Consider the following 121896-nt stretch of genomic DNA (forward strand, 5'->3'; position numbering starts at 1 on the left):
GCACGGGATTAGATACCATCAATATGCGGACGATACTCAATTGTATCTGTCCGCCCCGTGCCAACTCAATGAAGCGGTAGATGTGATGAGCCGGGGTCTTGAGGCCGTTATGGACTGGATGAGGGTTAACAAGCTTGTGCTCAACCCAGAAAAGACCGAGTGGCTGTTGTGTTTTCCTCCCAAAGATCTGACTAATATTCCATCACTCAGGCTGGGGGGTCAAATTTTACACCCCTCAGAGAGGGTTCGCAACTTGGGAGTCCTCCTGGATCCGCAGCTGTCATTTGACCACCACCTAACGGCTGTGACCAGGGGGGCATTCGCCCAGGTTCGCCTGGTGCGCCAGTTGCGACCCTACCTGAATCGGGAGACTCTCACAACAGTCACTCGGGCCCTTGTGATCTCCAGGCTGGAATACTGCAATGTGCTCTACATGGGGCTGCCCTTGAAGAGCATCCGGCGACTTCAGCTAGTGCAGAACGCAGCCGCGCGAGTGATTGCGGGTGCACCTCGATTCACCCGCATAACACCTATCCTCCGCGAGCTGCGCTGGCTGCCTGTCGATCTCCGGATGCGCTTCAAGGTGCTATTAATCACCCATAAAGCCCTACATGGCAGTGGATCTGGATATTTGAGAGACCGCCTTCTGCCAATTACATCCCTGCGACCAATACGATCCCATAGATTAGGCCTCCTCCGTATCCCATCGGCCAGCCAGTGTCGGCTGGCAACCACAAGGAGGAGGGCCTTCTCAGCAGTAGCCCCGGCCCTTTGGAACGAGCTCCCTGTGGAGATTCGTACCCTCTCCACCGTCCAAGCCTTCCGCATAGCCCTGAAGAACTGGCTCGCCCGTCAGGCCTGGGGATAAGGATAGTTACCCCTCCCGAATGATGAATGTATGTTGCCTACCATTTTATGATATGTTTCTATCTTGATGTTTGTATTCCCCCCCTTCCCAGTTTTATGTGAGCCGCCCTGAGTCCCCTCAGGGAAAAGGGCGGCCTACAAATTCTAATAAAACTATAAACTATAAACTATAAAAGCATGAATGTTTCTTATTAAAAAGACACCATTGATCTAGGATTTCATAGGTAATTACAAACTTTAGATCTGCAATACTTTATCTCAAATGAAAATGTTTATTTGTCTGCAATGTCCTATTCTATCCTATCACACATACTTGATTTGCAGAATTTGTTAATTTCCGAGTAAGTTTCATCCATCAAGAGAAGACAATCAAAAGGAGAACCATTCAACTGTAAAAATCACAAGTTACATAAAATCTGAAGCATGTGTTTCTTTTTAAAAAGCACGAAATGCTTTATTGCAATTTAAATAAACATTCATTTCATTTTCCAGTCTATTATGACTGAAATTTAGCTGAGATCACCCAAAAACATTTCCTGTTTTTCCTGTGTATAATTTTGCAATAGAATAGAATTTAGAAGAATTGTTTAAAGAAAATCTGCTAGTTCTGTAATAAGCACACATGTTGACAAATCAAATTTCTCGCAAAGGTTGGTTAATGTTTATTCTATTTTTATTCCTCCCTTAGTCTGAGAAGTTCAAGTCAGAACACATTGTTCTCCCTTTTATTCTCAAAAGAAACTTTAAATCAGACGATAGCTTTGTGGCTAATAAAGGAACTGAATTCAAGTCTCCTTCCAACACTCCACTGAGCTGAAAGGTACTTTGGGGACCAAAGGTGAAAAATTAGCACCTCTCTGCAATTTAAATTAAACCTATCTTTTCCCAGGATTGCACAGAAGTTACAAAAGGCAGCTGTGGCATTCTAGGGAAGAAAACCCTACTTTAAAGTAATGCAGACAAATGCTATGTCTTTGTGTTTCCAAAGTATCCTTTTCACATGTTTTTACTCAACTCAGATATAGACTGCATGTCTCGTTATATTGTTTTCTCATTTAAAAAATAGATTAAGAAAAGAAAGCACAAATGTTTTCTCATAAGGCGAACAGGACTAACTACCAAATTTTTCAGACGTACCATGATTTTGAAGAGGCATTTAAAAAAAAATTTTTTTTTGCACTCTGCAGGTCTCCCAAACCCTCTGTATGCCCTGTTTTTGCAAAAAAAAAAAGGGGGGGCATGCTTTGGGAGGCTTGTAGAGTGCTCCTGGGGGCTGGGGCGCAAAAATGGCCCATTTTTTGCTCATGTTTGCCCTTCCCCAGCCCCCAGGAGCACTTTGCAAGCCTCCCAAACCCTCTGCATGTCCATTTTTGCAAAAGGGATGGGGTTTTCGTAGACCAAAAATGCTGTATTCAGTGTCTAAGATGCACCCAGATTTTCACCCTTTTTTGTGGGGGGGAAAGGTGCGTCTTATACTCCGAAAAATACAGTAATTACTGAACAGTTCTTTAGAAATTCACCACCTTGAGTACACACTAGGAAGTTGAAGTATAAAGTAATATGTGGGAAGGCAAAAGTATAAATATTAATGACTAGCTGTTAACCCGGCGTTGCCCGGGTATTTGTTTATCCCAATCCTGTATTAGACATTCACAAATGTCTGGACCAAATGTAATTTCTAATGCTGGATTTCCCCCCTTACCAGAGAGAGCCCACTTGTGGAGTACTGTGAAGCCATTACCATGGCAACTCCTGTGCTGTACAGTAGAAGGCATTTTAAGGCATAACAGGCTGTATCTTAACAGAACACACACCCCGAGGGGTGTTAGGGGTATCTTATTCCCACAGTATTGTTTCCAGACACACACACACAGACACACACTGTTTAGATAAATAGAATAGAATAGACAGAACAGAACAGAATATAGCCTGTGCTGACATGGAAGCAGCTGAATGGAACTTTTTAATAAATGAGACTCATTGCTGATTGGTATCGGTAATGTGTAGTTAATTTTTCAACTCAAAAACTATGCCAAAGGTTGAAAAGGCATAGATAACAGAGTCAATGTCAGACTACTGTACTGTGGCACTGTTCTTATGTACCTTGATTATACTTACTATGAATCTAATAAAGTGGCAGGGGTGTGCATAATTTTGAATGGGATAGGAATGAATTTTTAAAGAAAAGTGTTTTTTAAATAAGCAAAGAAATAAATTACCAAATATGATTATCCATAGGTATGAAAACTGCAGATGAATAATTCTGATGAAATCTTATAAATCTAGATAAATACAAGGTCAATTTATATTAGAGACTGCATGATTCTTATGGACTACATAAGCAGATTCCATACTGTTGTTACAGAAACAATTTTCCCCCCTAGAAATGGCAAATTTAACAGTAAAGATGTCTTGGTAAAACACTGAATGTGATATATCATATGATCTTATTTTTCTTTTTTAAAACACCATTTTACTAAATTTCAAATACAAGAATAAAAATACACAGTAGAAACTAAGTCAAAGAGAAGGAATGTTAAGACAGAAATCAAAATTAAGAAAAAGGGAAAAAGTGTTCAACTTTCTTTGATACAGATAAAATACATCCAACTTCTACCATATGAATAATAATTATATCATTTCTATAATCCCATATAATTCTAATAACCTTGTTTTTCTTAATACAATGCCTTTCTCTGGAATAGTGACCTCATCTACAGAAACTAGTTGCATAGTTATTTTTAGAAGTTGTAGAAACTTTTCATTTCGATAAACATTATTTAACACCACATGCCGTTTCTTTCCTGTTGGTACTGCTTCAAGGTTTGCACCAGCCCTTGTGCAATATGGCCAATGGCAAAATACTATGGCAGTTGTAAATTAATGCATATGGAGGTTCCCTACAGTTACTCTATTGCCCATTGCTTTGTGCAAGTTAATATGAAAAGCCAAGGGTGACTCTGCTGTGCATTTCAGACCCAGGACAGTGAGCTATTTGGTAATGCAAACCACATGCCACTGGAATCCTTTAGTCGTGCAATGAGAATGATCCAGGCATTCCATTCAGATCCCCTAATCCTAAAGAAAACAACGAATAGCTCATGGCTTTACTCATAGCGTCCATCCCTTTCTTGACTACCATACATCAAATGGAAGCCATGCATTCTGAAGAAAATGACCCTATATATGCATAGTTGGCTTACATGTTTCTTGATCTCCTTGTTTATATACACATATCCAAGGCCTCCTTCTCTAAATTCTCCTCTCCAGCAACCTATAAATCTAAAGAAGTCTTGATGCATTAGGAATGGATGAAAAGGGCTAGCATTGCAGTGTTCTGCACTATATGCTCTGGGTACACTGGCATTGTATTCTCAGAATTGAATGAACTCATCAGTTTCCATTTAACATTCCCTGGATACCATGACAGAACTTACTCTTTCCTGAGAATTTAGGTAAGCTGCTGCTGCTTTATAACTTCCAATTTCACAGTCAAATCTCAGCATCAAAAGCACTTGTGCAGGTCGTCCTCTACTTATGACCACAACTGAATCCAAAATTTCCATTGCTAAGCAAGACTGTTGTTGAATTTGGGCTCATTTTACATTTCTTGCCACAGTTGTTAAATGAATGAGCGCAGTTGTTAAATTAGTAACCCAATTGTTAAGTGAATCTGGCTTCCTCATTGACTTTGCTTGTCAAGTGATCACATGACCCCAGGACACTGCAACAGACATAAATACCTGCCAGTTGCCAAGCATCCAAATTTTGACCACATGACTGGGATGCTGTAACAAACATAAGTGTGAAAATTAGTCATAAGTTACTTTTTTCAGCACTGTCATAACTTCAAATAGTCACTAAATGAATGGTTGTAAGTCGAGGACTTCCTGTAGTCTTGAGCATACTGTGTATGTAGCCTCTGAATGAGAATGTGTGAAAAATAAGCAGAGTTAATTTCCAAGCTAACTAATACCATTGCACAGGGCGGTCACAAACATCCTATTTAAATGTTTTTAAAAATTAATAAAGCAACAATAATACCTTATAGATTTAAGCTGTATTAGTAATCCTCAATGAAGAATAATTTCAGCATAGATTAAAGCACTTCACTTTAAATACCAATTTTTTCCTCTTTTTTTTCCATAAAATTTTATTTTTTCCTTTCATATACATTCACAAATATACATTCTCTTGACATTTATCTATTAGCTATTAACATTTATCACAATCTTCTTATGAGTATCGAAAACACAGCTGGGGTCACTTTCTTGCCACTCCGTACCTCCATCTTGTTTCGCAACAATCCTACTCCTTCCATTTTCTCAATCTCCATTCTCTGCCTTCCCCTTTTCTCTTCTCCTTCCTCTTTTCTTTTTCCCTTCTCCTTCCCTCACTCCTCCTCTCTTCTTCTTACCCTTTCCTACTCTTTTTTTTGAAAAAAGTTTATTTTTCCCTTCAAATTCATTCTTAAATATACATTCTTATGATTGCCATTTAACATTTGTCAATGCATATCATTTTTTCCGCCTGTATATTTACATTTTCATACTTTCTTATTTCCCCTTCCCCTGATTTAATAATGTGTCATCTGAGTTATTTCTTTTGTCCTTTGTTCCTTTCTCTTTCTATTTGTATCTTTTTTTCAAGCCATTCATAAAATCGCCCCCATGTCCTATAGTGCACTGATTCCTCTTAGTCCTTTATTCTCAACGTCAACCTATTCATTTCTGCACAATCTAATATCTTCTTTATTGTCTCTCCTTATGTCTGCTTTGTCTGCTTTTCAATTTTGTACAAATACAATTCTAGCTGCTGTTAATTATTTGTACAATTAGATATGAGTTTTCTTTAGTATATTTCTCTGGTAGAATACCCAATAAGAATATATCTGGCTTAAATTCTATGGGCTGATTTATCATTTTCTCTAACCATGATTGAATTTTAACCCAATATGCTCACTCTTACTCTTATTCCCCTTGCCTTACCTCCTCTGCTTTGCCCTTTCTTCTTTTCCCTCCTCTTCCTTCCTCCTTTCCGCTGTTGCCCTTACTAATTTTCTTCCTCTAATGGATTCTGGGGATGGCATTCCACTGGTCCCAACTTTGTATTTACATTGAAAAAAATTTTTTCTTCCACATTATACTTCCCTATAATAAATCCATTTATATCATTTTTCATCTGTATATTTGTATCTTACTACTTTTTCTATTTTTCTCTCCCCCACCCTTTGCTTCATTAATGTGTTGTCTGGGTTATTTATTCTGTACTCTTTTATTTCTCTTTAGTTATATCTCTTTTCTAACCAATCATAAAATCGCCCCCATGTCAAGTACACTGATTCCTCTTTATCCTTTATTCTCAATGTCAACCTATTCATTTCTGCGCAATCCAATATTTTCTTTATTATCTCTCCTTCTGACGGGAAAAACTTGATACCAAATTTTTCCTTGATGCCAACTAAGTAGATCAGGGGTAGTCAACCTTTTTATACCTACCGCCCACTTTTGTATCTCTGTTAGTAGTAAAATTTTCTAATCGCCCACCGGTTCCACCGTAATGGTGATTTTATGAAAACCTAATGAAAATGTTTTTAAATAATGCTATGATTTTTTTTAAAAGTCAATTAAATTTTTTTAAAAATTTGTCCTTCAGTATCGGACAAAGTGGGCGGTAGGGACCAGGTTGACTACCACTGAAGTAGACACAAGACTGAAGCTTGTAACATAGTTGATATTAGGTGTACATATGTAAAACATATCAACAATTTGTTTGAGGGGGGCAAGGAACTCTTTTTTCTCTTAAAGACCATCTACTATCAGGAATAGTTTCCCAACAATTTGATTATTATAACATATGGGAATTATTTTATCAATAACAATTGATAACCATTTATCAATAACCAGAGAATAAATATGAAAAGTGGAAAAAAGCAGAGGAGTGAAATAGAGAAAATGTTTTAATAAAGTTAAATAAGTTAAGAAAAGGACCATTATAGTATTAGGTGTGGTATGTTAATATTAGTATTAAGTCAAGAATAGATAAAATAATAAACATGACTGTAATTTGTAATTGTATAAAATATTTGTACTCAAGACGACACACTGTTTAATGGAAGATGATGTTTTAATCAAAATAAAATAAAAAAATGGGGGGGGAGAAATAGTTTCCCAAGGAGCCTGGTACTGGCAGGAGATGGAAGTGAAGAATCCAATCTGGGTCAGTCACCGGGACCGGAGGTTTTGTCTTCTGAGCTTTCAGACTTGTTCTGGACCCCTTCCTCAGGGAACTTCTCTCTAGCAGAGAGAACAGCACAATGTCTGCTAGAGAGAAGTTCCCTGAAGATTAGCTCCAGCACAAGTCCGAAAACTCAGAAGAGAAAACCTCTGGTCCTGGTGACCAACGCAGATTGGATTATGCAACATTATTCTGGGACACAAATATCCCCTTCATTCGATGGAAGCAGTGGTGAAATTCAAATTTGTTTACTACCGGTTCTGTGGGCGTGGCTTGCTGGACCTGGCAGGAGAAGGATACTGCAAAATCTGCATTACCCTCTGCATTCCAGGGGAAGGATATTGCAAAATCTCCACTCCCACCCCACTCTGGGACCAGCCGGAGGTGGTATTTGCCGGTTTTCTAAACTACTCAAATCACTACTGATTCTCCAGAACCTGTAAGAACCTGCTGAATTTCACCCCTGCATGGAAGTGAAGTAAATGCAATGATCAAGAGTTAGTTCAAAGGTGCATTTTTTTCCCCTTCAAAAGGCAACTGGACTATTTTTTCTTTGAGAAAAAAAAAAGAAAACATTTCACTTGTCATTTAAGGAGTTTCATCAGTTCTGATGGGGTGGTGGTGATGGAAGGATTCCACATGCATCAAGATTTATCCCTTTTCCACTAATCAATCTTTTCTTTCTATTACTCCGTTCTCTCACTTTCCCTCTGCATTGAGGTGGTTGACAGAAAGGGCTGGAAAGATGGAAGTTAGGTTATCCGTTGCATGATGTCAGGCCTACAGTCATATTCCTTTTAAGATCTTTGGCCTGCCACACTCTCTATTATTTTACTATGCTGTTTCATTAATGGGGAGGGGGAATAGTAAGGAGTAGAATGTTGTCTAAATAAAGCATTGCTTTCTAGAAGCCCAAGGTCATTCTTTGTTTCTGCACTTCTGCACCTGACCGCAACTAGATGGGTGGAAATACCAGTTTGGCAGTGGAAGATTGGACCATGTGATGGACGTGGGTGTGGGGCAAGAGCTTGAACTTTCAACTGGGTGGGGGAAACCAGGAAGCTCTCAGTTTCGGGTTTTCCACAGATGTACCAACATGTCTCTCTTATTAAATTGGAACTTTGAGGAAGACTCTGCCTTGGACTCTGATTTAATTCTGGATGATATTTGGACCGCTGACACATGATGTTCCCCAGTCCTTGAGGTCTGCAGGCTACTTCTTAAAGTTCATCATGCATATCCATCATTTCACGGGTGGAGTTTGTGCCTGACTTTTTTTGGAATAGCATCAACCAGCCTGAGCAAAGTCATTCCTCATGGGTCAAATAATGCCTGGTTGTAGAACCCAGCTGCTAATGGGTAATAAATTCCACTGAGCTTAAAAGAAGCTCAAAACCCAAAAGGAAAAAATTCCATCAGACAGTACAGTAACCAATATTGTACAAAGAAAGGATTATTTTCTTATTAAACTGGGTGTACATCGCAAATAAAAAAAAAGCCCTTGGTGCTCTCTGAGCTTGTTTTCTTGCAGACTTTACATTGCTCAAACGAGGCAACATCATTTGGAAAATAGGTTTATATTTAGTAAATATAAATCGAGTTTTTAAATAAGATTAGTTTACACAGCATGCCTGCAACATCATGACAACGGGTACAGAAAATAGTGTGCAACCAAGAGCAACACCGTAGACTTGGCTCTATCAGAAATCAAGCTGACAAACATATTTTTTTTTTCCACATTTCTGAACTGCCCATCTCCCTCAAAGAGGATAGCTTTCCCCCAACAAATCGCCATCAACAAAACATTTTTCATGTTCTCTCCAAACATTCCATGTTTACCTTCCTGTAATAATCAAGTTTGCCAGCATAAGGTTTGATTTTCGTTGCTCAATACTGCCAGCAGGCACAGGAGGATAATGATGGGGTACCGTTAACAGTGCCCCCCCTTCCATTGACCGCATAAGGAAAGAAGACTTTTTAAAATAGCTATGCCCTCAGCTACATATTCTGCAATGTGATAGGATCCTTGGCTCATAACAATACAGGAATGCAGGGCTTCCCAACCTAAAGGGGAATTCCAGGCTGAAACTAGATTCTCTTAAATGCAAAAAAACCTCCACCTTTCAGGTGATTGCCAAACGCACCTTCAGAAAAGGGGAGAGCCGGATCTACAAAGCGGGTTTATAATTCTTTAGCACAACTTCACATGATTTCCTTGCAACCGTTTAACACGTGATTAGAGTTGAGCACCAGCCCGTTTTGCCTAAAATACCCTGTTCTCAAGTTTTTGTAACTTCCTACCCTAGGCTATAGCCCTTAAATATCCTCGTCCAGTTAGCGAAAGAAGTGCGTGAGGTGTGTGTAAATATATATATGTGTGTGTGTGATTGCACGTGTGAACGAGCCACTCTCCTTCGCGAATGCGCGTAGTAAGGTTACGAAGCCGCCCCCGCCAAGGGTGCGAGAGGCAGGGGCAAGTCTTGAAGTGTGGGGAGAAGAAGCCGGTCTTTTGAAAACTACGCCGCTATCCGCCCTCGCCAGTGCGGCAGACTTTCCTGCCCCACAGCTGCGTTTTTCCGCGAGGCTGCGCAGGGTGACAAATTGAGGGCGAGCAGTCAAAGCGGTTTGCTCCTCCGCCCTTACTCCCCGGCGGTTCAGAGGCGGAGCTATCATAGTGTGTGTGTGTGGTTTTGTGTGGTTTTTTTTATTTATTTCTTCCCCGACAACCGGCAGCCAATTTCTTAGCAGCGCTTTCGATCTTGGCGCGCAAGCTGTTGGTTCTCCCTCAGCCTTCCCGCATCTTTTTCTCTCTCTCTCTCTCCGCTGCTCCCTGCGCGGAATTGCCATGGCTGTCTGGAGCGGGTCCGGTTCCGTCCCGGCAACCTTGGTCAGGCCCAGCTTGACCTCCGTCTCTTCGGGAGAGCTGCAGAGCCTTCGGACGTGCAACTGCGAGATGGCGGTGTTACCGCTGCGGCAGTTGCTCTCCCTACAGCCAGACTCCTTTCTACTGCAAGGGGACACTCTGGCGGTGCTGAGTCCGCTCCACCACCGGCCCGGAGGCGGCTTCACGGTGATAAGCGACGGGTTTTTCCAGCTGGATGGCCGGCAGCAGTGCAGGCTCACCGGCTACTTCAAGAGGTAAGCAGATGCTTTCTTAATTTTCCTTCCCCGCGCCTCGTCGGCTTCTTTAAAACACCTCTAGTGCGGGGACAGGAATCTCATCCTACAGGTGGCGGGAAAAGTGGGCCTGCCACTTAACATTTATTTATTTATTTTGGAAACAAAATCTACCTGCTGCATGGCTACCTGTAAATGGTATTGTAACTAAAAGGTAATCCCATAAAACGGCTCCTTATTGGAGGGCCGATACCACAACGACTTAATCGCGATCTATAAACTGAAATGGCATCCCGTATCTCTCATTTGTAGGCTATGAAACGCTAGGGCGGGTGAGTAGGTTACTGCTGCTTCACTTGGGAAAATGGAGAGGGATTTTATTAGGGAAAGTAGGCTTGGAGGAGAGAAGCTGGTGTAGCCTTTTCCTTCTCAAAAATAACTGACCCTGCGTTAAATTTAATGGCAGAAGAACACCTCCTAACCATAGTCGTAAACTAGGTGCCAGATTGAATAGACAACAGGATCTAGTATGAGATCAGACGAACAGTATTGCAAAAAGCAGTAGCCATTTCCTGGTTAATAAACATCCTGCATAGGATTGGGTAAGCTTGCCAGTGGATGCTCATTAAATGTAGGACACCTCACATTCTGCAATTTATTTTAAAACCTTAAAGCAATCCAGTAGTAAATTGGAGCATTCTGAGGGACCCTGAGCCAGCCTTCTCTGACAGAGTACTTATTTACCATGGCTTGTATCAGGTTTGCAATTCACCATGTGGTTGCTGTTAGCAAGACCTGATAGCAAAAGAACAAGGATCCAATAGATCAGCTGTTCCCAACCTGAGGGGCACACCCCACAGGGGGGCAATTTGATTTTTAATGGGGGAAATTTGAACTTTGTTTAAACCAAGTCAATGGCCTTTTAGGCTTCCCCCGGGGTGAGTAGAATTTCCTTTTTGAGTAAAGTAAGAATTATATGGGGGGGGAGCATCAGGATTCTAGAGATTCTTAGGTGGGGTGTGGCCAAAAAAAGGTTGGGAACCACTGCAGTAGATAGAAGAAATATCAGCTGTGAATATAGCATTAATCTGCTATTACAATACAGTAATTCTCCACCCTTTGTGTGTCCCTTGTGTGTCTTGTCAATCAAGACTGCCACTGAGATAAAAATGGATTTATTTTCCAAAGAAGGACATTTGTGAGTGTGCTTGAAGACTACTAGTCCCACCTGAACTAGTTCTTAAGTCTTATCTGTGTTATGCATACCACCCATTCACATCTTAGTAGAACGATTGCTCCAGGGCCTGCTTTGAAGGGAGCAATCAAAGAGTAGACCTGATCAGGAGGAGGCCTTGATAAAAAGGTCTTGTCTCATCTACATAGTGTAGCCTAGAGACATGGCTACCAACAGAAGACACAAAGTGTGGTGGGTTGAATGGGACAGACTGGATGAGTGAATAGATGGGAGTTCCAGTTGCTGAGAGAAAAAATGCAATACAAGAGTCCCCTTGTGGGGGGGGAAAGGGCGCCATATAAATGTAATAAATTGTTACCAGAGATGTTAATTGCTCAATGTGGTTCTTCCAAGGTTGGTTAGATTTTAATGGAATGTTGTGAATTCTATTTGTTAGTATGAAATGAATTGTACTAATTAAACTCTGCTTTTATTAATAATTTTAACTCCCCTCCCACCAGTAACAAGTGTGTAGTCACCAAAGCAATGAGGCTTTATTATTATTGTATAACTTCCTCTAGAACATTCTAAAAATTTCTGCCTAGGGGGTTTGTCCGTAAAACAAGTAGTCTATGCTTCTTTGTTAATTAATCCTGAATTGACAGAATTGTGTAACAGGTTATTCTTGGGTACTTTTTTCTTTGTTGTCTGATAAGACTCATAAAACTTGGGACTTTCAAAGGTAAGTAAACAGATGTGGCTTTTCCTCTGCTTTGTGAAGGTATCTCTGTAAAATACATTATTATAGCACGTATCTTAAGCGGAACTTGCTGTAGTACAGGAAAGGTACCTTTTTATTAAAGCAAATGAGTCATTGGTCCTCGTCCAACAGTACCAAGTGGTGACACCTTTCAGCTTATTCTTGGCATAATTCCTACCAGTTAGCTGAAAAAATTCTTTTTTCACAAGGCAATGTAAGTTAATACTGTTATTAACAATCCAAAACCAACAGACATTAAATATAATGTTTAAAATTTAAAATGCATTTAAAAATTATGTGAAAACCAAACAATCAAAATTGTGAAGGAGGCACTTATTTTCTATAAATTAAATCAGAAACTTCACTACTGAAGTGAAGTGTCATGGCATATAAGTAAACACTTGTATAGGACATGAGATAGGAATTCAACCTCTATCTGAACAAAATCCTAGAAATGTAATTTTCTAACAGGAAGTTGAATAAGATAGTTTGGCTCTATAGGGGAGAAAAAGCACTGGATGTGTCTGAAATGTTTTGCCTAAAGAGAGTTTGTATTGCGAAATAGTTGAAGGGTTTCATCTTTTTGAAGTGAGAAAGACAGACAAGCTATAGCATAAGTCCTAAAGTTAATTTGGTAGTTGTTGTTGTTTGGCTGAAGAAAACTTACTTTTTGGTTATCTTATGCAAAAACACTACGTAAATTGGAATCTTGTGTGATATCACACACATGTTGTCATTTGCTTCCATGCAGAAACCTATGAGATGAAGTCATTATGAACAAGGGCCTGTTATGGGAGCATTTTGTTGGACTCTTAACATTGTAGGCTGTTATACAGGCTTAGGTACCGTATATACTCGAGTATAGGCCGACCCGAATATAAACCGAGGCACCTAATGTTACCACAAAAAACTGGAAAAGTTATTGACTCGAGTATAAGCCTAGGGTGGGAAATGCAGCAGCTACCGGTAAATTTCAAAAATAAAAATAGATACCAATAATGTTTTTGAATATTTATTTCAAAGAAAAACAGTAAACTAGCGGTGTATTCAATGAAATACTTCACTCACCTCATGATGCTGATGTCCCGCTGTGATGATGATGTCCCGTGCAGCCGTGGGAGCGATGTCCCGCCTCCTATGACACACGGCACAGTGATTCCTATCATTGGATCACTGTACCAGAGGAGGTGGGACATCGCTATGTGGCTGCTTGCCATAACAAGGAGGAGGTGGGACATCATTGCAGAGCGGCAGGAGGGGGAGGAAGGGGAATCGTAAGACAGCCCTGCATTACATTAGAAGGAGGGGGGATGGTGCGGTGCGCGCTGCACGGCAAACTGACACAGAGGGAGGGGAAACTCACAGGGGCACTGGGCCATTCACGAGTGTCACCCAGCGGCATGGCCCCGCCCCTTTTTCTCCTCCATTTCGGGCAAATTTTTCACTGACTCGAGTATAAGCCGAGGTGGCTTTTTTCAGCCCAAAAAGTGGGCTGAAAAACTAGGCTTATACTCGAGTATATACAGTATTCCAGAAGTTTAAAAGGTACAATAAGTGTTTTTGGCTTGTTGACCTGATCATAATAATAAACCAAATAGAGATGCAGTTTATGTAGGAGAAGTAAACTAAGGCTATAAGCATATGCTTATATAAAGGCAAACAGGGAAAGAAGGACAGTCATAAACATAAAATAACGATTAAAAACATTTCTCAGCTTTTGTCACTAATGGCTTTTCTTATTTTTGAGAAATTGGAGCTTGCAAATGATGATCTCAGTTTTCCATTACTTTTTCCTTTTAGAAAGCTGCACCATCTTAACTTTTTCCTCACATTTTATGCACTGCAAATGAATCATTTTCAATGGATAACCACCACCATGTCTGGATTAGCTGACTCATGGATGCCTGTTATTGCTTCTAGCTCCTTTTCAACTTTTCTTAGATCTAGCTGGCAGTATATTATTCCATCAAAGTTCCCATTAGCCCTGGTAGGAAAATGAAACATTCAGTTTTGCTGCCATATGCTTATAAAAGAACTATGGTAGTTTTATTTCTAAACAATAGAATTTTCCGTAACTAAACTGTTTCTGGAGAGGAAAAAAAACATACTGTACTCTTGTCAGCCATTATTACATGGACAATGTCAGTCAATCTGGAGGAACACATACTGTAGTATGCAATTTATAAATAACAGTACATTTGGTTCCTTGAGCAAACAAAACTACTTGGCTAGTCCACAGAACTATCCACAATTGCTGCCTAAATAAGGTCAGGATCTCTTGGTTAAAATATACCTAGTTAATTAAGAAGTTTTTGAAGTTATGTATTGAGAGCTGTTCACATTTAATTTTTCTGCTTCTTTGGCCTAGACATGGCATGTTGTCCTGTTATTTGAATCTGCTGAAAACTATGCAGAGTTAAGGAATGCTGATTTTTCTGCATTATCTTGACTATAAATTTTAAGAGTATCCATGGATCTGAGCCATAGTTTATATAAAAAGGAATTGCATCAGTTTATTAAAGTTGAGCCAGAGGTTTTTAATTGTACACTAACCTGGATGTCACACAAGAATGTAGTTTTTTTCTTTTAAGATGAAGTATTTTTATTTCATTCAGGTACTTCTATCCAGTTCACAAATAAATATTATTCAAGTGCTTAATTATGTAAAATGTTAAGCAGATGCAGGGGTCATTAATTGAACAGAGCAAAACAGCTGCCTGCCAAAAGGAGGTCAGACAGCTACACTATGCTGGAGAAATGAACCTCAGATATTCAGGCTGCAAGCTTCATTTCTCCAGCCCAGTGCAGGAGTTATTGTTCCCTCTGTGCGTGGAAGGGAACTCCTATGACGGGCTGCAGGCATTCAGCTTGGATTCTAAAGATATGAGCTTGATTTCTGTTCCCCCCCCCCCCAAACCCCGGGGAGGGGAAATCATTCATCAGGTGGTAGCAGCTGTTTGCAACCTGCCCTGCCGGCTTCCCCATTGACTTTCTGAGGAAGCCAGCAGAGAAGATTGCAAATGGGAATCATATGAGCCAAACACCCAGCTCATAATCCTGTGACTGCAAGGGATGGGCGCGAATGACATTTTACGAGAGCCAGAAGTGTACAACGGGCGACAAAGCATCCTTTTTAAGTTATGGTAACTTCAAACAGTCATTAAACAAGCATTTCAGTGGTGGGTTGCAGGCGGTACACCCCGGTACAGGTGTACCGGAGCCTGCCCGGAACACTGGATACTGTTCCGGTACGGTGCTCCGGAGGGCCTGCCCGAGCTCCTTACTTGTGCTTTAAACCTTTGGCGCTTCTGTGCATGGCTCGTACGGCGCCTGCACGATGCTCTGCCAAGCAGCTGGAGCGTTGCGGAGGCTTGCGGAAGCATCACAGGCAAGTACGATGCATGTGCGTGCTGCGCATGTCCATCTGGAACCCACCACTGAAGCATTTATAAGTCAAGGACTACCTGTATACAGAATTAGGCCAACAGCTCTGCTGTTTTTCTGCTAACATGCCCTTATCTCTGCCTCTCAATTGGAGAAGCTTGGAAATAGTTGTTGCTAATAAGTTTAGTATAAGGATGGAAAACCTATGTCTCTTCAGATATTGTTGAACTTCAGCTTCCAGCACCCTTGAACATTAGGCAATCCAGGACTGATAAAGCTGTAAATTAACAGTATTCCCTCCTTTGTTTTGAGACTGGTGTCATCTGAACCTGAAGTGCATGCATCCTGTCTGACTAATCAAGTGATAAATGATCTTCAGCTGTTAAACTTTTATTCCTTCATTCTCAAGATAGGTGCAAACAGAATCCGTGTACATTCTGTTTTGCTATATTAAGGTATAAATTATCCAAATTGGCACTTCCAAGCCACCCTGATTGGAGTGCAGGAGAGACTGTGATCTTCTATGGTCATATTTCACATTAAATCATTAGGTTGATTTACTATATTCACTAGAACTATTCAATGTTTAAGAGTTTTATTCCAAAATGCTTTGGAGCAGATCAAAGTGCAGACAAGTCCTTAAAGCTACTCTTTTTCTGGGATCATGCAGTTGTCATTACAATCCTAGGAAAACGGTAATTGCTTTAAGTAATTGCATGTAGGTGCTAAATTTGCATCCCAATGTGTTTCACAGCATTTCTTGGAGTGAATTTGAAGCTTTGCATAGATCATCTGTTTATATAACAGTGAGTCTGCATTACTACCATTTCCTCTTTTTCTGGTTATTTTTTGAGAGAAAGAGGAAGACTTGTGGTCAGGACTAATGTCATCTCAGTTGTGATCAAAATGCTGCTTTTCTTAGTTGTCCTGCCACCCTCCAAAAATTATCTTTTCCTTTTTTTTTTGCTGCTCCTGTAATTTTTAACAAATTTATTAACTCCTTTTTCTACATAGGATGGGCCATACAGTCTATATGATGGAACAGACTGTGAGATTTGAAAGAAACTAAATGAATGCTGTAACGGCTTTTAGAGTTCTTCAAGAACTTATCTTGAGTTCACACAACATTGCATTCTTTAATTCTACATTTCACCAATGGCTGAAATTGAATATTTGCACTTTATTTTCTTGAACAGGCACCTAGAGTTGAATAGCCATCATGATTACAAAAACTACAGAGAGACTATATTGGGTCGACCATTGGTGTTTATCATTAACGTCAGAACAAAATATAATTCTTTAAAAGGTACGTACCATAAGGCTATTGAAAAATGTACAGACGGACCGCCTTGCTTATAAAAAGATAATTGGATCCTTTAAAATAACATGATTGAGTTTGGATAAAAGAGCAAGTTGTGATGTCTCTGTGAAACTGGTAAGATTAGATTGCAATGGTATGAAATATTTAATTTTATAACAACATGACTCTTGCTGTAATAGAATTACGTTTTAAAATGCTAACTTCCCAAGGAGCGTGTTGCTTATGAAAGTCCTTTAACACAGTGTTTTTCAACCACTGTGCCGTGGCACACTAGTGTGCCGTGACATAGTGTAAGGTGTGCCATGGGAAAATTACTTTATATATAGTCAATATAGGCACAGAGTTAAATTTTTTAAACATTTTCTAATGGTGGTGTGCCTCGTGATTTTTTTCATGAAAAAAGTGTGCCTTTGCACAAAAAGGTTGAAAAACACTGCTTTAACATACCTTGCGTTCTTACATATGGTTAAATAGGTTGTTTTTCTGTAAGATTCTAAGTAGAACAATAGCACTTTCAACTGAATCCAAGCCTTTCCCCAGCCAGCTGCAAGAAAATGTATAACTTTCAGTGACTGAGCTTGTTACATCAACAAAGGTGCCATTCATAAGATTTATAAAGTGAAACAGGATGATAGTCATTGCATCTTAGAAAGTCAGAGGATAAGAATTCTGTTCAGTATTTAACTCTAGATCTGACAATATGTAGCCTAGAAGCAATAAAGTATAAAATAGACTTTAAGAATTCTCTGATATGGCTTATTTGTTTCGAAATTTTATTATTTCGACTCTCCTAAGATTAAAACCATTTATAGTAGAAGGCAATAAAACAATTTAGCTGACCAAGAATTGTGAAACATTACCAACCTGTTAATAATTAAAACAGAAAAAAAAACCTAGAGGATTTATTTCTACTTATATTCCACATTCTTGTTTTAATAACAATACTAATATTTATTGTAAAGATATTTACAATTAATAACCCTTTAGAATAATTAAACAGTAATTGTAGTGTTATAGAAAACTTTAATGTGTTTCCAATGCAACAAACCTGATTTCATCAGGATGCACCCCAAACAACAGGCAGATTGATTAAACCTAAACAGTCCAGATACAATATCATGATGTGATTTGCCTCATTTACCTTATGGCATTATTACACAAATCACAATGACTTTCATATGTATTATGTAGTTAAGAGTAATGGACCTCCCCTCCCCCTAGGAATCTGTTAAAAATGGTTTCACTGTAATAAAACCACACATTTCTTGAAAAGTTGTACAACAAAGACTATCCTGCTCAAATGCACAGTTGTCCAATTAAAAGCTTTGGAGAACTGAAGTGTTCTTGGGGCCAGCATAATTGTATAGGAGGGAATTCAAACATCATACCGTATTTTTCAGAATATAAGACGCAACAAGATTTTGAAGAAGCAAGTTTTTTTTAAAAAAGTGCACTCTGCAGACCTCCCAAAAATGGGCCGTTTTTCACGAAAATGAGCCCGTTTTTTTTTTAAGGGCATGGATAGCCTTTAGGAGGCTTATAGAGAGCTCCTAGGGACTGGGGGGGAATTGAACAAAAAACAGCCCATTTTTCACTCATTTCTGCCCTCCCCAGCCCCCAGGAGCACTCTGGAAGCCTCCTAAAGGCTCTGCACGGCCATTTTGGTGAAGGGGGAGGGGTTTCGGGAGGCCAAAAATGCTGTATTCACTGTATAAGACGCACCTAGATTTTCAGCCTCTTTTTTGAGGGAAAAGGGTGTGTCTTATATTCTGAAAAATATGGTACTTCCCTGTACTGTATGAAATTGTTTCTAAACAACACCAAGATAAGAACATATTTTAGAAAGCGATAAGGAAGTCTGCAGAAGACTGAGTTCTTCATAAGAATGCCTTCTTAGGAATGTACTGGTTCAGAAAAGATATAAAACAAAATGCTTGTTTTGTAATGAATAGAAGCACCCAAGGGCAAAATTGTATGATGTATAAGTAAGAAAATATCTGAGATCTGCAAATGATTATTATTATTGTTTACATTACCAATGTCTAATCCCATTAGAAAAAACTTATGCTTTGCTTGTGAATACTCGACACCCAAAGATGAGAAAGCAAATCGAGAACAGCATGAATAATGTAATATCATCCGTGTTTGGGGAAAGCTATAAGCTTCAGGTAAGTTGAGCAGATTTTTTTGTTTAGCATAAGCTTGCTATCTTCAAGTTGGCATTTTGGATGAGTTTTAAGAACATTGCTCTTGAATAAAGTAGAAAGGCAAAGCCTTTCTCCTGGAGGAACAACCATAAATCCACCCAAAGACAGTGAAAAGTGAATGTGAATTCAAGTTTTTTAATGTTTTGCTATGTGGCAGCTCAGGCCTAGTATTCAACAGTTACTAAAACCATCTTGTTCTTGGAGCTGGGGCTCAAAACTTGCTCCAAAAACAGCTTTTAATTAAGCTGTAGAATTCCTTGGGATAGAACATATCCACATGTATGTTGCTATATGCATAAAATTCAGTGGATGGATGATCTGTGTAGGAATAGCGTGCTTTATTTCCCTTCCCCATTTTTTAAAATACAGTATACCCAAACAGGTGTTATTGTATGGTACTTTCTCGTGACCATTTTAAATAATGATAACAGACAAATTGCATGTCTACAATGTTTCCAGCAACTGGGGGTTGCCTTTAATTCTACTGTCACCTCTATACTGCTAAGCCCTCCCAAACTTCTGAAAGAATATATAATATTTAACAATACCATGTATAGAGAAGGGGAAGAAGCAAAACAGTCCAAGAATGAGTTCAAGCTTTATAATAACCATAAGGCCTGTTATTTAAAATCAGATTTCAAGCTGAAAAATGCTGACAAATTGCATTAATCACCTGTTAATATTACTGGTATCAGATTTTATCTACCATTCTGGAACAAAAATGTAAAAGCCAATTTTCAGTTCTAAAGATGGAAATGCTGGTTGAATCTCAAATGTTTAAGGTACTGGGATTTAATACTACTATAGTCATCCATACTAAATATCTGTTTGTTTGTTTATAAACCTGAACAATTATGTGTGTGGGGGGGGTGTCATTTAAGTTTTTGGAGAATGAGTGGTACTATGTCATGGATAGGTATGGCTGGAATTTTGCAAGCTCTTAGAAGTTTCAGAAGCATAGTTATTTTTTAGAAGTTATGTTAAATGTAGAGTGCAAGTTTAATGCATTTCCTATTTCAAAATGGGAGGAAACCATGAAGTTGGTTTTCAGAAATTGTAGCTGTAAGGGGCTCCAACAGGAAGGGAAGGAACAGGCTTTAAGACTGCATCCATTCATGGAATCAACTGATCAATAATAATTTTTCTTTTCTCTGTACAGTTTAACTTCCAAGATGTTGTAAAGAAGTTTTTTCCTTCAAACACCTGTCTGGTTCATGAAGAAAGTTTAAGTTTCTCCTATGAGTTCAAAACTGATGCCTTATTCGATTTCTTTTATTGGTTTGGGATCAGCAAGAGAACTGTTTCAATGAATGGGAAAGTTCTTAATTTATCAAGCACCAATCCAGAGAAGAAAGAAATTATAACTAAGTTTCTGGATAAAATGAGTGAACCAAATTTGCGTTTAAACAGCTTTTCAGACAGGAAGTTCAGCATTATCTCTAGAGGTGAGTTGGTAGTATATTATGACATTTTAAATATTACATTCTTCATAAGTAGAACAGCTTTATTCTGTGATTAAGTTCAGTACACATTGCTATAAGGCGTTGTTTGTTGACACAATGGACTGTGTTTCTGCAATATGGTAAGACATAAGCTGGAGTTTACAAACCACTAGGTTTACACACTTTTTTCCAGTTTTTAAAAATTAAATGTGTTCAGTTCAGCCAGCAAACTGGAATGTCTGGAAATTATGAGTGTTTTGGATCAATTATGAGAGTTTTTGTCGGGATAAGGAAGTTTATATTTCTTTAGACATTTCATATGTATTTATATTATCTTTCAGTTTTAATAGATGATGTGTTTAATGGCAACTTGACATCACAATCAACTTGGATGGATTCTCCTTTAGCTCTCTGGACAGTTTCGGGGTCTCAGAAGTCTGGAGACAGGTCAAGTATCGAAGTCTGATTTTCTTAACATCGAGAAAGATATATTGAAAAAAGAAGGAAGATAACCACACTGGGATTATCTTATTGCAGAATGCAAGGAATTTCTGCCTTCTGTGGCAAATAATAGGATGTATCTGCATTCTATGTTGCTTTCGTTGATTTCAGGGCAAGACTCCTGATTACTAAAGGGTTATTTACAGACCTGGTTCTACATTTTACATTAAAGGCTGTTGAAGCCTAGAATTATTGGTATTGCAGTTATCCGTATAGGTAGAATGATTTTAAATCCTGGATTATTTCATCAGTTTCTAAATAACTGTCAGGTTTTCAGAATCATGGAAAAATACATTATTTTTGTGATTGCTCCAACATTTATCATACCCTGGCAAGTTGTTAATTCCAAACAGCTTTGAATTGTAAGTAGCTATGACAGATAGTACTATGAATTGTACTTGGGTTTGGTTTTTTTTTTGTAAAATGGATGGTATAGAACTGGCAGGAGGAATACTCGAATCCATGTCTTTTGATCCAGAAGTCAACTGCTATCAGAATTTGGTTGTATTCTGGCTTGGAAAACATTGCTGCGTGGCCTTTCACTTATTGGGCATTATTTTCACCAGGGTTGTAGTGTGCTTCAGATTTAATCCAAAAGGAAAATTTAGGATACTCAACAGAACATCTGTCCAATTCTTTAAATCTTTTCCAGGATTATGTGGCTGCAAGTTGTTGTGCTCTCCTAGGAAAAGACAGACTGCTTTAAATAACAGCAGACAGATGCTACATTATGCACTCCATATTTCGTTGTAATTGAATCCAAAGAGGTGTGCATGCATTCATTTGTACATCTCAATTTCAGAATAAACAGTCTCTACAGATTCTACTTGAATATGTAAACATAACACATAGAGGTGCTTTGAATCAGAGCTTATTATGTTGGAAGGTTATAGAAAATGTTAGTGTTATGTACTCCATAGTAAATGGGAGGTGCAAGAGCTGAATGGTGGTGATTTAAGGAGTCACCTTGGGGCTACCTAATGAATATTTTTCTTTTTCTTTATGACATAGCATTAAAACACTTGTTTTGATAGATGAAGCATAATTTTTCTATCATGAAAAACTGACCTTGTTAAATTTGAATTGCATGGTATATTTTGGGCTTATAGCAGCCTTTCTCACTGATGTCTTTTAGAGCTTCAGCTTCTAAACTTCCCACTGAATGGCCACCTGGCTGTAGGCCCACCCAATGTGGAGAGTGCCAGCAGGTTTAAAGAATGACTGAAATGAATATGCCATAAAAAGTAACTTCTTTTTTTCTTAGTATGCTTTTTTTATTATCAATTTAAATGTCTACATCTTAAGGAATGCAATATTCAGTCTCTTTATATTGAAGAAACCTCATGTATAAACAATTGCCTAATCAGTGCCTTCTGTATATCATTGTTTTACAATAAACAGAGATTATATGGATCTTTTTTCTTTTTCAAGTTAGCTTTCCATGTTGCACAATGTCAAAAGTTCATCTATAAACATTAAGCCAGATTACACAGCAGGAATTTGAATAAAGGTTGGAAGTAAGTAGGGAGAAAACAGCAACACTAAAAAGCACTGAATATGTAAAATCCTGAGATATAAAACAGCTGAAATTCGCCCTAAAACTAAAGGAGGCACAACTAATAAATGCTAAGAGACATCTAATTTGAAAATGAAGAATAATATTGAGAGATTTAAAAATTAGAATTAAAAGGTTGAAGGAGAGGAAGGTTTATAAACATGATTGGAATTGCAATCCTATTTATTTATGTGAAACCCAGGGAAACAATGGCTATTTAGGCATTGAATCTAACTGTAGGAAAGGCCACTAAGTTGAGAGCTCCTGTAATTTATAAATACAGGTAGTCCTCAATTAAAGACTGGTCACTTAGCAACTATTCAACTATTTTTTTCAACCAACCCCCCCCCCCCTCATATAGGTGATTGCAGGATTCTGTGGTCACACGGCTCTGATTTATGTTTTTTGCCTGTTTCCAATCTTTCCAGGCCATGGGTGGCTGCTAAGCAAACATTGGCTTAGCAGCCATCGCAACAGTGGTGGGTTATGATCGATACGCCACAGTACAGGCGTACCAGTGCCTGCCGGGAGCACCAGGTACCGGTATGGTGCTCCGGAGGGCCTGCCTGCGCTCCTTACCGGTATTTCAAGTTTTCGAGGCTTGAGCATATGGCACGTACGGCACCTGCGCGATGCTCTGCCGAGCAGCTGGAGCATCACGGAAGCGCGGCAGAGTGTTGTTTGCAGTAAGTACGCCATGTGGTGGGCGCCCGACTCCGTTGCACTGTACCGGTTGCAACGGGATCCGGAACCCACCACTGCACCACAAGCAAAATAGTTAAATTGGGTCTGATAATATGGGTGGAGCTCCATTATGGTCCTAAGTCAAGAATTACATGTATTACAATACATTTATTTAAAAGGAAATTAATAGCTGTAAATTACCATTGTTACAGGGCTGTGCAAAATTCACTTGATTGGGCATGCAGTGTTCCATACACCTTTGGAACTTCCCACTCTTCCAACAGGTAACATCAAACCTCTCTCCAGTCACACAGTTCTGGAGGCAGGTTTGGGAGTTCCCAGGAGTAAATCCTGCAATCTGGAAGCAGTTCAATGACATGTAATTCTGGACAAAACAAATGCTGTATCTGAAATACTGATTCCAATCTGATTCCAGCTCGGAGGGTTTATTTTTGAAAATGATACACCATCCCAGAAGAGCATGACCTGGTGAGGGAATGGAATCTTCCAGATTCTCCAGAATGTTCTCATCCTAGATTGGGGCATTTTAGATAAGCCTACTTGATTGTTTTTACAAACAAAAGTGGGGAAAATCCAGTAATATATTTTTAAAAAGCAAATTTAAGAGAAACCCTCTAGAAATGGAAATAAGAAGGAATTATAAACACACAAATTTTGTGCAATGCATTTTCCCTAACCATAGTGAAAACCAATCCTGGATATTTCTCTCCCATAATACACTTGTTGACAGAGGAGAGACTGATAGATGTCAGATTAGAAAAGAGTAGGGCCAGAACCACAGTAATGATAGCAATAGTACTAATGAGGCCAGTAATAATGTTGTCTACATAAGGTATTCGGTTTAGAAGCTGTTTCGCCTCATATGCAAATACCAACCACTCAGAAACCACCCCCACACCCTACATACCCATCCTTCCAGAAGAAACAACAAAAAGAAAAATCAGGATGAAGATAAGAGCAAAGACTAACTGTGCTGGAAAGCAAAGAAAATAGAAAACTGGACAGAGATGAGAAGACCTGAAAAGGAAAGGCGAGGAAAAGAAATTAAATGATGCTTTCAAAGGGACAAAATTCACCAAACACAAAAGTTCCTCACAAGAACAGTTAATATCCAGATCAACCTTCAAAATTCAAGCTTTGTAGCATTAGTCTATCACCGCTTACACCTCAGTTCTTCCTTGGCTTTGACCATCTACTGTCCCCAACAATTTGCCAAATTCACAGGAGGAATTAACATTCCTATTGGCAAAGCTAGCAATGGAATCCCTTGATATTTTTAACAAATGCATTATAAAATGCAAGGGTGCCATGCAGATAGTTGTGCCATAGGCCTGTTCACTGTTTCAGCCCAGTGACATTGTTTCAATGGTACTCCATTCCATGTTGGTGTGCTGTGTTTTTTCCTTCTAAACACAAGCAGGTTCTGGCTATTAAGTATGCTGTCTGTCTTTGGTTTTTCTATGCATTTTTTTTTTATTTCCGTTAGTTTCGAGGTTTCTTTAAGCATACAGTTAACCCTTTATTTCTCAGTGCCCTTATTGGGGCTAATAAAAAAGTTCTTTTCTAAATTTATTATTAGGAAGAGTTCCCCCATCTTTCCCCCACGCCACATTATATCAATTTTCCATTGTGGACTCTTCTATTTAAAAGTGCCCTGACTAAGAAAAATCTAAGACTGGGAAACCAGCCAACATCTGGTAACTCCCACAAGTGAAATCTTGAAAGAGTGAACTCGTATAGTAAATCTGAAAACAATTTGGCAGGATAAAAAGTTTGTATAAATGTTAATAGTTTTGAATTCAACAGATCTTGCAACTAGACAGTTATGCTGCATGAGCTTTCTAGCATATGAATAACAGAAAAGATTTTAATTATAACTTCATTTTCTAACGGAGCTTGTGTTCTTAGGGTTTTTTAAAATCAATTTTTAGTTAAAACCTAACTACAGCATAGGCCATTTTAAGGGTTCCAAACAGAGATGGACACAAAGGACCTCCACTTAAAAGGCCTTGAAATAAAACAGAACAAATTGTGACTTGATGGTTACTCTTGGTGTAAATTTGGGCTTTATCATCACACTAGAGATAATTTTCAGCAGAGTATTTCTATGTGCTTCTTAGTATCTGCCACCTCTGTCAAGGTAGGCTGGGTGCGTATCAGTGGTCAGATAAGACCGATACGCCCTGGTACGGGCGTACTGGTGCCTTCTGGGAGCACCAGGTACCGTTCTGTTCCAGTGCTCCGGAGGGCCTCCCTGCCCGCTCTCCTTACCAATATTTGAGCCGATTGGGGCATTTGCACACATGCACGGAGCGTACAGCGCCTGCGCAATGCTCCACCGAGCAGCTGGAGCATCACGGGAAGTGGGTATGCAAGCGCGCACTGCATGCATGCTGCGTGTGTGCACATGGTGGGCTCCAGGCCCCGTTACACCGGGATCCAGAACCCACCACTGGTGCATATACATCCTCACATAGCACTATCCTTACAAAAATAACTCAAAGCAATTTACAAATAAGCTGGACAATAAAATCATAACTTAAAAAAAAAATCAACCTGTCCATGTAAAATAAAAGAGATGGGGATACAAAAATATCATCCAACACATAGGAGGCATGAATGTAAGTTAATGTGGGTATCTTCAAATGTCAAAATTAAAAGGTTTGAAGTCGAGATTCTCATTCATCCAAGTCATAGTTGTCTTGGTGGTTTTTCAAAAGGCAACTGAACACTTTTCTTGAAGAAGAATTTTTGCTTCTCATCCAAGAAGCTTCATGGATCACTCACTCCACCCCTACCATCATGCCAGAACCAATGGAGTTTGGATGAGACCAAAATGTCTTCCTCAAAAGAAAAAAAATCCAGTTGCCTTTTGAAAGAGCCACCTTTGAGATTCAGGAACTTTCAGGTGGCCTGCTTATGACAACCACAAGATGGCAGTCTAGATTGAATGCAGACAGGAAACAGAAAAAGGAGCATGCACCATTATCCTCTGCATCTTACAGTGCCTGTCTTTCTCTAAAAACTAGAATGGTTCTGTAAATGCTGGTGGCTGTCATAGCTAGAGAAGCTAGTGACTTACACAGCCATCCTATAAAAAGGGCAGGAGCCTGCATTGCCTGCTCACTGAAAACTTTGTTTTGATATAGCAAAATCCTAAAAAAAAAAAAAAAGCGTGCACAAATGGTCTATTGTAGAGCCGATAATCATAGCTTTAATCCGAGCTTACACATTTGGGGTTTTAAACAGCATTCACAATTAGGAGCTTGATGGGTTGATTAAGTCAAAGCATTCCTCTCTTTGAGGGGGGATGGATGGTTTAAAAATATGAAATACAAATAACTTGTGTAGAACACGACAGGGGAAACCTTTATCTACACTGTTCAAAAAAATAAAGGGAACACTTAAACAACACAATGTAACTCCAAGTCAATCACACTTCTGTGAAATCAAACTGTCCACTTGGGTGGCAACCCTGATTGACAATCAATTTCACACGCTGTTGTGCAAATGGAATAGACAACAGGTGGAAAGCATAGGCAGTTAGCAAGACATCCCCAATAAAGGAGAGGTTCTGCAGGTGGTGACCACAGACCACTTCTCAGTTCCTATGTTTTCTGGCTGATGGTTTGGACACTTTTGAATGCTGGCGGTGCTTTCACTCTAGTGGTAGCATGAGACGGAGTCTACAACCCACACAAGTGGGTCAGGCAGTGCAGCTCATCCAGGATGGCACATCAATGCGAGCTGTGGCAAGAAGGTTTGCTGTGTCTGTCAGTGTAGTGTCCAGAGCATAGAGGCGGTATCAGGAGACCAGTACATCAGGAGACGTGGGGGAGGCTATAGGAGGGCAACAACCCAGCATCAGGACCGCTAACTCCACCTTTTTGCAAGGAGGGACAGGAGGAGCATTGCCAGAGCCTGCAAAATGACCTCCGGCGGGCCACAAATGTTCATGTGGCTGCTCAAACGGTCAGAAACAGACTCCATGAGGGTGGTGTGAAGGCCTGACGTCCACAGGTGTGGGTTGTGCTTACAGCCCAATACCATGCAGGACGTTTGGCATTTGCCAGAGAACACCAAGATTAGCAAATTCGTCACAGGTGCCCTGTGCTCTTCACAAATGAAAGCAGGTTCACACTGAGCACAGGTGACAGATGTGACAAGGTCTGGAGACGCCATGGAGAATGTTCTGCTGCCTGCAACATCCTCCAGCATGACCGGTTTGGCAGTGGGTCAGTAATGGTGTGGGGTGGCATTTCTTTAGGGGGCTGCAGAGTCCTCCATGTGCTCGCCAGAAGTAGCCTGACTGCCATTAGGTACTGAGATGAGATCCTCAGACCCCTTGTGAAACTATATGCTGGTGCAGTTGGCCCTGGGTTCCTCCTAATGCAAGACAATGTGGCTGGAGTGTGTCAGCAGTTCCTGCAAGACAAGACATTGATGCTATGGACTGGCTCACCCGTTCCCCTAGACCTGAATCCAATTGAGCACATCTGGGACATCATGTCTTGCTCCATCCACCAACACCACGTTGCACCACAAACTGTCCAGGAGTTGGGGGATGCTTTAGTCCAGGTGTGGGAAGAGATCCCTCAGGAGACCATCCGCCACCTCATCAGGAGCTTGCCCAGGAGTTGTAGGGAGGTCATATAGGCCCGTGGAGGCCACACACACTACTGAGCCTCATTTTGCCTTGTTTTAAGGACATTACATCAAAGTTGGATCAGCCTGTAGTGTTGTTTTCCACTTTAATTTTGAGTGTAACTCCAAATCCAGACCTCCATGGGTTGCTAAATTTGATTTCCATTGATAATTTTTGTGTGATTTTGTTGTCAGCACATTCAACTATGTAATGAACAAAGTGTTTAATAAGAATATTTCATCCATTCAGATCTAGGATGTCTTATTTTTGCGTTCCCTTTATTTTTTTGAGCAGTATATTACTCCCTAATGCAACTCCACTACTAAATTTCATATAATAAACTTGAAAGGAAATTTCGAATGATACGTGTAATGACTGAAAGTGGAGAATAAACACTTGTGACCATATATTTCATCTAATGTGAAGATTTGAAAGTGTCTATTAAGCACCCCCCTAACGTGATCCATTTGTACCTTCTGATGCATCTGATGAAGAAAGGGGCAGCTCAGGGAAGCTTATAACTTTTAATAAAACTTGATTGAAAAAAATCAGATTCTTGATTTTTTTTTGCACCACAGAACAACATCATCTCCTACATCTTTATCTTCAATCTTGTCATAAGTCAAAAGCATATATATTAAATTCATTGCCCTAAAGGCTTGCACAAAGAGATACCTTTGTAAGTCCAAGCTAGTTCATTGCTGTTTCCATACTTCCACAAAACTTTTAATCAGAAACATCGTCTGTAAATGAACTTTTCTATTACTGTGTTTGCATGCCAAGAAGATCTGCATTACCTATTTTCCCCCTAACATGTAGTTATTAAAGAATAAGGATCTTTCTTTTTAAAAGGTGGCAGCCTTAGCTTGCTAACCATACTATTACTGTATTAGATTCAATGAAGGGCTAAATTCCTTATAATTATTGTTTTCTTAGAGAAGGGGGGATTTTGGCAGAGCCTTCCATGTGACCCACTGGCTTCTATTCTAAATTCCTTCACTTCACTCACCACCTAAAGGCTCAAATTCCAGAAAAGTCAGCATGTTCTTCTTTTAAAGTATCATTGAACAATTACAAAAGAAAGAAAAAAAGAACCCAGTGGAATCTCACATAACCAAGGCATTGCAAACTTAAAACATTCTCCATATAAAGTGCTACCTCCTTGCCCCTTTCCAGAGTTAAATAATCCCCCTTTCCCAGACAACACTCCATTCTATTTCAAGCCGTCAAATGAATCTTTGTACTTTTATCAGAGTGCTCAGACTAGGCCAGATTATGTTTGGCTACTTTTGTTATGGGATCTATATAAAGATAAGCTCCAAAGAGTGCTTATCTGATCATAAGAAAAGGACAATTGTTAGCTACTACCCATCCCTTGTTTTGGTCCTTGGGGGTCAAGCCTCTGACTGTCTACTACTATTTCTGACTATAAGTGGCTGAAAACCTGGAAGCAGAGTTTTGTGCCAGTTTCACTAGACAGTGAAAACTAGAGCGTATCATTGAAATTGGCAAAACGCCAGCACATATCTGAGCTATAAAAACCCACTCTCTAGAACGAAAGAAATGCAGAAGACTCCTTGAAGCCATGCAATGATTAACCTGATATTGCAGCTTATAAATAGCAGCTGTTCATCACAGATAAGGGGGGGGGACCCAACCACGTTTGAGGGGTGCCCCCTGTACTGCCCTCTGCCCCCCCCATTTTTAAAGGAGATCCTTTGTCACTAATAGGCTGCCAATCCTTCAAGGATCCATGCATTAGTGCGTTGAAAGAAATGTCCTTCTAGGTTCGGCTCCAAGTGGGGAAAACGACACTGGAGACATGGAGGCTGCTTGGAAAGATGGTTTATTGGTGGACAGGACCACATGGCTTGAGTCCTGAACAGAAAAGGTGATCACATGCTTCAATGTTGGTGGAGAAAAGAGAAGGGAGGACTGAGATGCTGAGTCCCTGGTTTTATGCCCTCTCTGGCCTTTGATCTTGATCTTGTATTCTGATTGGTTGTCAGACTCCCATGGGGCCATGCAGGGGCAACTCTCTAGGCTGCTTTTTGAATCCAGGTTTGGTTGAGCTCTCAGATGCCATGTGGTGAGTTGGGTAAAATGCCAATATTATCATGCCTTAATCCCATCCCCTGGAGCTGAAGTGGAGAACTCTTTATTATGTAAAGGGACTAGCGTGGCCTTCTTAATGGCCCATTGACAAACGGGCGGGGAGGGGGGCGGGAGGCAGGAAGCTGCAGGAAATTTCTCTTTAAAACGTTTCTCCCTTTCACATCCAGGGAAATATAATATTCTGCCTTTTCAACATTTCCTAGGATATTTCACTTCTCTGAGAGAGGGCTGGGTGATAACTTTCCACAAGTGTCTATTACATTTCTTTCAGCATAAAGCCCATTCCTTTGTTTTTATTTCCCCCCCCCCATCCTCCCTCGAGTCAGTCTGGAACTACCCAAATGTCAGGCAGGGGGCACACACGAGTGGGGAAGAAGGTGCCCCCCATCCCCTTGGTTGGAATTCTGGAACCCAGTCGTCTTAGTTTAAATAACATGCTGCCTAAAACGCACAGCTCAGTTTTGCTTTGCTTCAACCATCCCCATCGCGGTCAATCCCCGTCGCCTTGCCCAAGCCGGCGGGAGAAAGGTGCAGCCTACTGGTTCCCTGGGTCACAATCGCAAAACTGGTGCCTGGGCAACAGGCAGGTCTGGGCGCAGGCAAGCAGGCAGCGGCGTTTATTGCGTCTCTCGCTTTGCGGCTTGGTGACAGGACAAGCTTTCCCCCGCCGTCTCCATTCCCAATTGTTCCCTGCTCCAGAGCTATTGCTTTGCGATCGGAGAGCCAGGAAGAGGCTGAGTTGGACTAACCCACCTGCATGCAGTTGCCGGAGCGCGACAAGAGCGCTCTCCTTCCCCCGATTAATGGGGCCGCCCCAGCGCCTCCCCCGTTGCTCCCCGACACACCACCATGGAGACCCAGGTCTGCGCGCACGGCAGCGCCACCGCCGCCGCCTGCTGGTGAGAATCCCACTCTGGCCTGTTTGGAGGGAGGGAAGAAACGGGGACTACGGAGATCCGAGCTTCTCTATCTGAAGCTGGAAGGCACGCCCTTAAACTCTTGAGACGGGGAAACATTGCGAAGACGACGAAGGCTGGACGCGAGGGTCGCAATGGAACGGAGTGAAATGAGGCCAAGCCCCCCCCCCCCAATTTGTGTTTACGTTCTGCCTGGGTATAGTCTTTTGTAACATAGTTTAACAGAGTTGGGAGGGACCTTATAGGTCATCAAGTCCAACCCCCCCCCCCAAGCAGGAGATCCTACACCATTTCTGACAAATGGCAGTCCAATCTCTTATTGAAAGTGTCAAATGATGAAACTCCCACAACTTCCAAAGGCAACTTCTGTTCCATTGGTTGATTGTTCTCACGGTCAGAAAGCTCCTCCTTTATTTCTAGGTTGAATCTCTCCTTGATCAGTTTCTATCCATTATTCCTTGTCTGACCTTTGGGTGGTTTGGAAAATAGCATGACCCCCTCCTCTCCATGGCAGCCCCTCAAATATTGAAACACGTGACCCGTCAAAACCGCGGTCCACTAAAGCGCGCCTGATCAAAGTGCGTACGTGACGTCATCAGCGCGACAAATAAAATTAAAAATAAATTAAATTAAAATTAAAATAAAATTAAAGCAAGCCGATTCACATAAAGGTAAGGGTTAGGTTTAGGGTTAGGGTTAGGTTAAGGGTTAGGGTTAGGTTTAGGGTTACGTTAAGCGTTAGGGTTAGGTTTAGGGTTAGGTTAAGGGTTAGCGTTAGGTTTAGCGTTAGATTAAGAGTTAGGTTTAGGGTTAGGGTTAGGTTAAGGGTTAGGCTTAGGGTTAGGTTTAGGGTTAGGTTTGGGGGGGTTAGGGTAAGGTTTTCGCGTTAATTTTAAATTTACCACTCACAGCGTGCCATTTTCATCGCGCTGTGATGATGTCACGTACGCGCTTTCGGCGAGCGTGCTTTAGTCTACCGCGGATTTGTGGTGGAACCATTGGAACATTGCTATCACGTCTCCCCTGGTCCTTCTCTTCAGTAGACTAGCCATGCCCAGTTCCTGCACTTGGATTTTAAATTAGCGACAAAACTAAATCCACAATCTTCCAATGTTCAGATACTCAGACGGCTCTGCCCTATCTCTCAGGGCAGCATTTCTCCAACTTAGCAATTTTAATTTCCCCAAATTCTGGAAGATGGTCGTCCACCCATCTTAAAATGGTCAAGTTGGAGAAACACTGTCCAAGTGAAAGCCACTCAACTGCTTGTTTCACAACATGTTGTGTCACAATAAGGCTGGGGTATTCGGGGTTATTCTGCTGCTTCCAGCAAACTAATTGGGATTTCATTCAATAAATCATGGCTAAAGCAAAGCCCAGAACAATGTGTGACCACCTCTCAGTGTGGTTATACAATAGTCTTCGATTTGCAACCCCAATTGAGCCCCAGATTTCTGTTGCTGAACGAGATAGTTCTTAAATGAATTAGGTCCTGTTTTGCAACCTTTCTTGCCACAGTTGTTAATTAAATCATTGCAGTTGTTAAATTAGTAACGTGGTTGTAAAGTGAATCTGGCTTTCCCATTGACTTTGCGCCAGAAGGTAGCAAAAGGGGATTGCAACTCTCATAAATATGAACCAGTTGCCAAGCATCCAAATTTGGATGGCATGATTGGGGAAGTTGCAAATGTGAAAAACGATAATAAGTCACTTTTTTCAGTGCCATTGTAACATTGAACTGTTACTAAACAAATGATTTTAAGTTGACTACCTGTAGTGCAGGGATATCAAACTTACGCCCTGCGGGCTGGATTCATCACACTCTGGCCATGCCCACCCCCAATTTAGCAAAGGGAAAAGTTATGATGTGTCAAGGGATGGCAATATATCGTCACTAGTTTGACACCCTTGCTGTACTGTAACAGGCAAGAACTAGTTCAATGTTGCCCAGCTCACCTGTGAAGCTCCCCAGATGACTTTTGAGCTATTGTTCCTCAGAGATACCTTATGTATGTATGTATGTATGTATGTATGTATGTATGTATGTATGTATGTATGTATGTATTTTATTATTTGTATGCCGCCCTTCTCCGGGAGGACTCAGGGCAGCGAACAATTCAAGGGGGAAAAAAGGGGGAACATAAAAAGACAAAATACAAATAATAAAAGTAGACAACAGTCGCACAACCATACATGCCGAGAGGGGAGGGAACTCATCACCCCCAGGCCTGCCGGCAAAGCCAGGTTTTGATGGCTTTTCGGAAGGCCTGGAGAGAGGTGAGGGTCCGAATCCCTGCGGGGAGTTCATTCCAGAGGGCCGGAGCTGCCACAGAGAAGGCCCTCCCCCGGGTAATAGCCAGGTGGCATTGGCTGGTAGATGGCACCTGGAGGAGGCCAACCCTGTGAGATCTAATGGGTCTGTGGGAGGTAATTGGCAGCAATAGGGAATGCCTCTCTATATGCTCTTTTGAAAGGAAAGATGGAATAGATTCTTCAGTGATTTAAAACAGATATTTTAGGGGCTATTCGAAACAGCAAGAAAAAGCTGCATATTGCTGTCCATGATTGAAGAAGAAACCCAGAAGTCTCTTAGCAGAAGATCCTTTTAAAAATAAAAAGCTCCGGAAATGGGATTTTTGAGTTCAGTACAGTGGTTGTACAATATGGACTGCAGTTGAGTACAGTACAGTGGTTGTATTTATTGCATTACATTTAGAAGGAGGAGCTACCCTGTTTCCCTGAAAATAAGACCTCCCCAGATAATAAGCCCAATCGGGCTTTTGAGCACATGCGCTAAAAAAATAAGCCCTTCCCAAAAATATTGCAACACAGCAGCAGCCATGAGGTGACCACGCTCGCCCCCTCCTGCACCTCAAAAATAAGAAGACCTTCCCGAAAATAGGGCCAAGTGCTTATTTCGGGGGTCAAAAGAAAATTGTCTTATTTTCAGGGAAACACGGTATGTAAGTGTTCCTCAATTCCTCCTGTTGGAAATGATTATAAGTCTGGACAGCTCCCTGAGCAGTTGATCATTTGTGCATTTTGGTTCCTAAATAACTGTGGTAGGTACAAAAACAAGGTTTGTTTTTGTCTTATGACTCAGGCTTACTAAGACACAAAAAACTTGCTCTATTGCACTGACTGGACACATACATTGGACTAAGTTAATAGTGTTTAACTTTTCTATACATTTGTCCTTCAGAAGCATGCTGAGTGGGGCCAAGAAAAATATAATTTCATTTATTTCTATATAAAATTAAGAATTATTACAGTAATATGATTGCTCCTCTGTGAAAATTTAATAATTTTCTCCTTGTGTTGCATGAACACATACAATTTTATAAGAATTGTTAAAGGTCTTTGGGTACTATTTTGAAGGCTTTGAGGATTCCAATGCAAACTCTATGAATTCAGATTGTGCACCTTTGTATAAAGTTACAATGTGATTTGTTGTGTTGAACTTAAATTATTGGGGGAATTCACCTAGGCATTGGGAGTGTCCAAATCTTGTTGATGGTTCTGAATATAATTATGTTCTAACCAAGCGTGGCTTCACAAAGAACAGCATAGTGCAATATTTGAACCAAAATATATTTTCTCACAGTGGAGTTGAGATAGTCAACTATGAGGCCTGCATTTTAACAAGAATCTCTGGGCCCGAGTAATGCTTACAATGGAGCAAAGGTGCAAAATCTGCCTTTGCCTTGTGTTTGCCTTTGGCCTGAAGTGGCAGGGGAAGAGAATAAGCATAACAGAACAAAAGGACCATATTCCAAATGGGGATCAAAAGAGTGTTCTGGAATTGGAGAGGTTACTGGTTTAAGGATGTTTGGTCACTGCAGTTCCATTGGAAGATCCCAGGTTAGAGAAAGAAAACTTAGAGGTCTACTTGTTACAACAACAACAATTTATTACAGTCTTAGACCAGAGACCAGAACAAGTAAAAGCACTCTATCTATCTATCTATCTATCTATCTATCTATCTATCTATCTATCTATCTATCTATCTATCTATCTATCTATCTATCTGTAGGTCTCTAGTTATTTGGGTTTTCTCCCGTGTAGAATTGGAGATGTCTTGGCGACGTTTCGACGAAGTCTCATTCGTCATCTTCAGGCTACTTCAGGCTACTTCAGGCTACTTCAGGCTTGGTGCTTCCAGGAGCAATTGCTCCTGAAGTAGCCTGAAGATGACGAATGAGACTTCGTCGAAACGTTGCCAAGACATCTCCAATTCTACGAGGGAGAAAACCCGAATAACTAGAGACCTACATACTAACACCCGCGAAAACTTCAGAAAATATATATATATATATATATATATATATATATATATATATATATATATATATATATATATATATATATATATATATATATATATATATATATATATATACACTTAAAATTCTAATAAAAAATAATAAATAGCAACTAAAATCTATAATAAAATCCAGTGTCAATTATACATGGTCTGACTATAAAATAGTTGCAATCCCTAAACTGTGTGGCCCATTGTAGGTTCAATGCTAGAAGGAAAAAGACTAAGCAGTGCAAAGGATTTGCCACAATTGTTATATAACATCACTATGGTGGAGAAGACATGTGTTTGCAATGAATCTCCAGTGCTTGGTCTACCTGTTTTAGATTACTCTTACAAAAGCAATCATGATATGTGTGGCACTTTAAGAGGAACATTGTGGCCTCCTATGAGCCATTTTCATAGGTTTTTTTCCTACCCCACTCCATTTCTGGGTACAGTTGAGGAAATAAAGTTAGGCATGAAAATCAGTTGGGTGACTTTGGGCCAGTCATTCTCTCTCAGTCCATATAATGTCGAGCTCTGACAACAAGCCAGTCAGTCAATTTCTAATTCAACCAATGGGTCAATACTCAATTGATCCTCCCCCAAAGTGGACCCTGCATTTGTGAAAAAATGCTATAAAGAAATATATATATATGAATGAATGAATGAATGAATGAATGAATGAATGAATGAGTTTCTATCACTTTGATGAAGAGAGGAAAACCTCTGTGGTACCGTTACTTTAAAACAGGTCAGGCAAGAAGCCTGAATGTTATGTGGTAAAGGTTCTATAATTGCCAGTTGACTATATAGAAACAGAAAAAGAAATGCAGAAAAGAGATCTTCTTCAATTCGCTAAAGTGTAAGTGTTTTCTTTTTTTTTAGAGGTGATAGATATGTTCTCACTGTTATAAGACGTTGTTGAATTATTAGTAGTAGTAAGATGAAAGTAAATAGTACCTTTGGGTGGGAGAGAAATCAACTGAATGAAAACAATAACATAGAGACAGATAACGTTATCTTTGTCTATCAGAGATCTGAACTAGATTCCCCACCCAATCTGCCCTTTACTTTCCCATTGATAGTAATTCCTATCGATGCCAAAGATCTGTTGCCTAACCATCATTTTGTTCATTCTTGGTTAATAAGACAAGAAACCTTAGGGAGTATGTAAAATGTCTAGCACTTAACACGTACTGTTTTTAGTAGGTAGACTAAAGTGGGATCCTTATGAATCGACAATGAAACATGATTTTGTCTTTAAAACTGCAACAGGCCCTGAAGCAGATTGGTAAGAATATACTAATTTAACTGATTTAAACTTTTTAATCATATTTGGTTTATTGACTTCTTTTGAAAACATTCTCATGTTCTTTTATTAATCTGTTTCTTAAAACTTTTGTGTTTTGTTTTTCTGGTGGCATATGATGCATATATGGAAAAGGAGACTAGCTTTAAGCTTGGTTGTGTTTTATGTGCTGGAGACTATTTAGATTGAGAACAATTTTGCTTCCTTTTATTTCATCTATATTTTCCCACAAACTAGTGTGTCATTGCAGTTTTCTCAGATCTTAAGCTTTTAAAGTAGGTTAAACTAATATTTTCAGAATCCAACTGACACATCCCTCATGTTTTTTTTAAAGTGGGTTTAAGCCACATCTCTTCTGAAGAGAAATATGACACATAAATTCCTACTCTAACCGGTTCTGAGCAGTATCAGATTGCCATGCTCATTTTTTTGCCAAAGATTACCATCTCACATCTGCTGTTTGTCATGACAAATAGAGTTAATTTCAACCAAAAGTCCACATAAAATGTAATCCCCCCCCCCCCGCATAAATTCAGGTTATTTTTCTGAAGCATATTTTCAATCAGAATTATTTTTCTGGAATAGAAGCAGCTAGTTTAAGTATGTAAATTACAGTGTGGGTAAAGGTAAAGATTCCCCTCGCACATATGTGCTAGTCATTCTCGACTCTAGGGGGCAGTGCTCATCTCTGTTTCAAAGCTGAAAAGCCAGCGCTATCTGAAGATGTCTCCGTGGTCATGTGGCCGGAATGGCTAAACACCGAAGGCACACGGAACGCTGTTACCTTCCCACTAAAGATGGTTCCTATTTTTCTACTTGCATTTTTACATGCTTTCAAACTGCTAGGTTGGCGGAAGTTGGAACAAGTAACTGTAGCTTACTCCATTACGCGGTGTTAGGGATTCAAACTACCAAACTGCCAACCTTTCTGATCAACAAATTCAGCATCTTAGCCAATGAGCCAACGCATCCCTTTGCATGTATGGAGGGAATATCAAAAACTCACAATGCCCTTCTAGATCCTTATGACTCTGATATTATTGGAAATAAAGTCCTTACTCCTTAGTGGAACATATTTTGTTTAGGGTTGACAATTTTTTAGTCAGGAACGTTGATCTATACTTCCTCTTGAGGCAGAAACATCCCCAGTTTATAAATTTTTCCATGATACACATTTCCAGAGTCTAGACCTTCTTATTTTCATGTAATATGCCATTGGAAATAACATTAACTAGATTTTTAACATTCAGCCCAAATAGATTTTGATTATGTGAATTGGTATTAAATATATAGTATTTTCATATTTATTGCAAATACGTACAGGTATAAGAAGCATTGTAATATGTCATACAAATTTTACAGTATATTCACAGGTTTACCAATTTCCCAAGTGGTCAAAAGTCCAAAATATGGACTATTTGAATTTATTTCTTTTGGAAAAGAAATATATTTATACATATAAATAGAGCATAAATAAATCAAGTAGGATAACCAGTTCTAAATTAGTTTTCTAGAAGATATATATTCTATGAAAATATGCTTTTAGCCTTCAACTAATTCTCTGCCAGTTTGAAGATTTTGTTGCTATAATATTTATCAGGTGTTATTGATAGAAAGCCAGAAAGACAGGCGGAAGGCTATTTTATTGCTAACTTTTTGACCTCATAGACAAGATGCCCTTGTGTCTTAATGGCTATTCACACCCCAGAGAACGCTGTTTCAATAAATTATCTGTTACCAAGTAGAAACCATAGAATAAATCTACTACTGTGCTGACCATTCTCCGCCTTTAAGAAATTCACAAGACAAAATCCATTGTTGTAATATGTTTTTCCTATTAAAACTCTGTGTCAACAAAATTACATTTTTTTAAATTTCAAGGCTGGCTACAAAAAAATTAAAAGCATAGCTGCATTTATGTATAGATCATTAAACCAAGATTTTCTACTCTAAGGTTTACTAAACAAGACCAGTTCAACACAATGCTGAACTAGATGGAAACAGCCTGTATAATGGCTTAGCATTATATACAGTCCAAATATTACGTATCCTTTGATTGCAGATCTTATGATCCATACGTGATATGGATCTGCTATAGAAGAGAGAAAGAATGATTCACCAGTAGGCCTATCCTGCCAATCATAAGTTTTCCTAAAGAATGTATCAAGAGACCTCTGAATGGGCCAGAGGTTTATTTAGTCTAGCACTATGTTCCACCCAACTCCACCTTTTGCGCTGTATAAATCACTCGCAGCATCATGTTGCTGTCAATGTGACATAAATAGTTCCTTTTATCAGTCTTGAATATTATTGCAATTAGTTTCATGGGTCTGTCCATGTTCTAATAGCTCCTCCTTTTTACAGCATATAATTTTATAGACTACAGTTTTCTTACTTGCGTCAATCCCAAATAAAAAGCCCCAGTTATTGTCATCCTTTCATAGTCTGTATTTAATAATTCTCACAGAATTTGATTCTCAGCTGATGTCAGGGTAGTTGTGAACCCTGGATCATGGCCATCTGGTTTGCCAATATTTCATCCTTAAGCCCAGCTGCCCATGGCTGTACTGAGTGGGAAATCCCAAAATACCAGCAGAGTTAGGTTGGGGAATGCTAATGAAGACAATAACAAACTAGATAAATTTAGCCAGCTGACTTCGGCCTTCTTTTGAGGCCATTTTTCGCCCTCCGGAGGGTGAAAAACGGACCTATGGACAAACTGGAAGTCACAATTCTCGAACTTCCAGTTTCCCTGTAAGTCTGTTTTTTGCCCTCCAGAAGGGGAGGCCTGGGGAGGGCCAAAAGCATGAGGTGTGTGTTTGCTGGTCACGGGTGCATGTGTGTGCACGGGGGGGTCACACATATAGCATTATGGGTGTCACAACCCCCCTGCCCTCCCGCCGCTTTTGGCACAGGAGCCAAAAAAGGTTAGCCACCACTGATATGTAGATTCACTTTATTGAAAAGAGACATCGAGTAGAATTAGAGATCGCTGTAGGTTCAGGTAGTTCAGAGACAATAGGTGTGTGGTTGCCTTGTCATTGCCATTGTCTTGTTTCTTGCAGTGCCAGAGCTGGGACAGGACACGTCATTCCCTTTCAAGTAGATGAACCAACTGCAAAAAGCATCTACAGAGATGAATTCTGCTGGAAGCCATATTCCAAGGCAGAGCCTATAACGAATGGCTTTATGACAGTAAAGGACAGGAACAATCCTCAGCCTGGAGATGTAGGGTTCAAGTTATTGCTATTTCAAGAATATGTCTTACTTCTCTTCTTATTTTAATTTTTTGATGATTTTGGATATATGATAACTTGGTTTTGAAATCATTGTTCAAAGATGATATTGTGGGAAAGGAAAGGTTTAGTTATAAGAAATACTTACCGTATTTTTTCGGAGTAAGACGCACCAGGGTTTTGAAGAGGCAAATTAAAAAAAAAGTTTTTGCACTCTGCAAACCTCTCAAAAACGGGCCATTTTTCGCAAAAACGGGCCCGTTTTTTTTTCCAGCCTTGCAGAGTGCTCGGGGGGGGGGGGGAATGAGCAAAAAAGCAGCCCATTTTTTGTAAAAAAAAAGGCATGGATAGCCTTTAGGGGGCTTATAGAGTGCTCCTGCAGGCGGGTTGGGTGGGGGTAAAATTGAGCAAAAATCTGGTCATTTTTTGCTCATTTCTGCCCTCCCCAGCACCCAGGAACACTCTGAAAGCTTCCTAGAGGCTATGCATGGCCATTTTGGTGAAGGGGGTGGGGTTTCAGGAGGCAAAAATGCTGTATTCAGTGTATAAGATGCACCCAGATTTTCAGCCTATTTTTTGAGGGGGAAAGGTGCGACTTATACTCCGAAAAATACGGCAATAGAGTTGTGAAATGCATTTGAAATGTCAAAGCATCTTTCTTTGAAGTGTTAAAACAGCTGGATCTGCTTGCAGGCCAGGCTTCAAAGACTTTCTTGTTTTCTGCACTTAAATTTGCACCTGCTGACAACATTTCCACTGAACTGAAAAGTGCCAGTAAAGTGAAGTGGCTGTATACACACATCCATCCACACCTAGAGATGTGAATAATGTGCAAAGCAGCGATGTGAGCCTTGCAAAGGATGCATCTATTTTAATAGCGTGCTCCACCCCTGCTAATATGCTTTGCATAGAATGTATTTTATTGCTTTGCATTGCCTGAACTTTGCATTCAATTTTATATGTATTTATTTATCACTGAGTTTTATGGAGTCTAATGATATTTCCACCAAGTATGAAGCCTTCAGTCCCGATTAGGATTACACTCGGGGTGGTGGTAGTTAAAAACCTTTCTCTACTCAAACTTTACTGCTTTTAAACAAAAAAATTATATGGAGAGCCAACTAAGTGTTTAGCATCATTTATGGCAAGTCTAATTACAACCATTTGAAGTTTTTTTTTTTAAAAAATATAGTCTCCCTTTATTTATTTATCAGCACAAATACAACAACAATATATATATATATATATATATATATATATATATATATATATGTATGTATGTATGTATGTATGTATGTATGTATGTATGGATGGATGGATGGATGGATGGATGGATGGATGGATGGATGGATGGATGGATGGATGGATGGAGATATATATATATAAAAAACACAAATATAACAAAGGCAACAGTAAAAATATTGGGTTTCTGTCTGGATGGACTCTTGTGACGAGCCTAATGACAGAGAGTGGAAGTGTGACCTTCCTCCCACACTTGGGCATACCAGGGGTTGTGAGTTTAAGTATATATATATATATATATATATATATATATATATATATATATATATATATATATATATATATATATATATATATATATGCACACACACACACACACACACACGTATATGACAATTCTCCTTAACTTCTAGTTTTCAACTTTGTTAGACTCTTTCATTAATCTTTGTTTCTTTCCTCCAACCACCTATACCGTTTTTCCCATGTCCGATAATATTCTTTCGCTTCCTTCCCTGAATTTCTTTTGTTAACTTGTCCATTTCTGCACAGTCCAGAATCTTTCTTATTATTTCGTCCTTGTTTGGTATCAATTTATTTTTCCATTTCTGAGCGAAAGCAATCCTCGACGCCTTGTAGAATTGAATGCAAAGTCTCTTTTTTATATTTGGTCATCATTATTCCTAGCAGAAACACCTCTGGTTTCCAGTCAATTTGGAGTTTTGAAGTTTTGATGATGCTGAACAAAAAGATTTATGACCACTCCACCCTCCTCCAAAGTGATGTATTTATAACCTTTCCTGCCGGTTTCCCTAGAAAAATCAATGGGGAAGTTGACAGGGAAGGTCACTGGGTTAAGCCTCCCTCCCCAGCCTTTCTTCACTTGCATCCACTGCATTCCCCTTCACTTGCACACCCCCGTGCTCTCTTTCCACAGCCGGCCTCTACTTGAATACATATATGCTTGCACTCCACATCCTCTTTCCATGGCCTCACTGCAATTATACATCCTGCATCGTCTTTCCTTGGTCTCCCTCAATTGACCCCACATCCTTTCCATGGGCTTCCTGTGATCTCACATGTGCACATACTCCATGTTGTTTCCTGGCCTGTCTGTGATCGCACACATCCCACACATTGATTGATTGATTGATTGATTACATTTATATGCCGCCCTTTTCCCCGAAGGGGACTCAGGGCGGCTCACAATTCAATCAGGGAAGGAGGTACAGACAGGGGGATAAAAAAGACGAGACATAACAATACAAAATTTAAAAACACACAACAACCATACCATTCGAGAAGGGGGCAAAAACTCTTTAGCCCCAGGCCTGTCGGAACAGCCAGGTTTTAAGGGCTTTGCAGAAGGCCTGGAGGGTGGTGAGGGTTCGAATCTCCACGGGGAGCTCGTTCCAGAGGGTCGGAGCAGCCACAGAGAAGGCTCTCCTCCGGGTAGTCGCCAGTCGGCATTGGCCGGCGGATGGAATTCGGAGGAGGCCTAATCTGTGGGATCTGATCGGTCTATTGGAGGTAATTGGCAGCAGGCGGTCTCTCAAGTACCCAGGTCCAATACCATGAAGGGCTTTATAAGTGACGACTAGCGCCTTGAAGCGTATCCGAAGACCAATAGGCAGCCAGTGCAGCTTGCGGAGGATAGGTGTTACGTGGGTGAACCGAGGTGCACCCACAATCGCTCGCGCGGCTGCATTCTGGACAAGCTGAAGTCTCCGAATGCTCTTCAAGGGCTGCCCCATGTAGAGCACGTTGCAGTAGTCCAGTCTTTCCCTGGCTTTCCTATGATTACAAACATGCATGCAACCTGTACCAGAGGTGGTATTCAGCCAGTTCTCTCTGGTTCGGGCAAACCAGTAGTGGCGGATGCAGGAGGCTCTGCCCGCCCGCCCCAATGTAATGTTTGAGCACTGTGCATGCTCAGAAGGCGATGCACATGTGCAGACGCGCCGCACACGCTCACATTTGCGAACTGGTTGGGAAGGTAAGTGAATCCCACTGCTGACCTGTACCCTTTTTCCTGTGATTGCACACACCCTGCCTGATCTTTCCATGGCCTAGCTGACATTGCATGCACACTGTGCCCGTTTTCTTGGCCTCCCTGCAATTGCACACATATGCACATATAACCCACATCCTCCCTGCAATTGCATGCACGCAGATCTCTCATTTCCTGGCATTTCTGAGCTCACATCCCACCAGGCATCCTTTCTCTGATTCGTGTGTGATCTGTTCTAGGCCTCCCCGCCCATCCGCTCCCCAGAGTCCTTCCTGGGCAATTCCTCCACTTTCCGCATAATGATCCACATATTTGGATTATAACAGCAACTGGGACATCCTGGATTTCCATTTCTGAGCGATGTAGTCACACGACATCATACTTCACAGTCACATTGCTTAGCAAAGGCAAATCCCTTTCCAATAGCTGGTGTAACTCAAAGATTATCTACCCATGCAATTGTTCACTAATTATTTTACTGGAGTACAAAATTGTATTCGTGGTTTCACCATATACAGATATACATGGTGTATGAAAATTTCCCCAAAGGAGATAAGATAAGGGCAGTTGTAGAGTTTAAGTAGGGCAGGAAAGAAGCTAGGAAAGCTTTTTAGAAATAAGATTATCTGCCTAAAAAAAATTTCAGTGGCCTGAAATTGCTATTCCAATACATATGTGCTCAATTGATGAGGATGAGGATGTTATCCATTCAATCGCGTCCGACTCCTGGCGATTCTGTGGGCCAGGTCTCTCCCTGGCTTCCAATCATGCATTGCTTCTTTGAGTTGCTCTATGCTCCTGCTGGTGTCAGCTTTGATGGTGTCCATCCACCATGTTCTTTGGTGGCTTTTTTTTTTACTATTACTGATAAACATTTAAAACAAGCAGTTCAGAGCTATGGAAGATACAAATAATATTTATGATCACACAGGCATCTTTTACAAAGATCACAAAAATTCAAATTGCTTTTAAGAGGCATAATTGAAAGCACATTTGGGTGGATTCTTTTTTTAAAAAAGGTTTTGTTCTTTATCATTTTCTTCTTTCCGTTTTTTAGCGTTTCCTGATATGGCAACTGCCTCGTGAAGAAACAGCATTACCTACAGATAGCTTTTCACCATGGACAAAACCTTTTAATAAACAAGATTTGGAGGAGGTACTAAAGAAGCAGTACAAAACAGTATACACGAGAGATTATTTAGGAATGCAACCAGGTGAGGGTTGTGGCTTTCCTTCCTTCTCTTGAAATATGTAATGAAGTGCACGTGAAAAGTTTTGACTGGAAGCTGAAAGCATCCCCCCAAAACATTCTGATTATAAAAAGAGATTATAAAAAGAGGAGATTATAAAAGTAACCACACACAGAACTCCAACCTTGGAGAACATGGAAAATAGAGTTATTTGGACAAAGTCATGCATTGAACATTTATATGGTGAATTTGTGGTGAACTATATGTGGGATGTTTGGTAAGGTACCACTGGAGAATCCTACTGATTCGCTCAAACCGTTAGCTCTGACTGCAAGCCGAGAGCGAACCGGTCTCTGTTTCCGTGAATGTGTCATCCCCCCCCCCCCAAGGTTATACTGACCTTTATTTCTGCTTCTGAAGCCCTGCTGATCAGTGGCGGCAGATTGAATTGCAACTTCCCGGCTGTTTTCCTTGCTCCTTTCCTTGTTTGCAATGTAGACGTTCAATTTTTGCTAAACTGCACATGCACGAAGCACGGATGAAGCAAACCGGTTTTTCAGCCAGTAGGCACCCGCCCCTTTAAGGTACCATCCTTCAATTTGAGCCCTGGTGAGATTATTAGGATTTACTCTCAAGTGCATTTAAGACTGCAATCAAAATAATTTTCTGCTATTTGCTTTTCACTTAATACCCCTTCCCCATTCCTTTTACAATAATTCTTTTTTTATGTGTTATTCAATCTTTTCAGGTACTCCAAGGGATGATGATGTTTCCCCTCCAGATTGGAAAACATTAATCCCAAAGCCACCAGATACTGAAGTCAGGCGCCATTATCAGCCACAAGTCCGTGCACCCGAATTAATGGATTTCACTTGGAAGTATGGGTGTAATGCAAAACGTAAAATTCCGATCAAAGGTGCTGGTAAGTTGTGTTTTTCTACAGCTGAACTATAGAGTTCCATAAATTAACTAGGCAGGTGACTTTTCTTCCATGGTTAGATTTTTCTTTCCAGCTTCCAATGATCACAAATGTGGTGGACAATGAACTTCACTAGAATAGACAAGATTTTTTAGGCCAATGTTCAGCATCTATAACCCAGGTAGTTCTGCATTAAATTCCATGGACTCTGCATGAGCCATTTTGTCCCTTATTGTAATAAAAGGAAAGCGAGAAATGAGGTTGTATTCAGATTTCTTACCAAATTTCAGAAGAATAAGTGCTGTGGGGAGAGGCATATGTGCTCCAGCTCTGAGCTAAAGAGTGCTAGTCACCATCATGGTGCAAGTATTCCTACTCTCCTAGCAGAAGATCACCAGTCTACCATGTTGCTCTTCATGCTCCCAGGCATCATCTCCTTGGATTACTCTAAGAGGATCAATCTTCTGGAATTTGAAGTAGCACTCTGTTCAGTTTCTCAGTGGACACGTACAGTTTTAGATTCCCACATATTCAAGGCCTATAATTGTAAGAGAACAGAGAGTGTATGGCAGTGGTGGGTTTCAAAAATTTTTAGAACCTCTTCTGTAGGTGTGGCCTGCTTTGTGGGAGTGGCTTGCTGGCCATGTGACTGGGTGGGAGTGGCTTGCCAGCCATATGACCGGGTGGGTGTGGCTTGCCGGCATGTGACTGGGTGGGCATGGCCAACTTGTAAAATGTGGTGAAACTCACTTAACAACATTCTTGCTTAGCAACCAAAATGTTGGCTCAGAAACTCTGGCATTTGAAGCACGCCAAGTTACAAGAAAAAAAACCCCCAGGGGTGTTCAAACTTGACAGCTTTAAGACTTGTGGACTTCAACTCCCAGAATTCCTCCTCTCGCTCTTCATCTTGATGATGTGTGGACGGGTGGGGGGAGGGAGCTGGAACCGGTGCTAAACGGCATTGTAGATTTGTGGAACCTCTTCTATAGAAAAGGTTAGAACTGGCAGGAACCCACCCCTGGTGTATGGGCAACAACATACCACTTCTTATGAAGGAGGAAAGGGTTTAAAAAGTGGACAATACTCACTTTTGTTGAATTCTAGTTTGACATGACTGTTACTGCTTTGCCTGCACAGTGCCTTCAATGACAATTGCTCAGATCTGGAATCATGAACATAGCAAACACCTGTCCACCTATCAGAAGGATTTTGGAAATGATTATCTTGATATCCTATCAGTTCTGAATTCTGTAGATCCAGAAGAAATTAAAGAATATGTGGAAAGAGCTCCTAAGCCAGGTAGATGACTGCTGGGATGTGTGTGTGATTTGTATAGGACTTCATAATGTTGCATATGATAAGACATTGTGATTATCCTTTCTATCTACATAGTAGTATAGCCTTTATTGTCATTGAACATCATGTATTAAATGAAATTGGTTTTAGCCTCACTGGTACAATCCATGACAAAAAATATAAACAACATAAATAGTATAAAAATAATCCCTATGCAAGTAAGGTGGGGGGAAAAGAAAGAAAAAAACACAGTCAGATTTCCACGCATGTGTGGAGTGATTGGGGTTGTGTTTAAGAGTCTGACAGCCTTATCCAATCTTTAGTAACTCCCTATGGGTATAGACTAGTTTTTGCCTAGAGAGTCCACTGTGACACCAGGAATTCAAAGCTGCAGCATCTACATGTTGGATTCTTGTAAACTTACATGGTAAGTTTTTTATGTGTTCCATTTGCAAAGTTTCTTTCAAGACCTGGATCTGTTGCCTACCTAAATAAATCTAAAACATACCAAGTAGGAGTCAAGAGTCTTTTAAGGACTAGAGGAGAGATGATAGCAGTGTTCCAATATCTCAGGGGTTGCCACAAAGAAGAGGGAGTCAAACTATTCCCCAAGGCACCTGAGGGTAGAACAAGAAGCAATGGGTGGAAACTAATCAAGGAGAGAAGCAACTTAGAACTGAGGAGAAATTTCCTGACAGTTAGAACAATTAATCAGTGGAACCACTTGCCTCCAGAAGTTGTGAATGCCCCAACACTGGAAGTCTTTAAGAAGATGTTGGATAGCCATTTGTCTGGAAAGGTATACGGTTTCCTGCCTAGGCAAGGGGTTGGACTAGAAGACCTCCAAGGCCCCTTCCAACTCTGCTATTGTATTGTATTGTATTGTATTGTATTGTATTGTATTGTATTGTATTGTATTGTATTGTATTGTATTGTATTGTATTGTATTGTATTGTATTGTATTGTGATGTGGCAGATACCATGACCCAACAAATGAATATTCTGAGTATTATAAAAGGTAATGTATTTATATTAAAAACTATTCACCACTATTCATATAAAGTGATGTGAAGCATCAGAATTTAGATTTTGAAAGCTAGGTTTAAAAAAAATGTTTGAGTTTTGATTTTGCAGCTGTCACATGGGTTGTTTGGGAATGGGTTAACCATCTTCAAGCACAAAATTATTAACTCCTGGTATACATGAGCAAGACTTCTAATTATTCATATTAATTCATCTCTAAGATCTTAGAAATGAAAAACAATATTAGCATCTGGATCAATTGATACATATAAGTCAGTAGAATCATCAGACCTTAGAGGAGACCTTGATAGCCAACTGAACAGATAGAAGCAGAAGTGGAAAGCAGATCCTGTTTGGAAGGATCCCGGTGGTGCCTCAACCGCGGTGGTCGCGGAAGGCAGCCGCGCTCTAAGCACCTGTTCCGCACTTCAATTAGGCGTGAATCTTTATCCAGTGAATTTTTAAAGAATCCTAACACTATATGCTAAACACAAAAATAAGAAAAAAAGGCTACACTAACTACTTGGAGAGTCCAATTTGCTGTTCAAGGACTGAAACTCTCCAACTGCCTCCTTTTAGGGCGACTGAGTTTTTAAAACTGAACCTCTGTGGGGAACAGGAGGCGTGGCTACACAAAGATTTGAACTCAGTCCTTGGGCAGCAAGCTGAAGTTAACCCATGCTTGGACACTCCAAGCAGCGCGTAGGAGAAGAGCATCGCCCCTTAGAGTCGGGAACGACTAGCATATATGTGCAATTTAGACCTTATTGAGACTTAAAGCTTTTAGATTATTACAGAAATTTGGGCAGCTAGTGTGTGTCGGGGGAAGGTAGGGGATAATGGGCTGTGTAGTGAAAGTGGGAATACAATTTTATAATTTTAGCCCTTGCCTATTTCGGGTTAAATGAAAACTGTCCAACTGAAATAATTTGCTTTTAATAGAAACCTCATATTGTGAAAAATGCCATGATTTGAGGAATAGTTTTTATATATACCACAACAAGAAAAAAATGTTAATCCCTTTCTAATCATTAATTCTTGTCAAAACTTCCTTGGTAATTTGCATCTTAAAAAAAAGATTATTATGTATTACATACAGAGAGTTATTTTAGTGTGACATCTAGGCAAATCTTGTTGACAATCAAACCATTCTCTGAATTGGAAATAATTAATGGTATATATTTTGCCTGGCTCTTCAGATGTAAATCAGATGACCTTCTTTCCATTTTTCTCCAGAAAAAATAATCCTTCAGAATTTCCTTGATAGAGTCAGTGGAGACAAAATATTACAAAGACCTTCCTCATCAAAGAAGTCAGGAGAAAATCCAATCAGATGTGTCTGATACTTTTCAGAAGAAAATTCCTCAAAATGGAAATGTGGCTGTTTCAAAATGCAATATCCTTATGATCTGTCTTAATAGTAAAACCATTTGAAGACTATATTTACTTTTCTTATACGTGAGAGTTTCTTTAGAAATCTTAAAAGACTGCACTGGCACTACTAATGTACTTCCCTAACACTGACAATATAGTGTGAATTGAAGCAGTGTTCAGTTATTATTACCTAAGATGCGGCGTGCTTGATATATTGCAAATCAAAACCTTAATCCATTCTAGTTGCACTGGAGATTGATTTTCATCCTGCTGTGAGATTACATTAATTACATTAATCAGTTATATTAATTACACACCATGGTTTGACTTGCTGCAATTTTGAGAAATTTTTTAAATAAAGATTTTATACACATACAGTACACACACACACATTTATTTTTGCTTAAATGTACTGACACAACGATCAAACATTTTAATTGGACTCTTAACCTTACAAATTTAATAAATGGATGAGTTTTAGTTGACAAATTGCCTCTTCTTTTTTTCTTTGCAACCTGATCTCTTCCAATTTTGTTAGGGTTGCACCCCCTAGAACACCCAGCCAAAATACTGAAGCCAAAACAGTTGAAAATGCCCAAAAGACAAAATTAAATGATTGCATTTGCATAGGTAAAAATATATATAGGCACAATTAAATAATTACATTTGCACAAGTAAAAGTAGAAGGTATCATCTTAAAAGAGTCATCTCGGAGTATGAAAAAACTGAATGCCATAAGAGTTTTTGTCATTGCAAAACTATTTTTATCTAGCATTAGGTATTTACATATTTTCTGTGAACATTTCTCTGGTTAAACACTAACTTTTGATCAACTAAACATTCCATTTTAATTAATCAACTATAGTTGCAAGATTTTCATTCTTCAATGAACTTCTTTATTTCTTTGAAGCCATATTTTTACATATTAATTATGTTCATTGCTTTATAAATTAATCTGGTCGGAAACAAAAAAAAACCCCAAGACAACCTCATTAGAAAATAATTCTGTTGTATATGTTTATTTTATATTCTTTTCAATCAATTCAGCACTCATCTACATTGAAAACCACAAATACATCCAAGGCCATGGAACGAAGTTAGAGGGGGAAGGTTAAGGCTAATCACTTGCACACTTATTTGGAAATAAGTCTGCCATTAGAAATCTAAGACCCTTGACATTATGATAGCATATATAATATTCCTGCTGTGCTTTATAACAGCCTAATCAAAACATATGCAAATTAGAATGTTTATGAAAACACTTATTTCCAGATACAGCTGAGTATGTGCATAGGGATAGGGAAGGATAAAAATATAATCCTCTGTTCTTTAGTGAAATAAAATAGAAGTGCACGGATTTAAATACAAGGACGAAGCTAATGCAGCTGCTTTGCTGCAATGCAAGAAGGACAACATCCAGTTGCTTTAATACATCTAGGAAAGCTGCTTTGGTGCAACATGCTCCCTTCAAATGTTTTACGTAGCTCTAGAATTAGTGCAAACCTAGCATACTATAATCCAGGCCTATCAAACTGGAGCCCATAGGCTGGATGCATCACGTGCAGGCCACGCCCACCCTGGTTCCATAAAGGCAAAAAACTTCACGATACATCACACAGCGCGATTGAGTTTGACACCTGTGATATAACTGCTGTCTGATTTTGGCATCAGATTATGAGAACCAGATGGGTTGATTTGCAAAACTAATTTAGGATTTAATGATTTGTGTAGATGCCGCTTGACAATCCTAGATTAGGGTTATGTGTGGACCCAGCCAGTGGTAAATTGTCAAGGCATCTGACGCCGGTACATAGGTTGTGGTGCTTATGTGATTACATCACCATGTATCACAAAAATTGGGATATTTTCAGAGCAAATGCCTTTCCGTTCAACTGTTGACTACAGTTTTCACTGCAATTCTTACACAGATTTATTAAACAATTTAAACATGTACAAGAATCCTAAAACGATTGTGTCTGTTCTCTTACATTTCTGAATTATTCTGTCTAGAAGTGTTTTATGAATCATTTTGGAATTTCTCTATTGATTTTTGTTTAATCAGAAACACAGAAAACAATACTTGAGAAAAGTGGGAAAGACTTCACAGCCACATTCCTATGTGTTGTGTAACCCAACAGAGAAAAGGACATTCTGGAATCATTTAGAGCTATTTTCATATTTGTGTTCCAGTTAAAAGATTCTGAGCTCACCAGACGATTTGTGTACATGTGTTTTGTATAAATGAGCATCTGATTTGCAGCTTTTTTTTCACAAGTATTTTTTTTTCCATTGGCATAAAAATTATTTTTCCCCTTCATTGGAGGGAGAGACGTCCAAAAAGTCATGATGGAAGCCACATATATTGACTGAAGTCCTGCCACTTTTTACACAGAGCTGAGCTTTGATTGTACCCTTGTGGCCACCAAGGTTATAATGTTTTTGACCCCTCGTGTGGACACTCCTTTTTTTCAACTCACTTTTTTGGTGACACTGTTTAAGTAACACAAACCTGTCAGTTCTAACCAGACATGCAGAAACAATCAGAGAGAGAGGTGATCCCATGGGTATGCAGACCTCAGATTGTGAAGGAGTTTATAAATGACCATCAGCTCTTTTAATTGCACTCAGAAACATACTGGTAATCCTTTCAGTTTGTGAACTAGCATCATTACATCAGGGTTCTGAGACATGTCCATTGGTTCACTGTTGCATTCAGGACCATTTGTGCAGACCACGTCTAAAGTTCAACCCCTGCCAACCTAAACCCAGAAAGGGAGGTGCAGCACGACACAAAAAACTGTTGCACATCTGGATCAATAGACCATTTGATCCGTACCGAATGCAGTGGGAGATCTGTGGGAAGATGCCAAAAGTGGTAGGAATATATTGTACCTGACTATTTGCTGTAGTTCTTCTTGAAACTTGTCATAACTTTGAGAAACATGTATTCTGAAATACATATGACAACTCCATCAGTTGTTGTTAGTTGCGAAGTCGTGTCCGACCCATCGCAACCCCATGGACAATGTTCCTCCAGGCCTGTCTGTCCTCTACCATCCTCTGGAGTCCATTTAAACTCATGCCTACTGCTTCAGTGACTCCATCCAGCCACCTCACTCTCTGTCGTCCAATTCTTCTTTTGCCCTCAATCTTTCCCAGCATTAGGCTCTTCTCCAGTGAGTCCTTCCTTCTCATTAGGAGGCCAAAGTATTTAACTCCACCAGTAGCTAGGACTATTCCCAGACTTCTCCTGGGGACTTAAGGGAGGTGCAAAGATTGCAGTAACCTGAGCATTGCAAACAGACCTAACAGCAGGTTCCAGGCTCCTGAATAAAAGTAAGCACAAGCTGTTGCCTTATGAACGAAAAACAAATCCAAGATTTCAGCCACTGGAATTAGGAAGACAACTATTCCGATTCCATAATGCCTCTGAGGAAAAAAGTGCGACCAAGTTCTGCTTCTGGGAAGTTAGAGACCTCCACGCTGACCAGGTAAGGGGCAATAACGGAAAGGAAGATGTTACGTCTCTATACATTAAACAGAAACACATTGCTGCCTTAATTTATTTTTTCTTTCTTTACGAAACAAGATTAGTTGTAGCTGCCAAAGGCAGTCGTGTTTGGAAAGCTTGTGTGGTTGTCAAGGAGCCGAAGCTGTTTGGAGTTCAGTGTTTGTTTTTCTCCTTGTGTAAGAATTATAATTGTCTAAGCTTGGCATTATGGCTTCTTCACTTAGCAATGATTCCTCCTCAATTCTATCTTGTCAGGAGTTCAGTATGCGCAGTGACCTGTCGATTTAGCTTCAGCGAAAAGTGTGAACATTTCTTAGATAGGATGATCTGCTAGCTCTTCTTTTTTTTTAGAAGATGTAGTACATTATAGTCACCTTCAATCCTCTGAGGACTTTCTGATGGCATAGCCTAAGGCTTACTCTCACAGGAGAAACTTAAGAATAAAGCTACTGTGTTCCTGCAAAAAAAGCATGTTAGATTTCTGGCATGCTGGTGATTAAATTCACAGAGCAGAGGGAATATTTTAAATAACATTTAACATAACTTTTGCAGGATTCCTGCTAAGAGTGTACATCTCAGCAAAAGCACTTTTTGTAAGGAAGGAAAAACTTGTTCCTGTGCATATTTTATCTCAATCAGGAATGGAACTCTGACTCAGTAATAAGCTGAACCCTTTAAAGAGGTGAGCTGCCAACTCACCATTTTCTAGGACAAGAAAAAAAAAGCCAATTATTCAGTCTTATCCAGAGGTGGGCTGCACATACCGAAAATGTGAGCACATGCGCATGCCTTCCTTCCTTACGCGCAACACCTAAAACAAGGCTTTTTCAATGGGGGCGGCTTCCTGTACACCTGCTAGGTCAGCCACGGTTAATAGAAATGGAGAGGCGCGCAAATCAGCTTGGCTGCGGGGCAGGGTGAGCGAGCCAAAAAGTGAGATATCTAGGTTCTGATAGCATCGGGGCCGGGGGGAGGGGGGGAACCAGTGCTCGGAACTACCAGTCTGAACCGCAAACCAGTCTGAACGGCAGCAGCCCAACACTGATCTTATCCATTGACAACTTGAAATATGTGCAACATGCTACTATAGCAATAGCACTTAGACTGATATATAGCACACTCTAAGTAGTTTACAAAGTTAGCATATTGCCCCCAACCATCAAGGTCCTCATTTTACCAACCTCGGAAGGATGGAAAGCTAATTCAACCTTCACCCCGTGAGGATCAAATTCCTGATAGTGAATAGTGAGTTAGCCTGCAATACTGCATTCTAGCCACTATGCCACCACTAGACTATGCTGTCTAATTTTATTTAGTCATTCATTCTTTACTTGAAAAGTCTCAAGGACTCACAAAATTATTTAGAAAATAGGCCTATTTAATGGTTACCTTTAAAATTGGGAATGTCACAATTTCATTGATGGAGTTCAGTAATTTTCTAAAACTCTCTTAATTAATGCAAGGGCTAAGTGAATATCCCCTGATCTTTGAGTTATCCTCTGCCTTTCAAAAAGGGTATAAGCATTTCTCCTTCAAAAACCACCTTGTTATGAAATGTGATATTACTAATACAGTACAATATTTTGTAGAATTTGGTATTTTGATGTATACATCTTAAGAGTTGGGCCCATACAAGATGCTTAGTCCCAAGGTTACATTAGGTTTCCTCTGCTCTTTTGTATATAAATAAATTACACATTCCTCTTTTGACAGAATTGCACACCCCGTGGTTTGTCCAACAACCTATTCTCAGCCAGAGTTGCTCAACAACCAATAGAAAACAATATATGTAGCTTATATCATGCTCAACTCTATATCATGCTCAATTATGTTAAGTCCAAATATCCAATGGAGATCATTGTATGATTTTGAGCCAGGCCTGACAAAGTTGCTTTGATATGGATAAAATGAGACAATTACCTTCCCATCCTCAGCCCATCCCAGTTAAGTATCTGCAAGAATAAACAAAACTATATAGAATGATTATGTCACAAATATGTGAATCACAGCTTAGGGTTTCATATTCTTACTGGTGCTGTGACCAGATGTGTTTTAGTTAATCACAGTGAATGAGAACTTTTACTATATGGGCCTTAAAAAAAAGTAAATGACAAACCCTTTCATAATATTAATAAGAAAAATATACACACCTGTCCATTACATTCAACTCAAAGGAGATTTTGTCTTTTAAAATTATTTCTATATAGTCTGATTTATTGTATTTTCTGATATATTTGAATAATTAATCTCCAGTAGGGAAATACCACAGAGATATTTTAGCAAAGATCATGTCTTGAGCTTTTCAATTAGCTTAAGTGTAACCAAGCAACACTGAAGAGTAAACAAAACATGAGAACAGAGTCTAAAACTATCATTCACCAGAAAGCTGTAGTCTATGTTTATTTTCAGTTTGGCTTTCAGCCAGGGAACTGGCTTGTGCATTTAAGAAGGTTCATCTAAGGCAGGAGTGTCAAACTTGTGGCCCACGGGCCAGATGCATCACATGCTGGCCACGCCCCTTGCCGGTTTAGCCGGTTTAGTCCTGATACATCACATGATGCCACTGTGATGATGCGAGTTTGACACCCCTGATCTAAGGCAAGGGTATCAAACTGAAGGCCCAGGGGCCAGATCTGGCCGGGGGGGGGGGCTTAGATCTGGCCACGGGGCCATCCTGGAAACAGCAAAGGATTGGCCCACGGTGCCTCTGCCAGTGAAAACGGAGCTCGGGAAGGCCGTGGGTGGCCCTCACGAGCTCCATTTTCACTGGCAGAGGGTTGCAGGAGGCTATTACAGCTGAAAACGGAGCTTGGGAGCCTGTTTTCACTGGCAGAGCACTCAGGCCACCACAGGCACCCCCAACACGAGTGACATCAAGCTGGCCACGCCCATCCTGGCCACAACTACCCTGGCCCACCAAGGTCAAACACAACACCTCAATGAAATCGAGTTTGATACCCCTGATCTAAGGAAACCATAGTCAAAACTAAAGAGAATTCAGGCTATTCCTCTATACATCATTTTATTTGTTGTCATATGTTTAGCCATTAAGAAATGCACGTGATCTGGAAAGCTAGGAAACGTATATTCCATCCATTGTGCTCCATTGTTTTCTAGTGGAGGTGGGTGTTCTGGAGATGTAGGTTTGCCACAAGATTTTGGATGCAATCTGTAGCTCCCCAAAGCCTTTGGAGAAATCCTAAGAACCCAAATTACTGGCAAATTATAATTTTCAATTGTAATAGAAGGAGAAAAAGTATTAAATTCCTAAGAAGTAGGAGTTCTGACATCCAGGGGCCAGTTGGATACCAGTAGATTTATTTAGGATGCAAAGCAATAAAAATATTCATAAAGTAAAGAGGCCAGTAGTTTATTAAAATAATATAAATTACAAGAGAATGTATACTTAAATATCCTTTCTGCAGATAAAACTGAAGAAGATTTTAGGTGAATTCCTTCTTGGGCCAGCTGAAATATAGAACCTTCTCAGTCATGTCTACATCAAGTGCCCACCCATCCTATTCTGACCTCTTGGCTTAAGTACTTTTGCATAGATATAAGAGGGTTATCTGTTTTAGCTCCTGAAGATGCCTGCTCAGGGATGTCTCTTCCTGGAATTCAACAAGTCAGTAGAGTGATAAGGTCAATATAAATAGCATAAGTTTAGGGCAGAAAGTACACACGCATTGAGATCAGTACAATAAATAAATATTTTATAAAGAAAAAGTAATACGGAGTGCAGAAGCAAGTAAGGACGATAAAGAATAATTTGGACTGTGGAATTTATATAAACCAGGAGAAAAGTGGATCATGGCATTATGTCTCCTCACCATTTTGTTTGCATGAAAATTACTATTATTATTAACTTATTTAAAATATAACTTAATTATTAAGCTATTGCCTAACTAACTCTATATAATAAAATAGTATCTTATTCTAAATTCTAAACATATACAAAAATTAGACTAGACTAGAATGGAACAGAACGGAACGGAACAGAATAACAGAGTTGGAAGGGACCTTGGAGGTCTTCTAGTCCAACCCTCTACTCAGGCAGGAAACCCTATACATTTTCAGACAAATGGTTGTCCAATCTCTTCTTAAAACTTCCAGTGTTGGAGAATTCAAAACTTTTGGAGGCAAGTTGTTCCACTGGTTAATTGTTCTAACTGTCAGGAAATTTCTTCTTAGTTCTAGGTTGGTTCTCTCCTTGATTAGTTTCCATCCATTCTGTTAGATAGGGTGAACGGAGGAGGCAGACTCAGGCTCAGTAACAACAGCTCTTTATTCAGTGACTGCTATCTACAATCCAGCAAAGGTCCTGGCAAGCAGCAGCCCTTTTATAGGGCTCTGGCAGGGCCTTCGGCCAATCAGATTTAAAAGAGTTCCCACTGGTAGCAGCGGACCTTGATGGAAACTACATGCATTCAAGGGACTTAACATATTCTAAGTACTTAACACCTTGCTTCTTGTCCTGCCCTCAGATGCTTTGGAGAATAGTTTGACTCCCTCTTCTTTGTGGCAACCCCTGAGATATTGGAATATTGTTATCATGTCACCCCTAGTCCTTCTTTTCATTAAAAGAACTATATGATTAATTCAATTTTATTTTACTTAAATCACCATCATTCTATTCCTGGCTGTGATCATGTCTGGAAACTTAATGATCAAATATGGCCCTTGGCATAAAAACATTTCTGCATATACCACGCTACCCTGCATATACCCTGCATTGTGCCCTTGCGAGCTGAAAATCTTTTAGCATATGAGCAGAAAAAGACTCCAGCCTCAGGCAAAAGCCATTACAGAATGGATAAATCCCTTGTCTCTGATCTAAATGCACAAGTTTCTGGAGGAGATTTCATGTTAATCCTGCAACAAAAGAGAGTGAGAGCTTTGAAGTACCATAAAAACTAAGAAACATATCACTGCTTTGTTATTTTAACTTAGAATGAATGAGTGATAGAGTTGAAAAAGAGAGTTTAGGTTATCAAGTCCAAACCCTATCAAGTAGATTTAAGTGGTTGGAGAATTTGTGGGCAGATGCACTTCTGTTGGTATGGGATGGAGAACACAGCAGAAGAAATTGGGCGAGCCATTTCAGGAAAAGGAAATACTAATGGCTTTGCAGGTACAGTATATTCGTCAGATAGAATTGGCTCACTTGAATCAATCTCAGGTTAAGTTATTAAAAGTACACACACCTAATAATCATGCTATGCTCTGCAAGATCAGGGACATGGATCATAAAAGAACATGTGGTGGTATTGTCCATCTATGGAGTATTCCATCTTCAGAATATTCACCTCATTCCTCCTGTTGAAACTCAGGTAGTCACCCAAACTGGAGCTCTTTTGTAAGGCTGTTAGTGCATAGTCAAATGGTTTTGAACCAAGGTGGCGCAGTGGTTAAATGCAGCACTGCAGGCTACTGCTAGATCAGCAGGTCAGCGGTTCAAATCTCACCGGCTCAGGGTTGACTCAGCCTTCCATCCTTCCGAGGTGGGTAAAATGAGGACCCAGATTGTTGGGGGCAATATGCTGACTCTCTGTAAACCGCTTAGAGAGGCCTGAAAGGCCCATGAAGCGGTATATAAGTCTACTGCTATTGCTATTGCTATTGCTATTTTGGGATGCTGTGTTGGTTTTTAGGTTATGGATTTAATTTGATTTTTGTGTGTATTCTTGTAAACCATTGAGAATCCATACAGACAGGGGTAGTATTCAGCCGGTTCAGACCGGTTCAGGCAAACCAATAGTGGTGACCTCTGGGTGGCCACCTGCCCACCCGTCCCGACTCTACGCCGTCCTATTTAGCCACCTTTTTGAAGCCGTGTGCATACGTGCAAGCTGCGTGCATGAGTAAAGCACATGCACGGAAGGCCGCGCACATGCACAGAAGGCGCACACACTCACAAAACGAGCAAGTGTGCACGCGGGCGGTGAACCGGTGGTAAACCTCTGTGAAACCCACCTCTGCATATAGATAAGTGATTTCCAAAACTGTATAGCATATAAATAGATAGACAGAAACTTAGATGTTACTTGTTGCTGACATAGAAAGTGTCCATAATGAAGCACCTTCCTTCCTTCCTTCCTTCCTTCCTTCCTTCCTTCCTTCCTTCCTTCCTTCCTTCCTTCCTTCTTCCTCTGTCCTTCTTTCTTGCTTTGTTATCTGCAGCTTTAGTCCAAATTTGAGAAAGTCACTTCACCTTTTAATACCTCAGGGATCTTTGTTAGTAGAATAATTGTAATTTATGGATGAAAAAAAAACTGTCTCATTGTGTCAAAGATTATTAACTCTAACCCCAGCCTGGAACTTTATTTCTTTTGTTACTATTGTTCCCAAAGCTGGTTAATAATGAATGAACAATAATACGATTTCCCATAGAACTTTCTGTTCTATTTTTGTGCTTGGACAGCATTCTGAATGAGCTAACAGAGCCGACATTGACAAAGAACTCTCTGTTTGGAAGGGCGCAGACTTCATTTGCAGGCCCCAGATTGCAAACTGCCTCTCCAGTTTCTATTGGCAGCTTCTCAGAAGACCGAAAGAATATTCCCAGACCTCCAGAATGGCTGGTGAGGGAATTGCTGAAACGGCAGCAAAGGAGTCACTCCATTGGACTCATGGAAAACATCTCAGAGAGCGAAAGCATTCATCACCGTGCCGATTCCTCCAGAAGCCAATGGAAAGGCAAAGTATAACACATTCTCTTTGTTGGCTTTAGTAAGGATTTTCCAGAGTTAGCTATGAAGTGTTACATAAAAGCTTATTCAAACGTCTTTTGTACAGAAAGCATCTGCTTAGGAGTTGCTTAGAAGTTAGGTGAAAACTGAGACATATTTTAGGTCATGCTGTACATTTTTATCAGATTATTTAGGACAGTAGTACACATCTCAGTCTCCATGGAGATGCCACAGAATTGGCACTGCAGTCTGTTCAAAACCAACCACTGAAATACAAAGCAAAGATATGGGAACCCATATCTATTTTTCTACTTTAAAATATTATTGGTTTGGGGGTGGGACAGAGACACTGGACCTACCATTCAAGGTTATGAAATATGTTTTGTTGCCTATGGTATGTTGCTCTGGCAAGTGCTAATCTGTACATATCCAGCCGAAGGCATGTAAATAAAACTGTTATAATGAAGGGAAACTTAATTCACTCTCTGCTAAAACATTTTCTCATATTCTACCTTCTTTTTTTGATAAATTCAACATTAATGAGGCTTTTTGCTTCTCTAGAACATCTGAAACCTTAGCTCAGAGGGGCAGATTTGAACATTTGGGGGTTTATTTATTAAGATTTTGCATTTATATACTGTTTTCATGTATTGCTTCTATTTTGTTAATTGCCTTCTAAGAGTTTATATTCTTCCTGGTGCTGTGAGAGGGGACTAAATGCATTTGTGGCAGATATTAGATTATTGACTCAAGACATCAAACTAGAAACTTTTCTCTGAAATTTAGTTGTGTACCATACAATGCTTGCATTAATCCATCCTGCTCTTTGTCTTGGCAAGATTGAACAGCATATTACGCTTGATCAGCTGCAGAAACTATACACAGCCTTTCAGGTACACTCATCCTATTAAATGATTGGTGTCAAAGTATATAATGATATTTGCATGGAAATTTTTGATGCTGCAGTTGCAACATATCTGGGAGGATCTAAGTTGATGAGGTTTGTAGATGTTATTCCATTGGAAAACATAATTAAAGACATCTATTGATTAAAAATGTTTGTCTAATATAAAATATTTATGCTTTGGGATTGGTTTGATTTTAATGTTAAGGTGATCATGAAAGAAAGAAAGAATTCATTCTTGAAAAGGTCACTGTCAAGAGATGTATGTCAAGCAAGAAAGTAATATAAACCTTGCAGTATGCGATTGCCTATACCAGCAAGTGTTTTCTTGGCATAATAGGATGAATAATGATTAAGAATTGCTATTTTACTGTTTTAATATTTGCTACAGATGGAGCATACATTAATTAGGTTAATTGGGATTAAGTGTTTGCAAGTTTGTATCATGGGGATGCTGCAATGGACACAAGCGTGAAAAACGGTCATAAGTCACTTTTTCAGTGCTGTTGTAACTGAATGGTCACTAAATGAACTGTTGTAAGTTGAGGACTACCTGTATTCACTTTGGATGGCAGATAAATTTAATTAATAAATATAAAATATTACTCAAAATTGAACTGTGCAAGCTGTGGACTCTAAGACATAACTAATTGAATAACTTTGCTTTCAGTCTTGCTCAAATATCCTAGAGTGCATTTGCGATAACTCTTTGATCTACAGCTGGATCAAATCTCAAAAGGACTTGAGCTACTCAAGAAAGCTCAGCTGGGTAACACAGAGAAAATAAAATGAAAATGGCTTTTCCCCGCCTTTACTACAAAATAGGCTGAATGTGTTCAAACAAATTTAGGACACCTTTTCCTCCAGTCACCTCCCAACTTTTTCCATTGCTCTCAGCTGAGATTTATTGCTGCCCATCTTATAACAGTGACTCAGTGTAACATGACTGAATGAGGTCCTCTTCGTGAAAAATGTTCAGGAGTTAATATGTCAATTAATGTTGAAACTGTAGAAAGAATGCAGAGAAGAATGCCCCAACACTGGAAGTCTTTAAGAAGATGTTGGATAGCCATTTGTCTTAAACAGTATAGGGTTTCCTGCCTAGGCAGGGGGTTGGATTAAAAGACCTCCAAGGTCCCTTCCAACTCTGCTATTGTAAATAAAAAAAATATTGTAAATAAAAGAACAGCAAATATGTCTATGGGGATTCTCAGTCTTTTAGGTCATGGTTCTCCCAAAGGTGCTTTTTCGAGAGGCAATGGGACTTTCTGGATTTTCTTTGAAGAGGATCAAAGAGGCCATCTATGTCAAAATTGAACAGCCCTCTCTCAACAGAGCAGGAGTGATACGACATCTCCACCCCCATTTGTACCACTCAGGTGATGCTGATGACACAGATAAACCTCCTGGTGGCCTTAACGACTTGCAAAATGAATACAAATGACTTGCTGTCTGCAAGGAGTATAAATCCTTCCATTCCCCACCATCCAGTCAGAGCTGAAGAAGCTTCTTGGATGAGAAGTGAAAAGTCTTCGAAGAAAAAACAGAAAGTCCATTTGCCTCTTGAAAAAGCACCTTTGGGAGCAGCAAAGATGATTAGGGGAATGGAGACTAAAACATACAAAGAAAAGTTGCAGGGATTGGGATATGTCTAGTTTAATGAAAAGAAGATTGGGCGCGATATGATAACAGTGTTCCAATATCTAAGAAGCTGCCACAAAGAAGATGGATTCAATCTATTCTCCAAAGCACCTGACAGCAGGACACGAAACAGTGAATGAAACTAATCAAGGAGAGAAAGAACCTAACAATAAGGAGAAATTTCCTGACAGTGAGAACAATCAATTGAACAACCTGCCTGTAGAAGTTGTTGAGTGCTCCAACACTGGAGGTTTTCAAAAAGATATCGGACAACCATTTGTCTGAAATGGTATAGAGTCTCCAGTTTGAGCAAGGATTGGACTAGAAGACTCCAAGTTCCAATCTGTTATTCTGTTATTAAAATATGTAATACTACAAAAACCAGAGCAAAATATAATATAACCATTAATCCATCACTGGAGCCTTCCTCTCTGCTTTGGCATTAGCTGTAAAGGGGGCAGCCCATTATCTCCCACAGGCCTGGGGAAAATGTTCCACCTACTTACTGGAGGCCTCTACAACTAGGTGGAAAGAAGGCCCAGGTGAGTGGGTGTCTTTTTACCCAGGACCAGAAACAATAAAAATCACAAGAGCTGTTCTCATCAGGTGGCATGTTTTATTGAGTGAGCTGTTGAGGCAGGTAAAAATATCAATAGAGATAGAAACTAGAATATGTAACTTTGGTAGAGAAACAGTCATCTTACTATAGTGAAAGTGGATCAGAGTCCCTCTTGAATTCCCGGGGACTGCTGTATCTGTCAGGCCTCAGCCCAAAGATGACATAGTGAATCCAGTTCTTTATTTGCTTATATTTAATAGACAGAATCTTGCCAGACTAAAGCTATAAACTTCTAACCTAATTGATATGCCCTGGGAAATTCTAGGGTGTGGCTACAGTAAATCTTTTCCTTTCCTCCCCCATCTAGTTCAGAATTACACAGACTCTTGTCTTGATCCCTTGTTTGGAATGTGGTGCCTTCTCCACAGTCCTATGCCAACATTCCCCCACTTCTCCTTCAGCTGCAAATTTCTTCACAGTATCTGATTTCTGATGAAAAATTATTGACATTATGGTACTTTAGTTTAACGTTTAACATTGCTCTCATGTTTGAATTATTTGGAAAGAAAAAAAGAAGTGACAGAAAAATGAAACTATGATTTGAAAACCTAAACGTTAATATTGTGTCATGTCTACTGCTCTATACTAATGCTTAATGTTTTGCTGCCTTATTTGCCTCCAGGGTTTGGAAACAAGTGGACATAAATCTGTGGATATAGAAAGCTTCAAGCACATATTAAAGATGTGTGTGGGATCACATAATGCAGTAAGCAAGTAGTTTGAAATTACTTGGAATATTTTAACATGTAGCAAAAGTTATAAGTAAAAGGGGAATGGGGATGGGAAATGCCTTCCTTCCTACCCTGTTTTTAGGGGCTGCATCAAATTGGGGGGAATGGAACAGTGAGCTCCAACAAAATGTGTCTCTTGAAATTTCAATTCTTTGCTAATGTTAACCTTTCGCACATTTTTTTTTCTCTTTATAGACTGATGAAGAAGTGGAAAAACTATTCATGAAAATAGACTATTTGGCAACTGGCAACATTCAGTGGGTACATACATATTTTGCTTAATGGAAAAGTAGATGATGTGTACTCAAGCATTTGGCCGCAACAAAATAAGAAATCTTTTTTAAAATGTGAATTAGCAGAAATATCTTTGACTGTGGCAGCATTAGAAAAGTGTTAAATAAATAAATACAAAATGGCTTTTTTTTTCAATTTGGACCACAAGTAGCTTCAACGCTTGATTGAAAATGTTGGAAATAAATGGCCTTACAATATATGTGAAGGTACTGAAATTAGTACAAGGACAAATGTTTTGTTTATTCTGTAAATATTATATAACACCATGCTCCATAAGATAGTAACATTACCAACAAAGGAGAATATTTGTAGCTAAGGGTTGAAATAAGGGATCCTTGGTGTTCTCTGACCTTGCTTGTTTTCTTGCAGATTGCATTACCCTAACTAGGTAACATCATCAGTGCTAGACCTGATGATGTTACCTAGTTAGGGTACTGAAATGTCTGCAAGGAAACAAGCAAGCCCAGAGAGTACCAAGGATCCCACATAGTAATGTTACTTGACAAATGTTACATATCTTTTACTTTGCATGTTTGTAGGAAGAAACAAATAAATTTGACTTAATGTTCCTTTAGGAATAAGCCTATTGGATACTGAAAGATTCAGTTCTGAATGGCCATGCATGCCGCTAGCATGAATAGACTCCAGGATAATAACTCTCTCTTTTTCTCGATGCAGCATGATTTCTGCACATACTTGCAGATAGAATATGCTGAACTGGACAGCTCATCTACACGCTTGAAAGAGGTAACCTTTTCACTTCCTGCTGCCATGCAAGAGATCCCGCATGGAGAACCTGTGTTGCGCATTTGCTCCCTGGTGGATAGCACATTAATAACAGCACAAGAAGATGGGCAAGTTTCTTTCTGGTCACCAGAGTTCAAGCTCAAACGAAGCAAGATGGTGTTTGTATGTCATGTGCTTTTTTTATTTTATTTTGCAGTATTTAGGAATATAGTTGTATTTGTTTCCATTTATATTGTGTTCTATCTCGATGACGTTGCATTTTAAAAGATCTTCCTGCTTAAGCAGAATCTCCTGTTGTTCAAATCCACCTCTCTTCATACAGCCTTTTCCAATATGACCTTCCAGATGTTTGCTGGTGCTGAAGGAAACGGCATCGCATTACATCTGATATTCACTGGATTAAGAAGGGCTGTTGTCTCATCTCTTCAATATTTTTTTAAGAATTTGGTCATTGATCAACAAATAGAACAAGAGAAGCACAATTATTTAGGATTAAAAAAAAGAAAAAATATTGTTCTAAGATATTTAAAAAAGCATTAGAAGAAATATTATGGTGTATTGTGCAAAGTACAATGACCAAATTCTTAAAAAATATTGATTGATTGACTGATTGATTAATGAACCACCTCTGCACCAGAAGAAGCAGGGCGTATGGATCAGACCTCAGTCAACATAAGGGAGAGAAATGTATCCTAAAGATGGTGCTGAACAACTATTCTCAAGGTCCATCAAAATATATGTGGAGGTACTGAAATTAGTACAAGGACAAATGTTTTGTTTACTCTGTAAATATTATATAACACCATGCTCCATAAGATAGTAACATTACCAATAAATTGCCTATGGTAACTGGACAGCTGGAAATTGTAGTTCAGCAATATTTGGAGAACTGGGTGTTTCCCACTTCACTCCAATAGCATTCTTTAGACAATCCAAATAAATCTCTTTTCCTATATTAGTGTACTGGCAAGAATTTCTTCTTAAAACTATTTCCCTTGTTATTCTCTCTGTACAGCCATGTCCTCTCTGATTTTTCCTGTATCCAAGGATATTTTAAAATTTATTTTGATTTTGAAAGAAGAGTTGCCTGATTAATGATTCAGAAATGCCATCTGAATTTTAGCTGTTTCTCCCCTTTGTAGGAGAAAATCCAGAGAAAATCTAAGTGGCTGATGGATTTTACTGTCATGACACCCTATAATAAACTAATTCTGGGAACTGGGTAAGTATCTCACATATATACACCCACTAACCTGATTGGTCATTTCCTTTTACTGAATAACATTGAAAGAAACATTTACTGGAACACAACAATAGCTACAGGATATGATAAAAAATTTCAAGATGGATACAGGTTGTGAGCAAAGCTTATACCATTATATTTTTAATGTCAGTCAGTGGATGCTACATCAGGAAAGGAAAATGAAGAAAAAATAGCAATGCATGAGTAACCAGAATATTTTCATGCCAGCGGGAGGAGATTCCTCTTGACGTGGATGTTGTTAGGTGGGGCTGGAATTTCAGCCAAGGAAACCAACAACCACAACTCTTTTGAGTATAGAACAGGGCTGTCAAACTCGCGGCCTGCAGCCTGGATGTGTCACATGCTGGCCATGCCTATGCCTGGTTTAGCAAAAATGGGGGGTGAAGTCCTGATACATCACATGAGACCACCATGATGACATGAGTTTGACACCCCTGGTATAGTGTTGGAAGAAATGTCCACCTGGGTTCAGTTCCAAGTGGGGAAAAAGATACTGGATTCATGGAAGTTGCTTGGAAAGAAGGTTTATTGATGATGGACAGGACCACCTGATTAGAGGTCCTGGGGGGAAAAGGGACGAGATTCTGGAGTGTCCTGGTTTTATGTCCTCTCTGGGCTTTTGAATTTGAGCTTGTATTTTGATTGGTTGTCAGACTGTCATAGGGCCGGGCAGGGGCAACTTTGTAGGCTGTCTTGAGTCCCAAGCTTGGTTGAGCTGTTGCTGGGTGATGATGTAATGAAAGGCCTTTGGGATTCCTATATGACTCTGCCTGAATGAGGTAGATCTTTGTTATATACTGGCCCAGGCCTTAATGGCCCATTGACAAAGGTGGGGGGGGGGATAAGTTTCTGACTTCCTTTTAGGGGAAATATTCCGTCCTTGTAATATTTCCTAAAATATTTCATTTTTCTAGGAGAGGGGTTGGTGCTAACTTCCTCCAATAGAACATTAAAATCCATATAGACAGCAACACAGCATAGACCCACTCTGGGTATGCAATACAACCTGTTTGTGAAGGCAACAACATTTGGGTGGCATGATTTCTTTCCTCTTTGGGACAAGGACAAATCAGGCAAAGCAGCTACATGGATGTGACCTGTGGTCCATTTGATAAATAGATGCAACTCTTGCTGCTGTAAAGGAAATGCTGCCATCTAGGCTTTGCAGTTCCTCCTCAGTAACCCAGACAAAGGAGAAGAGCTGAAATTGACAAGAGTTTCGTCAGTTTCTATTTCTCTTAGAAAGGGACAGGGTGTCCTTCCTTTCTTTTCTTTACAAATGGAGTGGAGGTGAAGGATTCTTGTTGCTGCAGAAAGTTTTGCTCTTTTCCCCCCTAGTATTTTTAGAATTAGAAGAAGCCTGAACAATATGAAAAATATGACTTCTGCAACAGAGTGGTCAATACCTGGAATGCACTATCTGACTATGTTGTTTCTTCCCCAAATCCCCATAACCTTAACCTTAGACTTTCTACTGTCGACCTCACCCCATTCCTAAGAGGTCTGTAAGGGGCATGCACCAACATGCCTACCACCCCTGTCCTAATGTTTCTTTTTATTCATATCCATTTCATGTATCCAAAATCATGTTTATACATATACATGTTGTCTAATACATGCTTTATGAAATAAATAAATAAACAAACAAACAAACAAACAAACAAACAAACAAGTATGCATCATTTTCCAATTCTCCTGAATGCATGGAGTAGGATTGGTGGTATGAGGACACTAAATTACAATTAATAGTTTAACTAAATGAAACAATAACTTTTATAATTATAGAAATCTTCTACTTCCAAGCAAAGAAATATCAGATAGTGTGCAATCCAGAATAAGTGGATACAGACACAACCCTAAATCAAAATAAAACAAACCATACAATGTCTTAGGTTCGTGTCTATTTAATCCCCTTTTAAATCTGAATTCTTGAACTTCAGAAGAAGATGGAATCAAATATCCACAACACCCATAATTTTACAAAACTCATGTCATCTCTTACATGAAAACCACTTACATTTTTCTCATACCAGAACTGCTATGAGGAGCATGTGGAAAGAGCCACAGCACCAACAAACTTACAATATGTGCTTCCTAACATCATTACATGAATGATGTATTATTAATATTGTGGCCTCTGATGCAAATGCAAATGCATAAATTGCATCATTTGCATGATTATAGGATGACACAAATGTCAGAATATCATCCATCTGACCATAAATAGAACCCTACAGTATGCTCAATTACACTGTCACAAATATCTAATGACATTACAAAATTGGTTTTATTTTCATTCAATTTTGAAATTAACCCTAACTAATCCTTGTCTGCAGCTATTGTTTATCACTGTTTGTCTTACTTGTGGGGAAAGTATGCCTATTAAGTCTGTGATATTAACATCTGATCATATTTTAACTTGTGATAGGGATCGTGAACTTCAGTTTTATGAAAGCTCCAACTTTGAACCCTACCTTCAGATTAGTGGTTTGGAAGCTGTACCTTTGAATCTAGATTACTGGTAAGCCAATCAGATCCCTATCGTGTACCATTTTTCATCACATAATGATTGTGTATTATTATATATGGCATGATCTATTATTATGCTCTGTTTTGGCATTTGGTACTCTTAGTTGTAGAAGGTCAGTGATGCAATACACTTCTCGGGCTATGATTCTTTCTTTTGCTTTCCTTGAGTTGATCAGCAACCGACATTCTTTTAATTTTCCTATAATGTCCCAAAATGTTGCTGCATTAACTGTTAGGGTACATAGGTAGTTCCAAGAGTCGTGAATGTTGGGGAAACAGATTTCCTGTGGCTGTGCTGGCATTCTGGCCACACTAACTAGCATTGGTGGAAATGATTGTTCAGTAGTATCCAGAGAGCCATGAGCCCTGCACTTTTGAGATAATCGGTTATAGCATTAACTATCCTTTGATAATTAGGCTTCAGAAAATTGTGGGAACCTGAAAGTGTTGGGGCCCAGCAGGATCCGTTTGAGCTGCTGATGGACTCAGATAGCGAGGAACCCTATAGTCTACTATGGAAGATGTGGAGGACCCTGGGCAGGGTTCAGACTCAGAGCAGGGACCAGAGAGGCTCGTTGGCCACCAGGAGGCGCCTGAGGCATGGAGCAGTGGGGAAGATCAAAGGCAGTTTGTCCCTGATGCCAGACAGAGAAGGGCAGAGAAACGGAAGCAGCAGCTGTGGAGGCAGACTCATAAGAGATAATCAAGCCGAGGTGGTTGTGGCTTGGCCTCTCCCAAGAGAGTATATAAGTGAGAACTTGGGAGGGGTCTTTTTGCAGGACACAACCGTTCGTAACAGTCTTGAGGAACTCTTGTCTGGTTTGTTTTGTATTTCCATTCTGTTTCGTTTGGGTTGCTGTCAACCCTTCTGGCATGAGAGTGTTGCCTGGGCTTTCAGCCAATGGAGTTGTAATTCCTGTGATTAAAGAGTAGCAAATAGCCAAGCCTGTGACTGTGTTACTCACAGGCCGGAGGGGAGGGTGTCAGAACAGTAAGCATGAGAACTTTTACAACAGGCCAGGACCTTAGAGGGTTAAAATGCCAATATTCCAAAAGTCCTGTTTAAAATCTCTGTGCATGATTATACACATTTAGAAAATGATTCAGAGGACATCCTGTGAATTTTTCATGAGCAAAACGGCTCCCTGCTGGTTATAAAATCAACCTCTCCTTTCTTAGATTTCTTGCTCAAACTGGGGAAAAAAGATAGTGGTTACTTTAAGAATTGTTTTAATGAGGCAGTTCTTAAAGCATTTTCTAGCCTTATACCGAAGCCTGAAGAAAAGTAGGTCACTTTAATAAGTAGCAGAGGGGGGTACTAGCCTTTCATGGGGTTCAAAGCACCCCTTCTGAATCATTTTCAAAGCACGTTAACCTTACTCTGTTGTTCTGAGGAGAACTGTACAATATTGGCTCATTCTCATTCATATCTGACTTTCTCCATTGACAGGAAGATATGCAGCCAAGGAATTTGGTTCAGCTCAACATAGTTTAACGTGATTTGCAGAACTGAAAATCTTGATTGCACATTGCTACCCTTTGCGCAAAGCGTAGTTAGATGAAACTGATTACAATTTGTTTGCAGATCTTCTGATGTACGCATGTCATAAGCATCAGGGCACGTATCTGCATCCCAGGCCTCTCTCTATGCCTAGATGTTTTTAAGGGTTTGAAGAATGCCACCTTGCTTAGGTTTCATTGAAACATTTGCAGGATTCAGATTTCCTTGAAAACTTGTATGAAATTTATTTATGAGGGACAAGAAATTCTTCATTTTCTCCTATACTTCATTTTCAGCTACACAGATCATGATGAATGTATGATTCTTTACGGCGATGACCAGGTATGTATTGCTTGCTCACAGAAAAGAAAACCAAGAGAAGTGTGATGTTTACTTCTAAAGGTATAATCACAGAATTATGTAGAGTGTGAAGAGAGAAGTTAGATTAGGTCCAAAATGTTACTCATTGCCTGAATATAAATGAAAGAATCCTCAACAAATGGTAGCCCACCTTCAATAGGAAGCTTTTTCTAACTTTCAGGAGATTCTTCCTCTTCCTGTAATTTAAATACATTATTCTGCATTCTAAAAAAAAGAACAGGTTTTTACTTTCTTCAGGCATTTGAAAAAGAGTATAATATCTCTGCTGAGTTGGTTTTTCTTTTTTTCTAACAGTTAAATATGCCCAACTCAGGGGTGGGTTTCTTCTGGCATTACTGCCGGTTCGGTGCACACACGATTTTGCGTGTGTGCACTCGCTTTGCTGATGTGCGTTCCACGTGCATGCGCAGTTGCCTAGGTCTGTGCATTCGCAGAACATTTAAAAATGTGAAAAAAAGATGTTGTGGCAACCGGGGAACCGGTTGAGGGGCATGGCGAGCCTACCATCCCTACCGGTTCAGAAACCCAGTCACCATTTCCACTACCGGTTCCACAGAACTGGTGCGAACCGATAGCAACCCACCTTTGACCCAACTTCCTCAATCTCTTTTCATATAGCTTAGTTTTTATTTCCATTTTTAGTACCCTTCTCTGAACTCTGCTCCAAATTCCCTGAAATGTGAGGCCTAGAACTGAATACAGTATTCAAGGTCGAAGGTCTGACAAAAGCAGAATACAGTGAACTGATTACTTCTTGTGATTTGGAAATTAAATTTCAGTAAATGTAACCATTAACTGAATGACCCACAAGTTATACAGGTAGTCTTTGAGTTATGTCCATAATGAAGCCTGCCTGTCGTGTTCATAACGTGGTTGTAAAATGGGTTAGTCATGTAGCCAACCCAATTTGACAATCTTTTTAATAGTGGTTATTAAGTGAACTAATGGTTTGCTACAGATGCAGTTTTGCCAAAAACCAGAACTTAATGCTGTTTTTTGGCAAAACTGTTGTAAAAAATTGTCATGTGACTGTGGGATGCTCCAAACAGCCATAAATGTGGCTCAGTTGCTGAACACCAGAAGTACAGTCATATGACCGTGGAGGGGGGTGGCAGTTAGAACTTTGAATCCCCAGTTGAAAGTACTCCCCGGGGTAGGCCCATTGGAACTTCAGATGGTCTCTAAGCGACCCGTCATAAGTTGAGTACTATCTGTATATGGAAAGAAGCCTTCCTCCTTATAGTATTCTGATCTTGAGTCGTTAGAGTTTTTAAATCGCTTTCAAAACTTTGATTTACAAAATGCCTCACATCCTAAAGATGCATAATTGTGGACTTTCAATTTACTTTCAGCACCTGACCAGAATCTTATAACTTATATTTTTGTAATCTATAAGATAACACGAATATATCTTTGTATTTTCCTTCCCCCCCCCTTGCTTTGTTATAGGGATGTGTCAATATCTTGCAGTTATATTCTGTGGGTGAGACCCTGAGGTAAGTGCTTACAAAAGTCCAAATATCAATTGAGGTAATCAGTTGAGGCATTCAGTTGGCAATTTGTAATTCCTGCCTGGTAGAGAGATGGAATCAGTTCTTTCAGATGAAATGATATAATTACCTTTTCTTGATGTCTTTCAGGACATGGAAGAAGCTGCCCAAAGTGGAAAATCTCCCTAATATAAGGCTTGAGAGTGCTATACTTTCTCCAAATGTCACTTACATCCGTTGGAAAGTTCATGGAGACTGGGTGACTCAGGTAAAAGCAGAAGGACCTTCCACCTTCTGATCTAGAGAGAACATGGGATTCTATTCAGGGTTTTTTAAAAATATACATTCAAGTCATGTTTAAGCTTCTTACAGAAATCCAGAAACACTCATAATTTATTCAAGAAAAGCAGGAAGAGTTCGTTGTTGAGAAACAGTTAAACTTTGACTGTGTGTCTCATGATCCTTTTGGAGAATTGATGTGTTTTTCCAGGATTTTGTAATGATTATACAGCTATGTTCTTTTTCTGTGTAAGTTAAGAAAATAAAATAAAACAATAATAATATTCTCATCTCACCAGTATTTGGTCGAGTAATATTCTTTTCTCTGTCTTTTTAGCTGAATTACTATGATTCTATTAAGGCAATAATTTCTGCATCAAGCCATGAGCCTACAGCCTTAGTAATAGGTAATGATATAATTCCTTATAAGTTTTTTGTAATGGCTCCCCTTAAAATTACTTCATGATTGATTATATGCCATCAACTTGGTGTTGTCTCTTAGTAACCATATAAATAGATTTTATCCATAAAGATCTATCTATCCAAAAGATTTCTCCATAAACATCTGGTCCTTCAAGTCTTCCACCAGTGCATCCATCATTACTGTTACCAAGTTAGTACATCTTCCTGCTGTTCAGCCTCTTCTTCTCTTTCCTTTCATTTTCCCAGCATTAGAACCAGAGATGAGTTGCTCCCGGTTCAACCCAGATCGGGTGAACCGGTAATAGTGGTTCACCTGTCCAGGTACTTCTGCACATGTGTAGAAGTATCGTGAGCGTGCCTGAACTGGTAGTAAAACAAATTGGCAACCTATCACTGATTAGAACCTTCTCTAGAGAGAGAGGTCTTTGAGTAATGGGTCCAAAATAGGATAATTTGAGCTTTCCATTGTAATATGGAAAAGATATAGATTAAGCTTTCAGTCTTAGCTAGTATATTGAGACATACAATTTTCTTTGTTTAATTAATTTATTTGTATCCTGCCTTTATTTTTATAAATAACACAACTAATATATCCAACACATCTTCATCCTCCTACTTTCCCCTCAACAACCCTGTGAGATGAATTGGGCTAAGAGAGAGTGGCTGACCCAAGGTCACCCAGCTGGTTTTCATGCCTAAGGCAGGACTAGAACTCACAGTCTCCTGGTTTCATAGCCTGATGGCTTAACCATTAGATCAAACTAACTCTCATAATTAAAAAATATATATCAATGAATATTCCCTCTGTATAAAAATGTTGGAGTCTAAATTCTGTGTAGGAAATCTTTTACTAAACTCTCATATCTTTCTACAGGTTGCATTGTGGGAGCTACCAATGTTGAGCAACAAATGAGAGAAATAAAAGAAAATAAGAAAGATTCAAAGATGAAGAAAGCACAGGAAATGCTAGGAACTCCCTCCCAGAGAGCTGAAGGGGATCAGATTATTTTTCGGGTTCATAAAGGAGTCAAAACATTTGCACTTAGTAAAAAGAATAATGCCATAGTAACCGGCGGAATGGATCGAATTATTCGAATATGGAATCCATACATGGCTGGGTAAGATATTGCAACCATTCTTCTACTGTTCTATTATAGTCCTTAGCCAACTATTAGTTATTTTAAATGCATAACATGCTATTTTTATTTAGGATATGCATGCATTAATTAGTATGATGTATAAAGAAAAATGTAAAACAGATGAATTCATAATTCACAGTTAGCTTAATACCCCTTTAAGAGATCCTTACTATAGTTATGGAAGGAGGGGCTAATATTTTTCTTGTCATTATCAATGATATAAATAAATCTAAAGGTTTTTAAATTTATTTATTCATTATTCTTTAGATTTTCATTAGATTTCTAAAGGAGCTGGTGGCAAAATAGGATTTGTTATAGGCAACAAATTCAGTTCTCCATGACCTTTTCCATTCTCACTCATGACACTGTCCTATTAAGAATTTATTAGCTTCATTTTCCCCTCCCTTGGCTGTGAAAAATAGAAAGATATGCCACTATCATCCAACACTGGTTTTGTCTTTTGGGACCATTGAAATATAGTCGCCCCTTCATGAAATCTTTAAAAATATTACCTTAAGGCAGTTTTCCTAGTAATACATTTGACAGACCTCTTGGTCCTTGAAGAGTGATTGTTTTGCATTTTTCCAACCATCCCACCAATTAATAATATTTTTGAAGGTACAATTCAAAACTGAGTCAGGTGAAATTATTTTTGTTGTATATATTTGTAAATCTCCCGTGTTTCCCCGGAAATACGACCTACTCTGAAAGTAAATCCTCATTTGATTTTTACATGTGCGCCCAATATAAGCCCTAAAATAAGCCCTAGTTATGATCCCACTCATTCCAGAGTGCATGGGTGGGAAGGCGCATGAGTAAAAATTAAGCTGGGGTGAGGATGGGGGGAGTGGAGCTGCTCTACCTACGAGGCTTCACACAGCCCGACACCTGCTTCACCTTGAAGGCCCACTTCTTCTGTAGCTGCTTGCTGCCGCTCACATGTGCCCCCCCCCAACTTCCGTTTTGCCATCAGAGGCCTTCTGGAAATGCCTCTGCAGCTGAGAAATGGGCTCCAGATTGACGCGTGTGATTCAGAGCTCTGTTATCACCTGCAGAGGGCTTTCTGGAAGACCTCTGATGGCAAAACGGAAGCACATGTGAATCTGGAGCCTGTTTCTCAGCTGCAGAGGTTGCAAGCAAGCCGTGGCAGGGCTGTTGGTGCTGCTGCCATGAGGTGAGTCAGTAATTAGATAGCCCCCCAAAATAAGACCTGGTGCCCTTTTTGGTGGCCAAAAAATAAATAAAAAATAAGACCACATCTTATGTTCAGGGAAACACGGATATGTCCATGTATAGCCATGATGTCCAGCTAGTTGCCAGGAGTCAAGAATGACTTGAAACACCAAATAAATAATCATTATTACTGGCTCATTGTACTACCAGATTGAACTCATTGTTCATTATGTGTTCCTAATTGGTCAAGATTTAATGTTCTCACTGAATTTTAGAAGACCCACAGGAATGCTCAAAAGTCACATGGCCCCCATTTTCTATGTCTACGTATCTGAGGAGGACAAAATATTTTCCATATCAACAGACAACACAGTTAAGGTCTGTCTTTTTCATATTTCAAATTATATTTCCTTTATGCTAGTTGTTTCTCTTTAGCATAACACAATTTTTTCCTTGCAGATATGGGATATGGAGGATCAGACTTGCTTATTCACTGCTTGTTCAAAAAACAGTGGCATTAAAGGAGAGATTACTACTTGCCATTATATATCAGGGACTCGATCACTGTGTGTTGCCACAGATACATTGGCCATTCTTCACCTAAGATTACGGTAAAGTACAAACCAATATAATCAGAGCTCCTGATGTTTAGACAGATTCAAGAATTGCATTTATGGAAAACCCAAAATGTAAGAAATTGCTGAAAAAATTCTAGTTTTTTTTTTTTGAAATAATGTGATTATTTCAAAATTCACTTCCAGGGAATACTTGAAATGTGGCATTTATTAGAATCATACTCTTAAGCAAAATATTACAAAGATGTAACATTTTGTAAAATCTATGATAAATGAACATTTAATTTTAAATAATTACTAATATGATTTTTACACTAGCTTATTGGAATTTTTAAAATCTGTAATGTAAGTGTTTGCTGATTAATGCTAGGGAAAGTATTATTGTAGATCTCCCAATATACAAGTATTGACTTGTAGAAGTACTTTCCAATATTTATCAGCCTTCCAATGAACTACAAAGCATCATATAAAATCCTGAGACACAGGGATTTTTATTACTAGAGCATTTGGTGTTACTTTCTCTTTTGGGATAAGTAATAAGTAAATTTTCAATATTGTATTGCAATGCTGAATCAGTTTAAAGGAACTGACATTCATAAGTTTTAATTAACATATGTTCACATATTAAACTAATACATATCCGGAGGGTTAGGAACCACAGAGGAAAAGTATTACCCAAATGTACAGTATATAGGCACTTTTGGGAGTACCAAACTGTTTATCTAATGCAATTTTATGTTTAGATACAGGAGTGGCATTAATTAAACCTGAAGTACATCTTTCAGTTACTAATTTTTAGTTCAAAAGACTTCGTTTAAAGATTTCACTTCTTTTATAATTTCAGATTCATTCGGACAAAAACATGATTTCAATTCAATTCTACTGAATGAAAAATTAGCTTCAGTTAATGAAAATAAACTACAATGTCTAAAAGATTACACATTCAAATATGTGTTATCATAGTCTTAAATCAAAATATAATTAAAAATGCAATCAGTAGAATTAAAGCAAGTCAAAATGAAGGCCAGTAATATGATATAATTCATTCATGTCTGATGAATGCTGGTTGGCCAAATATTAGCCAACAAACTATATAAATGTTGTTTTAGGGTTCTTTTCTTCAGTTTATGTCAGAATAAAACTTATGATGTAAGAGACCATGATCAGTCAACTTGCCCTCCTCTGTTTCACACAGGGATAATTATTATTCTATTCACTCTGTAAAATTGCCAGTGGGAATGAATTGAAAGGTGGCTTCCCAGTGATATCTGGAATGAGTTAATTTAGATAATCAGCAGGTGACTGTCATTGTTTGAAAGAAATCCAATTAAATTTCTATGTGTTCAATTCACTACTCTTATAACACCTGTAGTTTTTAAAAGCCAGAAAATAATAGCAGTTCTGGGAAAAAATCACAATATAACACTTTCTTGTGATGTTTTCCCAACCTGTATGTATCTGTACATCTGTGAATGTATCACAAGTGACTAATGAAAGTAGCCTTAGCCAAGCAAAGAGAATAGTGTTATCTAAAGATGTTTATATAAAGAATACTACACATTGAAAAAAAAGAGGGCACAATGGTTTAGCGGTTAAAAAATGCTGAGCTTGCCAGCTAGACATGACAGTCTGGCTTCGAGACCTGAGTGCTGTGCAAATCCCATTCTTTGCTCCAGCCCCTTCCTCGCTTAGTAGTTCGAAAGCAAGAAAATGCAAGTAGATTAATAGGTACCACTTCAGGGGGGGGGCGTGAATAATAGCATTCCATGTGCATTGGCATATAGTCATGCTGGCCACATGACCACAGAAAATATCTTTGGACAATGATGGCTTCCTTGGCTAAGAAAGAAACTGGACAGGGGAAATCTTTACCTTTTTACATATTGATTATAAAAAATAATTTTACAATGGCTAGATGTTATATTTAAGTTTGGTTCCTGAAAATTTAAAAAAAAACCTAATTATGTGATTTAATAATTCTTAAATATAGGAAAATTTTAATGTGTCCTATTTTCATCTGCAGTTTTAGAAAATTGATACAGAAGGTATGACAGGGACATGTATATATTCTGGTGTATATAGAGACATGCAGGCTTTACTTCATACTATTTTGTTAATTTTATAGAGACATAAAATTTATCTTGCCCCTAAGACTGAAGAATTGAATTGAATCGAAAATAGAATAGAATTTAATTGGTCAAGTGTGATTGGATACACAAGGATTTTATCTTCAGTGCATAAGCTCCCAGTGTACACATACACAACAACTTTATTTATAGATATTACATGCAACAAAACATACTTATTAAGATTAGTATATTAATAAATTTGGTTTGGAGAGTTATTTAGGAAAAGGATGATAAAACAATTGGGCTTTTGAGGATAGGTTCATATTTGAATAATTGGACTGCTATTGATTTGTACAGATTTGATGTACTGTAGTGGCAGCTTTTCATTTTAATTATAGAATAGTGCATTTGTGCATATTTTGCTAACTAAGCATTAGCAGCAAGACAAATAACATTTTACTTTATTGATCTTTTGACTCTGTTGTTGTCTCTAAACTAGATCAGCTCCAGATCTTTATACAGTAACTTCCCATAAAAAACCAGTTTTGTGCTGCAAATTCAACAAAGTGTTCAGGCATGTTGTGAGCTGCTCTGAAGATTCTGTAAGTGAAATGATAATTACAACATTCTCTTCAGTTTTGCACCTAGTTATATAATCAAGCTACTTACAATCTTCAGCGTTCTGAGTTTCTTTGTTTTAGATATGAAGTGAGTTGTAATTCAAGATTGAGCCTTCTCAAAACTGGAATTCCTTGCCAAAAGTAATGGTAAAAATGGCCTCTTAAAAAGATTTTATATATTAATGGAGAATACAATTATCTCTAGCTATTCTTAGTGTCTCTATCAGGGGTGGGTTCTTGCCAGTTCTAACCTCTTCTATAGAAGAGGTTCCACAAATCTACAGAGCCTTTGAGAACTGGTTCCAGCTCCCTCTCTCCCCCCACCCGTCCGCACATCATCAAGATGAAGAGCGAGAGGAGGAATTCTGGGAGTTGAAGTCCACAAGTCTTAAAGCTGTCAAGTTTGAACACTCCTGGGGGTTTTTTTCTAAAGGGTTAGGGGTGCAAGGGTCTTGTAACTTGACAGCTTTAAGACTTGCATGCTTCAAATGCCAGAGTTTCTGAGCCAACATTTTAGTTGCTAAGCAAGAGCGTTGTTAAGTGAGTTTCACCACATTTTATAAGTTGGTCACGCCCACCCAGTCATATGCCTGCCAAGCCACTCCCACCCGGTCACATGGCCAGCAAGCCACTCCCATAAAGCTGACCACACCTACAGAAGAGGTTCTAAAAAAATTTGAAACCCACCACTGGTCTCTATATGCCTTTCAGGAACAGAAGCAAATGCTTCTAAGTAAGTACTTAAAGCAGAACAAGATGTCATACATGTGCTTCCAAAAGCATTCACTTATTGTGTGTGATAGATCAGTGTTTCTCAACTTCAGCAAGTTTAAGAGTCACTTTGTGAGAGATGTGCACTTGTATAAATGTGACAAATAAATAGTGTGGAAGAACTAGCATGTTGAAGTCCACATTTATTAAAGTTGTAGAGGCTGAGAAACACTGCTTTAAATACACTCTATGTTACTATGAAATGGCCTCCCACAAAGCAAGACTTCCTGTGTATTAGTTTTAGATTGCAGTGTTTTATAGCCAATCATATATACCGGTATTTCTTCATTTTCTTCTTCTTCCTCCTCCTCTTCCTCTTTGGTCATCAATAAGGCTTACTCTCAGATAAGCTAGATACATTAGGCTGTTGTTTAAAACCAAGCAATTTAAAAATAACCTGAAACTAAGGAGGAATTTCCTAACAGTAAAAACAATTAACCAATATAGTGGCTTGCCTTTAGAAATTGTGGGTGCTTTTAAGAAAAGACTGGAAAACCATTTGTCTGAAATGGTGTAGGGTCTCCTGCCTGAGCAGGAGTTTGGACTACCCAAGTTCCTTCCTCCTATTCCTATTCCTATTCTTTCTTTGTTTTACAGTGCAAAATTCTGCTCTTATTGAAGTCAATAAAACCTAACCATCAATAAATTAGCCTCAAATTACAGATGACAAGTTTGTCTCAACAAACCTATTTGTTTATTAAATTTGTTTGCCTCCCATCTTGCTGCAAGGCGATTCTTGTAACCAATATATTTTAAAAAGTGATCTGTGTACTTTAATTTCTGAACAAAATTTCTATACTGTCTGCTACATCTCTTTGGCTACATTCTAAAACAGAAGAAAACAAATAAGTTGTGTTGTAAATGAGGGAGAGGAATGCCTGATAAAACCAAGGGATCAAATAGAAACCACACGGCCATGAGCTATAATGCTTATAAACACAAGTAATATTATTCTAGGGAAGTATGGCTGCTTTATGTCCAGTTCCAATATCCACCACCTCCTGGTTAGGAAATAATACTTCTCTGGAACCCTGGAGAGTCAGTGATGTTAACCATACTGGCCTAATAGACCGTCAATAGTGTGACTTGTATAAGGCAACTATACATATTTTTTTACATACATTTGACCTTGGTTGTTGCCAAAGAAAAAGGATCTGTTTGCTGGAACTGTGGGGCTTCAAACATAATTCAGAAGAAAATCATGTGTAAGCAGAAATATCCTGTCATTTCATTCATTTCATTTCATTTCATTTGTCTTGTATGCCGCCCACTCCCGGAGGACTCCGGGCGGCTCACAACAGACAAGGGAAAGGGGATAAATAGACAAGACAACATTTTTTAAAAAAGGCGCAACATTCACAATTTCCGTGGGGCTGGGTATTTCACAAGCCCCCCGGCCTGCTGGAGCAGCCAGGACTTGGTGGCCTTGCGGAAGGCCAGGAGGGTAGTAAGGGTCCAGATCTCCACAGGGAGGTCATTCCAGAGGGCTGGAGCTGCAATAGAGAAGGCTCTCCCCCAGGGAGTCCCTCTGCTCTTCATTAAAGAAGCTCCACTTCCTGGGTCCTATAAGATGGCAATTTAATCAATGGGACTTGGAGCCTGCCAACTCTATCAGATTGTGTGGAGTGGAAAGGAAAGATGAGGGATAGGCTGTTCTTAGATGTCCAGACCCTGTGCCATGAGCGGTTTTATGGGTGACAACCAGCACTCTGAATTGCATCCAAAAATCTATTGGCAGAGCAGCTTGTAGAATAGATTTCTCTGTAAGATACTTGTTCTAGGATGATGGCAGCAGTGTTTTGATATTTGTCCCTTTTTTTCCTTCTTTTAAGGTGGTCAAGGTATGGGATTTCGAAAGCGGGAAGCCTGTATTTGAATTTGGCAACGCTCATGGTGATTCTGCAATTACATGCCTCACATTTGATTTTAGTGGAAGAAGGTACATTTGGAGAGTTTCCATGCATGAGAAGGGCTGTGATATTTTTTACACGTTGCTAAAGAAATAATTAGGCATTGCAATCATGTTTCAGACTCATTACTGGAGGAAAAGATGGCTGCTTGAAAATATGGAATTATAATAATGGACAGTGTCTTCACACTTTGAAAAAGGGTAAGCAGAACGTTGATTGCATTATCTAAACATTCATTTCAAGAAGGGGGGGGGAATAATGACAAGTCCAGCATTATGTTTTTCGTTGGTACAGAAGACCGATATGATGAAGTGCGTGACTGTGCTTATGCAGAGATCAACAAAAATGAGTAAGTTATCTACATTTGTCATAACATGTGGCATTTTAGTGTAGGAAAGGCTAATGAAAACAATGTGGGTTTTTTTTGTGTGGGGCTGATTCATATAAACAGGCCTCTTCTTGAAAAAATAAGCTCCAATCCCTCAAGGTTGTTTTGGCAAATGACATAGGAAAGATCTCAGGCATTTCCCTCGTGTTAGGGATCAGAGGTGGTATTCGGCCGGTTCTCTCCGGTTTGGGCGAACCAGTAGCAGCGCCTGCGGGAAGCTCCACCCACCCGCCCCGACATAATGCGTGAGCACTGCGCAAGCACAGAAGGTGGTGTGCATGCACAGATGAGGCACGTGCGAGTGCTCACATTTAAGAACTGGTAGGGAGGGTAAGTGAATCCCACCTCTGTTAGGGATCTATCTGAGTCTTCAGGTTCAGAAACTGAAGAGTTTGACCTGTCTAAACACCAGCCTTCACCAGAGCAATTAAAAGGAAAGAGCACACCTGAAGAGACACAGGTGCCTACTAGCAGATATCCTGTGTCTGGGTTCTGGAAGGTCATGAGCCTATCGTGCTGTACATTCAACAGAAACAATCAAAAGAAAACCAAGCAATCTATTTGATAGAAAGAAAGCTGCTTTTTTCATTTCAGTTGCCAGGAACTAAACCTAGAGACTTTAGCATACAATTTTACCTCTGCCACTGAGTTATGGGGATCCCCTTAATTGTTGGGATATTTTATTACATTCAAGGATATAGAGTAGCGCTGGAGAGGGGAATAAATAGCTTGGCTTGCTCTTGACCTCAGCAGTTAAATATGGAGAAATAAGCATGTAAAACAATGGCATGGAAGTACAGTTTCATTCATACAAAATCCTGTTAAAAGAATTCAATAGTCATTCAGAAGCTGATATATATTGAAGACAGAGTTACAGAATTGAGATGAATGCCTGATTGTTAAAACTTGGGGGGGAAATCTAATAAACAAACCCTCTTACAATGATGAAGAATGAATGAAAATTTTGAGAGTGTATTGCTCAAAATACAAACTCCATTCTGCAGCGTAACAACTATAGTCTGAAGTGGATAAAAATCCTTTTTAGCTCAGCTCAGCTGAAAGTAAATGGACTGCTTGAAAAATTAGGAGCAACTGAAGATTACACCTATATTTAAAAAAATGACTAATAGATCATTCAACTCACTGACAGTTTAAAAGCATAATTTATATAAGAGGGGTAGTGGAATATAGCTGGCCCTAGCAGCTAGACTATTAACTGCTGCTGCATAGCAGAAAGACTATAATAATTCAAATTTTGGTAAACATTCATTGCTTTTGCAGGTATATCATAGGTGTGGGATGGGACAGAAGAATAAATTTGTTTTATGTAAGTAACAAATGCCTATACAAAAAATGGTATCACTCTTAATTGATTGTTGAAATTGTTGTGCCAAAGTCTCTCTCGTACATAAATAATGGACTTGTAGTGAGAACACTTTCCATTTTAGTGTAGGAACTATTGCCCATGATTTTAAGTGGCCAAAATTGCATTACTTAGTTCAGTGTTTCTCAACCTTGGCAACTTGAAGATGTCCGGACTTCAACTCCCAGAATTCCCCAGGGAGTTGAAGTCCGGACATCTTCAAGTTGCCAAGGTTGAGAAACACTGACTTAGTTAATTATGGTCCCCAAAAGCTGGTGTTCTTCTTTCACTGTAGCACCGCTACACTGCCAGTAGCAAATTCAAGACTAGATCAGCAAGAAAATCCAAGAATTATGTTAGCTTCTACCTGAATCTATGGGCAAATGCCACTTATTATTCACAGTGGTCAGTCCATATGCAGCAATGAGAAGGCTCTTTCACAAGTGGAAGCACTCTATTCCACTTTGTACAAAAGATTTAAACGGATGGATTGATGTGTGTGTGTCAAAATTTGAGCTTGATTCCTAGTGATTATATGAGGCATATCAATGAGGTTTTCTTGGCAGCAGTATGTTATGCTTTTTTTTTTGTATTCTTTCTATATTAACAATCACAGTGGTATATTGTGTGAAATCTGGCTTCCAAGCCAGTAAAGACTCAACAGTCTATTAATAATCGGTTGCAAACTTCCCCTTTATCAGCAGGGGGATAAAGGAAACCTATGAGAAAGAAAATCAGAAAGCTTCCATTATAATACATCTAAATATATGTTGTCTGTAAATTGAAAAGACTCACTTTAAATCAGGAAGTTGCAAAACAGCCTGACAATTCCATGCAAACAGATTTCAAATTCTTTTAAAGGCTGTTAGCTGCTGGGGGGGGGGGGCTGTTAATGACTTAAGTGGACAGAAGAGTATCAATACAGAGGATGTAAGGATAGAGTTACATTCAACAGGAGATTGTGAAGCATGAGAAGATGAAACTCAAGACTTCTCTCTGTATGTGGAGGAGCAAGAAACAAGGATTGCAATAGGACTGGGTATAAATTCTAGATTGCAATAAAACTGCAATAAAGGTTTACTTGTAGTCGTATTTGTCCAAGTCTCCGGGGCTTTATAGATAATTTGTAACTGTGCTTTGAATGACTGAGACACTTTAAATTCAGTTTAATGTCAGAATTGGGTAACTGTTTAGAAAAAATGTGAAATAAAATGGTAGCATTGTAAGTCTTCAGTGGGAGGATGGATTGCAATACAAGCAGCATGGGAAGCCACAATCTACTCATAGGAACAAATGCTGGTAACTTATTGAATGCACAACTCAGATGAGAAAAAGGCGTCAAATTTGGGTAATTTTAAGGGAATAAATAGAATTGGAGCTAAATTTTATTTTTGTATGTCTGGAAATGCAACGTTCATGTTGGAGATTATAAATGATTATCTTAGATATAATTTTATTTGGATATTTTCTGTTCTAGGATTCCACAGATGATTTCTATCATATTAAGAAGCCTCAGCCCCACTGGCAGGATGACATAGTAAGAAATATTGGGCATATAAAGTGCTATATAAACAGTTTGGGATAAGCAGTTTGATTACATTTGGGGAGTTGGATAATGTAAGAGGGGAGATAAATCTCTGATCCGATCCATCTTTGTGGATTGGCACTGCTGGATAAACTTAAAATACCTACTTTGTACTTTCCCTAAGAATACATCACATGAGCTAGCTCCAGATAAATTCACAAACCACCTTTCTGCCTAAAAGAACAACAAAGCATAAATCAGCCAGAGGGAGAGAGGGACCCACTTCTATATCTTGTGGACTGGAAGCATTATTCTGATGAATCAGAAGAGGTCTACAAAAGTTGAAGCTTTCCACTTCCAAATAGATGATCTGTAAATCCTGGAAACACCACATGACCAATTTGTCTTCTTGACTCATCAGTTGTGGATAATCAGATGTTACTCCGTGGAGTTCAAACTCTCTTTTTCTGATGAGTTCCAATAGGATAAATTAGTCACATGGTGTTTTCTTGTGGCCTGTGTGACTGAGGCCATCCATAGGTAAATGAACATGGCAGTGTCCAAAAATATAGGCTTATTTTTTTCATAAAAGTCAGCCTATTAACAATTTTATAAAGTAGATTTATTTCCACTGTATACGTAGTGGCTATAAGCAACTCATGAGAGCTTACACTTATGAAGTTATACTAAATTGTGTAATTTCATCTAATTGTGGGTTTGCATATTGTGTAAAATACAATTGAAACCAAAACACAAAGAACTCGAATCAGTTTTGTTCACTTTTTTCTTACTTATTTTCTGACCTTTTTTTCTTATCCAGAACTGGGGACACAAAGAAGACATTCTCTGTGTTGCTCAATGTCCCCCTAATCTTCTTGCAACATCCAGTTATGATGGTGAAATTATTGTTTGGAATATGATCTCAGGTCACATAGACCATAGATTCTACATTCCAATGACTACAGCTGCCTCTGTTCATTCTCAGAGTAAGTTCACTAATAAAAAAAAAAGACTGTAGAATATAATTCTCACATTGCCATGAATAATTATTTGTGAATCATTGCATATGGAATTGCACAGAAATGGAAAATACGGAGGAAATTCACACTTGAACCCTAGCCCATATTGACTAGCCTTGGGATGCTTAAAACAACTCAATGTTTTACCACAGTAGGAATAGTTCAGTCAGCCCATTAATTTTGTTGATGTTATTTTAATATATATGTCACCTCCTGATTTCCAGACGGGTGGACAGGAAATGATCTTTATTTGGCATAAGTCCTTAAACTGTTTAATTAATGTATCTCAGTCATGTGTTCAACACAGCTCTTTTGACTAACATTAGAAACAGATTTCTGCTAGAACTTCATCTACAGCTCGTATCTTTGAAATAAGAACCTTAAAACAAGTTCTCTATCCATTTATTTAATTCAGATTGGTTTTACCTATTGTAGTAGGATCTTAGGGCATGGCTTACATAATTAAGAAAAATAGATCAGATTCACAAGCAAAAGACAAAAATAAAATAGCAGGCAATAGATCAGGGTGAGGGAGGTTAAAAAGTAGCAGATTAAAGCAACAAACCTTTCTGAAAAGTTTGATCCCCAAAAAGTTTCTTCCAAATATACAATTCAGATAAAATTAAATGAAGTATATTTGTAGCAGATATATACATTTATAGGTGTAGTCTTAAAAAGTATATAACATTCTCAGAGCAGAACTGCTCTTATTTACTTATGCTAAAATTTAATCATAAAAATTAAAATTTAACTTGAATAATATGGATAGTAGACTGCATATACATATTGTGCCAAGGGACACAGTGGCTCAGTGGCTAAGACGCTGGGCTTGTCAATCAGAAAAGTCGGCAGTTCGGCGGTTCGAATCCCTAGCGCCGTGTAATGGAGTGAGCTCCCATTACATGTCCCAGCTTCTGCCAACCTAGCAGTTTGAAAGCATGTAAAACTGCAAGAAGAAAAGTAGGGACCACCTTTGGTGGGAAAGTAACCGTGTTCCATACGCCTTCAGCGTTTAGTCATGCCATCCACGTGACCATGGAGACATTTTTGCACAGCACTGGCTCTTGGCTTTGAAACGGAGATGAGCATTGCCTCGGGAACGACTGGCACATATGTGTGAGGAAATCTTTACCTTTACCTTACATATTGTGCCAAGTCTTGGTTAATGTAATTATGATTTAATTGAAAAACTATAGATGTCTGGATGCAAAGCCAAGCCAAACAAATTTCATAATAATATATTAGGATGAATGCAGTTGGTCTATGCCTTTTGTACAGTGTACTGAAAAACTCACATTTCCTTACAATGATTATATGTTTTTTTCTTCCTCACCAGTTGATGTGACACGGATCATTTTTCTAAAGACTCGTGCTGTGAAATTCGATTCAACTACTGCATCTCTGGTTTCCAATGGGCCACAAGGTAGGATTAATGGATAATTAACAAAACAACCATGGTGATAATTTACAGTAATTAATTGATTACCCCAATTTGGAGATAAATTCTATTTCAATTAATTTTGCTTTTGTTTTTACAGACTAGATAAGGAAATGACACTTTGGTGTCAGGAACCTTGTTTCCTGTTGTCACAGCATCATCAATCATGCTAAAAACATGGAAAGATAAAGTAATGAGATTAGAAGTCATAGCCAGAGCCTAGCAATCTTAAGCTTTATATAGTCAAGTCTTCACTCACTGTAGATTTATAAATTTGCCTCCAGGTCATTCAGTTAAAGTTAGTACAAAATATGCTTGTTTAAATGTTACCAAATATTTCATCTTGTGTCTTTATGATTTCCTCTCCCCACCCTCCAGGTTACTTGCATTTCTGGAGCCTGTTTTCAGAGGATCCACTCATAGCAAGTTTTCAACCAGTAAGTTTAATTGGTAAAATTAATGGCTGTAAAGTTAGAAAGAAAACCAGTTTGCTGTAGAGATTAAAACTAGAAACCGGGTGACTCTAAGTTCTAGATTAGCTGACCTTGGGTCAGTCACTTTCTCTTAGCCCTAGGAAGAAGGCAATACCAACCCCTTTCCAAAAACCTTTTCAGAAAACTTCTGGAACTGATTCAAACAGCTGCCAGGAATCAAGACTGACTTGAAGGCAATCATTATAATATACTAAATCCAGTTTAAATATCTAGCTGATTGTGTGATGAATTATAAACAGATCTTCAGCATGAATACTGGTAAATTTGCAGTCCTTTGTTTCACTGATTGAAGTTTAAGATCATCATTGCATGAAGTACTCATCTTGTTAAATCTTTATGAATGCAAGATTTTACATTGCCTTGTGGTATAAACCAGAGACAATATGGATGTTATTGGAGTTGCTTCAGGGATTCAGTCTCCCTGAAATTTAATGTGAGCAGATAGCTGATAAGAAATTCCTGGACATGCAAATCAGAATCTCATTCTTTGGAATTTTTACCTCTCCTTATACTGTATAGTCATGCAGTTTTCAAAATAGTGCATAATTTTACAGTGTACCACTGTATACTCCAGTCTAGGGGGAAATCCCTGATCAGCAGCATTGCTACAACTGCAAATGATTCCTATATGTATGCAGCTGATGAAGATGGTTATGTATATGTCCATGACATCCAAAATTATGCCCTTCAGGATACAAAAGAAGAAACACCAAAATGTATGTGTATATTATAGCTTTGTATCTCGAACTGGAAGAATGAATTTTTAAAAATTAACCTAGAGTGCATTATTGCAAAAAGTTGAATTGGTCCAGATATCACTCACAAAGTGGTATTCCTACACCGTATGGTTTAATTTTATAAACAGGCACTATTCTTCAATATGGCTGGTGAAATAATCACTTAAAATGTAAAATCAAGAGCTGTTTGTATTATATTTTTATATGCAGTACTCCTATTTAATGATTGCAATAGACAAGAAACAATAGAGAAAATATTATGTTTATAAAAGCTGCAAGAAGCAAGTCATTATTCTGTAATCTTTCTTTTAAAGATCAGGCCCACATATTGCACTTGGTCTGCATGCCACCGTCCTATAATCATTACTCAAGTCAGTTGTTTCTTAATAAGACATATATGTTGTTCAAATCATGCTTTGTGTAAATTATGGAGATTCCCATAGAAAAGAGACCTAGTCTTCTTTATTTTAGCAGATAAAAACACTCGTACCTGTATTTTGAGATATGAATTTGGAACCTTCCTAAAAGCTAAAATGCAGGAAAAATGAGTCTGTTTATTTTCTTTCAGTTATTTTTATCTCTTCTCCAAGCCTGAAGTAAAGTTTGTATGGTGGGTGTTTATGCGGGCAAGGGAAAATGAGTGCTATATAGACTGGAAGAATATTGGGAGTCCACAAAATTTCCATTGATTTTTTTTTTCCTGTTCTCAAGTATATACTATGGAAGTTTTAACAGGAGTAGAACGAGATGCTCCAAAATTACATTTCCCTTATAACCTCATTCTCCAATCCTGGACTCAGATATTTTCAGAAACTACAGTCCTAAGGTCTCACGTATTATATGTTTAAATACAAGACCTTAATATATATACTGTAGTGTTTTTCTCTATTAATATAATTCTGAACAGTCCATGAATAAACTGATATTTTTCTTTCCTGTTGCTTCAGATGTGAACCATTGGCGAGCTCATTTAGGTCCGGTTCTAACGTAAGTATGATCTTAACCATTACAAAAGAATAATTTGTGCTTATATACCTAGTAGGTCTGATTATTTTCTTTCAATCCACAGGCTGGAAGTTATAGATGAAGATAATATCCTTTTATCCGGTTCTATTGATTGTACAATTCGTTTGTGGAGTCTGAATGGAGAGTACATTGGTAAATCAATATGTTTGTAAAACATGAGCATAATTCGATACCTTAAATGTTAATAAACATTTAGAAGAAGGGAAATTGGATAGTTGTAGTAACAGAGTTGACTTAAATATATATCTTTCTGTTTATCATTATAATGCAATGGAAAACCATGACACAATGTTATTGCCTGACCTTATGGCACTTTAAATAAATCACCAAGTAAGGGTTTTATCAGATAAATGGGAATGATTGACATTACAATATAAGATAAACTATAATTTAGTATAATTTAAGATGTAGTAGATGTCAGGGTTTCAAGTAGCAGCCCATACAAGATCAAAACTCCAAGGCAGGGTTCCTTAAAGTATAGATTTGTTAGGCATTGGCGCAGCTGGTGAAAACCCGAATCTGAAGTTCCCCGCCCAGTTCAAAATCCAAAGTTCTTCCCCTCACCATCACACACAACCATCACATGCCCCAATCAGGTCTCTCTTTCCATCCCAGATGCCTCCCATCCACGCCCTCCAGGTGCTGGTGAGAGTGTCCCTGGTTCCCAGAAGGAAGAATGTTATTTGGGCTATGTATTCCCCCAGCTATTTCTACTTCCCCCTCCCTTTCCCACAGCTCCATCCAGCCTTGCTGTGGCAACCCTGAAGATGCTCAAAGATGACTCCGTGGTTGAAGGGGAGTAGTTTTTTTTTTTTTTTTTGCAGTAGCAAAATAACACTGCTGCTTCTTTTTTAAAAAAAATATGTACAAAACAGTCTGCAATTTTTAAGCATCCTCCCTTTCTTCCTTTGTATAATCCTTTTGGAGAAGGAAAGAGGAAGGAAAGAAAGAGAAAAGCCTAAAGCATATAAAAATAAAAAATTAGATACTATTTTGCTGCAACTATTTTGTTAGTGTGATGGATTATTTGATTTTGAACCCAGTGAACTGCCTGCTGTTTTCTATTTATTTTTATCAATGGACATAATATAAGGGACTTGATGCAGGTTTAGTTGTACTAATACATGATTGCTCATAATAAAGCAAGTGAATCAGTTGGTCTTATCAGTTGGTTAATCAGTCCTATTAATATACATGCAATTAGCCTTGAATTTTTGCAACGTGAAAAAGAAAATCCTTCTGCAAGAAAAATTTCTTTCTACGAAAGACTACATCTTGTTTAGAGCTTCAAGATTTGGGCTACAAAACTCTGCCCAGTAAGGCTAGCAAAGAGTTACAGTTCTCTGTATCTGTTTGCTGCCATCTAATGGTTATTTGGATTTTAGCAATCCTAGTACAGTAGCCCTAACATTATTCAGTTTCATGTTATCCCTTTTATAATATCTTCCATGCATATTTTCACTGTAATCCTCTATGCCTTTTCAATCCTAAAATCCACTGATTAAGGTTCTAAAGTGTGCTACCATGTGAGTAGCCTTATATGAATCCCTGGAGCACTATTACTTCAACTCTAATAGACTCCAGTTTGAAAGAAATATCTGTGCACAATATATTTCTATACGCACTGATGATGTTGCTTAGTTGGGTAATGAGACATCTGCAAGTGAGCGACCAAGCTCAGAGACTACATAATTAAATCCTGAGCTTCATATATTCTCTTCTATTGAATTATACATGCCCATCAAGTTTGCACATGTTAACAAAAACAAGAATTCAGTGGCCTCATAGCAATAATAGTTATGCACATACTGAATATAATTGGCAGCATCCAATCTACACCTAGATTTTACTGGGTTCACACAATTTGTTTCATTGTTTACTATGGCTTATTGACTAAACAAATATCTGAATTTGTATATTACAAGCAAAACATATTAAGCCAAAATCATGCAAGTTAGCTTTGTGAACGTAATCATTGCCATGCTTAGACCAAACCATGGGAAATAATGTTATTGCTTTTAATGCATCTATTCTGAGCATAATTGAGTTCACATTCAGCTTAGTCTTAAAAATGGTGTTGTAATATAAGCTTTGTTACCTTGGTCTGTAATGAAAGAGTGGACTATCAGATATGAATTATATGTTAGCAGTATTTCCAGCCTCTTTTTTCTGTTTCAGCAATATATAAAATGTTATGTTATAATATCATTATGTAATAATATGTTTGATCTTCTTCAAAGATATTTTCACAGAATGATCCTCCTTTAATAAGTCTGTTTGGGAGTTTCTATCACTGCTTTGCCCTGGGCATAGCCATACATTATTCTCTAGGAATGCAAAAGTAGATTCTTGAGTTAACATTAAAAATGAAGCTAAGATTAAGTTTTGCAGATGTGAAAGCTCTTATAATGGTAAAGAAATTCTTATAATGACAAAGTATCTGCAAATCTAATTGTATTTATATATTATTTATATATTAGTTCCCTTTTTATCCTGCATCTCTTTCTCCCACTAATGGATAATTAACTTTTGGGGGGAGTTCGTTTCTCAGCATTGAACTTTGAAGGCACCCGCCATCTGTTTTACTAAGTCTTATCTGGTCTCAGATTCTTCATATTTGCTAGTTTCAGCATTGCAGTATATTTCCTTTTTCCATTCATAGGAACCTTTGGCCAGGAAGAACCTTGGGAAATTTTTAACACATCCTCCTGGAAACATCCCATGGTCCCTTATGAGATTTTGATAGATCCACAGAGTATGCCCATACATCCTATGCTGGAAGACACTTCCTCTAACATGCAGATCATCAGTCAAGATGAGAATAAAAATCTTTCCAAGGTTTTATTATGTTAACTATAAGTTACACAGACTATGCTTTGGTGCAGCTTGCAGGAAAAACTTAAACTATACTGGGATGTAGTATGATCAATGTGGGCAGACTTCCTGTCACAGAATAACCAAATCAATTTGTGATTTATTTGGTTCTTAAATTCACTCCTTTGTATTCTTCCTAACACTATGCCTCTTACTCTAGTGTCTACTTCACTCTTATAGAGCTGGGATACTAGCATTTCTCCCTCAATATGAAGCCTACTTATTAGGTAGACCTAGAGGATTTTATTATAAGATTTAGTTTCAAGTTCAACTTCAAGTTTTAATTTCTAGTAAATAGCCACTATGGGAATAATAGCAGTGTTTTTTTCTAGTTCTTAATAAAACAAATGATTAGCAAAGTTATAGGTTGTAAATCATGCTTGAAACCAATAACAGCATTCACAATCATACAGACCCTGAATCATCTACATATAGTCCCTTGACTTGCAACAATTCATTAGGTGACAATTTAACACCACTGAAAAAAGTGACTTATGACCATTTTTCACGCAGCCATTGCACCATTCTCATAGTCACATGATCCAAATTCAGATGCATGGCAACTGGGTTCATATTTATGATGATTGCAGTGTCCTGGTGTCATGCGATCAACTTTTGTGACCTGGCAAGCAAAATCAATGGGGAAGCCAGATTCACTTAACGATTGTGTTACTAAACAATCACAGTGATTCACTTAACAACTGTAGCAAGAAAGGTCATAAAATGGGGCAGAATTGACTTAACTGTCTTACTTATAAATTCTGGGCTCAATTCTGGTTGTAATTTGATGGTTATCTATATAGTCAACAGGTGTTAAATGTAATCTTTCAGCAGCATATGAGAAATAATACACAAATTCTCCTGTGAGGGAAAGAAAATACATCTGATAATTAGATACCAGGTGTAATCCTGCTGAAATAACCTATGCATATTTTTGTAGCAACTATGTATATAAATAGAACGTAGGAATCAGTATTACTGTATAGCAGTGATGGCTAACCTTTTTCCCATGGCGTGCCAAAAGTGGGAGGAATGCAGGGGGGTTGTGCACAGGTGTGCCCACACACCCATAATGCTATGCGTGTGACCCCTTCCCTCCCCCCCACTTTTGACACACAATGGACCTGTTTTTCGCCCTCCCCGGGCTCCAGAGACTTTCTAGGAGCCTGGGGAGGGTGAAAGCAGCCTTCCCCCCCAAGGCCCTCCAGAGGCTTCCCTGAAGGCTCCGGAATGTGAAAAAATGTCCCTACAGCCAAACCAGAAGTGACTTCCAGTTTGGCCATAGACTGTTTTTCGCCCTCCGGAGCCTTCAGGAAAGCCTCCAGAGGGCGAATAATGGCCTTTAAAAAAGGGCGAAGTCAGCTGGCCAGCACACGCATGTGCGCTGGAGTTGATAGGGCAACACCTCGTGTACCCTAACAAATGGCTCCATGTGCCACCTATGGCACACGTGCCTTAGGTTTGTCATCACGGCTATATAGCAATTAGAAAATTAGAATGTTTCCTATCCTTGTTTTGGTCTTTTGCCATCTGACATAATTTGCTGAATAGTGTTTCAAGAGTTCTGCAATGTAGATTATGATGGCAGCAAATGTGATTGCAGTGACAATGCTAATATTAGTTGTCTTTATACTTTCATTACAAGGCTACTTGTAACCCCCACTCGTCACAAATTACTGATGAGGATATTGAAGAAGAAATCAACAAGAGGCTTTACTCACAAGCTTCAAGCAGGCGGTAAGAAGTTGAGGTTGACAAATGAATAGATGCATTTTCAGAATGTTGTTTTTCTACCTGCAATTTCCTTTTTTTTTAGGATGAAGTATGAGAGATCCAAGCTTTCAAATAGATGGATTAAACACAGGGGACCAAGCATTTATCATGCCATCGACTATTATGAAATTGACAATTTCTCAGGAAACTGTGAAAAACCTGACTTGTCTGTCCTTGGGGTAGACATATTCAGGGCTAATTATCAAGGAGCAACAGAGCAGTAATATACTAAAACACTTCAGTAACTTGTTAATCTCATAACTGACACTTACACAATTCATAGAGAATTTTCTTTCTGTTAAACCTAATAATTGGTACTGTTTTGCAGACTTGTTTCACACATGCTAAGCCATGGTTTGTTTAATTGTGTTTTACAGAATGAAGCACAGTTGGTTGGGTTCACATTTAATGAAAGATAACCATGGTTTTCTAAACCACTGACACAGATTGTAATATACAGTACTTGGCTAGAATGTAGAGACTTAAACTAAACAAATTTTATGTGACAGTTGTTGATAGTTGCGAAGTTGTGTCCGACCCATCACGACCCCATGGACAATGTTCCTCCAGGCCTTCCTGTCCTCTACCATCCTCTGGATTCCATTAAAGCTCACACCTACTGCTTCGGTGACTCCATCCAGCCACCTGATTCTCTGTCGTCCCATTCTTCTTTTGCCCTCAATCTTTCCCAGCATTAGGCTCTTCTCCAGTGAGTCCTTCCTTCTCATTAGGTGGCCAATGTGTATGTGACAGTACTTAGCTTCAAGGGGTTGAAGGACAACACAATGTGCTAAACTGTATTTTTTTGGTTGGTACATTTTTAAAAGTTGTGTTAAACCTACTCCACAAATACACTGGTGGTTGGGTTGCTCATCTCAAAATGATGTAAACTGAAATTCAGCAGTGGGAAAAGCAAAATAAAGTTTGAGGAGGCTCTATATAATGAAGGGACCAAGCTGCCCACTGACTATAAATCATGGAGTACAGACAATTTTGAATAAATTATCAGAAATCAAAGCAAGAAAAATCATATTGTTTAGATGGCAGCGTGAACCAAAAGGCGCCTATTCTCTCATCAAAATATTTCAAACTGCAGGAGTGAAGAACCAAGACTTTCCAGATGTTGTTGGATTCCAAAAGTTCTTGTCAACTTCAGCAAGATGATAATTGTTAGGAATGGTGGAAGTTGTACTCCAATTCAGCTGTTTCTTTAATGTCATACTTTGATCCAGGAGGTTGCACGTTTCTTCCTGGGAGACAGAGCTTCCAGCAAACGTGGTATACTCCTTTCTGAAGAATCTACCTTTCAATTCAGGGATTTTGAAGAACTACCATCATGTGTACGTAGTGGTGGTAGGGAGATTGTTGGTATCGTAGTGGCTGACAATTTCACAGCATCCTGCACAGAGTAAATTATCTGGATCCTTTTCAAACACAGTTCAGGCCCGAGGATGGAATGGAGATAGTATTGGTCACCCCTAGGATAACTTGTGTCAGGACTTAAAGTGCATCTCTTTTGACCCTGTTGGACCTTTTGATGTTTGATGAAGAGCCGAGGTGGCGCAATGGTTAAATGCAGCACTGCAGGCTGACTGCTAGATCAGCAGCTCAGCGGTTCAAATCTCACCGGCTCAGGGTTGACTCAGCCTTCCATCCTTCTGAGGTGGGTAAAATGAGGACCCAGATTGTTGTTGGGGGCAATATGCTGACTCTGTAAACCGCTTAGAGAGGGCTGAAAGCCCTATGAAGCGGTATATAAGCCTAACTGCTATTGCTATTGCTATTTTTTTTAATACCACTGATCATAATATCCTCTTGGACCATCTCAATTGGTTGGGAATTGGGGGCATTGTTTTGTAGTGTTTCTATTGCTTCCTCAGTGCGTCATTTCAAACTGTGATGTGGGGAACAAAAATCAGCTCAGTGGCCCAACACATGGGATGCAAGGGGTCCATTCCTTCCTCCATTTGTTAAATATAAGAAGTAGCTAGCTGAAACCATTTCACCATCTTATTCCTTGTAGGCTGATGATACCCAATCTATACATCACTATCTCAGGCTGTAAGGGAGATACTATCAATGTCCTTTCTCAATGCCTGGAGTCTCTAAGCATCTCGATGGGAGAGAACAGGCTGAAGTTGGAAGCCTAGTAAAAATACAGTAGCAGTTTGTACATCAGAATCTTCCATTGCCATCATTTTTTGATAGGCAGGCACTACTCATGAAAGAGCATGTCTGCAATATGTGAGTCATTCTGGATACACATCTTCTGCTTTAACGATAGGTAGAAACCATGGCCAGAGGGATCTATGCACAGCTTTGGCAGGTGCACTAATTACAGAAATACACTAATTGGAGTAAGGAGAACCTGGCTAAAGCAACTCATGCTCTCATTACCCTCTGAAAAGACTGTCACAATGTGCTTCACATGGGCTTTAGAAGCTACCAGGAAATTCAAATGGTCCATAAAGCAGCAGCTTGCATGTTTCCTTGCTCTCACAGCTGGGAGCAGGTAACACTAGTTCTCCTGGCCCTGAATTGGCTATCAGTTGACTACTACATAGAATTTATAGTGCTGGTTTTTGACCTATAATGCTACTTGTCTTGGCATTAAATACCTCCAGCACCAGCATCAATTGGCCTCAGACTAATGTATTAGAACATCCAGGGAGAAATGGCATGCCACGTTTCTGAAAAGATGTCACATGTATGTGGGTAGAATCTAGAAAGTGCTGTTTTTTTATTTTTTGTTTTGGTTGTAGAACCAGAATAGTCTCCTGCTGGAGATCAGGTTAAGCGTCTCCTTGCTGGCTTTCCACAAAATGTTAAAAACCGTATTTTGGACATCAGTTTATTAAATTTACATTTGAATGCTATCTGGTTCTTGATTTTTGTTTTACTTTTGTATCCTTTTTAATGGTCGTGTGTCAGAAATTTATTGTGGTTATTGAGATTGGTTTTAACCTGAGCTTGGAAGTTTTAATCCTTGTTTTCTATATACTGTAAGCTACCAAAAGACACTTGGATTGTGACAAGGTAAAGCTTTTTAAAATAAACACTACCCAAGTGTGATGCAAATAAAGTAATAAAAAATATTGTGGTTATCTGGATGTTTGAAGATTACCTTCACAACTCCTAAGGTGGCATTGGCTTCTTGTTCCAATGGTTTCATTTTTTTCCCATTAGCTTTTATCAATGAAATATTACATGGAAATAATCTGAATCAAACAGTTGAAATTATCATCTGAACTATTCACAAAATGTAGAACTCAGCCTTAGTTTTGTTTGTTTTACTTCACTTTTTATTTTTAACTTTTTTGCATTGTTTCTTACTGTGCAATACTCAAACATATTCACCTCTATTCTATTCCCCTAGTTCAAACTAGTGTCCTTACCTATCAACTCACCTTTATTCTTAATTCTTTTTTCCTCAAACTACCACAATAAAATACTTAATTGACCTTTAACATTTTGGATTTAGTAGACTAAATTTATGTGGTACTGCACATAGATACAATCCTACTCCTACTTATATATAACATAAGCACGTATATTCCTCTTGGCTTCTAGTGCTTGCTAAGAAAGGATTTTTTGAAATGACCATCAGCATTCCTTATACAGTATTATATTAACACGTGTCGATACTAAGGAGTTAGTTGTTCTACTCCCCCCTCTCCATATGAAAGGAATTCTGTTCCAACTGCCAGTTTCCTTACATGGGTGTGGCCAGTATGTGACTCATCCAGCCCGCGGGCTGGCCTGATCACGTGGTTTCATAGCGAAGTACAGGTATCCAGCTAGTTGGATCATAAGAACAGAATGGGTGCTGCTTGTATACTTCCCTTCTCACTATGTAGTAAACTCTCAATGTGAAGATGAGGACAGTCTTTCCAGAGAGGCCAGAAACTGAGATCAAAGCTTGAGCTGGAGTTTGTTGCATGTCTATTGATGGAATCAGTTTAGCAAAGAAATACTCAATTTTGATTGAATTTAAATGAGACTTTTAAAAATATTATGTCCTACTAACTGTTGGCTTCCAAGGCAAAGGTAGGAAACTGAGTAGGACAAACAAACAAAGGCAATGTTTTAAGAATTATAACCATTTTCATGAACTTTATTAAAGCTCACTAAAGGCATCACAGGAACCAACAACAAAACCCATGTATTATACCTTCATTTGGTTTTCCACACACGAAAGTGAAATGTAAGCAATTGTGCATGCTGCTTCACATACTTGTCCTCATCTTCTAAGCAAATGTTTCCGACAATGATAGAAATAACTTTTTAAAGCTTGGCTTTCATTTTGTTTTTTGACCGAATGCCTTTTCAATGGAAGAAACATAACAAAATTGGAAACAAAAAGAAAAACTACCTTGGCATCTACAAAAGGTCTAAGTGCACTCATTTCAAAGGAGCTGTGCCTTTTGCAACAATTTCAAGATACTTTAGCCTTAATTGATACAAAGGGTTAAATTCCTGCACAGAAGATTTTAGTCAGTGTTCACAATTCCACAGGAATCTGAAAGTTACCAAGGCAATTTTCCTTTTAAAATGATCATGATTTTCAACTTCTAGCTTGTAAATATATTCATTCCCCACATAATACAACAGAATTCCAAAATATAAATAACTCCTCAAACATATGTTCCCTAGTATCACATAATACATGTTACCACAATGAAATTTCCCGCTGAAATGCAATAAGCTAGTCCAAGTCCATGCTAACTGGGCTTTCATTCATATGGCAATCGCCATTCTGTTGCGTGGTCTCAATGTTTTTGATTTCTTCTTCTAATTCTTCAGTTTTGTTGATCAAAGCTGCATCTGGTGGCGCTTCCTGTTTAGGAGAATCTATTTGTGGCTTTGGTTGGTTAACAATGGGGTCACATAAACCATGTATTTCCTACAAGAGAGAAACATTACAAGAGTGACACAATGCAACTCCCCGCGTGAGTCCAAAAAGCAAACATTTTGCTTTTATTTAGGCTTGAGTTAGATGTGATGACTGAAAGTAAAGCTAAAATTATTTTGCAGGACAAGTATGTTTACTAAGAAATGCAGGAGCCCTACTGATTCTCAATAACTGAAGAAATTACAATACATACTTGTAGACATTAAATAAACAAATAATAATACCAGACATCACTCATTTTTATCTTGCTCAATTTACCCACCTCATTTTGGCATAAGTCATATAAGAAATAAAGAGAGAGAGTGCAACTATTTAATTTTATTCTAATACCATTATATTTTGTTATGCTCTGTCCTTTTTTTATTGAGACCCAGATTTAAATTAGACGTGACCAGAAAAATGGATCATAAGAAACATTATGTGATTTCAAGGAATTTATCTTTTTCTTTGGCATGTAGATCTGCATCATAATTAAAACGTACCCTCAGTTTTCTTCTGATTTCATTTACACGCACAGCAGGATCCTGATCAAGATTTTGTTTAGCTTGGATATTTATAATGTTGTTTAGCCATTCTGTTGTGTCATTGATACACTTTTCTACTTTATTCATTTCACTTTCATCAATATGAATATATTTCTCATCCTGAAACAAAAATGCAGTATGTTAGTTATTGCTATAAGCATTTTTTCCAAGGCTACCTCAAGTTTTTCAGTATCAGCACTAATATTCTTGTTCACCAATTAAGGGCTATTTTATTTGCCAATAATATTTATTTATTAAACAAATGTATATAGCCCCCCAACTCACATACAGTAACTCCAGGCTATCCCCCATCATACCCTATAACAGTAATCAGATAAGTCACTTGATCAGCTCCGAGGCTCCCAAATCCATTGACAAAACCATGTCTTCAAGGCATTGTGGAAAAATAAGGCGGGCGCCAATCTTATCCCTGAAAGAATGATGTTCCAATGGCGGGAAGCTTTTTTGAGATCACTCCATATGTACTTCCTTGATAGTTGGGACCTGCAATATGTCCGCCCTTCTGCTTTGTTGGGCCAGGTATTGGGGAGAGATCAATGGTGAGTTTCCATTTCTTTTTTACTATGTTTGCTTGTGCGCGACACTTCTGCGCCTGCACAGAAGTGTCCAGGTGGGTGGGCAGAGCCCCCTGCTGCTGCCACTACCGGTTCGCCCGATCCACGCCGAAATGGCAAAAACCCAGCTCTGGGATAGAAGGTCCATCAAATAACCAGTTCACAAGCCATTTAGGCTTTTTAAAATGATAGCCAGTACCTTGAATTGTACCCAGAAGCAAATTGGCAACCAGTGCAGCTTTCACTATGTGGCTGCTTCATTTTGAGCCAACTGAAGCATCTGGATGCTCTTCAAAGGCAGATCCATGTAGAGTAAATTACAATAACCCAAATGGGAGGTGACCAGGGCATGGGTGACTATAAAATATAAATAATCATAATTAATTTAAACTCAAAATGTAAGTTAATCACGTATATTTTTACTGTTCCTTCCACTCAGTCTAATCAAAGCCACTTATTATAAGGCCACACTTCCATACATCCAAATTTCTGACTTTTTATATAAGAAATAAGATTGCTTATTATGTTGGCTCACTACTTAAGTGAGGTAAGCAATCACTAAATTGTTGAGATTTTTTTTTAGAACTGCAGCTAGCTGAGTCATTAGATTGTTATACTTTAGATTAGGGGTCCCCAGCCCCTGGGCCAGGAACCAGACTCTGCAAATGATGGGAGAACATTGTGCACATGTAGCTCACACAGAACCACCCTCTCCTCAAACCACCCCCTTTTGCTTGTCCACCAAGCCAGAAAGGTTTAGATTAGGAATCAGATTTGCTTGGCTGGCACTTCGCATTATGAGTGACTTTTAGGGATAGTCCAAATAGCTCATGGATGAGCTATTTGCCAGGTTTGAGTTATCTGTACACAGATCAAAACGGGCAGGTTTGGATCTGGAGACCAATGAACAACAATCCTCACAACATTCTTCTGGAATTTGTCTTGGACAAACCTGCAACAATCAAAAGTTCCAGGTTTCATTTTAGCCGAACGGTGAGCTAATTAGAACAGTTCAGCCTAATTATTAAAACTCGATTTTCTATTTTGTGTCCACCTATTGAAAAAGCCCCACTGTCTCGCACCAGAATGATAACCAGGGTATTTCAGGATAATTCTCTGAAATCTGGGATTTCTTACAACTTATTGTTTTGGTAGCAGTGGGGTCTATATAACTGTAAACTGTAAAAAAATTATCAATGGTTAAGTAATGCCATGCCCCACTGATCAGAATACATTGTACAAAAAGAATTCAGACCACTTCACAGTTCAAGTGTGTATTATAACTACAATTATGTACTTTGTTCTTATATTCCTCTGTAATCCCAGCATATATGCGAAGCTTATGCCCCAGCTCCTCTAGCAGCTTTGGCCGCTCTTCTGCTTCTTGATATCTGATTTCAATGGGAGTCCCAAATTTCTAAAAGAGATCAGAACAGGAACAGGTCATTTCAGCAATCAGTAACACTTTTAAAATCGCAACATATAAAATGAAAGTTAGCTATACCTTTAACTCAGTCAATTTATCCATGTAGACTTGTTTAGCTTGGTCTTCTCCTTCTTCATATAGCCAATCTTCTATTTCTGACAGCAGCATAGAAAAGTTCTTGCGATCCTAAACAAGAATAACAAGTTTATTTATTTATCATCGCTGCCCACCAGCTAATAGTTGATTAGTTGCATTCATAATACAAAATTGCTCTTAATCATATATAAAATAGTAATCACAATCAATACATTTGAGGAAGAAAATGAGTAAACAAGCAGAAAGGTGGTACATATTCTGAATAGAAGTGAACAATGGAATCTTAAATGCAAATTTAAGAATTTGCCACTGAAAGATGTGATGATAAAAACTAAAGCCAGTGTAAATGTCTTTAAATGAAGATTAAATGAACTACCCTTTTTCAATCAGATACCTTATAGTATGTTGCACTTCTACCCAGAGAATTACTACCCAGAACATGAAATGATTGTCCTATTAATGAGTGGTTATTTTTAATTTTTGCACTGTAAATATCCTAAACTGGCTTTCTAGATGATATATTTTAAATAAATAATTTTAAATAAATAAAACAACTACCTCCTCACACACAAATTTTTCATAGGGTCCAGACAGCTTGTTTCTAAAATCATAAACATATTCTTCAACTGCATTCTTTGCATCATTTCTTTCCTTCTCCAATTTGTCCTGCATTATCATCTTGCCCTATTTACAAAAAAGCAGTAATCAGAACAATATTAAGTAGTACAGTATAATTGCCTCTTCAATTAAATCTCTTCAAAGGCTTTATTAACAACTCAGTGAATGATTTGCAAAACGCATTCTGCGTTATAAAGCTGTGATTTTCATTTAAACACTAACTTTGATAGATAATAATGCAGCAAAAAGCATTCTATCGCACATAACAAATTTATGACAATAACAAGAGCACCTAAAAACATGCACAGAAAGATTGACCAGGTTTACAGCATCAAATGTCAACTGCACTTATTGTAGGCTTTGAGTATTTATACAATATTTTTGATCAACATACAGAGAGGTAAAATTTGGCAATTAACAAAATGTAAGCTGTAAAGGCTGAACATTCATTGGACTCCATACCCCTCCTATTCATGGAACGGATTCAACTAAGTCAACTGCCACTCATGGAGGGGCAAGAAATTAATCTACACTTGGTGTACAATACCTAATCAATCAGGTTTTAGATTGCATAGTAATTTCCCATGGTGTCAGGGTCAACAACCCTAAACATGAGTAAAATTGTATCAACAACTCTATCTAATAAATATGGAAATGACCCCATCATTCTTATAAAAATCAACATACTCTCATCTTCAACAGTTTTAACTGATCAGTGAAATGTTCATTTTCAATTATTTTTTCAGCTACTAATTAGCCTCAATACATTTCCTAGGAGATCCTCAATACAGATCCTAAAGATGAAACTCAAATACTTTGGCCACCTAATGAGAAGGAAGGACTCACTGGAGAAGAGCCTAATGCTGGGAAAGATTGAGGGCAAAAGGAGGAGCCGACAGAGAACGAGGTGGCTGGATGGAGTCATTGAAGCAGTAGGCATGAGCGTAAATGGACTCCAGAGGATGGCAGAGGACAGGAAAACCTGGAGGAACATTGTCCATGGGGTTGTGATGGGTCGGACACAACTTCGCATCTAACAACAACACATTTCCTAAAACCAAAGTTGCAACTAAAAGGAAAAAAAAACCAGAATATAGATGCTGAAGATCATTTAACATACCTCTGTTTCAATGTACATATTCAGCAGATCCTTCCCAAGCTGCCATACTAAATTAGCTTCAATAGGCAACTCAACATTTTTCACTTTTATTTTGGGTTTCTTAGCATCTGGAGGTTGATCACTTTTCTTTTCATTTCCCTAGAGTGAACAATACCACAATTACATCAGGACCTAAAGGAAAAAAAACCTGTATAACAGAATCCAGTTTGCCCCCGTATTGTACTTTTCTCTTGGGTGCAATTTCAACATTGCACCTCCATGAGATCTAGCTAATGCGGATTTGCCAGAGCACCAGTAGATTATCATTTATATGAGATTACTTTTATGTAGGCTTACATTTCCCCTCCAACAGAACATATTTAAAAGACACTCACTTTTTCACCACTGGGGATTTTATTTTCTTCAGAGGGAACCTCAGGAGAAGGGGGAGGCTGTGATGTTTGCTGACTATCTGTTTGTACCTGGGACTGAGGTCCAACCTCAGTGTTGTCTTGCTGGATATTCTTCTGAAATGGGAGCCCAGGCACAAAATATGTGAAAATGTAACAACAAAAAGCCATTAAGGAACCAAAATACACTTAACATTTGATACCTCTGAAATACAAAGGAGGATTTCTGCACATCATAAAATGGATGCAAATTTCTCTCTCTCTCTCTCTCTTTCTGTTCTGGGTTCCTAGATAGATGAATCACTAATACCGAGAAAATTATATAATCTATCACAATTTCTAACTGTCCTCTTGATGCTGCAGAATGATCTCTCTTCCCAGATTTGAGCTGGAAATGCCTTCTTTTAATGAATAAGCTATCTAATACCCAGGCGCTTTTGAATTATTCCAAGACAAGGTGCAGAAAAATTTGTCACTCAGTATCAAACAGCTATTCTGATTGGTAGCAATTCTACAAAATGTCATTTCCCCCAATTACCCGTTAACTGAGACTCGTAGCAGAAGGGAGTCAGCACTTTGAACTCATGATGTATAGAACCCCTAGTCCAGCGATGGCAAACCTTTTTTGGCTCGCGTGCCATAAGTGGGGAGAGTGCAGGGGGTGTCATGTGCGGGTGTGCCGCACCCATAATGCAATGTGCGACACACACCCCAGTGCGCATGCACGCACTACAGGCACCCCCCCCCATTTTTTGCATGCTTCTTTCGACGTCCCTAGGCTTTATAGGAGCCTGGGGAGGGTGAAACAGCCTCCCCCGCCCCCCGGAGGCTTCCCTGAAGCCTTCAGAGCTGTCAAAATGACCCTCCAAGCAAACCAGAAGTGTGTTCCTGAATGTCCAGTTTGCCTGTACGGCCGGTTTTTTGCACTCCGGAGGCTTCAGGGAAGCTCATGAAGCCTCTGGAGGGCCCCCAGGGGGGCGGGGGAGGCTCTTTTCGCCCTCCCCAGGCTCCTATAAAGCCTCTGGAGCCTGGAGAGGGCGAAAAATGGCTTTAAAAAGGGGTGAACTCAGCTGGCCAGCATGCGTATGCGCGCTGGCTAGCTGACAGGGCAGCGCCTCATGTGCCCTGACAAATGACTCCATGTGCCACCTGTGGCACGCGTGCCATAGGTTCGTCATCGCTGCCATAGTCCATCAATAAACCCTGGGAACTTTGCTAGATAATCTTGTGCTCTCAGATATTGCGGATTAAAGTTTCAAAATCCCTTACCGAGGAAAACAAAAATAAATTACAGTCTGTAATAACTGTACTGCTCCAATAGCTGTTCTCTGTTGATAGTTTGCAAACATTTGTTTGAAGCCCATTCAGGTTAAACTCAATTTTAAACAGTTTTTTGCACTTGGTACCTTCATCCATCCCTGTTTAGAATTTGGAAAATTTCAAGAAACAACAAATGTTCCTACTGCCCACCCTTAATGCATTTTGATTATTATGTTTTGAAATGCTACCATCGCTAATTTTAATAAAGAATATTCTAAATTTTCTATATAAGGAGACCAACTTACATTACAGTTCTCAGGTTTTTGACTCTGAGGTTCTATTTCAGCCTCAGTATTGAGGCTTTCAATTTCTTCAATTTTCATCTGCTCCACCATTGATGCAGTAGAGACACTAAAAATGCCATGGCTATTGATGCGAACTTTAATTTTGACTTTAGTTTTTTCTCCATCATTCTGAGCTGCAATGTTCTGGATAATGTATTTGCCTGAATGCAAGAAAACAATCACAAATATATAAGAAAAGGTTAGATTTCCAAAAGTATGAAGTTGTTAAGAGTTTCTTACAGCAAGTTGTTTTTTTAGGAGATAGAAAATCCACCCCACCCATGATTTGTTATATAATCTTGTTATTAATTTAGTGCTGTATGTTGCAAAATTGCAGATTATCAAGACGTATTTTGTACTAATAGAGGGAATGTTCCAAATTAATTTCTGTTCTGATCATGAATGCTAAAATACGCTAAACATAATATGCTAAGTAACAATAATGGAATTCATGACAGATGGAAATGTATAATACTGCTACTATGTTTATTAGCAGCAAATCAATTTTCTCCCAAACATACTGGCATATAATTCTATGGGAAAAAAAAACTATTTTCATTTTATAAAAAGAGCTGAGGTGGCGCAGTACTGCAGGCCACTTCAGCTGACTGTTATCTGCAGTTCAGCGGTTCTAATCTCACCAGCTCAAGGTTGACTCAGCCTTCCATCCTTCCGAGGTGGGTGAAATGAGGACCCAGACTGTGGGGGCGATATGCTGACTCTGTAAACCGCTTAGAGAGGGCTGAAAGCCCTATGAAGCGGTATATAAGTCTAACTGCTATTGCTATTGCCTGTAGCTTCAAAAGTTTATCAGCCAGCACTTAACTGTCTTATTTCTTTTAAATAATGCTTTTCTACATAGCTCTCTTTAAGTAGCATCAGTGACTACAGTAACAGCATACAGCACAATGGTTTTCACTTATATTATTGCAAGTTTTGGGGACCTTTTATAAATACTCGTTTTACAAATAAAAGTTATTCATTCAGAATTCACTTAGTTGCATAAACAAAACAGTAAAATAAATACATACAGGTAGTCCTCGACTTACAACTATTCATTTAGTGATTGTTCAAAGTTATAATAGCATTGAAAAAAGTGACTTATGACTGTTTTCCACACTTACGACCATTGAGCATTTCCATGATCACATGATGAAATTTCAGATACTTGGGAAATGGTTCATATTTATGACAGTTGCAGTCATGTGATCTCCTTTTGCTACCTTCTGACAAGAAGCCAGATTCACTTAACAACCATATTACTAATTTAACAACTGCAGAGATTCACATAGCAACTGTGGCAATAAAGTTCATAAAATGGGGCAAACCTCTCTTAAGAACTGTCTCACTTAGCAGCAAAACTTTTGGACTCAATTGTAGTCGTAAGTCGAGGAGTACCTGTATTGTCTATGAACGTAGTTAAAATCCTTTCCTATGGAAGTTATTTTTGTTGCTGTTAATTTATTCAGCTATTCTAACAATGATATGAAAATGTCATGATTGAGGAACAGATCATTCCTGGAAACTCCAGAATGTTCTGCTTCATTCTCTGGCCTGTGCCATTTTAAGACGATCTGCAGATTCTGGAAGTAAATCAATCTGAACATGTAAACTATTTTCAGATCAGGATATTTTCTCTCACAAACAAATCACCCCTGATGTGGCATGGGCCAGAATGGGGACACAATGTTATATTCCTGAATTGCCAAATATTGAAAATATCCCTCCTATATCCAATAATATTAAAAACGTCTAGAGATTATTACATATACAAGCACTTACCTATCTTTTTTTCAGGGTATGGGACATTACTGAGATCAGAATAAAATGCCTGGAGTTCAAATGGTCCTTTTCTGTAAAATGTCAAGACTTTGGAAAAAGGAGCTGCATGATGCCTGCTGAAAACTTCATGAATCCTAGTTAAATTAAGGAGGAAAAGGATTTGGAAGTAGCTATGTAAAAGTAGTCTTATTGTATTATTATTGCTCTGCCAGATCCTAACTGTTTAATTATCTATTTATTCATGAGTCCTATATGACTGCCCATTTTAATCAAATAGCATGCATACTAAATAAAAAGTACAGAAGATAATACATGCAACATTTTATCCTCAATTCCAGAATCCCTTTCGGCTCTGGGATGGCATTGAGCTGTATTGTGCCCAGGGCTTTAAGAGTGGGTGTGAGCTGTGAGAGTGGGTGTGAGAGGGGCACCTTCAAATTGTTTTTTTTTAATTCCTTCCTACAGCCCGTATTAGTCTCTACCTTGTACACTGATTGGATATAGTGAGAGAATAATCTAACATTTCAATTCTTGTGCATAAGTATAACATTTCAGTATAACTCTTTCCCTAATTGTTAATAATTTTGAGAACAAAAGGAATTTGCTATTAGGATATTCTACTATCAAGGTTCTATGGATCAGCCCTGACTGCTCTAGAAGACCAGATTCTGAAGATGAAACTCATATAATGAGGCCACCTAATGAGAAGGAAGGACTCACTGGAGAAGAGCCTAATGGTGGAAAGGTGGAAGGCAAAAGAAGGGGGCGAGAGAGAATGAGGTGTCTGGATGGAGTCATCGAAGCAGTAGGCGTGAGCTTAAATGGACTCCAGAGGATGGTAGAGGACAGGCCTAGAGGAATGTTGTCCATGGGGTCGCAATGGGCTGGACATGACTTTGCAACTAACAACAATTATCAAGCATGAACAAAATAAGAAGGCAACAAATAATGTTCGCATAGTTCCCACTCATTTCAAGAGCTCTTGCAATGAGAAATCCCTTTTATAAATATCTATTCCAGAAAATCCAATGCAAATAAGCTGAAGCCTCAGGCAATAGATAATTAAGATCTGAATGTGGCAATGTAGTCATACCTGCCAATTTATTCTCATATGAAAGATTTAGTATAATTGCAACATACAACTGACAAATTTATATTGTCTAAAAGGCTGAGTATTAAAATCAATGTCACAGATGATGGTGACAAATGAGTTCAAATACATTTTGAAAGGTATGTGAACAAGCATGAGAAGACCTGCTCCAGTTCACATATCACTATTGCAACTGCTATTTAGTTGTACTATTACAAGCCTTGGTGGTATAGACGGCTCTATAAATTGAATTGAATGAATGAAATTGTTACAAAAACTATGACAGGAGATCAAGGAGATTTCTGAATTTGTCCTCACCTCAAGTGAGGTGGCTCAAGTGGCTACCACTGAACTGGGATCACTGACTACTCAATAATATTTATGACTTAATTTCTTGGTTGACTCTTCTGTAAGGATTCAGTCAAATGTGATAGCTTCCATTTAGGAGGCAGTATTTACATTACAGGGCTATTGCAGAGAAACATGAAATTTGATATCATGACTCACCCATCCCCATCTTCAGTCTCTGTACTCCACATCAATGATATTGGGAATGCAACTGCATCTGTGATGGAGATTTCTCTAACTTTAAAAGCTGGAGACAGAATTGCACACTGGAAAAGGAAAATGCAATACAAGGCGATTTGTTATTGCCTTTCCAAGAAGTCAGATTAAAGTAGTTTATAAGAGAAAGTGAGAACTGATAATTTTACTTTTGAAAAAAAGTGTTCTGCCTATTTATTACGAAGCCTAATGTTACAAAGGAGATTTATAACATATCAGCAGAGTAATAAATTATATTTTCTTCAACAAATACTATTATCAAATTTTTCTTTATTTAAGCTTACTATTATCCACAGAGCAAAATTTTCCCGTTACCGTATTTTTCAGACTATAAAACGCACCAAGATTCTGAAGAGGTAAATTTAAAAAAAAAAGTTTTTGCCCTTCCCGACACTCAGGATCACTCTGCAGGCATCCCAAACCATCTGCCCACCCCGTTTTTTTGTGAAAAATGAGAGTTTGGGAGGCCTGCAAAGTGCTCCTGGAGGCCGGGGAGGGCAAAAACGAGCAAAAAATGGGGCGTGCAGAGACTTTGAACGGCCTGTAGAGTGCTCCTGGGGGCTGGTAAGGATAAAACTGAACAAAAAATGGGCCAATTTTTCGCTCAGTTTTGCCCTCCCCAGCCCCCAGGAGCATTTTGCAGGCCTCCCAAACTCTCTGTGCATCCATTTTTGAGAAAAATGGGATACACGGGGCAGGGTTTCATGAGGCCAAAAATGCCTCATAAGGCATTTAATGCCTTGTAAGACCCCCCCTTTTTTGGGGGGGGCTCTTATGCTCCGAAAAATACAGTAATCCCATTAGCCTAAAACTGCAATTATGAAAGGTTTTTGCAAAACCTTAAAGAAAGAATGGTTTAAAATTAAGTAAGATGATATGGATCCACAAACTTTTAAATTGGTATCTGAAATCCAGCTTAAGGAAGGAACTAATAGCCTTAATAGGGTTTTATGTGTCAAAAGATTCTTGTTTTTCTGCTTATTATTAAATTAAAACTATTTTAGAAAAGAAAAACACAGATGTTATTCAGGAGAACATGTTTTTACACCAACAATCCCTATAGAAAGGGGAATTATTTCTACTGGAATCCATGTATATCTTTATCAAGTTCCCTATTTTTAACTTGAGAGAAAAGATTACAGAATTTATGAGGCACCATTATTTAAGCGCCACCACTGTTGGCCATGCCTAATTACAATTTCTTCCAAAATCTATTCTTTTAAAAACCAACTACTTCATGAAAATAAATTTAGTACTGATTAAGCTTTCTTATTGCTTCAGCCTGACTTTAAATAAACAGTTTTTCCATGGAGACTTTTTCCACAATAATCAATTGTTCAGTATCCTAGTGGTATTTAAGTACAAATAAGCAATGATAACAAGGTTAGCTTAATCCTTGTTCTTATCATTTGCTTTCTGCTTAATTTGCATGCAAAAAAGCCATAAAAAGATTTGGATGAATTTGTGAAGAGAACTAAACATATTTATCCACCCAGCCCTACTTCTGATTTCAAAACTGATTTCCTGGAAATACCTGCAAAGCACAGCCTCTTGCAACAGCTTCATCTGCATTCAGGGTTGTACTGACATCTTTGCCAAAAAACTTCCCTATCTTCTCTTTAACAGCTGGCATACGTGTGGCTCCACCCACAATTTCAACAGCATTTACATCTTCTACTTTGAGTTGGATTTGATCCATCAAGGATCGAAGGGGAATCTCTATTCTTTGCAGAAGATCACCACATAATTCTTCAAATTGGGATCTAAAATAAAAAACATATAACTAGGTATGAAAAATGTGACAAATTTTCTGACTTAAGAATGGGCCATCCCAACTTCAAAAACAGCCACTTAAGTACTCCAGAACTAGTCCAACCTGACCCTGAACCATGTTCTAAAATGAGACTAAACCATTTCTGAAAACTGAGTAACAATGCCCATTTATTTACCAAGTCTGCATTACTATTAATCTTCTCACCGTTCCTATCACCCATCTCCTCCCACCTATGATTGTATGACTATAACTTTGCTGCTTGTATCCTTATGATTTATACTGTTTGTTTTCTAGTATGATTTGATTGTTTATTTGTACCCTATGACTATCATTAAGTGTTGTACCTGATGATTCGTGACAAATGTATCTTTTCTTTTATGTACACTGAGAGGAAATGCACCATAGAAAAATTCCTTGTGTGTCCAATCACACTTGGCCAATAAAGAATTCAATTCAATTCAATTCTCTTATGGCAAAATGTTACAACAAATGCTCAACATTCCAAATATCCCAGTTAGCCTTGAAAGGTTGTTTACTTGAACCTACAGCTTTATGAAAATAGTGAGAAGGTATTAAGAATAATATATTCTAAAATGCCTGTTGTGAAGACTAAGGAAATTGATAGCTTTCTCATTCGTGTTTTGAATGTAGATTACCTGGCATGTTTATGTATACTATAGACAACAACACATGTGAACAAAGGAATGAGTACTAAGTTTCTGAACGGCCGGATCAAAGCAAAACTTGAAAAGTAATAGAGAATAATAAAATCCTCTGCAGCAATGAGAAACAATAAGATGCCCATATCCAAGACAGTGTTCTCAAAGCAAAGTTTATCTACATCAACATAAGTTTTTTTTTAATAAATTTGATGAGCTTCTAGAGTACAAAGGGAAGTCATAAGTAACAAGGTCTCTATGGATTCAGCATGACAGCAACATCTTCCCAACTGTAATTTATATATGAGGCAGCCTCTATATTTATGAACTGAACAAAAATTTATAAGCAAGAGAAAGAAGGTTCTATTGCATTCAGTGTTCTTCTGACTGGCCGTTGTGGGAGAAAAGACGAAACAGCTAGATTGCAGTCTGAACCAGCAAAATGATTTAAAAAAAAATACTCTAGCCACATTCCTCACTTACCTATTCATCTTTGAAGAGATATCTGTATCATTCATAAAACATTCAATATTAAGTGGAATATCTGTGCTGTTAGAGCTCATTAACTTTTTCAGCTTCTCACATTCTTGATATAAACGAAGGAGGGCTCGTATTTTTGATTTGGGATCTAGTTTGTACTTGGATTTTATTTCCCCACAGAAGTAATCCACTAGTTTTTCATCAAAGTTTTTTCCTCCCAAAAAGGGATCAAAAGCTGTGCCAAGAACCTAATTTGAAGAAAAAGAACAGAATGTGAATTACTGTTATCATCTATACCGTTATCATCCATGTATGAAACTACAGATGTTAAGCCAAAGAGATGATCCCACTACCTAACATTCTTTAAGAATAATGTCAATGCTTAAGTAGGGATTTATTAGTGTTTTCAAGGCATGGCAAACAGAATGGCCAGGAATCAGACGTTTCCACCCATCCAATCAAGTTATGTATTTCTCCAAAAGAGACTATAATGAAACCTGACAGATATGAATTCCAATGCAACATTTTGCAAGCATGCATTTTTTTTCTTTTTTCCCCACTTCCATTTTCTTACTCTAGAATGCCAAGACAAATTTTACCTTTTACATTCATTTTTACTTCATCACAGAGATGCTTTCTTCGTTTATCTGTTTGCTGTCTGCTATTTACTGTCTCTTCTCAATGTGCAAGAAACAACCTAGGAGAATATATAGCGCTCCCTTCACTTTTATTTTGATATTTATCTATTTATTTATGTTCTGCTTTTTCTCTTGAGAGCTGAAAGCAGGATATAGTGGAATATTCTCTAATTATATCCTATTTTTTAAAACTGTGAGGAAGATGAGGCTGAAAAGGAATAACTGGCCAAAAGTCACCCAATGATCCCTGTGGCTGAATGATAACTTCAACCTACATTTCTACAGATTTAATCCAACACGTTTACAATTGGCCCTTCATTGGACCATCCATAAAAGTGGACTTCATATAAAGCCAACTTTGCACTTCTTTTCTAAACTCAGTTTACCTTAAGTTTTCCCTTGTTAAAAGCGCAGGCTGATACTTGAATTGCTGAATGGCCCATATCTATGAACACCACTATTCGTGGCTTTTCTTCTGCAACTGGAAGGTCCTGTTTATAAATTCCATAGTTCAGGGCCACTGTAAAACAAAAAGAAATAAGAAATAATTCAGTGTTAACTTCCGTGTGCCCAGTAAAATGCAAGTGAGGGCTGATGCAGCTGTAGTCTAACACAGGGAGTAGTCAGCTGTATGCAGCTGTAGTCTAACACACACCAACCTTTCGGACCTCAGGGACCACCAAACTCATACTTTTAAATCATGCGGACCATTAATATGAATTATTGATGGGATGGGGTCTTTCAGGCACTTAGCTTGGCCGCCTGTTAGAGAAGTACCCGGGGTCAACCCTATGTTTGCTCTCCATTGTAGCTAGGAATCTTAAATACGGCCAAGAATGAATGTTTGTCTTGTAGCCAGCCCGGCCGCTAGATCGGCCCCCTGCAAACTCTGCCTTTCGAGGAGCCCAGCCAAATTTTCACATAACACTCACTGAAGTGCCTGGACTACCAAGGAGGGAAGGGCTGGAGGTACATTTACATGAAACCGCTGGGCGAGATCATTCGGAGGCACGGGATAAAATACCACCAATACGCGGACGATACTCAGCTGTATCTGTCCGCCCCGTGCCAACTCAATGAAGCGGTGGACGTGATGAATCGGGGTCTTGAGGCCGTTAAGAACTGGATGAGAGCTAACAAACTGGTACTCAACCCAGACAAGACCGAGTGGCTGTTGTGTTTTCCTCCCAATAATTTGGCCAGTGTTCCATCGCTCAGGCTGGGGGGTCAAATTTTACACCCCTCAGATAGGGTTCACAACTTGGGAGTCCTCCTGGACCCACAGCTGACTTTCGACCATCATTTGTCGGCTGTGACCAGGGGGGCATTTGCCCAGGTTCGCCTGGTGCGCCAGTTGCGACCCTACCTGAACCGGGAGGCCCTCACAACAGTCACTCGAGCCCTCGTGATCTCTAGGCTGGAATACTGCAATGTGCTCTACATGGGGCTGCCCTTGAAGAGCATCCGGCGACTTCAGCTAGTCCAGAATGCGGCCGCGCGAGTGATTGTGGGTGCACCGCGGTTCGCCCACATAACACCTATCCTCCGCGAGCTGCGCTGGCTACCTGTTGATCTCCGGGTGCGCTTCAAGGTGCTACTTACCATCCATAAATCTCTCCATGGTAGTGGATCTGAGTACTTGAGAGACCGCCTCCTGCCGATTACCTCCCTTCGACCGATTAGATCGCACAGATTAGGCCTCCTCCGAGTTCCATCCGCCAGTCAGTGCCGACTGGCGACTACGTGGAGGAGAGCCTTTTCAATAGCAGCTCCGACCCTTTGGAACGACCTCCCCGTGGAGATTCGCACCCTCACCACCGTCCAGACCTTCCGCACAGCCCTTAGGATCTGGCTATCCCGTCAGGCCTGGGGATAAGGCTCTGATTCGCCCCACCCGAATGTTGAATGAAAGTTGCGTTTTATTGTTTTATTTTTATTTATGCACTGTCTTATGTTTTTTGTGTTGCACCCCCCTTCCCGTGTATTGTAAGCCGCCCTGAGTCCCCTCAGGGAAAAGGGCGGCCTATAAATCATAAATAAAATCCTAAAAAAAAAAAAAAAATCCTAAATAGGCAGCCAAGCTAAGTGCCTGGAGGACCCCATCCAGTCAGCGAATGGGAGTCATTCCTTTGGCGGGCCGTATCCAGCCTTGGGGCTGTAGTTTGAGGATCCCTGATTTAGTGCAATATAAAAAAAATGCAAAAATGAAAAGATTTTCTCGCGGACCACCAGTGGGTCACGGACCACCAGTTGGTGACTGCTGATTTAATATATCTGAAGAACATACGGCTGAGAAGTGCTGTGTTATATACAGCAAGAGCTCAATTACATTAGCATAGGAGAGAAACAATGGAGAATTTGAATGTCTTGACTTGGAAATGTGCACACCAATCCAGATCCTGCAGTTCAAGTATTACATAGCTGTGGCAACTCATCTTTGCTTAGTTGGCAGACAGCTGCATCCAATTGCAGCTCTTGGATGGTCTTCAAGGACAGTCCCAGTAAAGTTCAGTGACTATGTTAATTTGGCATACCAATGGAAGCTAAACTGAACAAGTTGAGGGCTTCAAATATTGAGATGCTTTACAGGTAGTCCTCAACTTACAATAGTTCATTTAGTGACCATTCAAGGTTACAACAGCACTGAAAAAAGTGCCTGATGACCACTTTTCATAGTTAGCACCTTTGTAGCATCCCCAGGATCATGTGATCAGAATTTAGATGCTTGGCAACTGGTGCATGCTTATGACCATTGCTGTGTCCCAAGGTCATGTGATCACCTTTTGCAACCTTCTGACAAGCAAAGTCAATGGGGAAGCCAGATTCAGACATAACAACAGGGTTGCTAACTTATCAGCAGCAGTGATTTATTTAACAACTGTGATAAGAAAGGTCGTAAGAGGGGGCAAAACTCACTTAACAAATGTTTCACTTAACAACAGAAATTTGGGGCTCAATTGTGGTCGTAAGTCAAGGACTAGCTGTATTCCCATCCACTAAATGTGGAATTCAACTTCTTGGTTTTTATCTATAAAAGCCTCTTTAGTTTGGTTCCCAAGGTAATTTCTGGACGACTTTCATGTGGAAACAACTCATAGGTACATGTTCCCAGACAACATTTGTAAACACTTCCACATTACCAAGAGATTAAAGGGGCTGGAGCAGCAGAATGTCTTTTTCTTGTGGCTCCATACCACCAAAAACAGATCAATGCCCACCATAAAGGACTTATGAAAACTAATAATTCTCAAAAGACCAAGCTCCAGACTGACACAAGATGAAAATGTCATCCGTGAGGTAACACACTGGGATTATTCAGCTGGACTCAGTCACACAATGAGGTCATGCAGCAGCAAAACAGTCAGTAAGCAGTCTGTTAGCAAAGTCTGTTTGATGCGAAACGAGCACTGGGAGTTTCCATCTCCCAGTGCCCTTAAATAGGCAAGCCACGCATCTTCCCTGTGCTGGCCTTGTCCCGGTACATAGCATGTGCTGAAGTTCCGGCCCAGCTGATTGTTGGGCTGGAACAGCTATTCTTTGCGCTGCCATGCCTCCGCGCCTCATCCATAGCTGTCCCTGCCACCGCCAAGCTGCTTGTGGCTAGGAGCTGCCAACCTTGCCACACCTCCCTGCCGCATAGCTGAGTCATGTCCGCCACCTGACACACACACACACACACACACACACACACACACACACACAGAGGGTCACCGGTGCTCCATGATCACTGCGACAGCAATCCCGACACCCTCCGTCATCTGTGTCCTGCTCCTCCCTGCTGTGGCAAACCCGGGACGCAGCTTGACAATAATGTTGATGAGTGTGCAACATTTGTATTACTGTAAGGGATTATTATTCTATCATCATCTTGGTTTCTACGTAGTTTTATTATTGAAAACTATTAAGTCCACGTGTAGATTCTGCTAGAAATAAATGTGAAGTGATCTTAAGTTACTCACCCGCTGTCATATCATTCATTAGTCTGAGACAATTCAGCCCCACAACCTGAGCTGCATCAAGCAGTGATCTTCTTTCAGCATCAGTAAAAAATGATGGCACCTGAAGAAAGCAATTACACCCATGTAAACCAGATATCCATGAGGGAAATGTTGTGTTTTAAAACTCAATTCCTCTGAAATAAAAGTCCCATGATTTTAACTAGCTATGAAGTTCTCCACAAGTACATTCACGTTTCGTGAGTGAAATAATTTCCCTTTAGGGATGTACTAAGCAATGCTTAAAATAGAAGTTAAAACGAATGATATTTTTCATTTTATATAATATTTGTCATTGTTTTCTCCCTAGGGCTGGTCCCAAGGTCACACAAGTGGTTTCATGTCCAAGGCGGAGCTAGAACTCTTGGTTTCTAACCTAATGCATTAATCACTATAGCAAAACTATTATATAGAATGCTACTACCCAATAGCAAATCATTTGCTGAGAAGCTGGGGGGGGAGGGGGGGGAATCGGTTCCTATAAAAAACCAACCGCATTTTACAAAATGAGTTTGATCATCTTTAAAAGTATTCACTATCTGATTTAAGTCTTTGTAACTTGAACAGATACTCAATGTGTATTTTTTGATATTGTGAAAACCTGCTGGGTGACTTTGGGCCAGTCACTGTCTTCAGCCCAACTCACCCCACAAGTTGGTTGTTGCGTGGCGAACGGGAGGAAGGAGTATTAGGAACATTGGCTGCCTTGAGTTATTTATAAAGTAATAAAAGTGAGATAATAAATGAATAAATACATTAAAAACCTTAGATATTACTTTTCAGCAGCGGCGCAGGATGGTGGTGGGGGGGATGATTTCACACATGCAACCTAGCTCCCCCACATATGCAAATGAAGTTTTACACGCTCACCCACCACTGCCATACAGTTCTACTTTGCCTTCAGATTCAAGATATATTCAAAGTTGCTTACATTGTTCGAGAAACTATTAGACAAACAAAAATTTCAACTGAACTTAAAATTTAGTCACTTTACTTACTGAAATAACACAATCTGTTACAGGTTTTTTGAGGTTATTTTCAGCTGTCTCCTTCAACTTAGTCAGCAGCATAGCTGTTATCTGCTCTACACTAAATAAATGTTCTTCATCCATATATGTTACCTGGAGAAATAAGAGGGAAGTAAGCTAAGCAGCATTTCAAACACCTCACTGTTGCTTTTTAAACACTGAATTTCCAACACTCCTCCCAAACCTTATTTTGAAATAGAAAGCAAGTCAATGCTAGTTTTGTTTCATCTCCATAATCTTTTCACAACTGGTTTAGTTTTTGCTCAGGAAATTGTAAATATATTACTGACATTTTTACCTTTATCCCAACACTCCCATTTTTCATTGGAACTACACAGTAGCTCAAATTCTCCTTTTCCTTCTGAATAAAAGGATCATTATATGCACGACCATGGAACCTCTTGAAATTATATACTGTATTGTCAGCATGTGTAATTAGCTGTAAAAAAAGACAGAAGCATCAGTGATTTTAAAAAAAAATCACACATAATTTTCCATTGCTAATTAAAATATAATAGTAAATTTATGGATGAAAGGAGAGAAAAAAAATTTCTAATTTCTTGCCCTAGTTATATTTTTCTTTTTATATTGAAGCAAATGTGGATCTGATCAAACTGCTATTATACTACCTCATAGGAATTGGGCAGCTATTCATTTACATTTAGAGAAGCGTCATGGGGACCCACTGGCCCCCTATTTTAATTTTGAACTCACCAATTTCAGGGGTGGTATTCACTTACCTTCCCTACCAGTTCACAAATGTGAGCGCACGCGCCCCGTCTGTACATGCGATCAGCCTTCCGCGCATGTGCTTCGGATTAAAAAAGTGCCTAAATGGGGTAGCATAGAGCTGGGGTTGGTGGGCGGAGCCACCCGCGATTTCCGCTACCGGTTCAAGTGAACCAGTCCAAACTGGCAGAATACCACCTCTGATGCCAACACACACACCTTGTGTGTTATGGTTCGGTTCTTGATCATGACTAAACATCTAGTGCCCTTCATATGAAGGCAGGATACTGGAAATATAACATATTTGGAAGACATATTAAAGATGACTATTTTGATAAATATGAAATCTTGGATTTATGGTTTAGTTCTTGGATTTAGACAGTACAGCAGAACCATTTACTTTGTGCTTTACTCCAAAAAATTACTATGATGTATTTATTAATCATACCTTTGTGTAATTTGTATACCAAAGATAAAATACTATTTATCTTGCTCTTTTCAGAATGCAACTTACCTGATTTTTAGCTGACAATCCAATTGCCCTGTTTTTGGACCCAAATGATACTACAGAACTGAAAAGTAATATAAAAACAACATCACTGGAAAGTTTATTCATAAGACATACGAAGGTATAAAAACACCAAGTCATTATACTTAGTATTTCCTTGAAAATTCTGCAGAATTTACAAATAAGCCAACAGTGCAGATACCTTAACAAGAACAATTGCTAACATTATAGTTATTTTATGCAAAGATTTACATTTGATGTGTTAAAATTAAAATTAAAATTTTTAACATTAATGCAGTTAGAAACAAATATCAATCTGACAACACTGACAATTTAAACTGTTTTAAAGGCTAGAATTCTCTACATTTGATCATGATTTAGAGCAGAGGTGTCAAACTGGCGGCCTGTGGGCCAGATGTCAAGCACAGGATATGCCTACCCCAGCTCCGCGAAGGGGAAAAACATCGCAACAGTCACGTGATGATGGGATGATGCAAATTGGACACCCGTGATTTAGAGAAACAAGGATTTGTGGGCAACCCTCAACTAATTGAATTTTTTTAAAAAAAACTTAAATCTAAAGACAGCTGTGTTCCATGTATGCAAACAGTCCACTAGATTACAGAAAGCACAATGAAATTTGAGTTGAGTTTGCCTCCTTCATAATACACGGCACTGATAATAAATTAAATTAGGATTACATAGCATAGCTTTAAGAAGAGTAGTTCTTCTTCAGGCCCCATCATAAATTTTGAGGACTCCTACAAATTTCCCAAAGCCAAGTGGGTACTTTATAGCCTGGAACAAGTTATACACCCTTATTTATACTCTGGAATCAAGAAGAATAAATATATATATGACTCCAATAAACTATGGTTTATTGAGCTAATTGTTAGGATTAAGATTAGAACATTTGAACAATTAAAGTTAAAAACTAAAAATGGGGGATCATATCACTGAGATCAAAATTATAAAGTTATTATAATCAAAATTATGTTAATTACATACTGAAATTTTGAATGCAAGCTTGCATATCATAGATCCTAAGAAATGTCATTGTATACTTATTTCTTTGAATTAGCAGTGTCCAATCACCCTTTACAAACTATGACACCCCCTTTCACCTTGTTTATAAACATTACCTATTCCACTCTAAAATACAATCCATTAAATCCATAATTTTGGATTTTATAGTACTAAAAATTGAGGGTCATGATTTTAATTTTAATTTAATTCCTGCAGGAATACACCTCAACAATCTCTGAATATGCAAAGAAGTGGACATCCCAATATCATGGATATGTCAGTTTGATACCTCCCCTTCCCTAAGATCCTCTAATGCCCTGGGCAAAGAAAAATCTAACCTTTCAGGATGGAGGGGATGCTTCCCTATCTTTTACTTCCTATCTTAATCTAATACTGGAAAACTCCAGAACCTTCCAGATTCTAGTTGAAGTTGGTACGGTATCATGCCTCCTCAGAAACCAGCAGGCTCCTCCTTCCACCTCCCTCATCACCCTCCCCTCCCACCTCCTTCACATCACAAGTGGAAGCAGCTCATTATCTGGGGAATATGCCTAGGCAACAAATTGTGAAAAGGTACTGCAGCAGCATCCCACTCGTTAGCTAACACCAAAAAGAAAAGACCAAAAATCAAAATACCCCTGTCATCCTACCTACCATAACAGATCCGCCAGTCATATAGCACCTCTACTCGCTGCTATTTTGAGAGGGTGGGATGGTTGTTGAGTTTTTTTGTTCATTTCATTTCCCCCGGCATGAACTACATAGAAAGGGTGTAATAAGGCTACACTGATGAGGTGTAAAATAACCCCAGCGGGGGAATACATAGGCTTGAAAGACGGTTGCAGCCATTACTCCAATCTTTTCTTAAAAGAGGGAAATGGCCTTCTGCCTCGCGGTAAAAAGGCAAGGGAGGAGGATGCTCGTAGGCACGACTATTCCAGAGAAATCTCCAGACCTTTACAAAGAGGATACCAACTTGCAAAAGCATCCTTACAATAAGAACTTTGAACAAAAAGGGAATAAGTGCTCTTAAAAAGGGTGGGGGAGACAGATTAAGAAATAAGACCAAAATAACCCCCCACCTCTGCTATAAAAAGGGAGTGCTACTAGTCTAGCAAGGTCCAATGCTTCGTGAATAAATAAATAAATTGGACACACAAATTCCTTGGCCAATAAAGAATTAAATTCTATTCTATTCTATCCCCATCACATCCCATTCTTATTCCTATTCTATGTCCTATTCCCATTCTATCCTATCCTAATTCCTATTCTATTCTATTTTCTATTCCTATTTTATTCTATTCTATTTCCCATTCCCATTCTATCCTATTCCTATTCTATTCTACATAAACCTCGAATGCCAGCCGCAGAACCTGGAATGAATCTGCAACGTTAAACCCCATCCCCATAAATAACGTTTATTTCCACGTTTCTGAGTTGACAAGCCCCGTTATTGAGGACGGACTGCCTCCCCCTCCCCTTTTCCTGGCGATTCGTCACCCCAGCCATCCCGCACCCCTCGCAGCCCACCCTCCGCGTCAAACTCTCAGCTGCCGGCTACATACGGGGTGCATCGGTCGCTGAACTCGTTGGCCACGGTCTCTATTCCGCCTGCTCTCGCCACCGCGATGTAGCAGCTCTGCGAGCCTAGATCAAAGCCCACCACAGCCATGACTGGGTCGCTTTACCGGCCACTTCTGGAAGGAAACAACCGCTCGCTCTGCCTTCTGCTCCCAAGTCAGTCCGAGAGACGCGGGAGGGGAGGAGAGGAGGGAGAGGATCCGCTGCGGGAAGATGCCACGCTCACGCGCCCCACCCGCGCGCGGAACTCGCCACCTCCAGCGAGGGGGGAAAAAAGACTTCCCCGATGACAATAGGCAGAAGTTTCCAGAATCTGCGGCGGCTACTCGCCGGCTCCACGTGCGGCTTCCGCTTCCGCTTTCTCGGAGGTTCTCGAACTCTCCCGGCCAATGGCAACGCCCGGAATCGGGTGACGCTGCTGTTGCCAGGACGACCTCGGACGCCGAGCATCTCTCCAAATCTTTCGCCCGCTTGACGCAGGTGAGGGGCGTGCCTGGCGTGAGGTCCTGCCAGGGCATGCGCGGATTTTGCTCGCGGAAGAAGTGAAAGTGATGGTGGTGGGTGGGGGGGCTGCTGTGTTTAGGTTACTCGTTAGGGAAAAGTTACCTGTGTGATAAGGCACCTTTTGAGTGGCATGTCGGTTAATAGGTTGCTTGCCATTTCTTGGCTTTCCTTTTTCAAAAATAGTTAAATTCATTTCGATAATACTTTACCCCTTAGGTTGGTGGAGTCTGTCACGGTTTAAATTCACTATTGGATTTTTTGAAAAAATATTTTTTTAAACGTTTTTTTTTTTAAAGACATTTTTTTTTGCAATTTCCTTCTATACAACATTTCCACCTCGGTATACTTCTCCTTCCTTATTTCAGTTTCTCTTTGTCTATATATGTGATACTTTTATATACATTCCTTAATTTACAATCCTTCATTATGTACCATTTCCATTTATACACGTTTGTTTATCTCTACCTATACATTGCTATTTTCTAACTCCTTTGTTGTCTTCATTTAGTCTTTCCTTAAGTTTTACACCTGTCCTCTAGCCATTTGTACCACTCGTTCCATACCATATATTCTTTTCCTCTTTTTATTTCTTTTTGTAAGTTTGTTCATCTATGCACACTCAACACTTTCATTACAACATTCCCTGTTGGATATTTTTGTATGCTACATTTGCGTCATCATGGGGAAAAAATAGCTCTTTCCAGTGTGGTGATGGTAGATGGGTAGTTAACGCACACATTATGTAAAACAAAATAAATTGCATTTCTGAACATATGCCATTGTCATCAAGCTTCAGACCACAACAGGCTGTTAAAGCTATTTGCAGTGGATGGGTTGCAGGCAGTCCATTTTAGTTATGCTTTTTTTTTTGCTGACGTGTTTGGGCCAAAATGTGGCAAAGGTTGTGAATGTCACACTATTTCCTGTGCTTAATGGAAGATTTGCTGAAATCCCTATATGTCAAAATGTTTGTTTCTCCTGCATTGAAACTATTGAAACCACTGTGGATCACCAACCTTTCGGACCTCAGGGACCACTAAATTCATAATTTTAAATTCTGTGTATCATTAATATGATTTAAAAAAGATAAATAGTATTTAATGCAATATGAAAAAATGCAAATAATTTTTCTCCGGACCACCAACATTTTCTCATGGACCACCGGTTGGTGACTGCTGATCTAGATCAAAATAAAAGCCTGCTTGTGGGTTTTCTTTAGTTGGCAGTCGTCACATGCACATCGGGGCTAGAGTGACTGGAGTTCCCATTAGCAGAGGGTGATAAATTGTGAATTCTTGATTGCCTATTAAGGATTATATAGTGATTTTAATTATAATTACTTACCCCATTTATGTATGTTTTGGGTTATTGGAAGCTGCTTGTAGGGTTGAAGTTGGGCTGTGATATAAATTTTCCAAAAAAATAAATCTTTGTACCTGTACTTCCTTTGTACATTATCTCCTGTTCAAGTTACAAGTTTTGAATCCTTGATCAGATTCTATCATTTTCTGTACGTCAGTCAAT

General features: G+C 39.1%; 4 protein-coding genes across 11 annotated transcripts; 3 read left to right on the top strand and 1 right to left on the bottom strand.

The window, feature by feature from the left end:
• The first annotated feature begins 9636 nt into the window (after window positions 1-9636).
• Window positions 9637-22423, top strand: MEDAG (mesenteric estrogen dependent adipogenesis). Its single transcript, XM_014063192.2, has 5 exons — window positions 9637-10242; window positions 16736-16845; window positions 18916-19028; window positions 20227-20512; window positions 20851-22423. Exons 1-5 carry the CDS (start codon window positions 9950-9952, stop codon window positions 20973-20975), a joined length of 927 nt encoding a protein of 308 aa, XP_013918667.2. The 5' UTR covers window positions 9637-9949; the 3' UTR covers window positions 20976-22423.
• Window positions 22424-30536: 8113 nt separating this feature from the next.
• On the top strand, window positions 30537-49022 carry TEX26 (testis expressed 26). 3 transcript variants are annotated; one of them, XM_087721269.1, is made up of 7 exons: window positions 30537-30929; window positions 36463-36544; window positions 39628-39790; window positions 44106-44262; window positions 44987-45160; window positions 46298-46459; window positions 48716-49022. In XM_087721269.1, the coding sequence occupies exons 1-7, from the start codon at window positions 30788-30790 to the stop codon at window positions 48820-48822; spliced, it is 987 nt and encodes a 328-aa protein (XP_087577395.1). In that variant the 5' UTR covers window positions 30537-30787; the 3' UTR covers window positions 48823-49022. The 3 variants fall into 3 exon arrangements, with proteins under 3 accessions (XP_087577395.1, XP_087577394.1, XP_087577396.1); XM_087721268.1 differs by having other exon boundaries at window positions 30538-30929; window positions 36460-36544; XM_087721270.1 differs by lacking the exon at window positions 36463-36544 and having other exon boundaries at window positions 30602-30929.
• A 3019-nt stretch (window positions 49023-52041) lies between these two features.
• On the top strand, window positions 52042-95586 carry LOC106546332 (cilia- and flagella-associated protein 337). Of its 4 annotated transcripts, none has more exons than XM_014063185.2 (30): window positions 52055-52344; window positions 58786-59065; window positions 59893-59946; window positions 62840-62923; window positions 63144-63209; window positions 63921-64151; window positions 65132-65211; window positions 67682-67774; window positions 69580-69625; window positions 71114-71160; window positions 71305-71422; window positions 71771-71840; window positions 72731-72974; window positions 74444-74546; window positions 74628-74779; window positions 77312-77414; window positions 80036-80142; window positions 80234-80313; window positions 80408-80462; window positions 81783-81828; window positions 83342-83401; window positions 84210-84375; window positions 85745-85831; window positions 86225-86283; window positions 86915-87056; window positions 88025-88064; window positions 88147-88235; window positions 90766-90941; window positions 92623-92714; window positions 92794-95586. In XM_014063185.2, the coding sequence occupies exons 1-30, from the start codon at window positions 52277-52279 to the stop codon at window positions 92972-92974; spliced, it is 3219 nt and encodes a 1072-aa protein (XP_013918660.2). In that variant the 5' UTR covers window positions 52055-52276; the 3' UTR covers window positions 92975-95586. The 4 variants fall into 4 exon arrangements, 3 of the variants coding, with proteins under 3 accessions (XP_013918661.2, XP_013918660.2, XP_087577397.1); XM_087721271.1 differs by having other exon boundaries at window positions 52069-52344; window positions 58887-59065; XR_015697464.1 differs by lacking the exon at window positions 90766-90941 and having other exon boundaries at window positions 52042-52344; window positions 92794-92851.
• A 1248-nt stretch (window positions 95587-96834) lies between these two features.
• HSPH1 (heat shock protein family H (Hsp110) member 1) lies at window positions 96835-120175 on the bottom strand. 3 transcript variants are annotated; one of them, XM_014063189.2, is made up of 18 exons: window positions 119853-120175; window positions 117268-117325; window positions 116323-116463; window positions 115995-116117; window positions 114961-115060; window positions 111388-111521; window positions 110367-110611; window positions 108985-109213; window positions 107394-107500; window positions 105797-105930; window positions 103976-104175; window positions 102396-102527; window positions 102022-102159; window positions 100842-100967; window positions 100266-100373; window positions 100059-100178; window positions 98145-98306; window positions 96835-97653 (listed from the first exon to the last, which is right to left on the bottom strand). In XM_014063189.2, the coding sequence occupies exons 1-18, from the start codon at window positions 119957-119959 to the stop codon at window positions 97456-97458; spliced, it is 2562 nt and encodes an 853-aa protein (XP_013918664.2). In that variant the 5' UTR covers window positions 119960-120175; the 3' UTR covers window positions 96835-97455. The 3 variants fall into 3 exon arrangements, 2 of the variants coding, with proteins under 2 accessions (XP_013918664.2, XP_087577399.1); XM_087721273.1 differs by lacking the exon at window positions 119853-120175 and adding an exon at window positions 118942-119034; XR_015697465.1 differs by lacking the exon at window positions 96835-97653 and adding an exon at window positions 98961-99118 and having other exon boundaries at window positions 98180-98306.
• Between the last annotated feature and the right edge of the window lie 1721 nt (window positions 120176-121896).

This window comes from Thamnophis sirtalis, unplaced genomic scaffold (genome assembly GCF_051295495.1).
Source record: "Thamnophis sirtalis isolate CommonGarterSnake01/CBP01778 unplaced genomic scaffold, rThaSir2_p1.2 scaffold_8, whole genome shotgun sequence".
In the NCBI taxonomy this organism is placed as follows: Eukaryota; Metazoa; Chordata; class Lepidosauria; order Squamata; family Natricidae; genus Thamnophis; species Thamnophis sirtalis.

Excerpts from the sequence above, each read along its gene's own strand:
- HSPH1 (XM_014063189.2), bottom strand. The coding sequence starts at position 119,959 with ATGGCTGTGGTGGGCTTTGATCTAGGCTCGCAGAGCTGCTACATCGCG. Across the intron at positions 104,176-105,796 it reads ATACCCTGAAAAAAAGATAG|GCAAATACATTATCCAGAAC; the intron begins GTAAGTGCTTGT and ends TCTTGCATTCAG. Across the intron at positions 102,528-103,975 it reads AAAAACCTGAGAACTGTAAT|AAGAATATCCAGCAAGACAA; the intron begins GTAAGTTGGTCT and ends CTCCCATTTCAG.
- MEDAG (XM_014063192.2), top strand. The coding sequence starts at position 9,950 with ATGGCTGTCTGGAGCGGGTCCGGTTCCGTCCCGGCAACCTTGGTCAGG. Across the intron at positions 10,243-16,735 it reads CTCACCGGCTACTTCAAGAG|GCACCTAGAGTTGAATAGCC; the intron begins GTAAGCAGATGC and ends TTTCTTGAACAG. Across the intron at positions 16,846-18,915 it reads AAAATATAATTCTTTAAAAG|AAAAAACTTATGCTTTGCTT; the intron begins GTACGTACCATA and ends TAATCCCATTAG.
- TEX26 (XM_087721268.1), top strand. The coding sequence starts at position 30,788 with ATGCAGTTGCCGGAGCGCGACAAGAGCGCTCTCCTTCCCCCGATTAAT. Across the intron at positions 36,545-39,627 it reads ACAGGCCCTGAAGCAGATTG|TGCCAGAGCTGGGACAGGAC; the intron begins GTAAGAATATAC and ends TGTTTCTTGCAG. Across the intron at positions 45,161-46,297 it reads AATTCCGATCAAAGGTGCTG|TGCCTTCAATGACAATTGCT; the intron begins GTAAGTTGTGTT and ends TTGCCTGCACAG.
- LOC106546332 (XM_014063185.2), top strand. The coding sequence starts at position 52,277 with ATGCCTCTGAGGAAAAAAGTGCGACCAAGTTCTGCTTCTGGGAAGTTA. Across the intron at positions 59,947-62,839 it reads AACTATACACAGCCTTTCAG|GGTTTGGAAACAAGTGGACA; the intron begins GTACACTCATCC and ends ATTTGCCTCCAG. Across the intron at positions 71,161-71,304 it reads TCTGTGGGTGAGACCCTGAG|GACATGGAAGAAGCTGCCCA; the intron begins GTAAGTGCTTAC and ends GATGTCTTTCAG.